This window comes from Balaenoptera ricei, chromosome 1, assembly GCF_028023285.1.
Source record: "Balaenoptera ricei isolate mBalRic1 chromosome 1, mBalRic1.hap2, whole genome shotgun sequence".
Classification (NCBI taxonomy): domain Eukaryota; kingdom Metazoa; phylum Chordata; class Mammalia; order Artiodactyla; family Balaenopteridae; genus Balaenoptera; species Balaenoptera ricei.
This window is the reverse complement of record NC_082639.1, coordinates 109,635,071-109,779,249: the sequence shown is the minus strand read 5'-3', so window position 1 is coordinate 109,779,249 and position 144,179 is coordinate 109,635,071. Positions and strand designations below refer to the sequence as shown.

At 43.7% G+C, this 144,179-nt stretch overlaps 3 protein-coding genes, 1 long non-coding RNA gene and 1 other non-coding gene across 11 annotated transcripts in view; 1 reads left to right on the top strand and 4 right to left on the bottom strand.

Moving 5' to 3' along the window:
* Positions 1–27,283, bottom strand: part of SNX27 (sorting nexin 27) — an 85,968-nt gene extending 58,685 nt beyond the window's left edge. Inside the window, exons 1-2 of one of the 2 annotated variants that reach the window (XM_059931305.1) lie at positions 26,792–27,283; positions 3,823–4,054 (exon numbers count right to left, since the gene is read on the bottom strand). In XM_059931305.1, coding sequence (XP_059787288.1) covers positions 3,823–4,054; positions 26,792–27,111 — 552 coding nt within the window. In that variant the 5' untranslated portion in view covers positions 27,112–27,283. The remainder of the gene's footprint in view (positions 1–3,822; positions 4,055–26,791) is intronic. The other variant, XM_059931312.1, reaches the window with a different exon arrangement.
* An 18,178-nt stretch (positions 27,284–45,461) lies between these two features.
* Positions 45,462–90,474, bottom strand: TUFT1 (tuftelin 1). 4 transcript variants are annotated; one of them, XM_059931261.1, is made up of 13 exons: positions 90,128–90,474; positions 67,608–67,682; positions 67,093–67,194; positions 63,708–63,794; positions 62,681–62,770; positions 60,723–60,788; positions 56,919–57,032; positions 53,041–53,169; positions 52,362–52,456; positions 49,571–49,676; positions 48,618–48,701; positions 47,622–47,722; positions 45,462–47,055 (listed from the first exon to the last, which is right to left on the bottom strand). In XM_059931261.1, exons 1-13 carry the CDS (start codon positions 90,185–90,187, stop codon positions 46,971–46,973), a joined length of 1,194 nt encoding a protein of 397 aa, XP_059787244.1. In that variant the 5' UTR covers positions 90,188–90,474; the 3' UTR covers positions 45,462–46,970. The 4 variants fall into 4 exon arrangements, with proteins under 4 accessions (XP_059787244.1, XP_059787265.1, XP_059787255.1 ...); XM_059931282.1 differs by lacking the exon at positions 67,608–67,682 and adding an exon at positions 64,562–64,601 and having other exon boundaries at positions 90,128–90,473; XM_059931272.1 differs by having other exon boundaries at positions 45,462–47,034; positions 90,128–90,376.
* On the bottom strand, positions 87,707–87,829 carry LOC132355027 (small nucleolar RNA SNORA11). The gene has a single exon (XR_009499510.1). It is a non-coding gene; the product is annotated as a small nucleolar RNA SNORA11 (small nucleolar RNA).
* Positions 90,475–91,511: 1,037 nt separating the features above from the next.
* Positions 91,512–114,033, bottom strand: CGN (cingulin). Of its 2 annotated transcripts, none has more exons than XM_059931249.1 (21): positions 114,016–114,033; positions 107,385–108,259; positions 106,536–106,636; positions 106,313–106,382; positions 106,120–106,209; positions 104,516–104,643; positions 103,737–103,869; positions 103,185–103,397; positions 102,598–102,746; positions 102,212–102,344; positions 99,565–99,765; positions 99,012–99,218; positions 98,381–98,638; positions 97,202–97,372; positions 96,530–96,691; positions 95,112–95,201; positions 94,561–94,644; positions 94,332–94,450; positions 93,903–94,011; positions 93,349–93,512; positions 91,512–93,032 (listed from the first exon to the last, which is right to left on the bottom strand). In XM_059931249.1, the coding sequence occupies exons 2-21, from the start codon at positions 108,243–108,245 to the stop codon at positions 92,891–92,893; spliced, it is 3,585 nt and encodes a 1,194-aa protein (XP_059787232.1). In that variant the 5' UTR covers positions 108,246–108,259; positions 114,016–114,033; the 3' UTR covers positions 91,512–92,890. The 2 variants fall into 2 exon arrangements, with proteins under 2 accessions (XP_059787232.1, XP_059787222.1); XM_059931239.1 differs by lacking the exon at positions 114,016–114,033 and adding an exon at positions 113,830–113,928.
* A 144-nt stretch (positions 114,034–114,177) lies between these two features.
* LOC132370700 (uncharacterized) lies at positions 114,178–140,488 on the top strand. 2 transcript variants are annotated; one of them, XR_009504668.1, is made up of 4 exons: positions 114,178–114,541; positions 116,633–116,737; positions 135,132–135,381; positions 139,007–140,488. It is a non-coding gene; the product is annotated as an uncharacterized LOC132370700 (long non-coding RNA). The 2 variants fall into 2 exon arrangements; XR_009504667.1 differs by lacking the exon at positions 135,132–135,381.
* Positions 140,489–144,179: the final 3,691 nt, after the last annotated feature.

Below are 144,179 nucleotides of genomic sequence, written 5' to 3'. Positions count from 1 at the left end.
TATGATAAAATCTCTTCAGAAAGTGGACACAGAGGAAACATACTTCAACATAATAAAGGCCATATAGGGACTTCCCTGGTGGCGCAGTGGTTAAGAATCCGCCTGCCAACGTAGGAGACGGGTTCGATCCCTAGTCCAGGAAGATCCCACATGCCGTGGAGCAACTAAGCCCATGCACCACAACTACTAAGCCCGCACTCTACAGCCCTCGAGCCACAACTACTGAGCCCGCGTGCCACAACTACTGAAGCCTGTGGACCCGTGCTCGGCAACAAGAGAAGCCACCACAATAAGAAGCACACACACCGCAACGAACAGTAGCCCCCACTCGCTGCAACTAGAGAAAAGCCCACACGCAGCAACGAAGCCCCAATGCAGCCAAAAATAAATAAATTAAATAAATAAATTTAAAAATAATAATAAAGGTCATATATGACAAACCCACAGCTAACATCATACTCAATGGTGAAAAGCTGAAAGCATTTCCTCTAAGATCAGGAACAAGACAAGGATGCCCACTCTCACCACTTTTATTCAACACAGTTTTGGAAGCCCTAGCCACAGCAATCAGAGACAAAAAGAAATAAAAGGAATCCAAATTGGAAAAGAAGAAGCAGAACTGTCACTGTCTGCAGATGACATGATGCTACACATAGAAAATCCTAAAGATGCTACCAGAAAACTACTAGAGCTCATCAGTGAATTCAGTAAAGTTGCTGGATACAAAATTAATATACAGAAATCTGTTGCATTTCTAAACACTAAAAATGAAATATCAGAAAGAGAAATTAAGGAAACAATCCCATTTACCATCGTATCAAAAAGAATAAAATACTTAGGAATAAACCTAGCTAAGGAGGCAAAAGATCTGTATTACAAAAACTATAAGACACTGATAACAGAAACTGAAGATGACCAAACAGATGGAAAAATATACCGTGTTCTTGGATTGGAATAATCAATATTGTTAAAATTACCATGACTACCCAAGGCAATATACAGATTCAACACAATCCCTATCAAATTACCAGTGGCATTTTTCACAAAACTAGAACAAAAAAATTTTTAATTTGTATGGAAACACAAAAGACCTTAAATAGCCAAAACAATCTTGAGAAAGAAGAACGCAGCTAGAGGAATCATGCTCCCTGGCTTCAGACTATACTACAAAGCTACAGTAATCAAAACAGTGTAGTATTGGCACAAAAACATACAGATCAATGGAACAGGATAGAAAGTGCAGAAAAAACCCACACACTTATGATCAATTAATCTATGACAAATGAGGCAAAAATATACAATGGAGAAAAGGCAGTCTCTTCAATAAGTGGTGCTGGGGAAACTGGACAGCTACGTGTAAAAGAATGAATTAGAACATTCTCTAACACCAGATACAAAAATAAACTCAAAATGGATTAAAGACCTAAATGTAAGACCAGATACTATAAAACTCCTAGAGGAAAACATAGGCAGAACACTCTTTGACAAAAAAAAAAAAAAATCACAGCAATATTTTTTTGGATGCATCTTCTAGAGTAATGGAAGTAAAAACAAAAATAAACAAATGGGACCTAATTAAACTTAAAAGCTTTTGCACAGCAAAGGAAATCATAAACAAAATGAAAAGACAACCTACAGACTGGTAGAAAATATTTGCAAATGATGCTACCAATGAGGGATTAACTTCCAAAATATACAAACAGTTCATACAGCTTAATATCAAAAAAAACCAAAAAACCTAATCAAAAAATGGGAAGAAGACTTAAATAGACATTTCTCCAAAGAAGACATACAGGCACATGAAAAGATGCTCAACATTGCTAATTATTAGAGAAATGCAAATCAAAACTATAATGAGGTATGACCTCACACCAGTCAAAACGGCCACCATTAAAAAAAAGTCTACAAATAATAAATGCCGGAGAGGGTGTGGAGAAAAAGGAACCTTCCTACACTGTTGGTGGGAATGTAAATTGGTGCCGCCGCTATGAAAAACAGTATGGAGGTTCCTTAAAAAATTAAAAATAGAGTTATCATATGATGCAGCAATCCACTCGTGGGCATATATCGGGAGAAAACTCTAATTTGAAAGGATACATGCACACCAATGTTCACAGAAGCACTATGTACAACAACCAAGACGTGGAAACAACCTAAGTGTCCACTGACAGATGAATGGATAAAGAAGACGTGGTACATATATAGAATGGAATATTACTCAGCCATAAAAAAAAGAATGAAATAATGCCATTTGCAGCAACATGGATGGACCTATAGATTATCATACTAAGTGAAGTAAGTCAGACAGAAAAAGCCAAATATTATATGATACCACTTATATGTAGAATCTAAAAAAAATGATACAAATGAATTTATTTACAAAACAGAAACAGACTCACAGACACAGAAAACAAACTTATGGTTAACAAAGGGGATAGTGGGGCGGGAGGTTGGGGTGGGGGAGATAAATCAGGAGTTTGGGATTAACATATATACACTACTATATATAAAATAGATAAATAACAAGGACCTACTATATAGCACAGGGAACTATCCTGTAATAACCTATAATGGAAAAGAATCTGAAAAAGAATAGATATATATGTGTATGTATAACTGAATCACTTTGCTGTACACCTGAAACTAACACAACATTGTAAATTAACTATACTTCAGTTTAAAAAATGGTTTAAAAAAAAAGTATAGCACCTCTGAAACACAAAACTCTAAATTTTGTGTGTACGGTTCGGAGAATACATAGACCAGACTGACATAAAACCTACATGCTATCATCTCCAGCTAAATTACAGATGCAGTCAAACATTATTTGATCCTTCTGGAACTTTTCAGGCTTCCTTGCTTGCTTTTCTCATCTCCCCATTAAAAAGAATTTACCATAAATATCTAGTAGCTCATTCTTATACAGGGTACAAATCTCAGTTTCAGAGACTGCAACATTAAACAGCAGATCAGCTTTAAACACATGTAGTCTGTTTGCCAATACCTACAGAATGCACTGCATTTTCCACAAAGATTAATGAATTTCTCATTATACCATCACTCCCAAAATAATCACAGGCAAATAAAGAATACTGCAACCAAGGGAAAAATTAAGCAGATTGGGCTATCAGTTGCAATTAGGTTTTAAAGAACAAACAAAGGCATTTGGGAAAGGGGCTGGCACACGTTATCCAGAATTCAAGATGGGCTTTCCTGCATATCTACAACAGCAAGAAACTGGAAATATATAAAATAGCCCATGTGAACTGCATGCAGAATATAATGAGGACCTTGGAGAAAACCAGAATTAATCATTCACACAGATATCTCCAAAGAAAATGAAAAAGAACAAGATGTGAAGGGGGGTATAAGGCACTTGTAGGTTCTGACATGGACAAACTCTGTATTACCCAAATGTTTTGGAAGACACACCACACTTTAAAATTAATCTTGCTCTATAGCTCTACAGAGTCAACAGTAAGTGAGAGACTACTATTAGCAAAGAGATATGACAACTAATAAAAGAACAAACAAAATAAACTCACACATGATTGCAAAAGGCCCAAATGCAAACTTAAAACTGTCTAGAATAAAATGGAATTATACTTAAGCAGAAATATGCCTCTTCTTCCATTACTGTAGTTCACCCCCTGCAATAAATCAGGGCCAGTGTCTTTTATTTATGTGTAAACCCATATTCCTGGTAGGCAAACTGACCTAGGTGGCAGTCATTTATCCTAGTGCTCTAATATATATCATAAATGATAAGATTGGGAGAAACAAAAGCTAGGTGTTTGAGGATGGAGTTGGGCTGACACTCACCACAAACTTCTCACCATTCTGCTCCACATGTTTGTATGTGGGGACCGATATGGGCACTGCTTGCTTTTCTGTGTAATCATAAAATGACTGTCCCAACGAGTCGTCACTGGGATCTAGGTTATCTGCCTCATGAGGAGGTACAGATAACACTGTCAAGATCAATTCCTTCTCGCCTGCTCGGATCAGGTCCACCACCTGCTTGTGTGTCGCCCCCTCAACATTCACGCCGTTCCTAAGGGGAAAAAGGGAAAAAGACAATCCCATAAACCAGAAGGGTCCAAACACCTTATAGCTCCACCCTCCTGCCCCCACTCCAGTGTCATGAAGTATGAACCACAAAATAAAAAGATCAGTTTGGTTCCAGAAAAGCTGTTCATGTTTTTACAAATCATAACGTGAAAAAATGTGTGTGAACTTATGGCAGGGGGAAAAAGTGGCAACAGGTCAAAGGACCTACCCTTCCTCTATGCTGGAACCTCGCACACAGCCTCAGGAAAACACAAGGGAAGGAGGGTGAAGCTGAGGAGGGAACAAAGCTTTTAAAGCCAATTTCCTCATCCTAACTAAGCACGTATACAATACAATAAAGTGGCTTTTAACAATCCTGCCACTTGAACTGTTCTTTGCCCTTTTTAAATTTCTTAAGAATTGGGAATTCTGTCAAAAGAAATTTTTCACAAAATATGCTCCCTTAATTTGTAAAGACTCAAAAAGTATGACTTAAGATAGTTCTTTTACATTTGTATCTGATTTCTCCCCATATCTTAAAATTGGTCAACTTAATTTTGCTTTATACCAAGTTTCATCACCTTGGGAATTAAATGATATATATCTTCATACACACTAGTTTCCTCTATCACTCAGTTTTAAAAAAGGCAAGGAGATAACCTCTCTAAAATTTTATTATCTGACCCAATTTCCTTTGTTCTCCCAATCTCTTCAATTAGTATCTACTTTTTTTTCTGTTCTGTGCTATCTCACTTAAAGCCCTGTTTAATCAGTTCAAACTAAAAAATGTACCGCTAAGGTTACATAGTCTATCAACCTACGCATTCTCCTTCCTGTTCCACTGTGTATAAAAAGGCTGAAACTAGGAAAAGTACAAGGTTTGGAAGAACAATAATTTTGTCAAGAAAGATGCTGCGTCTCAGAAAACTCACTCAGCAAACTGAACTACCTTCCCAGAATGCTGACCCAGCCCGTCATCTCAGCAAAAACCACTAGGCAGCTAGCTGACCTGGAGGTTCCCTCCATGGCTATCCCAAGAGGGTTAGGAAATACACACCTGGCCTTTAGTCAATGTGATAAAAGCTTATCTGCCCTTTAAACTCTTTTTCACTCTTGTTCCAAACCATTAGGGTTTTTCCTTCCTGCAAATGATGCTAGGTTTAGTAACAAGCCTTCCACAAACTTTTCAATCACTGGAATTGTCTGTCAGACAGAGTATGGTATCTGAAACATCCATTTATATAAACAGAACAGGCAGGAGATCATCCAGCTAAGCCTCCTTCCTTATTCTAGGTTTAACAATCTAGCCAGTAAATTCAGTGCTCTTGACATTTCACAACCGAAAGTCTAACTTAAATACACACACACACACACACACACACACAACAGCAATTTTACAACTGGCTAGCTATAGAAGAAAATAAAGAGCTCCCTCCACTGATGGAAATTTGAGCTTTTAAAAATCAGATCAGGTCAGACCAGTGGCCAGAAAAAGTGGTCAGTTCTTTGATCATAGAGCAGGATGGTAAAATAGAAGAAAATGGGCTTTGGAGCTAGATCTACATGGGTTCAAATCCTCGCCCTGCCAGAATTGGTCTTAAGTCATTTAACCTTTCTTAGCATTGCTTTCCATGTCTATAAAATAGAGACAATAATCAGTCCCTAACAGAGTCGTTGTGAAGATTAATGTAATAAAACATGTAACTTGCCAAGATCAATGCCTGAACACTCATATCAGAAAGTATATTAAGGAAAGAAGTACTATGTATCTATGCGTTATGAAGAGATTTTGATTAAAGAATAAATAGAAACCTAAAGTTGGGGATTGGTAAAGCATTTCATCTGAATCTTTGACCTAATTACTAGTTCTGGGAAAATATTTTGATGGTAGAAGAAATAAAATGGAAAAGGCAAAAGTTAAAAATCAACATAGAGAATTTGATCTATCCCTAGGAATCTTAGCTTAACTCATGAATATCCTTGTTAATTTTTTTTTTTTTTTAACAAAGTGAGGAAAACTAATATTGTAGAGACTGAAGAAAACATCTTGGATACTAAAACACGATTTTTATGTTAGTACAATCAATTTTATGAGATGAGCATTTGTGAAAAAAGTTTAAGAACTGATGAGCATTTGTGAAAAAAGTTTAAGAACTGATGCTCAAATCTTATTTTTCAGCTCCCTAATTTTTCCTAATTTTAAAGGATTTTTAATCTGGACTACTCTGTCAATAGGCTTGGGGGTGGGGGGCGGTCAGTGAACCCCTACAGAATTTGTATGTAAAATTATATTTGTCTACATATATGCATTTTTTTCTGGGAAGAGGGCCCACAGCTTTCATCAGCTTCAAAAAAGGAGTATGTAATCTCCAGAACGGTTAAGAACTATTGTTTTCAATGCATACCTCCACCCATTCAGTTTTCAAGTCAGAATACACTGTTCCTTGGGTCACTCACAGAAATGAGCCCTGAAAATCGGCAAACTTAAGTGAGGCTTACTCCGAAAGCAGTCAGGGAGCAAGGAAGGTTGCTTAGGTTTCACTTCTTTAATAGTAAGACCAAGCTTCAAATTGGCTATCATCTCAAAAACCCTCTTAAAAAAACCCAAAACAACAACAAAAACAAAAAACCAAAAAACAGGAAAGAACTACCAGTGTCATATTGTAAACAGACTTGCTAATACTTATCTGGTTCAACTATAGAAAGAATTCTATACATTCCACAATTTAATACAAGCTGGAAATTCCTTCATTCTTCAGAGAATGAAATGGGTCAGTAAAAACCCCAGGATGCCTGATTTCAAAAAGGGCCCTCCCTCCTCAAGAATTAAGAGACCTTCATAGTCATAAAAATGTTTATATGATATCCCCTTTTCCACAAGAATGCTACTATACCAGGCTCATAGTAGGTGTGGCCCAATTTGGCCGATTCTGAAGACATAAATGAATGTAAACTATAAATTCTGCAGAAAGGGAACTTTCAGCACTACAGACTTCTGGTTCAAAGCATGGGTTTTGGAGTCAGAGAGACTTCCGTTTGAATACCAGTTGTGCCATTTAAAAGATGAGACATTTGGCAAATGATTCAATCTCATTAAGCCTCAATTTCTTAACTCATAAAATGGGGCTAATAATATAACAGAGTTGCTGTAAGACCTCAAATGAGATAAAGCTCTAGAATACAGTAATCACTCAATAAAAGGTAGTTATTCATGTGACAGTATTTCTATCAGCTGGGCAAGCAGGTTGGTAGTATTTTGGCCTCCTGATGAAACAAACAAACCCTTTCTACGACCAATTTCCCTTGCTTTTCTTTTGTCTTTGTAACATAATCTAGATGGAATTCATTTGAAAATAAATGACTGAGCTCTCAACCAATGATAATAGGAAACACAAGATAGTCAACTTCAAAAGATAACTACCACATCAGAGAACCACTAAGTCCTATACCACACAAAAGTAACTACTGCCCAGTAGGTTCTACCCATCAATGCTTTTTCTACAAAGAAAGGCTTAAACACACCATCAAAAATTTTCAACAGATATGTGATTAAACAAATACAGTAAAATGTTAATTATAGAATCTAGGTGGTAAACGGGTATTCTCGTGCAACTCCTTCAACTTTTCTGTATGTTTGAAATTTTCCAAAATAGAACGTGGAGGGGGCTTCCCTAGTGGCGCAGTGGTTAAGAATCCACCTGCCAATGCAGGGGACAAGGGTTCAAGCCCTGGTCCGGGAAGTTCCCAGATGCCGCGGAGCAACGAAGCCCGTGCGCCACAACTACTGAGCCTGCGCTCTAGAGTCCGCGAGCCACAACTACGGAAGCCCGCGTGCCTAGAGCCCATGCTCCGCAACAAGAAAAGCCAACGCAATGAGAAGCCCACGCACCGCAACAAGAGTAGCCCCCGCTCGCCACAACTAGAGGAAGCACGCACGCAGCAAGCAAGACCCAAGCAGCCAAAAATAAATTAAATAAATTAATTAATTTAAAAAATAAATAAATAAAATGTGGAGGGAAAAAAGAAGGCAACCAAAAAAATCCAACCATCCACAACTAAGACCAAAATTTAGTTTCCTTAGGCAACTAGATGGTACCCAATTACTTTGTGTCTTCAGCATTGTAAAGATACACTTGATAATTTTAATAAAATGCCCCTCATTTTTTACATAAGACCAAAATTTGACCCCATTGGAGAGGCCTTTAGGTAACTAATGGGAGTGGCTTTAAGTAAGGCTTTTATTCAACTAAAGTTAGCCAGCTGAAGAAACTGCAAAGCTAATGTAAACACTCCCAAAAGGCAGGGGGAAAAAAGTTCTAAATAGTCAGGATTTGTATACTGTTTATGAAGGAGCCTGTATATAATGAAACTAGGTATGGATGGAAATATGACAGAGCCAATCACTCACTATATGTGCCACAGGAAGGAGCCATTCTATGTGGTAAGCAGAATATTATTTTGACCCCCTGTGACACGCAGGAAAGTAATTAAAGTGTAGTTAGTCCCCCAGAGGGAGCCTGTAAAAAACAGACAATAAAGTCCTATAACTGCAAGCAGTAGGAGACACTTCTCAATTCTGTAGGTTAAAACACAACGGCTACATGTTCACAGAAAGGTTAAAATAAAAAAGTTTTGCCAAGGATGTGGAAGAGATGGAATTCTCATGCATTGCTGATGGGAGCATAAAGCAAAAACAATCCGGCAGTTTCTTATAATGTGAAACATAAACACATTTACTATATGACCTAGCAATTCCACTCCTACGTATCTACCCAAGAGAAATGAAAACATGTCCATACAAACAATTATAGTAGAATGTTCATTGAAGCTTTATTCATCATAGTCCAAAACTGAAAACAGTCAAATGTCTATCAAGAGGTAAATAGATAAACTGTGGCACATTCATGCCACAGAGTATTACTCAGCAATAAAAAGGACCAAACTACTGATGTCCACAATATGGATGAATCTCAAAAATACACTGAGCAAAGAAGACAGAAAAGAGTCTGTTTGATTTGATTTCATTTATTTGAAGTTCAGAATAGACAAAACTATTCTATAGTGATAATTATCAGATCAGTGGTTGTCTGTCAGGGAGGGGGCGGGGGTAGGGGGAACAACAGACACAAGGAAGCTTTCTGAAGTAATATACGTGCTCTATATCTTTTTTTTTTTTTTTTTTTAATTTTATTTATTTATTTATTTATGGCTGTCTTGGGTCTTCGTTTCTGTGCTAGGGCTTTCTCTAGTTGTGGCAAGTGGGGGCCACTCTTCATCGCAGTGCGCGGGCCTCTCACTATCGCGGCCTCTCTTGCTGCGGAGCACAGGCTCCAGACGCGCAGGCTCAGTAATTGTGGCTCACGGGCCTAGGTGCTCCGCGGCATGTGGGATCTTCCCAGACCAGGGCTCGAACCGGTGTCCCCTGCATTGGCAGGCGGATTCTTAACCACTGCGCCACCAGGGAAGCCCCGTGCTCTATATCTTGATTGGGGTGGTAGTTAAATGGATCTATACTTTTCTCAGATTTAAAACTCTCAAAATGTGTGCATTTGACTGTATGTAAATTAAACCTCAATAAGGTTGATTTTAAAATAAAATTATATAATATCCTCATTTATAAATGTAAAATAGTAGTCCATCATCAGAGTGAAACAGCCCCTATTCTACTTTTAGATTACTCTGAATTTTTTTTTGTTGTTATTGACAATGTTGTTATGAAGATCCTAGTAGATGAATCTCTACACATATCTGCAGTACAAAATTGTTTAATGGATAAAAACACACCCTTTTTCCTTCACCTCCCATATCTTTGTGGAAAATAAGCTAAGCCTTCAATACTTTCACATCTTACAAGCCTATCTCAACAAAATAATGAAGAGAAAATTAAGCCAGAGCTAGTTTTACCCCTGCTACTGCTTTGGCCTTTTGTCTTAACCTCTATAAACAACAGGACACGTATTTCAAGCCTAGTGTAGTTAAGAACGTCAGTAACAGATGATTATAAAGTTAAGCCAGAGAGCAACAGCATCTCTGTCTAGTTTATTAAAGCCATAATGTGAGAAACATCAAACTCACTCAACACTTGATTAATACTATTATATTACATTATAAATATAATTGATCTTTTTTAGGAGTCCCAGAATCCCCTCGTTAGATTTTTAAGTGTTCAAGGCTGTAAAGCATTTTCTTCTCAGAGAGTATTTGAAAAAGAATTTGTCTAGCCAAACAGCTAACATTAGAAAAACTTTTAATGACATTGAAGTACATCAAGCAAATGAACTTACAGCTCAAAAAATATTTATGAAGACTATATGCAAACATGGAAAAGTCCTTATAGTATGTAAAATGCAAAAAAACAAAGACTATAAATATTGTTTGTTTGAGGTTTTTTGCATTTAAAATATAAAAATATTGTCCATTGTGATCTTATGAGCACATAAGATATTTCTGCCCCCAAACAGACACAGTATGTAAACTATGAAAATAGCTGAGTTAGGGTAACTATGGAACTATGGGTAATTTTAAAAATTTAACATAGCTTTTCTATCTTTTCAATTACAACAAAGCTTTTTAAAGAAACTCCCTATCTTCTCTGCAATATATCTTCTTGGAAATTGGGTGAAGATCTTCCAAGTTGGAGAAAAACAGTCCCCTGACTCATCAAAAGAACGACACTTCCTTTGACTTTTCACTGGTTCATTGCCCAGTTGTTGAGTACATCTCATCTATACTAGACACTAGACTATAAAAACAAGGAACTACTCTACTGAAATGTAAAGACATGTCCTTTTAAATTTTGCAGTTAAATCATCTGGCCGGCTTAGGTTGACTCCTTTTCATCCACCTCTGCCTCTTTGCTATCTAACTTAGGCAAACAATCAAGTCACATAATTGACTAATTGTCTTAGCAATCACGCTGTACATTGCCCTAACACTCTGGGGATAAGGGATTCAGACATGCATAAGCAATAAAAATAGCCAAAGGAAGTCAAGCTTGATGGTGTCTGTACCAAAGTACAATGCCAGACCACTAAATATCAGTAACTTTTTGGAATTTTGTTTCAGAAACAGTAACATTTTAGAACACCTAATTTACTGACAGGACAAGAGAAGTACAACTAGAGAAAGTAAATGGTCAAAGGTTTCTAAAATGCTTGCGTTTTTTCTAATAAACAATCTGGTTAACGATTTTAAAAGCACAAAACTTATCTCAATTACTCTTAATGTTAACTTATGTGGAAAATAAGATGATGACTACATAAACAGGTAAAATCCTTTTGGAAAGCAATTTCACTGGTAATATGCATCTAAAATCATAAAAATGTTCATGTTCTTTCAACCCAAAATGGCCTGAGAATTTATCCGAAGGAAATCATCAAAATATGAGCTCCATGAGGCCAAGAACTTTACAGTGGCATGTAGACCATTCTCAAGTATTTGTTGAAAGAAATGAAATAATCCTGAACACAGAAAAAGCAAGGTTCAAGTATGTTCATCATTATTTAGGTTGTTTCCAAATTTCTGTTCTTATAAAAAGTCAGCAATAGGGGGAAATGAATGGTAAAGAAAATTATAGCAAAACAATTTAACTATAAAGCAATCATTTAAAATTGTAAATATGAAGAACAAAATAATCTATAAATATGTTTGAGCCAATGTTAAGAAGTGGATTATAAAAATGCAACTTTTAAAAGATAACATAGGAGAAAATCTAGTGATGGGTATGACAATGAGATTTTAGACAACAAAAATGTGATCCATGAAAGAAAAAATTGCTAAGATGAATTTTATAAAAATTAAAAACTTCTGCTCTGTGAAAGACACTGTTAAGAAAAACAAGTCACAGACAGGGAAAAAATATTTGGAAAACACATATTTGATAAAGGACTTGTATTCAAAATATAAAAGAACCTTAAAACTTAAAACTCAACAATAAGAAAACAAGCCAGTTAAAAATGGGCAGGGACTTCCCTGCTGGTCCAATGGTTAAGACTCTGTGCTCCCAATGCAGGGCGCCCGGGTTCTATCCCTGGTCAGGGAACTAAGATCCCACATACCGCAACTAAGCCCGAGTTCTGCAACTACTGAGCCTGTGCGCTCTAAAGCCCATGAGCCTCAGCTAGAGAACCCCGTGCGCCACAAGGAAGACCCAGCGCAGCCAAAATAAATAAATAAATAGATAGACAAATAGATACATTTTTTTAAATTAAAAAAATGGGCAAAAATCTGAACAGACACCTCACTAAAGAAGAAATACAGACGGTAAATAAGCATATAAAAGTTACTCAACATCACTCATCATTAGAGAACTGCAAATACCATTAAATACCTATTTGATTGGTTAAAAAAAACCCACAATAATATCAAATGCTGGTGAAGATGTGGAGCAACAGCAATTCATTCAGTGGTAGAGCCACTCTGGAAGACAGTTTGACAGTTTCTTAAAAAGCTAAACATAGTCTTACCATAAGATCCAGCAATCACACTCCTAGGTATTTACCCAATTGAGTTGACAACTTATATTCACACAAAAACCTGCACACAGATGTTTATAGCACCTTTATTCATAATTGCCAAAAACTGGAAGCAACCAAGATGTCCTTTATAAGTGAATGGATAAACAAAAGTGGTACATCTAGACAATGGAATATTATTCAGCTATAAAAAGAAAAGAGCTCTCAAGCCACAAAAAGACATGCAGGAATCTTAAATGCATATTGCTAAAGGAAAGAAGCCAATCTGAAAAGGCTACACATTGTATGATTCCAATTAATTATATGACATTCCAGAAAAAGCAAAGATCAGTGCGCTGCCAGGGGCCTGGAGGGAGGGGAGGGATGAATAAGTGAAGCACAGGGGATTTTTAGGGCAGTGAAACTATTCCGTATGATACTGTAACACTGCATACATGACAGGATGCACTTGTCAAAACCTACAGAACTTTACCACACAAAAAGTAAACCTTAATATATGCAACTTTTTCTTAAATCAGTAGGTTCAGAGAATTCCAGGCTGTAACAAGAGAATCTAACTGTATTTCAAATCTATTTCAAAAAACCTCATGGAAGCGGGTAGGGGGGAAAAGGTACAGACCTAAGTAACTGGAAATGAATGAATTCTGTAAGATTAAAGGCCAAAGGGACTGCACATAAGTACTGTATTCTAGTCAATAAAGTTGTTTCCCGCAGGGGTACAGGTTAACAATTCTGGTATTACCACACATGTATACTGGAATTGAAAAATTAAGTAAATAAATGGTGGATGTAGGGAGCCAAGTTTCTCACTGTTGGAGTGGAAATGTACAAATCAGCAAGGGGAGGGGGACAAAACATCCATATGGTAATGAAGAAAAGCTAGAGACATCAGTAAGAACTCATGTTTAACTTAATATAGATACAGATGGTTACATATAGAAATATTTATAGATATGTGTATATACAGGGATTAATAAACACACATATATTTCTTTGCTCTGACAGCTGAGAAGGCCTGAAAGAAAGTACACCCTCTTAGCAAGAACCATACCTAATGCCTAGATCTTGGTTTCTAATAACATTCTCCAGTAAAAAGAACCAGTGTCTCTTGGAGAAATGGCTGATTCTAGAACTGGGGCAAGAAACACACAAGATGAGCCTGGAGCACTGTGTAGTACCAGAAAGGAAGGAAGTGCTCAAAAACAAAATAAAACAAAGAAACACACATTGATGAGAATATGTAGAAGGGCACAGAAGCCAACTGAAAGAGCTACCAATGGCCGATTCTGGAACAACTGGAGCAACAAAATAAAGTGGCAGTATCAGATTATACAACCCAAAGTATAAAATAAATATCCATGAGCCCATACTGATATAAATAAATGACAGAATAAATTAATACACAGGGGAGAAGAGACATTCTTCTCCTATGCAGAATTCCAAATAAATTATACAGTTACTACATACTAAAGGAGAAAAGCATAACTTCCCACTCCTTAAGTGTGGGCTGCATATAGTGACTCCTATCCAAAGGGTACAGTATGAAGTGGGGGAGAGGAGGAGGAGAATAACTTTAAAGTAGAGAAACCTGGCAAATACTACTTTAGCCAGATGATCAAGGTCAATATCAACAGTCATAAATCATGATGATAGTATGTATTGTTGATATGAACTGATGAAAATGATACTTTACCTCTGTGACTGTCCTCCCAAAATCACCAAAACTCCAATCTGATCATGAAAAAAAATCAAATTCTAATAGTCAGGCATACTATACCTGACCAGTACTCCTCAGAAGTGTCAAGGTCATCAAAAATAAGGAAAGACTGAGAAAATGTCACAGCCAATATGAGCCTAAGGAGACATGACAACTAAATGTAACGTGGTATCTTGGATGGGATCCCGGAATAGAAAGACATTAGGTAAAAACTAATGAAATCAGAATAAACTATGGGCTTCAGTTGGTAATAATGTATCAACATTGGTTCATTTATTTTAACAAATGTTAAACATTTAACAAATAACCATACTTATATAAGAGGAGAAACTGTATGGTGGGAGTGGGGGATGTATATATGGAAACTCTACACTATCTGTTCAATTTTTCCGTAAATCTAAAACTATTCTAGAAAATGGTCTATTAATTCTAAAAATTAGATCACAAATTATATGTAACAGTATAACTTCATAACAAATACATTAAAAAAGGACAGCCAAAATACAAAAAGTAGTTGTGTTAGGATGATAAGACGATGGGTGATTTTTTTTTCCCTTAGTCTCCAAATTTTCTAACATTACTAACACAATACTTTTATAATTTAAAAAATGAATTTTATACCACTAAACACCTACTAGAATGACCAAAATCCAAAACACTGACAACACCAAATGCTGACGAGAATATGGCTTAACAGGAACTCTCATTCATTGCTGGTGGAAATGCAAAAGGGTATACTTTGGAAGACAGTTTGGTGGCTTCTTATAAAAATCACATACTCTTACCACCTGGATCCAGCAATTATGCTCCTTGGAGTCAAAAACTTTTGTCCACACAAAAACCTGCACACAGATGTTTATAAGCAGCTTTATTCATAATTACCAAAACTTGGAAGCAACCAAGATGTCCTTCAGTTGAGGAATGGATAAACTGTGGTAGATCCAGAAGACAATGGAATATTATTCATCACTAGAAAGAAATGAGCTATCAAGCCATAAAAAGACATGAAGGACACTTAAATGCATATTACTAGGTGAAAGAAGACAAGGTTACATACTATATGATTCCAACTGTATGATAATCTGGAAGAGGCAAAACTATGGAGACAGTAAAAAGATCAGTAGTTGCCAGGGCTTAGGGGGAGAGAGGAATGAATTAGCAGAGCACAGAGGATTTTTAGGGCAGTGAAACTACTCTGTATACTACAGTGGCAGATACTGTTATTACAAATTTGTCCAAACCCATAGAATATACAACACCAAGAGTGAACCCTAAACTAAACTATGGACTCTAAGTGACAACGATGTGTCAGCGCAGGCTCATCAATTCTAACAAATGAACCTCTCTGGTGGGGGTGTTTGTACTGGTGGAGGCTATGCATTCTGTGGAGAGCCCTAATTCACAAACCCTTACCAAAGCCTTTTTTAAGTGTCAAAAGCAAAATTCAATATTTATACCAATATTTTAAAGCACCTACATCCAAAAATTTAATGCTGGGCAAAAGAGAGTACTAATAACAATAAAGTATGGCCCTGGCAGGGTTGAGAAACTGAGAGCTATGTCAATCAGCATCTAGTCTTCCCAAAGAGGGAAAAAAGAATAAATAACTTGTCAAATAAGCTGCTCACCAACACTGGGACTTTTTACCCTTGGCTGGGTGTTCTATTCACAAAGAATGCTGCCTGAGGCAGGAAAAGTACAAATAAGCATCATCTGTCTTTCGACCATAATACCTCCGGCCACAAGTAACAAGGGTTTACTACTTGGGAAGGAGTAATAGATTCCTCAAACCTTCTAGTTCCAAGGCAATCAGGATACAAATATAATCTACACAGGTAGACTTATTTCTAAAAAAATGAATCTTGTCATTCAATAAAAAAAAGTATAATAAGGCTTAAGGCTTTAAGGTATTTTAAAAATCAATATAAAATTATAATCAAGCTATTCAGAAGAAAAGTTCATTTGTTATCTGATAATTACCTGTAAGGCCAATGTAACAACTTGACACCAAGAATAAAAACAAACTTGTTCATTTCCCTCCTAATAAAATACAAAATTCTAGTCTTAGAATTTTAAAACAGCCTCCTATATTAAAATTACTAAGGCTTTGGATCTGTGCTCCACATGGCCAGGACACAACTAGTTTACACCTTTTATCCTAGCATAATTAATGGGCCCCTTTCATTTTCAAGTGTCTTGGTCTGGACAATAAACTATACAGTCCTCCTAGTTTTAGTACATTTTGTATCTGGAAGACTCCTGTGAATATGCACATAGTCTCTAGGCACTTGCATTACTAGTTTAGATAACTAAGGGCAGAAAAGTACTTATGGCGACTTGGAGGAATTGCTCTAAACTTGTTCATCCCATTGTGGTGAGGCAGGACGGGGGAGGCTAGGGAGGAGGAATGAAAATCAGGTCAACTGGGCTTAAGAAATAACCTGAGGCTGCCGCTTTCTCCACCAAACCTAAAATTCCTTAGTGCAAAGACTATATGTCATTCAGCTTCCTATCCCCAGTGTCTAATATTGTATGTGTCATGTAGTAAGCACTCATTAAAAGTTTTCCCTGAGTGAATGAAAAAAATTATTAAGATTAGCACACAAACTCAATACTGGTTTTCCTTCATGCACTTCCATAATTTCATTCTTTATTTTTAACTTTTATACTGGTTTCACTATTTAGAGGGAAGTACTAAAAATATTATGCAAGCTCTACATTTTTCAAGCCTTAGTATTAGTGATCACTTTGCTTTCTATTATGGGTAGCAATGGTTAAGAGTAAAATATGACATTCAATTATGTAAGCAATTCCAAAGTGAGGCTATGTTTTCTTTTACTGAAATATACTGAAAATAAAAGTAAATTGTTTTTATTAATTTTTTAAAAAATAAACACTGATTCCAAGGATAGCAAAATGAGGTAAGAAGAAGGAATAAGAAATAAACATGTTGACATTTAAAAAGCAGCCTTTATTTTATGTTAATTCTGGGAATAATCTATTATAATTATATTGTTTCATCTCATAAAAACTAAATGCACCACACTTAGCTAAAAAATTTAAGCACGGTGGGTCTCCTCACACGACAGAGGCTAAAGTATTACCAGTAAAGTCTTAAAGAAATTTCTGATACTAAAGCTATAAAAGTATACATTTATCTTGTTTGGATAAGATTTTTTTGTTTGCTTACTTTTCAACTTTTGTCTTTAAAAACTTGATCAGCATATAACAACTCTATGGTTCAATTTAAATGTAAAGCTGGATGTGAAAATAGGTTACTTCTTCACACTGCGGGATAATGAATGCTAGATAAAGGTAAGAAAGTTGCTAATAGCCATAATGGTTTCCCTAACCTGACTAACTCATTCTCCTATCTACCCTATTTCTCAGGCCCCCTCAATCAGTTATTCACCAGCAAAACAAACATAATCAGTCCTAAAGCATTTCTCAACACCAACTCAGGCTTTGAGATCTGCTATAATTTGAACCATTGCCTAAATGGCCAATTTAAACACAACTCCCCAATGTTTTTAGTTTGGTGTACAGTGACAGTTAATTAAAGAATAAAATCTACTTGCTTTATCAACAACCTTAGTTTGCAAGTCAGGTAAATTACCAAAGAAGGAATCTTAGTATTTTAAAGTTCTATTTCACTACTATTTCTGAATTACCACATAATGCAAGTAAAAACACGATTCCTCATGTGATCTGATAAGTCTGTTCTGCGGTGACAAACTGCACCCTGAATCCCAACACCCATTTCCTAAATATTCAATTAGTCTCCAGAGGTACTGTATTTGAGTGTGAGGAGAAGTGTAAATCTATCACCACTACTGAAAAAACAGTTCAAAATACCTTCATCTATGTAAGAAGCCCTTAGAAATGAATAACAAGACATACTTTTTAAGTGATATGGCCCTTCAGCAATCAAATACCATCCTTTAACCCAAATTAAATTTGCGCAATTTCTTTTGGAAGCTGAGGAACACAGACTACAGTACAGTTTTTGTAAGCTGTAGTCTATTTCAGCATATTGAATAAGAAGAAAGTTACAGTAAGACCTTTTCCAAATCAGCAACATAAAGGATAATTTGGTAGGCCAGGGAAATCTAAAATAATCTATTAGCACACAATTCAGAAAGGGAAACTTTAGTGTCACATTTCCTTGGATTCAAAACACCAGGTAGAGAGAACAAAACTCATTGTCGTTTCTAAGAAAAGAGATGCAAGTTACGTACCTTGAGAAAACAGATCCAAAAAATAGTTTTTAACCCTACCAGAATCAAAATGATCATAATTTTGGGTAAAAAGAATTAAGTAACCTGCATGGTACATTCAGTAGACAAACTACACACTTTATAAATTACAAACTTTATCATGATTAAACTGATCAGCAAAAGAAGTGGAAGAAGTTTCCAAAACTTTCACAGAGGTCATCACATCTCCAAATATTAAGTTAATCAATCTCCCAATTTTCAAAACATACTAAATAAATATAACTAAAACTAGATAGGCCCACAGATATAAAAGTACTGTCGGGGGCAGGGGGTTGGAGGGGAGAGAGACAGCTTCCTGGTTAATCGCACTGAATAGTTCTGTAAGAGTAATCAGCCTCTTCAGAGCAGCTGGGAGAAAATCCACACAAGCAGCTGACTCTGCAGACTGCTCTGTACTTTTCCAAAGAGAAGTAAACTAATTACTTGTGTTTCAAGTCCACAGAATACATAGACCTGTCATTCTAGTCTTGCTCTGAGGTCTGACACAAAAATCTGCAGTTTCAGAGAGCTTAAGCAAAAACCATTTTTTTAAAAGATGTTTTCATAACAACGGAAGTTCATTAAAGGAAGTACACATAAGAGTATTCAAATGCAGTACCTTACTCTGCAACTTTAATACCTTGCAGATAGGTATATTTCCTCAACTATATGAAAACCTTATTAGTTAGCAGGGCGCAATAAATAATAAACAAAAGAGACTACACACATACTACCTAGCATTTGACTGATACCATATCACAAAATCTAACTCTGAAGTACCCCTCACATTATTGACAGGAGAAATTCACTGTATGGTCACCACCAATTCTTAAACTTACCTGGGGCTTCCCTGGTGGCGCAGTGGTTAAGAATCTACCTGCCAATGCAGGGGACACGGGTTCGAGCCCTGGTCTGGAAAGATCCCACATGCCGCGGAGCAACTAAGCCCGTGCGCCACAACTACTGAGCCTGCACTCTAGAGCCCACGATCCACAACTACTGAGCCGGAATATTGCAACTACTGAAGCCCGCGCGCCTAGAGCCCGTGCTCTGAAACAAGAGAAGCCACCGCAATGAGAAGCCCGCACACAGCAAAGAAGACTAGTCCCCACTCGCCACAACTAGAGAAAGCCTGCGCGCAGCAACAAAGACCCAACACAGCCAAATAAATAAATAAATAAATAAATAAACTTATTTGAAAGATCTTTGTAAGAATTTTCATTTTGAAGGCAGAATGCAGGTATAAATCTTAGTACTATATATATTAAGTTCCCTGTCTGTCTTCAGTCCCCCTCAACTCCCAGCAACACGCTGTATGCCAAAATAAAAGATTTAAATTAAAGGAGGCATCTTCAAATCAGAGGAGTACAGCTAAAACAGAACATCTGTAGGGCAGAGCACAAGTGGACCTACAGCATATAGGATCAAACTTATCAACTGTAAACACAATAGTAAGTACAGTCATATAAAACATAAGAGAAAGAGAAATGGATATTTGAGAAGCTGAACTGTGCTGTGAGTAAAACACATATATACAAATTAAAGGCAACCAGCTCCTCACCAGCTGCTCCCAGCTCTAGGCATTAGAGCTTAGTTGTCTTTAGTTCCCTTCTTTATATAGTACAAGACAGCCCAAGAGAGTAGATGCTCTGAAATTCTTCTAACAGTGATTTTCCTCTTTGGCCTTGGAAATGTTATTCAACTTCTTCAGGTAAATAAATAAAAACTAAATTCTCAGGGAGTCCTGGGTATTAATGCACATACAACGATATTCTGACCTCAAAAACAGAATAAAATCCAAACTTTTTAGCACGGCAATCAAAACCCCATTTGATCTAACCTGAAGCACAGATGTCTATAAACAAACAGCAACTTTAGATTACTTGTTATCCTAAGATCCTCCCTTTGGTCACACAGTTACCTCAGCCTATAAAATCCTTCCCCCTCTTCTGCCTACTAAAATTATACCTGTCCTTCAATCACAGTTTAAAAGCCTTCTATGACCTATCCACCCACCAATCTTCCAATCTTCTCAAGCATATTCACTCTTCTTACCTCTAAACTCCCACTGTGTTTTTCATTTATCTCCATTATTTCATTTTGCTTTACATACAGTAAATTGTTTACATGCACCTTCCCCACTGCAGTGTAAGTTTCCCAAGGGCAGGGATACAGGGACTCTGTGACTCATACAAGCCTAACAGTACTTTACACATAGTTTGTGCTTAATTGTGGTACCAGGCTGAACATGAAGTGATATTAGCCAACATCATAAAATTGATACCCTAAGTCAGTTTTTCAAACAGTGGATTACAACCTAATGAGTCATGAAATTAATGCAGAGGGCCACCATCAGCATTCAAAAAACAAAACAAAAAATCCAAAATACTGACGGACTAAAAAATACCAGAGTGCATGATACTAGTAAACACAGTTTTGTGAAACTTGTTTCAGGTGGTTTTTTTTTAACTGGGTGTAATACAAAATCTATGAGTTCCAATTTTTTTTAAATGGTTTTAAACTGCCTAAATTTTTTTTTTCCAAATGTGGGCCTGGAATTGCACCACCCATACCACTGGCTCTTACTAGACTGCCTAAGTGAAGCACAGAAACCATCTCTATAGCTGACAGTCGAAGAACAGAATGACCCTAACTGGCGCTAACCTAAACCACTACAATATCCTTTGTGCCAGCAATGTCAGCATCTAACAAATGAACTTACCACAGATCATGCTCCCAAAGCACCGTGCAGTGATCATAAATCGTAAATGTTTGCTTGTCAACTGAGTCTCTTTGCTTATCTACCGGATCATAAGAATTATTCCCAACAGGACTTATCTAAAAAAACAATTATCCTTTAGAGCGTGGTAATAAACCCTCTCCTGAAACAAACTGGAAAAGTGGTGGCTGGAAAAAGAATTGTTCTTCACAGTAACTTATATGACCCAAACAAATCTTCACGTTAGTAACAAAAACTCTTTTCCTGGTCACAGCAATGTTGCAGAAGACATTTCTGTGGGGAAGATAATGCTATTTTCAAATTTAGTTTTATTATTTTGCCGCCCTCACTACCTATGGAATTAAAAGTATTTCTTGGGGTTGCAATTACGATCATCATGCTCTCTTCACTGATAACCAATAAAGATAGCAACAAATAAGGGCAAAGAATGCCTATTTTGGTTCCCTGTCTTCTACCCAATTTAACAATAAGAGAGACAGGGTAAATAAAGATATAACACAGTTACATTTCAAAATCATAGAACCAAAGTTCAACTGCTATCCAACTTCATAGGGATATGACTGAATTTTTAAGAATTTTAAGTGACTTCAGTCAAGAATAGTTGATTATTAACAGTCAAGAACAGCTGACTATTAACAGTCAAGAACAGCTGAGAAAACAAAGAAATGGAAAATACACTGGATTTAGCTTCCAAAGACCTGGGTTTAATTCTGGTTAACATTCATTAGTGCAACACCCAGTTTTCTCTCTTATGAAATAGGGATAACACTCATACATTCATTCAGCAAGCATTTATGGAAGAGTACTTTCTATGTGCCACTAGATATTTAGCTACGGAAACAGCATAGACATAGTCCCTGTCACCAAGGAGCTTATATTTTCCCTATCTCACAAGGCTCTTGTGAAGATCAAATGTAAAAACACTGTGCAAACTGTAACACTGTACAAATTGCAAAGTGATATAATAATAATTATTATTAACTTGCTCTACCTCTTAACCCTCACCTTTATTATAACAGCTTATCAAGATTCAATAAATAAAGTGTAAATGATTAGATACAACAGTTAGTCCACTATCTACTGAACTGATTTTCCTAAGGGCTGGGATTTCAAGAGCCTAACAAATCACTTTGTTCATATAGTCTTAGCTAATGACTCTCTACATAATCATGACAATAAAATGAACTGAGAATTAAAGGCTTGTAGTTTCACTCCAGGTATGGGGTGGGTATGTTGACTGCATTTCCCACACCTGGCCAGGGAGTAAAAAATAAAGATTTCTAGGCCCCATGCAAGACCTACTGAATCACAACCTTTAAAGGGTGAGCCTGAGAATCCATACTTTTGACAAGCACTCCCAGTGATTCTTACACTCACTAAAGCTTGAGAATCACTGCCATAAAAACTTCCTTTGATCAATAACCATGATTTCAAACACCATTTCCAAAAGCTACCTGGAAAATCGAAGCCAAATAGAATTCAGCTACAACTGAGAAAGCAGATCCTAAGAAGATACTTTTTAACTCATAAAAATACTTCGTGTGGGGCTTCCCTGGTGGCGCAGTGGTTGAGAATCTGCCTGCCAGTGCAAGGGGCACGGGTTCGAGCCCTGGTCTGGGAAGATCCCACATGCCGCGGAGCAACTGGGCCCGTGAGCCACAACTACTGAGCCTGCGCCTCTGGAGCCTGTGCTCCGCAACAAGAGAAGCCAGTGCAATGAGAAGCCCGCGCTCCACAATGTAGAGTAGCCCCCGCTAGCCGCAACTAGAGAAAGCCCGCGCAAGGCAACGAAGACCCGACACAGCCAAGAATAAAATTAATTAATTATTTTTTTTAAAAAAAAGAAGTAAGGCATATACTCTCTGCCTAGCATAAATATATCATGATATTGAAGGCTTACAAGCCAACCTTAGGGTCCATGCTTACTGAAGAGCATATTATCCAAATACCAAAGAGACAAAAACTAGCCAACAGACAAACATAATCTCTCAAAAATAGACAGTACAATATCCATATCCACTGCACACTTAAACCCTCCTAAGGGCATCTCTCAAGAAATCAATCAAGAGCCCTTGAAACTATCTTAACCTTAAGAAAATCACCTGAAGTCTAATATTACTTCACATGCTATATGATTAGTGCAAAGACGTATTTATTTTGGTTCTATTTGTTGAAAGCATCCTTCACTCACTAGTCTCCAAGTATATACACATCAAAGGGAAGACACTCAATATATGTTACACTGGAAAAATTACAAGGTGGAGACTAACATTGCCATTCAAGAAAACTTTCCATCTGCAGTAAAATTCAGAGCCCAGAAGGCTTGTTCATACTCCAGTACCAAGCCCTGCAACATGACTCTTTCCCTAACCAGTTAGAATCTAGTCAGTTTTGAAGGGAGAAAGGACAAACCAAACCATATTGAATTTAATTTAATGACTTTTCCAAGATTCAGTTAGGACAAGGCCTTGGTAAGCAGCCTTTAAAGAAATGCACAGAAATAATGCTCTTTTTTGTCCAAGCTTCTATTCTCGTAAATCTCATCTGTTCTTTCAAACCTCTATCAGTTGTCCAAACTACGGCAATATATGAAAATTGGAATAAAATAATTTGCATATTGGAGGAAAGAGTCTAAAATAGGGAAAAGTCTTAATCAACAATTATCTGTTTAAGGAGGTCCAGACATCCACCTATAACTCAATACAAACTACATCTACACAATAATAATCTACCTATGCCTACTCTGACCCTACTTGGCACTTCATCAACATGCAAAGCTTACCTAGGACAACAGAGAGGTTAATTTAAGGAACTTGGGTGAGAGACAGAAAAAAGTGTTGCCTAAAGAATGCTTTAGGAAAATTAGCATCAACCTAACCAAGATCAAAACAAGTAACAGATACAGATATCCCTCAAGAACAATGTCTGTTTGGTCTCTCTTTTCCTCCTCTCACTTGAAAACCTAAGAAGAAGATGTAGACTTTGGAAGAAGGGAAGGAAAGAGAAAGAAACTGTATAGTTGAGGACCCAAACAATTTACCATCTATCTTGGCTCTGTGTTACAACTATCACTATTTTCACTATAGTAGCAGAGAAACTTCAAAGAATTTGGAAATCAAAATACAGTTGGAAGGTGAGAATCTAATGCCAGGTAGATGTCCAATCATCACAACCTTCCAGAAAAAGGTTCTCTAAGCAAAGAGTGCTCTTTTTGCCCCGCCCACTAAAAGAGAGAAAGTTGTCTACTCATCACCACTAAAATGTAATGTCTTTTCTCTAGAAGAAGAAATGGGCCTAGACTGGAACCTGGGCCTGAGGCAAGTCCTTCTATCTGTCTAGGGAATCATCTGAGGTCTCCTTTACAGTACCTACTTTGCATCTGGACTCTGCTGCAAAAACCACAGTACTCTACTCCAGTAAAAAGTAAATGATTTAGAACTTTATGATAAATTTATAATTTTAAATAAATACTTCAGTTTTAAATTTAAAAATAAACAGCTGGATACAAAGTTAACTTCCAAAGGGAAAGGAAAATGACAATTCCAAGAGCTTCTATCAGAAGGAAACATCAGCCACAGATCTTGAGTTATCTAGAAAGAAAAGAATTAGGTGCCCAGGTACAAAGCAAAAGGTCACTACTGCATTCTGTATCTGAATGCCCTGACACCCAAAAAATTAAGAATATATTGCCAGAATACCAGAAAAGTCATAGGACATTAACAGAAAAACGAACGCACCTATTTACAGGAAGGACAGAGGAAAGGTATAATAGCTTCACTTACTTTGGTGAACTACTCTTTTTTGAGGTGGAAGGTAAGAGGAAACAGAATGAATGGATACCATAGAATAAAAATGTCAAGGATAAGGGTAAGAGGCATAAGCTGAATAAGAAGGGATAGACTACTCTATAGGTCCTTCAAAATACTTATCCCCTTGAAACCTTGATCAAACCTACTGTATAAACCTACTGTTCTACTAGAGGAAAGACTGAAGGTTATGGAAATTATGGTTAAAATAACATTTATAGTAATGAGAAAGAGGGAATTCCCTGGCGGTCCAGTGGTTAGGACTCTGCGCTTTCACTGCGGTGGGCCTGGGTTCGATCCCTGGTGGAGGAACTAAGATCCCTCAAGCTGCGCGGAGCGGCCAAAAAAGAGAGAAAGATTCATGAGGGCAAATCCTAGCACTGAAAGAGAGGGCAAAAGTGTGAAACAAGAATATACAAGATAGAGTCAGTAAGCAGGAGAGAGATACAGGATTGAAGACTGCTGAGGAGAATGGAGACAATGAGAGCATACACCACCTACCAGTCAATCAGCAATCACTATACAAATCTTAATACAAAGTATAAAAACATAAATGTAACACCTGGATTAAAGGAGTAGGAGGAGGTCTGCAAAGAAGCTGCAAGACAGGGCAGCATCCTGCCAGAGCTTTAAGGTATGCGGTGAGGAAGTAAGGATGAAGGAATATGAAGCGGGAGGGACTGCAGCAAGGAAAGAGGATGGGTTTCAACATGAAGGAGCCTAAAAAGAGAAAGAAGGGAAAACAACCTCAGAGAGAAAGAACAGGATAAAGTCAAGCATGATATCACAAGAGAACAGACTAGAGGAGAGAATGAAAACGGCATGCCCTGAAAAAAGTGGGGAGGTCAAAGACCCAAAAGGGGCTGTAGTTTGGGGGAAGTAGGAGCTAAGGAGAGCTCTACCATAAACCCGACTAAAAAGAAATACGAGTATGGTGCAGGAGTGAAGACAGGGGCCAGAACAGGGATGCTCTCAGAGGGATGTGGTGATGGAGACACTAGATTCAAAATACTGGTGTGACAAGGGGACTACTGTGAAGAGAAACTATCGTGTCAAAGACGACACCACCATCAAAAAAAAAAAGCAAGGGTCAGAAAAGAAGGTATTCTCAGAGTATGAATACAAAAAAGAGGGGAGGAAAGGGACACACGGAAGGACAGAAAAATATAGGGAGTGCCTAACCATAAGGAGAGGGTAACTAAGGGAAGAAAAAGGAGTGCAGCGTGGAGGGATGATGTTTCCGGAAGAAAAGTAGGAGCCGACCAAAGGTCCTGCCTATTTGGTTTAGAGGGCAGAAGGGACGGTCCACGGGGGCTAAAAGGAGTGGTGGAGAACAAGAAACTATGATGCTCAAGATGAGAACTTGGGGAGGACACACAGCGGCTGGGTCAGAAAAGGAGATGCTGTCAGTTAGAAGCAGAAAGAGGTTCAACAAGAGGAAAGCAAGGGGCACCGAGGAGCAGAAAGCAGCATGCCAAAGGGGAAGGCAAGGGGGCAGAAAAGAAGCCAAAGCAATGGGGGCAGGGGTAAAAGCAGTAGGGGCGCTGGGACACTGGAGATTACAGGGAGGGTGCGGGGGTCTCAGAAACCCAGGGTGTGCGGAGGTAAAAGGGCCAACCTCCATGGAGGGGCGGGGGGCCGGTTCGGGGGTTGAGGGGAGGTGCGGCCTGAGGGTGACAGGGGTAGAGGGGAAATGCAGGGACAGACAGAGGGGAAGGGGTGGGGCGGCGGGCAGCCCCGATACTCACACCTCCAGAATGCGGTCCCCCTTGCGCACCCCGGCCCGGTCGGCCGCCCCCCCGGGCAGCACGGCGCTCACATGCTGCAGCGGCGCGTACAGCTCCCCGTTGATGCTCCGCAGTTGCCCGCCCTCGCTCACTTGGCCCCGCACGTTGAAGCCGTAGCCGGACTCGGACTTGACGATGCGCACGACCCGCGGGCCGCCGCCTCCCCCGCCGCCGTTCCCGGCGCAGTGGAGCCCAGACCCCCCACCGCCGCCGCCGCCGCCGCCACCTCCGTTCCTGTGAGGGGCTGAGGGGTGAATCCCTTCCCCGTCCTCATCCGCCATCTTGCGAGCGAGCGAGCCGTACTCCCACCACCCTACGCCTCCACTCCCTCCGCGCGTGCTCGACCTTCTCAGTAGCCGCGCGACCCCCGGCGCGCGCGCCCGCTCCGCCGACAGCGGGACCCGAGTCGGCCACGGAGCTGCCGGCGCGGGTAAAGGGGAGACAGGGGGCGGGGGGAAAGAAGACAGTTTAGAGGCCGTGAAGCCTCCTGGGAGTTGTAGTTTCTGAATGGTGGGGGCGGGGAGAGGGCTGGGCCCGGGCCGGAGCTGAGGTTATATGACGCAATTTGGGCGCAAAGCCTGCTGGGGGTTGTAGTTCAACTTTCAAGCCCTTCTTAGGAGTGTCCTTTTGGATGGTGAGCAGGTAACCCAGCCTGGTGTGGAGGTGACAGATTCATCTGCTGACGTGGAGCATGTTTTATTTTTCTTTCATTTCATAACCTTTAAAAAACAATAATATTAGGACAACTTGATGTTTGTGATTCAACATAGTCTTAAATTATAACAATTCGTTTGCTCACTACCTTATGTGTCTACATACTTTTTTTTTTCAGGCCCCACGGGCTGGCAGGCGAAATCTTAGTTCCCTGACCAGTGATGGAATCGGCGCCTCAGCCCCACCCCACCCCCGTGGAAGCGGGAGTCTTAACCACTGGACCACCAGGGAAGTCCCTATATACATTATTTTATTGAATGACCCCAACAATCTTGTGAGACAACTGAGTCATGAATTCGCTTCTCTATTTCACATATTGGGAGACTGAACCAAAGTCATCCAGCTGTTAAGTAACAGGAACTGAGGCCCAGTTATTTTTGCGCAATTTTCTTTTTATATATTGCAACTACATAAAAACTTGCCCCATCTATGTAAAAAAGCATATGTAGGGCTTCCCTGGTGGCGCAGTGGTTAAGAATCCGCCTGCCAATGCAGGGGACATGGGTTCGATCACTGGTCCGGGAAGATCCCACATGCCACGGAGCAACTAAGCCCGTGCGCCACAACTACTGAGCCTGCGCTCTAGAGCCTGTGAGCCACAACTACTGAGCCCGCGTGCCACAACTACTGAAGCCCGCATGCCTAGAGCCTGTCCTCTGCAACAAGAGAAGCCACCGCAATGAGAAGCCCGCACGCAGCAACGAAGACCCAACGCAGCCAAAAATAAATAAATAAAATAAATTTTTTTAAAAAAAGCATATGTAGAGGAAACTATGGTCTCAGTGATTTAGACCTGGATATTAGAGTGGCCAAGTAATAATTTCAATTGAGCAATGATTTTGTTTTTTAAGTTTTAAAATATCCATTTTTTTTTCTTATTGAAGTATAGGTGATTTACAATATTATGTAAGTTTCAGGTATACAACGTAGTGATTCACAATTTTTAAAGATTGTACTCCATTTATAGTTATTATAAAATATTGACTATATTCCCTGTGCTGCACAATATATCCTTGTAGTTTATTTATTTTATACACAGTAGTTTGTACCTCTTAATCCCCTACCCCTAACATGCTCCTCCCCCCTTCCCTCTCCCCACTGGTAACAACTAGTTTGTTTTCTGTAACTGAGAGTCTGTTCCTTTTTTGTTATATTCATTACTTTGATTTATTTCTTAGACTCCATGTATAAATGATAACATACAGTATTGAGCAATGATTTTGAAGTTACCATTATTTCAAATTCATTTTGTTTCCCCCAACAACACAGTAGAGTTCTTTGCATATGGCAGCAATTGATGTTTTTTGGCTACCTACCCAAACACAAACTTGCAGATATTGTGCAGAATGCCTGGCAAAGGCAAGTAAGAAGAGCAAGAGCAACAATAATGAAAAATAGCTTACTTAAGCACTTACTGCTCAAGTCTGGTATTTGATTTTACTCTACTGGCAGGCTAATAAATTAGTCTGTTACCGGTTCACGGATGCTGATAAAAGACACAAGATTCCTGGGTCAGAGGCAAAGGACTTTTACTCGCGACATAGGGAGCAACTTGAGCTTCAGCCCCTTTGTGTCAATTCCTCTTGCCCCCCCAAGTGCCACAGGGATGACATGAAAGGCTCAGATGAATGCTGTGCACTTGGTGGGCTTACACACAGCTGGGGAACCTGCTGTTTTGTAGGAAGCAGTAAGCAAACCTGTTCTTTGTCCTGGAGGGAGAGCTTACTTCATTACTCACAGCTGCTCACTGTAAACATAACCCTGAGAAATGACCCTGGTAAAAAGCAGTCAGGGCTTTGCATTCTTGTCATACCCAGGAAGATGGGTAGAAGCATGAAAGACCCATGAAGGACTGTCTCTCTCAACATAAGTATGTGCCACTCTTCTAAGCACTTTTTTTTTTTTAATTTTTGGCTGCGTTGAGTCTTCATTGCTGGGCACGGGCTTTCTCTAGTTGTGGCGAGCGGGGGCTACTCTTCATTGCGGTGTGTGGCCTTCTTATTGCGGTGGCTTCTCTTGTTGCAGAGCAGAGGCTCTAGGCATGCGGGCTTCAGTAGTTGTGGCACGCAGGCCCAGTAGCTGTGGCTCGCGGGCTCTAGAGCGCAGGCTCAGTAGTTGTGGCGCACGGGCTTAGTTGCTCCGTGGCATGTGGGATCTTCCCGGACCAGGGATCAAACCCGTGTCCCCTGCATTGTCAGGCGGATTCTTAACCACTGCGCCACCAGGGAAGTCCCCTCTCTCTTTTTTAAATCCCTTTAACAAATACACCTTCCAGTGACCCCCATCTGCCCTTCAGTGAGTCACACGCTTGTGTAATACCCTCCCCTTGAGTGTGGGCAGGACCCGTGACTTGCTTCTAGGCAATAGAATATAGTGAAGATGATGATGTGTCACTCCCATGGTTACAGGTACATTATATAACATTCCTTCTTAGCTGACTGGGACGAGAGTCTCTTGCTGGCCCTAAAGAAAAACGCTGCCATGTTGTGAACTGCTGGTGGAGAAGGCCCATGACAGGGAACTGCAGGAGCCTCTAGGAACTGAGAGTTGCCCCAAGTGGACAGCGAGAAAATAGGGCCCTCAGTCCTAAGCCTGCAAGAAATTCTGCCAACAACCTCGTGAGCTTGGAGGAGGATTCTTGGCTCCACTAGGGAACATAGCCCAGCCAGTGCCTTGATTGCAGGCTTGTGAGACCCTGCAGAGGACCCAGCTAAGCTGAACCCTGACTCCTAGACCACAAAAGTTGTGAGATAATAAATGTGTATTGTTTTAAGCTACTAAATTTGTGGTAATCTGTTACCGGACAATAGATAACGAATATAACTCCTGTTGCATCTATGGTCAGTGCTACTCAGTTTATATCAATTTAATACTTAGTTTAGCTTTACCTTTCCAATCTGAACATAAGCTTCTTGAAAACAAGGAACTTGTCACATGTGACTTGTCATGCCTTCAGAGTGTATCAGAGTGAGAGGCACAAGAGAAGGAGCTCAACAAAGGTTGATAGAATGTTAGTCTAGGAAAAGACCATAAAGTGGCTAATAATACCTGCTGCATAGGGACATGTTGGGGACCAAATGAGAATATGTGGGAAACACCTAACATAATATTAATACTTAGCACAGAGTTACTATTAAGAGTACTAATAGGGAGGGAGGCTCAAGAGGGAGGGGATATATGTATACACATAGCTGATTCACTTTGTTGTACAGCAGAAACTAACACAACATTGTAAAACAATTATAACCCAATTAAAAAATACTAATTAATATCACATCTAGCCCTATTTCCTCATTTTGCTGGTAAAGGAATAGCTCCCTCCACTATCACCCTTTGAAAAAGGAAGTAGATCCAGCAAGGTACAATGATTGTCAAAAGTCACTCAGCAGATCAGTGGCCAGCACCCAACCCTAAGTAGAAAAATTAAATGGCGTGAATGAGGAAATAAGGCATGCCATTTCCCAGGGAGTCATGAGTTGAAGAAAACAAAAAGAGGGCCCTTTTTTAGGCCTTTGCACTAATTCTGACTCTTCGTTCATTTTCACTACCTTTCTGTACTTTTTTCTGTGAAGACCACATGAAAAATCACTTCTTTGGTAAACTGAATTAACTGATTTGCTAGAGTGGATAAGACCTAGAGACTAGAAGGTTTATGAGTCAAGATTCCTTTAGTTGCAAGTGACAAACTCAATTCAAATTAGCTTAAGCAAAAAAGAGAATTTATTGGTTCACATAGCTAAGGAGGACACTGGGTATTTCCTTAATTGTAGCTGTGTGACAAACCATCCCAAAGCTTAGTGGTCTAAAACCATCAATTTATTATTCTATTGGACTCTGTGGGTCAGGAATTCAGATAGGATACATAGGGATGACTTGTCTCTGCCCCTCCTTGATGTCTGGAGCCTCAGTTGGGAAGACAAAGGCTAGGGGTGACTCGATGGCTGGGTTCATCTGGAAATGTCTCATTTCTGGTGGTTGAGCCTGGCTGTCTGCTGGGACCTCATCTAGGGCTGTTGGCATGACCCTATACATGGTCTCTTCATGTGGCTGTTGGCTTCTTCAAGCACGGTGCCTGGTTTCCAAAATCAGATGTCCCAAGAGAATAAAGCAATAGTGTATGGCATTTTTATGACTCAGTGTCAGAAGTCACATAGCATCACTTCCACCATACTTTTTTGGTCCAAGTGGTCATAAAGGTCTGTCCAGGTGCAAGGGCAAGGGATATAGACATCACCACTCTATGGAAGGAGTATCGATGTTGCACTGTAATTAGAGTATATGGGATGGGATATATCATGGTGGCCATTTCTGGAAAACATAATCTGCCACACTGGGATAGCTCATAGATTTAAAGCAAATGCTATAGGAACCTAGATGTTAAGGTTTGACACAGAGAACTCGAGGTCATCTCCCTCTTTTTCTTCTGCCTTTCATTTTTGCTCATCTCTGTTTCTCTTTGTCTATTCGCAAAAAACACCTTGTTTTTCTCAGTGTCTGTATCTAATTCCCTAGGGAAGGGCTTTGGCCATTCCTTGAGTCATATGCCTGGACTGATTGAAGTTCCCTGGAGAATGAAGAACTGTGATTGTCCAAACCAGGATCACATGCCCAGCTCACATGTCTAAAAGAAAGTTTGCTGTGTAGACTCTGAAGAATAGCTAGTACGATCTGCCACAGGTTTAACGTAAGTGAGCGTTGATGTCAGCTTCGTGTGTAATTATAATTATGTTAGTTCCCTATCAGGATTCTGTAGTTGCAGTATTTCAAAGCCCTTTACCTGGTCATCTTCATATGATGCCCTTGTCTTCTACTTTGTCACACACCAGCCCTTTGAGATTTGCTGGGTTCCCCATTGGAGAGAAAAGCTCCCTGGCTCTTACAACCATACTGGCTGGCTTTTTTCTCCCATTCCGTCTCACCACACCTGACTGGCATGTTTCACAGGGCTATTCCCAAATATCATTTTTTACCATCCTTCCAGTTGCAACTCCCTAGGCAATTGTCGCTCTGTTATTTGTGTCTCTCTTCATTTTCTCCAGTGTCTCCCCTCCCCTTTCTTTTCTCAAAATGAAACTCAATTTTCCAGGGGTCCCTTTTCCTAGAAATTGCTTCCCAGAGCCAACAGTTCAGAGATAATACAATAGGTTGGGATAGTTCATAACAAAAAGACCAATGCTGAGTCAATAGCATCATCCAGTGGAAAAGCATGTGAGACTTGGTTCCTCTGCATTGGTTCCTGTTTAGCTTTAATCCTTAACAAGTCATTTATCAATAATATGCTTTTGGCTGCAAGTACAGAAAATGCAAAAGTGGTTTAAATAATAAGGAAATTTATGATCTCACATAAAATAGCAAGACTAAAAGTGGGGAGTCCCAGAGTTGGTTAATTCAGAAGCTCATTCACATGATAAAGGATCCAGATTCTTTCCATCTTCCCCTCTGCCATCTTCAGTGTATTATCTGGGTGATGTGGCTAATTCTTCTCATGGTGCCAAAATGGCTGCTGAGCTCCAGGCATCACTCACACATGTGGCCACCATACTGAGAAGCAGAAAATAGGAAGTGTGTATTTGTCAAAACAAAGAAACCCTTTTTAGAATCCTTGCATCCACTTTCTCTCATGTCTCATAAGCCAAAAGTGTATCACCTACTAATCCCCTACACCAATCATTGGCAAAGGAACTGAAATTACTGTGATTGACTCAAATGCATCAAGACTTACTCCTGGGGCTAAGAGTAGCCCCTTCCCTGTGTGCATAGCTTGCCTGTGAATACCAGAACAAAATTTGGGACTTGCCAAAAGAAAGAAGGGTGACAGGGAATGGGAACAGGGCAGAATAGATTTGGGGAAGCAGCCACTTGTATCTGATGCACTGAACTTCTCTTCAGCTTGGTTTCTCCAACTACAAACTAGGCATGATGATACCTACTTCATCTATATGTAGAGATACTTTTAGAAATAAGATTTTGCAGGACACTCTCATGAAAAGAGTTTAATTACAAAACAGTGAGGTTCCTAGAGTAGTCAAATTCATGCAGACAGAGAGAATGGTAGTTTCCAGGAGCTTAATGGGGGAGGAACTGGGGAGTTAGTTAGTGTTTAACGGGTATAGAGTTTCAGTCGGGGAAGGTGAAAAAGTTCTGGAGGCGGGTGGCGGTGACGGTCGCACAACAATGTGAATGTACTTAATGCCACGGAAAGGTGCACTTAACAAGGGTTAAAATGGTAAGTTCTATGCTGTGTATATTCTATCACACACAAAAAATTAATAAAATAGTGAGGTTATTTAAGATATAGAGCAAAGAAATTGTGCTAAACTTGAAAAATGTACAATATAAATTCATGGTTCTAATAACCATAATGTTGAACTTTTACCTATTTTGATTTGTCGATGGTAGTCATTTCCCAGCCTCAGCTATCACTTCTGTCCAGATCATGTGCCATTCTCTCCTCTTTCCTCATATTCGTTGTTATTTTGACCGAGGCGCGGATCAAGAAATTCTGTCTACGAAAAATGCCCTGCAAGGGAATCCCCTGCCTGGAATGGAATCAACGACGATACCCATTTACTTTCCTCTTGAAGGTTACCTTCCCCTTCCTTCCTTTGTCTTCTGGTCCTTTTTCAATACAGCTGTCTCTCCCCACATCTATGCCCAGAGGCTTTGGGACAAGAAGGCAGAGAGGAAGACTCGGAGCCAGAGAGAAGCAAAAGCACAAAGCATCGGGGGGTGTTGGCAGCTCTCGCAAACTCTATTTACTGACAACACATATGTACTAATATTTACTGATCCCTCAGATGTCTGCAAATGAGGCAAAGCTGCTGTGTAGAGAAATGGCAGCTATGTATCCAACCCAAACACCCATTCCTAGAGGACCAGGTCATTCCCGCTGCAGCTACCAAAGCCCCTGCCCCCAGGTCCAGAGCCCAGAGCTGAGCCATTCTATTACATAAACTCGAAAACAGAGGTCTTCTATTCATATTTATTTGGGGTTTTTTTTGTTGTTTTTTTGGTTTTTGGCTGTGCCATGCGGCATGCGGGATCTTAGTTCCCCGACCAGGGATCGAACCCATGCCCCCTGCAGTGGAAGCACAGGGTCCTAAGCACTGGACCGCCAGGGAATTCCCATCATCTACTCATATTTAACCTACTCACTCTGGACAGTCTTTTCCAAAACATATCATAGATTATAAAGACCTTCAACATGGAACACTCACCGCTCCCTTAAATTCGTGTCCCAGAGCTTAGTCACACTATCAGAAGGTGTCTCCTTACACGTAATCTGCTGTAAATAAAATGGATTCTAGACAAACGGCCTCCATCAAGTTTTGAGTGATGTGTGCCCTCCAATGCAATTGAATGTTAGCAATCGGTTATATGTATTTAGCTCCTGATACTAGGCAAGTGCCCCAGGGCTCCCTTCAGGAATGATTGTCTTTTGTTCAGTGATCCTGGTCAGTCACCTTGCAAAACACCCTGCTGGTTACAGGAAAGAGAATCCATTTCCGTTCAGCCAGCATTGACTGAGCATGCACAGTGTGCCAGGCAATATAGGACTGAGGATACGGGGATAAATCATCAGCCCCTGCCCTTTAGGAATTCTCAGGTCTCAGGGGAGAAGCAGACATGAAAACAAACAATTACTGTACAATGTGATAAGTTTTATACCAGCTGCTCTGGGAGCACAGATGAAGGATGATTAGCTGTCTTCTCGGGATTCTCTGGGGAGGCAGGGAAGATTTCACCAGTATCATTGAGTGGGGTTTGGAAGAATGAGTACAAGCTTGCTGGAAGATAAGGCAGGGAAAAGATTTCCAGGCAGAGGGAATCGCATATGCAAAGGCAGAGAGGTGAGGAAAGACAAGTCCTTCTGTTTTGGAAACAACTGGCAAGGTAGCAGAGGCTCAGAAATGAGGCTGGTTGAGTAAGGCAGTGGGCAGCTTAATCCCAACAATGACCCCTCCTTGGCCCTGGGAGAGGGGGACAAAAACAAAGCTCTAGCTCTATTGCTGGTGAATAAGCAATGTTATCTTCCAATATAAAGCTCATGGCCTTATATATCCTGTTCTGTGGGTGTTCTAGGTATTTTGCAAGATTATAATCTAATGGGAACTGTCTTCTCAAGGAACAGAGTTCTTTTATATATTTGAAAGGCCCTTGGGCAGGCCATGTGGAATCTTTGGGCTGTTGTGATGATCTGAAATGTGATTATTGCTGAGTGGAACTCTGAAGAGGATAAGCCAAGGCAGAACCCAGCCCTCCTTTCCACCCTCCCTGAGCTTCCTCTCCATCCTTTCAGACCCTTCAGGTGCCAAGGCCAGTGCCCTTCATTCAGTAAACACATGAAAATTTTGATTATTTTCATCCTCTCCTTAATTAATTAATTAATTAATTTAGTGTTGGTTTGGCTGAGCTTTCTGGAAACTTCCAGAAGGAATTCTTTCTTAAGAGCTTATTAAACATGAGCAAAATGAACTGAAATTTCTCAAGGAACTCTGAGAAATGCTAGTCTAACACACAAGCCTTCCAAATGAGCTTTAAACCTTTCAGTCTGCTAAAATGTTTACTGGTCTGTAAAATACTCCCAGCTCTTCTCAAAGCTCTGCCTCTGATGATGTGAGCCGTAGGCAACTTAAACTAGGACAGGGATACGTTTTCAATTTTTCATAAAGTATTTATTTTTCTAGAATCCAATTTCTTTTTAGGCCTGGTCTTTCATCTTTCTGGTGCTAGACTTAATTTGCAAAACTGCACCCTTGTCTCACTCCAATCTGGCTGGCTGCCCTTTGCTAAATAAGTGAGTTTGGGATTTACAATAGGAAAACCCCGGGGGCCTAGGCACGGTCAGAGGAGAGAGCCTGCTTGTCTTCCTGTGGGGCCCACGGTGGGCACCTGCCCAGGTGCTCAAGGCCCTGCTGCCCTCTTGTGGCAAGCACCTCTGCTTTGCAAACAAAGAAACTCCTCTTGTTTTCAGGTTCACTGGCTGACGAAATGTGCTCTGAAACATTGCTGTGCCCCCCGCCATCCCCCAGCGCCAGCATGTGGGATCTTAGTTCCCCAACCAAGGATCAAACCCGCACCCCCTGCATTGGAAGCACAGAGTCTTAACCACTGGACCGCCAGGGAAGTCCCAGGACCCATGTGATTTTAGAACTGGAAGGAACCTTGGCCGAACCCCCTTTTTTTGGTGGTGGTGGTTGTTTTTTGGTGGAGAAGGAGCCTGAGGATAAGAGAGATATGGTCATTTAGCTAAGGACACACCCTAGTTAGAGAAGTCAGCAGGAATGGAACACCCACCCTCATGACAAGACAGGAAAGCAAAAGGAAACTGCCAGTTGAAATTTAGGAAAACAGAGAATGCTAAAAAGTTGCAGACCAGGTGAGCCAGCTGAGCCGGGAGGATCTGGTGGGCTTCTCTCCCAGAAGTGATCCGTCAGTGACCACTTCTCCCATTTTCTGCTTCCCAAGGAAAGCCACTTTGTAATTGCACACAGGTCTTGGATAAGGACCATCTCTCTGTCTTTTTTGAACACTTTCTTAATGCCAAGGACACACCACTCCATTGTAGGAGATCAGGATTTTTGTCCAAGCTTCAACCTTTAGTTACTCATACCACACTCCCACTTTTGGGCCTCAGTTTTCTCCTCTGGAAAATGAGGGAGTTGGATTGGATGTTTTCTAAAGTTTGCTTTAGCACTGATAGTTTATGATTGTCTGTTTGCCTCTTGGCACACAAATATCTGGTGGTGTTATTAAGACTCGGAGTAACTTGAGGGCAGAGTCTTTTCCTCTTAATATCCCCAAAGCCCAACCCTATACCACTGACATATTAGATGATCAAAAAGATTTATTAACAATAATTAGCATATTCAGTGTCTGCTGACACTGCCAGACACATTACATGATATTTAGATATGGTTTTATATTGGCGATCGCCACACCTGTGAAGTTATAGGGCACACCATTAAGCACAGGTGAAACCATGCACCTCAGATTGGAACTTGAACCCACATGCTGGGACTCGAACACGGCCAAAACCCTGACTGGGACTCAAACCCATGCGGCCGGGACTCGAACGCGGCCAAAACCCACAGTCTTCCAACTGAGATCACAGGACTTAATGAAGCTCAGGTTCTTGATGTCTCATCGCAGAAAGAATTCAGTGAGAGACAAAGCGATAGGTAAGAAGTGGACTTATTTAGAGAGAAACACACACTCCACAGACAGAGTGTGGGCCACCTCAGAAGGTGAGAAAGGCACCAGGGTATGGGTTTGTCAGTTTTTATTAGGGTGGGTAATTTCATAGGCTAATGAATGGGAGGAGTATTCCAGCTATTTCAGGAAGGGGTGGGGATTTCCAGGAATTGGGCCACCGCCCACTTTTTGATCCTTATGGTCAGCCTTGGAACTGTCATGGTGCCTATGGGTGTGTAATTTAGCTTGCTGATGTGTTACAGTGAGCATATACTGAGGCTCAAGGTCTAGTGGAAGTCAACTTGTCTGCCATCTTGGGCCCATTTGGTTCAAATCAGTTTATGTCATGTCCTCGGGCTATGTCGTTCTTTCAAAGGCTGTGCCCTGCCCCCTTCCCTCCTGTTTCACAAGGACTCTGGGACAAGATTTTCTATGACCGACTCCTGGTTCCACACATCTGTGCATCCTTTCTCTGTGTCTCAATTTCCTCATCTGTAAAATGGGAATTAAATGGCAGTAAGCACTCAGTAAATGTTCTTATTAGGTAGACATTATTATCTTATTATTATCGAAGACCCAACACAGCCATAAATAAATAAATAAACAAATACTTTAAAAAAAGAAAAGAAAAAAAAAAGAAGGCTAGAAATAAATACACCTAACTGCTAACCATGTTAGTGTTAAGGCAGGATTTATTTTTCTGTTGGTTTTTGTTACCTTTATTCTTCATTTTCCAAATTTTCTATAGTGTTCACTCTTCCCTCTCCAGCAGGGTTGTGTTCCCACACTGCCTTCTGTTCATGCCGGGATCGTTCCTCTCTTTGTACGTTTGCTGGTGTTATTTCCTTCACCTGGAATGCCTTCCTCTTTTGCCCTATTAATCCATCAAATATTTATTGATAATTGATACAGGCGTATCATGCAGCTTGTGGAATGTAATGTACATGAAAACACTTTGTAAACTGCTTTACAGATGTTAGTTGTTATTGTTAGGAGAAAAAAAAAAAAGATGAGGAGGATAAGGAAGAGAAAAAAACTATTATTTGTACAATAATGTGCCAGGTGCTAGGGGAGGCCAGGATGGAAAAATATAGAAAAGGGTTGCAGTCCTCCAGAAGTTTAGAATCTTGTCAGGTGAGTAGAGGAAAAAAATACCGCCATGTGGAATAGAAATCGATAGAAATGAAATGAATAGAAATAGATAATGGAACATGTGAAATGCGAATGTGAGAGAGGCAGACAGTGATATAAGAGGAAACAGAGAAGGGTGGGGAGAATGTGGAGCTAGAACCAGGCCCTGAGGGATTGGGGCAGGTAGGTTCAAAGAGAAAGGACATAAAGAAAGCTTGCACTGGGAAAAAATGTGGCGTGGTGGGGGGCGGGGGGCGATGATGAGCCCAGCTGAAGATCCTGCTGGAAAGTGGTAGGAGGTTAGGGGGAGGGGGAGATAAGTAGGGTGGGCCTTGCCACAGGTCTCTGCTGGAGTTTTTATAAATTTTTTTAAAAATTATTTATTTATTTATTTATTTATGGCTGTGTTGGGTCTTCGTTTCTGTGCGAGGGCTTTCTCCAGTTGTGGCAAGCGGGGACCACTCTTCATCGCGGTGCGCGGGCCTCTCGCTATCGCGGCCTCTCCTGTTGCGGAGCACAGGCTCCAGACGCGCAGGCTCAGTAATTTTGGCTCACGGGCCCAGCTGCTCCGCGGCACGTGGGATCTTCCCAGACCAGGACTCGAACCCGTGTCCTCTGCATTGGCAGGCAGATTCTCAACCACTGCGCCACCAGGGAAGCCCTAGCCTTTTTTTTAGAAACATTTTTTTTTCTTTTGCTAAGCTGTAATAAGTGTCCATAAAATTTTGTGTCCTACTTTTTTTCACTTAACATTCTAAGCACAGTTCCCTGATGTGACATAGTCTTCATAAAGGCCATTTGTAGTGAATGCATAATATTCTAGAGTGGCTGCATCTGCATGTACTTATCTATTTCTCTTTTGTTGGACACATGTTTCCCATTTTACACTATTATAAGAAGCACAGATCTCTTGTGCAGAGAGAAGAAATGGAACAAAACTGGGTCTTTGGTGAGACCTCAAATTATTCTATGAAGGCTCACCTGAGCCTAAAGCGTCTCTGGACTTTTTAGTCACCTGAGCCAGTCAGACTGATCCCTTATTGCTTAAGCCAATCGGAGCTGCATTTTCTCTGATTTGCAACCCACATTATCCCACCTAATGTAAGGGCTCCAAGGACAGGACTGAGCCTGTCTTGCTCACTGTCGTAAACCCACCTGAATCCTCAGTCCAAGGCACAGAGTAGGAGCCTAATAAACATGTGCAGAAAAAAGAATATGAACTCTTGTATGAACTATCCATTCTTATCCTGACCAGTGATCTAGAAGGATCTTAGTACTTTTATCAATATGAGCTTATCAACAAAAATGTTGCCTCTTCATCATATTTGCCACTAATAATTCCTCATTTTTTGGCCTTCTTTAGTTTTTCAATTTAGAAAGTTTACATTTTTATGAACTAAAATATTTTCCTTCATGACCTTTATTTTTATTTTTTACTGGGATATAATTGACATATACCTTCATGACCTTTAATACGAAAATTCTAAATGGATCTCCTCTCAGAGTTGATATTCATTTGTATTTTCTTCTAGTTTTTCTACAGTTAAGTTGTAGTATTTAATTTCTTTCATTTACGTAGAATTTATTCAGGTGTACTGTTTAAGGTTAGAATTCTTTTTTCTTTTTTTTCTAAATTCTTAACCAACTCTTCAAACGCCTTTTCCCCCATTGAGTTGCAATGCTTCTTTTATCCTTTTTTTAATGCTTATATAAAATTGAGTCTATTTCTGCCTAGCTATGTAATATTTCACTATCCGCCAAGGCCAATAATCCTCCAATTAAGCTCTGTCTTCAAAATTTTCTTTGCCATCTCCCCTGTTTATTTTTCCAGATGAATTTTTAAAATAATTATATCCAATTCTAAAAGGACTCTTGGAATTTTCACTGTAAGTATACGAAGCCTAAAAATAAATTAAGGAAGAATTGACATCTTTACGATTTTAAACTTTGCCATCCAGGAAAGTTTTTCTTCATTAAGTTTCCCATATTTTTCAACAAAATGTGGTCATTTTCTTCACATAGATCACTGACATTTCAAATAAAGTTTATTTCTAGGTATTTTGTATTTGTTATTTTAGATTGTTTTCTAACTGGGATATTACTGGCATATGTAGGGAAACTTGCTAACTTGTCAAGACAGTCCAACTGACACTCTAATTGTCTGTTTGTTTCTTACCCATCTCCCTGCAGGTGCCAGCCACAAGTCTGAGTTCTGCCCTCTGGAGCTAGGTGGAGTGAAACTGCACCTCCTTCTACAGGACAGATTTTCATCTCTTGGAGACTGCTATCATGTTTCCGTCAGCCTTCTTTTGTCCTGGCTAAATAACCCCGCTGATGATAGGATGAAAATGTATCTGGGAGAAATTCAAATGACAGTGGTGAGGTGGGTGGATTTGGGGCAGGTTAGGCTAGAGGTGGGGTACCAGTGAAGACTGGCTTCTGTGGTAATCCAGGCTTAAAGAGATGGGCTAAGATGAGGCTGAGAACATGGGAAGGGGCAAGTCTGGGAGATATCTCAAAAGAGGAAACATTAGGACATATTGACAAACTAGATATAAGGAATAAAGAAATGCAAAGCGTCAAAGATGGCTCTAAATCACTGAAGAAAGTGATTCTCTCTACTAAGAGGAAGTATGAGAGTTGAAAAGGGAAGGTAGTTTCGAAGGAAGTCAATTTTGGTCCTCCTGACCCTGAGATTAAAATATATCCAAGGAGACAGATCTACAGACTAGTTGTGAGATAATAGAAAACCTATGTATTGGTCTGTGCCCTGGGTTCCTGGCACAGGGTTCCTGGCACAGGGTTCCTAACACCCTTGTCAATTCCTAAGTGATAAATGCACTAGGATCATCTTTTATTCTAATGAGGGGACTCCGGCCGGGCTCCTAGATGGGGGCTGGTCACCAGAAAGACCAAGCCATGATTAGAAGCTTGGAATTCTCAGCCCTGTCCCTCACTTATCCAGAGAGGGGAGAGGGGCTAGAAATGAAGTTCACGATTGATCATGCCTGCATGAGGAAGACTCCATAAAATCCCAACAGTATGGGGTTCGGAGAGCTTCCAGGTGGGTGAGCACATCCTTATACTGGGAGAGTGATGCACTCCAGCTTCACCGAGACTGAACCTCCTGCACTCGGGACCCTCCCAGGCCTCACCCTATGGATCTCTTCATCTGGCTGTTCATCTGCATCCTTTATTATATCCTTTAATAAACTGGTAAAGGTAAGTAGGTGTTTCCCTGAGTCCTGTGAGCCTCTCTAGCGAATTAATCGAACCCAAGGAGGGGGTCGTGGGAACCTCTGGTTTGCAGGCAAGTCAGACCAAAGTCCAGCTAGGGACCTGCTACTTGCGGTTGGCATCTGAGGTTGGGGAGGGACAGTCTCTTGCGACTGAGCCCTTAACCTTATCTCCAGGTAGATGGTGTCAGAATTGAGTTAAATTGTAGGACACCCAGCTGGTGTTGCAGAGAACTGCCTGTTACAGGGGGAAAAAACCCCACATACTTGGTGACCAGAAGTGAAGTGTTCTGTGTATGTAGTAAAGGAGACATACAGGTGAAAAACTGAGTTTTTCCTGAACATCAGTGTTTTTCCAATTTTCCCCCACAGTCATATGTTTTACATAGCAGGCCAGTTCAAACACAAACACATAGAAATAGATATAAAACAGATATAAGTGTCCTGAAACTCCTGCAGACTTATGCGAGTTTGGCCTAGAATGACCCCCCTGAATTGACAGATTAAGTCAAGAGGACAAACTACTTCCTTCCCCTCAGCTTGTGAGATCCTGTGGTCTAAGACTTGGCGACAAATACCTGGTCAGGAAATAAATTATCCTACCACCATCTACCCTCAATCCCATGTCCCAGAGGGCTCCAGAGGAAGAGAGATTCCAGAAGAAAGGCCACACACATTTTAGAGTTCAAAGTAGGTCTCACTGCCAACCCACAGAGCACACAGAGTTAGAAATTTCTCACCTTTTAAAAACACATCTCCTTTAGCCTCAGGCTAGATAAGGATTTTCCTTGGAGAAAGAGGGGCTAGAGAATATTTAGGTCTCCAACTTTGAGTTTAAAGGCCATGGGGCTTAGAACTGGGACAGGGAAGATAGGAAACACTTTCTCCTTGCGAAGTGAGAGTCCTAAATCGAAGCATGGAAAGGAGGCCAAGGGCCCTAGGCTAACATCTGCTGTTGGGTCAGAGCCTGAACAAACTCAGGCCCGAGCTCCGCAAGGCTTGGCCATGAGGAATGAGGGAGCCCACGGGATTAGCAGAGGCCCCACAAAAACCAGCAACACACATTGAAGAGCTGATTAAAGACAGAAATTTGCTTTTCTACCCCCAAGGGATATTACCCTCCTCAGTCAAATTAAGTTGCTTTAAGCCATATCATGTCAAAGCATCTTTACAGAGTACATCTTGGAACGTTTCATAATACAAAATTTTTTTAAATAGAGTTGAAAATAAGCCAATCAATTTTTGGCTTTAGATACTTAGTTTTAAAAAAGAGGAAGTGAGAGAGTAGCACTGGCATATATACGCTACCAAATGTAAAATAGATAGCTAGTGGGAAGCTGCTACATAGCACAGGGAGATCAGCTCCGTGCTTTGTGACCACCTGGTGGGGGGGGATAGGGAGGGTGGGAGGGAGGCTCAGAGGGAGGGGATAGGGAGATATATGTATACATATAGCTGATTCGCTTTGTTGTACAGCAGAAACTAACACAACATTGTAAAGCAATTATACTCCAATAAAGATTTTTTTTTTAAAGTAAAAAAAAAAATAAAAAACTGAAGAAAAAAAACCCAAAAGAGGTCCAATGTACCATTTGGTTGAAATACCATGTCCCTGTCAGGCTTTTTTCTACTCAGGGAGGGGACAAATGAAGAGGTGGAAGGACAGGGGCAAGGAGTGCTCCTGCAAGCTTTTCCTACGTTGGGGTGATGCTCCGGGTTTACAGCAGCCTGCTGATGACGGCTGCGTGTCCGGGCAGCTCTCAATACCCAGCTCAAATAAACAGGCTGTCATGGCAAAGGTCCCAGGGAGTCAGACTCAATCTTCCCTCTACAACATATTCAAGGAGCACAGAGGAGTTGGCTTACAAATGACATAACGCAGGCAATAAACAGGCCGCTGAAGTCAGGAGCAGCTTCTTACCACGCCCTTTCTCAGGCCCTGGGCTCTGCTTCTGTCCTCCTCCAGTCCCCGTTCTCCATCTCTAATGGAAAAGTTGCCAGGATATAAACTACCTTTCCCTCAGCTACTTTTTCTTCCCATAGACCCTTCTTAGCCCCTGTTCCTTTCAGCAGTGGTACAACTAAACTCGGGGAAATATACACCAGGGGCACTTTTTGGTCCCAGAAATCTCTTAGAGCTCTAGTTTTGTTTTTTGTTTTTTTTTGGCCGTGCCACGTGGCTTGTGGGCTCTTAGTTCCCTGACCAGGGATCGAACCCCGGCCCGAGGCAGTGAAAGCGCAGAGTCCTAACCACTGGACCGCCAGGGAACTGCCGTTAGAGCTCTTGTTCTAATCTCCAGAACGTTTCCAGACCACCTCATTATCTCCAAGCCGAAGCTCTGCTCATCCCACCACGTCCTTGAGACCCAGCCCAGAGCCCCCCTCTCCTGTGCGGCGGCTCACTCGCTCCTGTCTCCTTCCAGCCACGCAAGTCGCCTTGGCACCTCAGGCAACCGCACCCTGCTTCCACCCTCTTAATATTCGGAGAACAAGCACAGTCTAGATACACCCAGGCCAAGCAAGACTTCCAGAGAAGGAAGAGAACCCAGGCTGTCAGAAGACAAACCCAGGTCTGGAATGGAAGGAGGTTTCCAGTGCATCCTGAAGCCTGGATGTGAATTAGCTGAGAAGCATTACCTGAGATGTGAATTAGCTGAAGCCTGGATGTGAATTAGCTGGGAAGAAAAGTCACAAGAGAAAAATTTACATTCTTTTGATTGAAGGAGAAAGGGGACTAGAGAGGAAATGCGGCCAGGGATGACGGGGGTTCCATTTCTAGTTTCTTTGGTCCAGGGAAGATTCGTGTAAATTTAGCTATGTCCCCCGTTGGGCCCTGCAGTCAACTACATTTTTTGGCAGAAGGAAAAAGATGATCAGTGGATTAATTGAATGATGCCTAGAGATAGCCCAAAACTAAAGCCTCAAACAGCTGCAGTCAGCATTTCCAGAGTACTTTTCATTTCTGCGAAGCACATGGAGTTAGTCATCTCCCTCCAGTGCTGATTGGTAAATCTCTAAGTAATCACAGGACCTCTGTCTGTGAGCAGATCTTTTCCAACTGAGGAAGACACGCAGTGGCCAACCTTAGGGATCCCACAAGGCCACCACCCCAGACAGGGTCAGAGCTCAAGTTAGGGGCTACCTCCTGCCATGGGGACTCAGACCATGGAGGTGAGCTGTTTAACAGAGACATGCTAACTCCTCTGAATGCCACAAAGTCCCCATATCATCGTGTTGGGGATGTCTCCATACCTCCCAGATGTGGATAGCAGGGTGCCCATCTGCAAGAGGCACTAAAATTATGCTCTTTCTTCCTCCCCGAAAAGTGGAAAGAAACCAGGCCAGGAGCTCGAAAAGACACATGAACATAATTTATTAAATTCACCACACAAAGAACATGCCACAGGAAAGAATATCAGAACTGGAAGGGCCCATGGAGATTATCTGGTCCAACCCCCTCGTTTCACAAATGGGAATGGCGTGAAGAACACCAGAACACCAGAACACGATGGACAAAGCCAGCATGGGAGCTCAGCCCTGATGCACAGAAACCGCAGACTTAAGGCTTCTGGTTTTGAGCCAAGTAGAACCTAAAGACTTAATGTTTATTCTTCATTTTTCTGTGTCCTACGGTACCACATTCTGATGCTTATCTCCTCCTTAAGGCTGCAGGAAGAGCCCTAAAGAAACTCGATGAGTGGCAGGTTCACGCAGAGCCAGGATAACAAACTGACTGTGGAGCAGAGGGGTACAGAGGGGTTAAGGGAAGAATTCAATCCCTCCTGATTGCTCTCTTCCCCCAAACAACAGACACTCAGACCCCGATGCTTCAGGGAGAATATATCAATACTTGCCTTCCTGAGGTTTGGAGGAGGAAGGGAAAAGCAGCAGGAAAGAGAGAAAAAGACTATGACATCATTCTGAAATCGACAAGTCCACTGGGAACACTCTTTTCCCTCTGTCGAGCAAATCCAAACACTGCAAGAGAAGGCTGTAGAACTCTGAACTCTGGTATTTAATCAGTTGTGAGATGTAAGCAAAAACACCAATAACTTAGCAAAATAAATACCACGAGAGTTTCTTCACTGAGATGGATGTAACCCAGTGAAAACAGTTTTTAGGCGCTGAGTCGAGAAGAATGAGGTGTATCTTGCACTGCAACTTAGGGGGAAACCCTAAGAGATTCTGGGAGTCTTCACAGCAGACAGAAGTTGCCCGTAACTGTCCATGGCCTCACAGAACCTTTCTGCTATGAGCTACTCCCTGAAGGACATTCCCCCTCCCCAAAAGACAAGGCCTGTCCAGTCAAAGTTGAGGTTCACAGGCCCCGACAGGTAGCCCCATTGTCTGTCTGCAGGAGGCCTGGGTCAGCATGGGGTGAGGGTGGAGCAATTAGAAAAACAAACAGTTCGTTGCTAAGAACTGAGCTGTGTTTAAGGAAGGAACTTCATGCCCCAGGGACACTCTCCAATCACTGCTGACGTCTGTGCCTCCAGCCTCTAGGGCTGAGGCAGATCTTGTCACCTCTCCCGATCTGCGGAGGGCCTGGCTTCTGGGGCAGAATAACCGGCCCGGGCTACAAACTCCAGCCTACAACAGAAGGGAGGCTCTGCTACAGAGAAAAATAGTAACTATGGGAATAAGGCTACTGCCCTGGCTCCTGCGGGCAGGATATCGCCGGCCTCCAGAGGCTGCAGTGTCCAGAGGGGTAGCTCATCCCCCGTCCGCCCAGCGTAGAGGATGGGCGTTCGGAACCATGAAGGGAGCAGTCGGGAAGTCAAAGTCAGGGCCGGCAGCCTCCAGGGGTGGTGGGCTCCTCCTCAGGCCAGAGGCACCAGCAACAGCAGCATCTTGTCTCCTGCAGCTCATGTTTCCACCACTCGGATGAGAGGCATGGGCTTTAGGCTGGGGGGCTTGGAGATCCTAACGCTGAAAAGAGAGTCGGAAGCGCTGCGTGCCCTGTTGTTGCCCACCCTTCACAGAGCCGCCCCTCCAGTTTGCCTCTGGATTCTACCCTGCAGGGCCCGCTGATCTCTTGGTTCTAATGCCTTGAAATAGTAATTGTCAGTGCTAAGAGATTAGGGGACTGGTACTTTTGTCTGGTGGCAGGGGTGGGGAAAAGAGAAGGCGCAGCTGAACACCTTAGGAGTGGGTATGGCTTTGATTCTTGATTTTTTTTCAGTCTTGGACCTTTTTGTGAATCTCTTGGAAACAAAAGGCCCTCTCCCTGGAAATATGCCCTTACTACACATTCACAATTTTTGCATACAACTTCAGGGGGTTCAGATGCCTCTAGCATTGTTCATGGGCCTCTTTGGGGTTCTGGTATCAGGCTCTACTCTAACCTGGTTAGAAAGTGGTTCAGGTGGAGAATGGGTCAGATTCGAGACTGAGAGAATGAAGCTGGATTTAGAAGAGCCTCATCCTGGCCTTGGCACTAAAGGTCTCCTTCCCACGGCTCTGTCCCTCTTTCCTTCACTTCCTACCTGGGGCCCACTCCAGGCATGCCCACTCACCTGCCCAGGTTCTCAGTCTTGGTCCGGTTCTGGGTGCTGAAGTTGCCATGACTGACTTGTTTCTCTATCAGGTGTTCCATCCGGTCGTGCATCTCTAAATTCTGTAACACAAGTTATGAGATTAGAATTGGGCTTCCTCTGGTTTGCCACGTGCCACATTTAACCAGCTCATTCTGGTCTCCACCTCTATGCGCTGCTGTCACCCCCACCCCTACCGTGTGTGCCACCAGGATGCCCTCTCCCTCCAGTACTTGCCCCAGCCTCCTTCCCTGAAGGCGTGTTCTCTCAATAACTGTGCAGCACTGATCATCTCCTGTAAATCCTCTCTATACATTTCCTGCGTATAATTTCCTATAGTCCGCTGAGATATTTACTTATGTTTGTCCATATGCTTTTCTATAAAGTATTCTTAGGTATTTTTAAAATGTATTTTATCTATAAATCTAGACTGCAATCTCCCTGAAGATAAACAACCCTGTCTCCCATTTCTTTTTATCTCCCCCACTAGCTGGGACCCTCACACAATGGCTGCAAAGCAATCTCAGGTAGTCAGTCAATGGACAGGAAGGGCCCTGAGGTATGGTAGAAATCCGACCAAGAACTCATTAGCTAATCGAGCCCATCGCCTTAGCCAAAGAGAAGACTCCACCTGTAGAATGCATCCTCCTTCAAAGCTCAGCTCCACTGTCAGCTCCTCTGCCAAGCCCATATAGTCAGAATGAAGGGCCGGCCTCCATGCTGCTATGTGGCACAGGGCTTGCACCATGAGGATATATCCTTTTAGAGTGGGGACAGGTCTTACCATTGTTTGCAACTCCCTGAAGAGTCTTAGAAAATGTTCACTCAGCGGAACTGAAGATCATCCAACCACCCCAGCTACTCACTTCCAAGCAGCAGCTAGACAGGATCGAGACCCCCTCCAGAATCTCTCCCTCCCTATGTCCAGTTTTTTCTTCAAGAGTCTGCTCCCTTCCCAGGGCTGCCCAGAACACACACCTCGGCTTCCAGGTAGGCAATTTTCTCCTTGAGCTCCTGGATGGCAGTGTCCTTTGACTGTATCACAGCTTTTGAATTCTGGAGCTGCAAAGACGTGGCAGACACTGGAGCTTGTTCTGAAATGACTCATTACATACTCATCGCACTTCGCCCCGCTGCCGGGGGAGCCAGCAAAGACAAAGGGCAGAGTTTTGTACCTCTCTCGTGACTGGCTTAGCTTTTCTATAAAAGCCTTGTTTCAGTCACTGTTAAACTCTTGATTATCCCAGGTGTGAGGGCAGGGGTTTGAGGGGAACACCACCCTGATAATCCAAAATAATGGACGATTCAAAACCCATTCCATTTGACTTTGGGAAATACAAATTATGTATTGGTTCAAGAGATATTTATTGAGTGCTTACCATATGACAGGCCCTGTTCTAGAGAATGGGAAACAGCAGTGCACAAGACAGAAAAATCCTAGCCCTCATGGAGCTGACATGCAGCAACTATGCCCTCCCAATTAGGGTATCTTAAATTCTCAAAACGATTCTACAAAATAGCATATTCTGAGTGTGCTACCCTAGCTCAGGCAAGGGCAGGCAGAAAATGTGCATGAGGTGCAAAGGTTGAAAATCCACACACAGATAAGTGAGTTTATTGGGACTTAATTACTCATTTACCAGCACTCTTCAAAGTGTGGGAGAGAATAACCTTTTCCTTCTTTTCCCATGGGAATGCACAAGGCAAATAACCAAAAAAGTAGGGGGAAGATGGGAGAAAAGCAAATCCCAATCACCCTAACCTAGTAATCGGTTGCCATAAATGTTTTATGGGACACTTAATGAATATAAGCCAAGATACCCAAGAGAATAAATCAATAAAGGTGTAGACTTGATAGGAAAACAGGGCTAGACAATGTGGAAACTTCCAGAGGGGTAACCCAGAGCAGGGTAAGATCTAACCCTGCTTACCTGCTCTATCATTTGCCGGACTTTCCGCTGCTGGCTCTTAAGCATGTCATCCAAGTGGTGGATCTTCTCCCGCAACCCAGCCACTTCCTTTTCCAGGTTAGCAGCTCTGGGGATTAAGACCAGAAGGCTGAGGGAAGGGGAAAAGATGCTCTCTCCACCCAGTCACAGTAAGGGCCTTGGGCTCAGGGGGTTTCGATCAGGCATGATTCCCTCTGCCTGATTCCCCAGTGGTCTGCTGTAAGGAGGAGGTGGTGGGACACCTTAGAACAACACATCAGAAGCATCACTAGAGATCATCTAGTCCAAATAAGGGAACTGAGGCTCGGAAAGGTTAGAAAGGATAAGTCATTCTGGATAGTTCTACGGATATAACTAAGGCCAATAGGTAGACGTTTCAAGGAAGGAGTTCTTATATTAACACGGGAAAGACTTTTTCAGTATTAAAGTTGTCAGAAAGTGGACTGCCTCGTGTGTAATGAACTCCTCCTTCCTGGAAAGATTCAAGTACAAGCTGGGATTATGATACCCTAGACCATCAAGCTTTGGCAGGGATTTTATATCAAGAGGGAGATGAGATTCGAGGACCCTTAAAGCCTCTTCACACAAGTCTGTTTCTAAGTCTCCTGACTCCTGCAGACACTGCTGTTTCCTTTGCCTCTTCTAAGCAAACTGGGCCAAGATCTCCAAAGGTCAGGCGGCTGGGGAGAGTGTCCAGGAGTTCAGAGCGCTGAAGAATTGCTGGTACCCATTACTCTCTGGGTCTGCCTGAGGAAACAGACAAGCGCCCACTGCTAGAAGATGGGCAGTGCTCGGCGTGGGGGACAGTGCAATCTGAGCCTCCAAACTCACCCTTCCTAAGCTTCAAACATTCTAAGTTGTCACTCTCAGCTCTCCAGTGCCCTATTACTCAGTCGCCTTTTATTTAGAAAATCAGCATTTATGATGCATAGCTGTCACTTGCCATCCCCAAGTCTCGGTTTTGGATTATCTGGTCTTTTGTGTTTCTCCTGCTCCTTCCACTCAGTCTCCTGCCCATGAGCACCTCCACCATTGAGGAGGGAGTGCTGAGTAATTTAAAGCAATTCTGGGGCTTCCCTGGTGGCGCAGTGGTTAAGAATCCACCTGCCAATGCAGGGGACACGGGTTTGAGCCCTGGTCCAGGACGATCCCACATGCCATGGAGCAACTAAGCCTGTGCGCCACAACTACTGAGCCATGCGCCATAACTACTGAGCCTGCGCTCTAGAGCCCGTGAGCCATAACTACTGAGCCCGCATGCCTCAACAAATGAAGACCGTGCGCCTAGAGTCCGTGCTCCGCAACAAGAGAAGCCACCACAATGAGAAGCCCGTGTGCCGCAATGAAGAGTAGCCCCTGCTCGCCGCAACTAGAGAAAGCCCGTGCACAGCAACGAAGACCCAATGCAGCCAAAAATAAATAAATAAATGTATAAAAAAATAAAAAATTTTTCTAAAAAATAAAGCAATTCTGCTGTGAAGCCTGAAAGAAGGCTACAATAAGATGTCTGCATTTTTCATGCCAGGCAGGCCTAGATCAAGGATATCCCAAAGGAGAGAAAAGGACCCCCCAGCAGACTGAGGGGTCCAAGAAGGCAAGGATTGTGTCTGTTCATCTTGGAATTCCTTAGAAGGCCCTTCAGGTAATGTCTGTTGAACTTAGAAAGGTCCAACTTATACAATGAAGTCCAGACCAATATACTAATGTTAAATTTGATTTACCAGGACTTCCCTGGTGGTGCAGTGGTTAAGAATCCACCTGCCAATGCAGGGGACACTGGTTCGATCCCTGGTCCAGGAAGATCCTACATGCTGCAGAGCAACTAAGCCTGTGCGCCACAACTACTGAGCCCGCACTCTAGAGCCTGCGAGCCGCAACTACTGAGCCCGCCCGCCATAACTACTGAAGCCTGTGAGCCTGGAGACCCTGCTCCGCCACAAGAGAAGCCACCGCAATGAGAAGCGCACGCACTGCAATGACGAGTAGCCCCTGCTCGCCGCAACTAGAGAAAGCCCGCGTGCAGCAACGAAGACCCAACGCAGCCAAAAACAAATAAATGAAATAAATAAATTTATTTTTAAAAATTTGATTTACCATCTGAGATCTTCTATATTATTTGCCAACAGCATAAAAAATTTCTAAATTCGTGAAGGTCCAAGAATGGCTCAATCTTGGCTCTGTAGGTTTCACTCGTCTGGGGTCTCTGATCCCCTCTGATCAGAGGGAATTCCTCTGATCAAAATCCTCTAACCCTGGAGTAGAAAGGATCTCAGAGATCCCCTAGATGCCACTGCTGACAGGTGGGTCTCAGTTTCTGAGTTGGTTCAGATGAAAGAAGTTCAGTATCTCTCCACGAAGCTGCTCATTGTATTTTCATCAGCACGACTTGTGAGGAAAGTATTCAATTTTACCCTCAGATAGTTTACAGTTGGTTTTTGTTTAGGGGGGGAGTAAGCTGTGGTGTAATATTACCACTTCCACATCCAGTGTGACAACCACGGAATGATGTGCCACAACGGCAGACACTTTGTCAGCTCCTGCTTGACCCTTGCTCTAAAACTGTAGAAGCCCTTTCTTCAGGTTATTACTCCCTGGAAAATGAGCTCCTTGGAGATGGCAGCCTCCCCAACAGTATCTCCCTGGGCAGGGCCCCGCACTGAGTAGACACACAGTGAGTCAGAGCTGGAAGATCTGACATCAGCACCAGCTTCCTCCCCAGGTCTGTGCCCTCCCCTCCCTGCACCCCAACCTCACGGTGAACCAGAGTCCTTACTTTTCTTGTTCTGCTCGGCAGTCAACCTTCTTGCTCCGAAGTTCCTCCAGAGCTGTCTCCCCTTCCCTGACCTTTGCCAATAAGGCCTGATGCTCCTGGATGGGCCAAAGGGAAGAAAATCTAAGATGAGGAGATGGCGACAGTTTCTGCGTTTGGGGTGAGATGGGCACTAGGGCTGGCAGTCAGCCCCTGCTGGGCCTGGGACAGCTGCCAAAGAGCAGCAGCCCAAGCTGGTTTGATGGGGCACTCTCCCCTGTCCGGGATAACCCTTCCCACCCCGGCACATAGAAACTTCTCAGCCTCACCCAGCTGCCCAGAGGGAGGGTCTGGCCCTGCATTATCCAGGCCCCCCTGCCAACTATGGCTACCAATCCCCGAGAAACCAGGCTGAGTGGCTCCTGAAGAACCATCTTCAAAGGCCAAAGGGCAGCTATACAAGAACCCGCCTGAAATGGAAATGGGTTCAACTCTAGTTATCAAGGGCTAAGTTAGACAGAGAAAGACCTTCCCATTCCTTAAGGGCTAAGAGGTCCTCAAAGGTATTTGCCAAAGGAAGCTATGAAATGTGCTTTTCTGGAGCTGCTCAGAAAAGGACAGTCTCTGCAACCACCTCAGTCAATCCCCAGGCACCTTCCGGCCCAGGAGTCTGAGTGCGGAAGAGCAAGACTCCAACAGTTACCGTCTCCATTCCCACAAAGCATCTCTGCAGCTCCCCGACTTCTGCCTCCTTCTGCTCCACTCTGTCCTCTGCTCTCTGAAGGGCCACCCGATTCTGTTCTGCTTCTCTCTGGTACCGACTGAGTGTGACCTGTGACACAGGATGGGGAGGTGTTAAGCATGCAGAGGAACAAACATGGATTAAAAACCTTAGAAAAGAAAACCCAGAGGGGGACTGCCCTGGTGGTCCAGTGGCTAAGACTCTGCACCCCCAATGCAGGGGGCCTGGGTTCAATCCCTGGTCAGGGAACTAGACCCCACATGCTGCAACTAAGCGTTCATATGCCGCAACTAAAGATCCCGCACGCCACAGCTAAAAATCCCACATGCCGCACAGCCAAATAAATAAATAAATATTAAAAACAAAAAAACAGGAATCTGGGTGCAGTGATGGGAGGAGGGAGGCAACCCTGATGAGCACACCGCTGTCTCCCACTCACTGTTCCAGGACCACTCAGGAGACTAGCAGATTAACTCCACTGGCAGGGTTAACTGTCCCATAGTTGATCAAGCTCTACTTTAGAGTGACACCTGGAACCCACAAGCACCGCTTTCCAGATGGCTGACTTCGTCAACACCCCCACCAGCCCTCCAATGCCACCCAAGCTTAACCCAGTGTTTCAGCTTTCCTCCTCGTGCAAACACAAAAAATCCAGGGGAGGAGATCTCCATGTCCTTCCTTCTGTCTCCCACTCTTCCTCGTCCTCACTTCCAGCAATACTGGAAAGGCCAAAATGGCACCCGGAAGGGCTACTAGCACCAGGAAGAATTTGCTCTTTGTCAAAGATGATAAGCCAACTTGGAAAGGAGAGAAGCAGAATTTGTAGTGAAAAAGTAAGAACTTGCCTCCTTTCCTCCCACGTGCATTTTGCCAACTCCAGTCATCCTTCAGGTCTCAGCTTAGACACCCCTTCTTCTAGGGAGCTCTGAGCTCGGGTGAGGAGCCCTTCCTTGTGTGTCCACAGAAGACACACAGCCCTTCCCTCTTATAGCACTGAGCAGATTTTGCCCGGTCACTTGTGTGCACCCCCAAGGAGACCATCAACTTCATGACGGCGGAGACCTTGGGCACCGTTACCTTTCCAGAGCTCAGCACAACACCGAGCACACAGCCGCCGCTCCATCATATCATGAATGGAATTGATGGTCATCTAGTCCAACCCTCTCCTTTCACAACTAAAGATCAACTGACCTATTCAAGGTTACACAGCCAATGAATGACAGAACCCGGTTCCTTCATCATCCATTTCAATGCTTCCCAGTTACCCCACACTGACTCCCCAGTCAGTTACTAAAAAAAATTCCAGGTAGCCTCCGGAAAGCCTAACCAGACCTGGTAAAACAGAACACCAGCAAGCAGTTTGTGTGGCTCCTCCCAAGTCAGAATCAAGGAGGAGAAAGCAAAGCACGGGATGATGTGTGATGGGATGTTTCCATGCTGCACACAGCTCTGTCCAGAGCGAACTCACGGCAAATCCTTCCTAACGGCCAGGAGCCAGCAGGACGGGAAAGCATGAGGTTTTCCTCATGGTAATTGACAGCCTTGCCCTTCCTCCCCCGCACGTTCAGAAAAGGAGACCAGAAAGTCTAATTCACCAGGAGAGACAGAGAAAAGCCTTCAAATGTCTCATATTAGCCTGGAACAGGCCAGCCCCATGGGCGGGAATGTAAAAATAAGGCCTCTCATTTCTGTACACAAACATTGCACCCAGGTTGATGTGTGCTCGGAGTACAGCATTAACGGGCCACAGATGATCCTCACACCCAGCTGCAGGATCACAGAGGAAAAACACACACCCCTCTGCCACATGAGTCCCACAGCTCCAGCCAGCTCTGCCCTAAGGGAACCTCTTAATCATAAGAGGGTGTGGTGACCTACCCCAACAGCGGGAGAAACCCAAGGAGCATCTCCTATCGCAGGTGGGTGCTGCATGCCTTGGGGTTAAAGGGCAGCCCCCTGTAAGAAGCCATGGGCGTGTGGTTAACAGCTGTCAGGGGTCTTCTAGCCTTGGGCTTTTACTCAGGACACTTTTGCTCAAGCTTTGAAACCCAGGGCCAGCAGAGCCCCCCCGTATGCTGCCAAAACCAACCAGTACTTCACAATGTCTCTCAATGTAGAAATTTCTTTCTAAAATTCACAGTCTGGTCAGTGCTACAGCCTCGACCTCCCCTTCCTCCTGTTCTACTCCAAGAAGGTAAGGAACAGCTGGTCATTGAACCAATTCATTGTCAACCAAATTATCCAAATTGTGGAATCTGAAATAGATACAACAAACTCCTTTACTGCACAGCTACTCTGTTCTGAGACCAACTAATCTTAGTATTACCCTAAGCCCAAATTATTTAGGATAGGAAAACCCACATGTTAAACTGATCACTAAGAAAAATATAGGATATTTTTTGTTTCTAAAACCCTTTTGAGTAATAAATATACTTACATATATTACCTCACTCAATCCATACATCAAACCTGTGAGGTATATTTCATGACCCCTTTTTACAAAACTTGAAACTGATGGTTAGGGAGGTTAAACTACTCACTCAGGTAAGACTTCGACTACTCTTGAGGCAGTTGATCACTCGCACTGCCCTTCGTCCTCACCCTCAATACACCTCTCAAAATTCCCTCTCTTAGGGAATTCCCTGGTGGTCCAGTGGTTAGGACTCCACGCCTCCACTGCCGGGGGCCTGGGTTCGATCCCTGGTCAGGGAACTAAGGTCCCGCAAGCTGCGTGGCGTGGCCTAAAAAAAAAATTCTCTCTCTTAGTCCATAAAACAGAAGAGTTCAGGCTGGGATTCCTCTTTCCACCAGACCCTAGCAAGCCTGGGCAGGGCAGAATCCTACCATGACATATTTCTGACCTAAAAAGTACTTTACGTGTGGGTGAACAATAGCACATAACAGATGGCTACTCTCACATAGAGCAGCTAGGAAAACTGCTCTGTTTGCCCAGTGTACCTCATCTTATACCCAAAGAATTGTCTGGAAAGCATGGAAGACATCACATACTTTTAATAGTGGGGGGCTTTCTCTATATAGAGATTTTTGTATTTTTTTTAATCTGCTACAATAACCTAGTATTACTTTTATAACAATAATTGAGATACTCACTCAAGAACACAGAGCTCTGGGCAGCAGTAGGGATAAACTGGGAATTTGGGATTAACCGATACTACTACTATATATACTGCAGATAAACAACAAGGACCTACTCTATAGCCCAGGGAACTATATTCAATACCTTGAAATAACCTATAATGGAAAAGAATCTGAAAAAGAATATATATATGTGTATATAACTGAATCACTTTGCTGTACACCTAAAAACATTGTAAATCAACTATACTTCAATTTAAAAAAAAAGATCACAGAGCTCTGTGTTGTAAAGCCAAGTCTTGATCTAAAGTCCCCTGACTCCATGGGCACAGTTCTTCCTAAGACCACACCAATTCATCCACTCCTCCTGTCCACACTTAAGAGGCACCCACCTGATGCCAGGTATTGTCCCAGACACTGGGGATGCAGTGGTGAACTTGACAGCAATAATCCTTGCCTGCATGGTGCCTAGAGCCCAGCAGTCCTTATAGAAAGGACTTCTGAAGTACCTGCTCTCCCAGACCAGCATCACCACTCTGCTCCAGTAGAGCAGAGACTCAAGAGCTAGCCTTAGACAACAAAAACTATAAATATCCAGGAAAGGGCAAAGCAGACAGGAAGTACTCCAGGCCGCAGAGCCTAGCCTTTCCAGTTGATGGCACTCCAGCCAGGAAGACTTCATCTGCACCTGTATCCAGTGGCTCAACCATTAGGGCACCTTCTCCCCAGATCCCAGATCTCACCTCAAAATCCACACGGTCTGACTGGTGCTGCCGCTCAGCCTCCTGCAGCTTGACAAGCAAGTCCTGCACGGTCCTCCTCAAGCTCTCGACATCTTCATCTCTATAGGTGTCCACCTGCAGCCAGAGCAGGGAAGGGAAGGTGAAGTTACTATGTTTGTGACTTGGTAAGAGAAGGTCCCCCCGACAACGCACACTTGTTTGGACCATCTTGCTCAGACCACCCTCACAAAAGAATTCACATCGCACAAGGGGAGAGTTAGTCAGTCATAGGCACCAAGGAGTTCTGAGTTATTCATACGAAAACACTCTCATACCCTAAAGAACTCAATTAGCTTCCAATCACCTGATTATTTTAGGACACACTAGTCATTTTTATACATGTATCAACTGATTAATGAACAGGTATGTTTATGCCGTTCTCATGTGTCTGTCCTGCTTCTGTCAGACTAGAGCTCTCTGAGAGCAGGGACCATGTTTCGCTTTGGACTACAGTTCCCCAAGGGCAGGGACTGTGCCACACTCATCATGAGGGGCATGTCCCAAAGGCAAGCCTTTTGTGGTTCTCTGCACTTAGCACAAAGATCAGCAGATAAAGGGTTACTGACAGATGGGCAGCTTAAGGCAAAAGCACCCAATAAGTCCAGGAATCTGATTCGATGGAGGAAAAGGTGTCTCACTGAGGTTACTGTGAGCCTCTCCCCCAGGCACACCCGAACTGGGGGTGGTTAGGGCTGAGCTGGCATGTACACTCTCGCTGCACTTCAGTTACCAGCTCCCTTGAGTCTGACAGAAAAGTCCCTCCCGGTCTTGCACAGCGGGAAGTAGCAGCACCTTCAAACAAGAGCACAGAGCTCAGCTGGGAGGAGGGGACAGGGTCCCTGGGTGGCTGTGTTATCACTGAGTCCTGTGGGCCTTGTTTCTCTATCTGGGAAGCAGGGAGAAGACTCCTTACCACGCCCTGCCTTACAGCCTGCCTCAAAACTAAGATAATATCCGGTAGGGCTTGGAGCTTGTGAGAAGAAAGGCTGAACAGATAGTGCCAGGTGTTATTATAACTTGTTGCCAACAGCATATTTGCCAAATATGGTGATTCGGGGAAGGGAAACATCCAAACTGCACATCTAAAGTAAGTGGCTAGAATCACAACATTCCAAATCCAGCCGTCAGTAAGTTATCTGGTCAGTTCCCCTATGTCTGCGCCTATGCTGCTGGGCAGGTGAGAATGTTTGAAAAGGCTCCTCCTGGAGCGCAACTGTTACGTGTTTATTTCAAATGGCGTTCTCATAAGACTCTCTGATGACATGAAAAATTTAATGATACAGTATGAAGAGAAAAAAAGGGAGTTATAAAACTTTACATGCAGGAGCTAGAGACAACAAACCAGATTTTAACACAGCAACGTAGATAGAGCCTAAAAACATGGTGTTGGATAAAAAAGGAAAAAACAGAAATACAGCACAAGTCCATTATGAAAATTAAAAATGGGCTTCCCTGGTGGTGGAGTGGTTAAGAATCCGCCTGCCAATGCAGGGGACACGGGTTCAAGCCCTGGCCCGGGAAGATCCCACATGCCATGGAGCAACTAAGCCTGTGCACCACAACTACTGAGCCTGCGCTCTAGAGCCCGCGAGCCACAACTACTGAGCCCGCGTGCTGCAACTACTGAAGCCCACGCGCCTAGAGCCCATGCTCCACAACAAGAGAAGCCACCGCAATGAGAAGCCCGTGCACCGCAATGAAGAGTAGCCCCCACTCGCCACAACTAGAGAAAGCCTGCACGCAGCAACGAAGACCCAACCCAGCCAAAAATAAAAACAAATAAATTAATTAATTTTAAAAAACATATTTAATAGGCATATTTAAATCATATATTGAATATGTTAGAGTGAGTACCTTTTGGTTGGGGAGACAAAAAAAAAAAAAAGTGAAAGCAGTGAGAGGCCTTTATGGGACCAATGATGATAACGAGCCCTGAACTGATGGGAGGGTCTGATTCAGCTCTGCACTTGAGAGCCAAACAAACCTAATCCAAAAATATACCTGCCCAAGCAAAGAAACAAATGCAAAGAAATGCTATATACAGTCTAATCTCAGTATCATAAACATATATTTGCACTGAAGGAAAAACAAAGGAAATTTCACCAAACTGGTTTTTCTCTGGGTAGATTACAATTGATATCTTTTTCTTCTTTCAACTTTTCTGTGTTTCTGAATTTCCCTAATTTTCTACAATATGTGTGTCTTAAATTATTATGTAATCACAAAAAATATAATAACAAATGTCATTTTAAAAAAAAGTACAGCCATGTTTATTTGTCAATTATACTTCAATAAAGTTGGGGGGGAAAAGAAAAGTACAGCCATGGAAGGAAATATTTTGTCGTTATTCAAAAGAATGAGATAGGGGCTTCCCTGGTGGCGCGGTGGTTAAGAATCTGCCTGCCGGGGCTTCCCTGGTGGCGCAGTGGTTGAGAATCTGCCTGCCCATGCAGGGGACACGGGTTCAAGCCCTGGTCTGGGAAGATCCCACATGCCGCGGAGCAACTGGGCCCGTGAGCCACAACTACTGAGCCTGCGCGTCTGGAGCCTGTGCTCCGCAACAAGAGAGGCCGCGATAGTGAGAGGCCCGCGCACCGCGATGAAGAGTGGCCCCCGCTCACAGCAAGAAAGCCACGAGAAAGCCCTCGCACAGAAACGAAGACCCAACACAGCCAAAAATAAATAAATTAAAAATTAATTAATTAATTAATTTTAAAAAAAAAAGGTACCTTTAAAAAAAAAAAAAAAGAATCTGCCTGCCAATGCAGGGGACACAGGTTCGAGCCCTGGTCCGGGAAGATCCCACATGCTGCAGAGCAACGAAGAGTAGCCCCCGGCTTGCCGCAACTATAGAAAGCCTGCGCGCAGCAATGAAGACCCAAAGCAGCCAAAAATGAATGAATAAATAAATAAATAATTTCAAAAGAACAAGATAGATTTACACATACAAATATGGAAAGAAGGCTATATATACTTTTCAGCTTAAAAAAATAAAAAAGCAAGCAAGAAATAATGTATTTATCATGACTGGAATTGTGAAAAGTATGTGCATATTATATACATACATTTATCCATGTATGTATATATAGTGCATGTGTATATATTAGTGTATACACACACACACATACATATGGCTTTTAAATATGGTTGTCTGTATATAGAAAAACACTCTAGAACTTTAGACTAGAATATTAGAACTAATAGAACTAATAGGCTAAATATTAGAATCACATGAAGAGCTTTTAAAAGTCCTGACGCGTAGGCCACACTTCAGACCAGTTAAATTACAGTCTCTAGGGATGGCACACAGATATTGCATCCTTTAAAGCTCCCAAGGCCATCCTAATGGGCAATGAAGGCTGAGAAGCACTGCTCTAAAAGGACCCACCCACGGGAATTCCCTGGCGGTCCAGTTAGGACTCTGAGCTTTCACTGCCAAGGGTGTGGGTTCGATCCCTGGTCAGGGAACTAAGACCCCACAAGCCACGCAGCATGGCCAAAAAACTAAAAATTAAATAAATAAATAAATAAATAAATAAAAGGACCCACCCACTTCAATCTGTTAACCTTGAATACTTACAAGGAGTGGGATTGGAGCAGGAAAATTTCCGCTTTATATATTTCTCCTTTGTTTGAATTTTTACAGCAAGTAAATATCACTCTCATATTTAGTGAGAGAGAGAAAGCAATAAACAAAGGATCAGGAAGGATTATTTCCTGCCTCTTGGCCAAGCAGTAGTTACCACTATTTTCCCTGTTACCTACCTTGGGTGGGCTGCTATGTGGAGTCAGGGGACCTTGACTAAAGCCATTTGGCTTTTCTAGCACCACCTATTCAAAGAAAAATAAAGTTGGTAGTGAAAACAGTCCCAAGCAATCAACTTTGAAACATTCTTCTCCTTGTTTTTTTTTTTAATTGAAGTATAGTTGATTTACAATCTTGTGTTAGTTTCAGGTGTACAGCAAAGTGATTCAGTTATACATATATATATCTATTCTTTTTCAGATTCTTTTCCCTTATAGATTATTATAAAATATTGATTATAGTTCCCTGTGTTATACAGTAGGTCCTTGTTGGTTATCTATTTTATAAATAGTAGTGTGTATATTTTCATCCTAAACTCCTAATTTATCCCTCCTCCCTGCTTTCCCCTTTGGTAACCATAGTTTGTTTTCTATGTCTGTGGGTCTATTTCTGTTTTGTATATAAGTTCATTTGTACCATTTTTTTTAGATTCCACATATAAGCAGTATCATGTATTTTTGAAACATTATTCTTCTAAGAGTTCAAATCTTAGAAAGACAGAAAGAGGAGAGAGAGAGAAGGGGGGAGGAAGAGGAAGAAGAAAAAGAAGGAAGGAAGGAAGGAAGGGAGAAGAGAAAAGAAAAAAAGACATCTAGTGCTCTGTGGGAAAATGGAGAAAAGAGGGAGTGGAGAAACATGTGCAGCCTTGAGAGGGAATACTCTATCTAGCCTTGTTGGGAGGAGGAAAGAAACCCCAGGCTAAAACCTTTCAGCAGACTGGAAAATGTGCAGGCCCATTCCTCGCAGCCCAGGAAATACAAGCAGCTGTCTGCCATAAACAAAGGGTTTCCTTTGCCCCTCGGGGATCCTGACAAGGTCTGACAAAGCATAAATCAAAAGGGGAAGCGGCATTTGCTGCAGTTCTTTCCAACCCAAAGCCTGATTAGTCATCATACGACTGCCGTTTTGTGTAAACAAGGTGCCTGGACTTCTGGGCTCTGAACACATTAGGTTCTTCAGTCACCAGACAAAGCACCTCCCACCAGCCAGATGTGAGCTCAGGCAGTGAAAGTCTTACCTACAGCCAAAGCAAAATGAATTAGGGAGAATCCACCACACAAGCCTAGCACATGCCCAAGACGAAGGGTAATTTTGCTGGCACTAGCTGCTAGGTCACTGTTCCCCTTAGGAGAACGAGGGCAGGGTCTACTGGAGAAAGACCACCGCAATCAAACCAAAAGCAAATGAAGGAGACACAGCTCGGAATCTAAGGGAAGATGAGGGTGAAGTCATGGAAGAGATAGTTCTGCTCTCCTGGGGACATTTCTATCCTCAAATTTTTGAAGAACTGAAAAACAGGATCCCAGGATCATCCATCCCAAGAGGGATGCTCCAATCAGTTTGGTCTAACAAACATTTACTGATGACCTTGTGCATCCCAGACCCTGGGCTGGGGTGTGGGGACACAGAGACGAGGGTCGGGGGGTGAACCCTAACCTGGAGGAGCTTCCTGTCCCAGGGTAGAGATAGCTATAGACACAGACAGTAATAATAGACAAGGACCAAGACTTCCAATTTACACCACAAGCATCACCAAATTAAGCAAGATCAGCTTATGAGAAGTTTGGATTTATAAGTTAATTGTCTCTTTATAAGACTTTGTATTACAAGAAGATTGATCACAGAATCCTTATATATAAGATGGCCTGCCATTGACTTAATAATTTTATTGATATAAATTCAATTTTTGCACATGCTTTAGGAACAGGTGTGCTTGTATGTAGGCTGATTAGTGTGAATACAAGTGTCCATCTGCTGGAGAGTCCTAACAAGGCTGTGAGTGCTCAGAGAAGCCAGCATCACTTGTATTCTCGCCTTTCCTGGCAGCGGCATTAGATTCGGCACCCACTGGGTGACTGGTAAATGGCACAACCCCACCTCCTCAGTGGGGACCCAACCATGGACCATTTCCTATTACCTGTATCTCCTGTTGATGGAGAGAATCTCCTGGATTTCCGTCGAGCTTCCTACTTATATCCTCCCGGAGCTTCTGCAGGCAGTTCCTGGCCTGGGAGGAGAGGGCAAGAGGCTTTAGCTTTGGGAAAGAGAGCACACCAACTCACCCACCGTTGTGCCTATCCACAGCCCATACTCCTATGAGTCAGGTACTGTTCTAAGTACTGGCTGGGAAAGGAGAGAGTCTAGTCAAGTGGGGCTGCAACCCAGTCCCTCCTATACAAGCAACAAAATAACAAAAACCATGCCCCGGTGTATCTAACATTTTAGTTGTGGAGACACACAACCCAAAAGACAAATAAGTAAAACATGTAATATGTCATGGTGACAAATGCCAAGGAGAAACATGAGCCAGAGTGAGGGTTAAGAAAAGTGGGGAGGGGACTTCCCCGGTGGTCCAGTGGTAAAGAATCCGCCTTCCAATGCAGGGGACATGAGTTTGATCCCTTGTTGGGGAACTAGGAGCCCACATGCTGCAGGGCCCGTGCACCTCAACTGGAGAGCCTGTATGCCGCAAACTGCAGAGCCCACATGCTCTGGAGCCCACGTGCCACAACTAGAGAAGAGAAAACCTGCATGCCACAACTAGAAAGAAGCCCACACACCGCAATGAAAGATCCTGCGTGCCACAACGAGGGTCCCGTGTGTCGCAACTAAGACCGTACATAGCCAAAAAATAAATAAAAGATAAATAAATAACATAAATATGTTTAAAAAAAAAAGTAAGGAAGCAAGGCTGGCAACTTTAGGTAGGATGACTGGGGGGATGGTGCTAGGTGCATGGTGCTTAATAAGTATTTGTTGATTAATGGATTGGTTGATTAATGGAAGGGTCAGAAATGATATTTACACACGAGGGGGCATGGTGCTTTGGAGATACGAAGGGAGCAGAAGGGAGAAAATCAGAACTTACAAAAGAAGGGAGCCAAAAAAATGTGAGGTTCAGAGAAATGACCTAGGTCATTTCCACAAAGGGAAGGGGTTCCCACCTCCTGGATATACTGGACCTCACTCTTCAGCTGGTTAATATTCTTCTCATGGATCATCTTGTCTCCGGACTTCCCCTTCAAGTACACCTGAAATAAGGAAAACAACACTAATTAAGAGACCTCCAATGGAAGCAACCTAAACGTCCATTGACAGATGAATGGATAAAGAAGATGTGGTGTATATATATACACATACACACACACACAATAGAATATTACTCAGCCATAAGAAAGAATGAAATAATGTCATTTGCAGCAACATGGATGGACCTAGGATTATCTTACTAAGTGAAGTAAGCCAGACAAAGAAAGACAAAAATCATATGATACTGCTTATATGTAGAATTTAGAAAAATAAAATGATACAAATGAACTTATATACAAAACAGAAATAGACCCATAGGCAGAAAACAAAATTATGGTTAGCGAAGGGGAAGTGGGGAGAGGGATAAATTAGGAGGTTGGGATTAACATATATATACTACTATATAAAATAGAGGACTTCCCTGGTGGCTCAGTGGTTAGGAATTCTCCTGCCAATGCAGGGGACATGAGTTCGACCCCTGGTCGGGGAATATCCCACATGCCATGGAGCAACTAAGCCCGTGCGCCACAACTGCTGAGCCTGTGCTCTAGAGCCCGCGAGCCGCAACTGCTGAGCGCATGTGCAACAACTACTGAGGCCTGCGTGCCTAGAGCCCGTGCTCTGCAACAAGGGAAGCCACCGCAGTGAGAAGCCCGTGCACCGCAACGAGGAGTAGCCCCTGCTCACCGCAGCTACAGAAAAGCTTGCACACAGCAACAAAGACCCAACACAGACAAAATAAATAAATAAATAAATAACAAGGACCTACTGTATAGCACAGGGAACTATACTCAATACTTTGTAATAACCTATAAGGGAAAAGAATGTGAATCAGTTTGCTGTACACCTGAAACTAACACAACATTGTAAATCAACTATACTTCAATAAAAATAAATCTCCAGTTAAATTAACTCCACATAGGCAACCTCATACACTGCTGGTGGAAGGGTAAATTGTCACCATCTTTCTGGGTGGCAATTTGGTAATTCCGATCAGAAGACTTAAAACTATATTTACTCTTTGGGGGCTTCCCTGGTGACGCAGTGGTTGAGAATCCGCCTGCCAATACAGGGGACACGGGTTCGATCCCTGGTCCGGGAAGATCCCACGTGCCGCGGAGCAACTAAGCCCGTGCGCCACAACTACTGAGCCTGCGCTCTAGAGCCCGTGAGCCACACTACTGAGCCTCCGTGCCATAACTACTGAAGCCCACGCGCCTAGAGCCCATGCTCCGCAACAAGAGAAGACACCGCAATGAGAAGCTCGCGCACCGCAATGAAGAGTAGCCCCTGCTTACCGCAACTAGAGAAAGCCCATGCAGCAGCTGAGACCCAACTCAGCCAAAACTAAATAAATTTTTTAAAAAAACTATATTTACTCTTTAACCTATCAAATCTATTTCTGGAAATTCATCCTAATGAAATAAATTTAGCTGAACTAGCATAAATACTCACATACATATATGCAAATTCATGGAAAGGGGGTTGTAAAAGGGGATTTACACATTTTTCTCTGTATACCATGCTTGAATCTTTAACAACTGAGAAAGTATTTCTTTATCACTTGTATTATAAAGCACATTCACAAATTAGTAACATATACGCTCAACAAAGTATTGTTTATGGCGGCAAAAAATGGAAATAGACAAAATGTCCAACAATGGAGGATTAAAGAAATTATGGTATGTGTATACTAGAACACTATGCACCCATTTATGGATACAAAGATGTTATAAACTACCATTAAAGGTGGGGCAAGCAGGGGACTGCCCTGGTGGTGCAGTGGTTAAAACTCCGTGCTCCCAATGCAGGGAGCCTGGGCTCGATCCCTGGTCAGGGAACTAGATCCCACAGGCATGCCACAACTAAGAGTTTGCACGCCACAACTAAGGAGCTGGTGAGCCGCTACTAAGGAGCCCGCCTGCCACAGCTAAGACCTGGTGCCACCAAATAAATAAATAAATATTTAAAAAAAAAAGAAGAAGAAGAAAGAAAAAGTAAAAAAAGAAGAAAAACCCACAGAATGGGAAAAAATTAAAGATTTTTTTCGAAATCATATATCTGATAAGGGTCTATTATCCAGAATATATAAAAGAACCCTTAAATCTTAACAATTAAAACACAATTGAATTTTTAAATGAGAAAAGGATTTGCATAAATATTTCTCCAAAGAAGATATACAAATGGCATAAGTATTTCTCAATAAGCATAAGAAAAGATGTCATCAGGGAAATGCAATTAAAACCACAACAAGATATCAATTCACATCCACTAGGATGGCTATAATCAAAACGATGGACAATAACAAGTGTTAATGAGTATGTACAGAAACCAGAAGCCTCGTACATCACTGATGGGAATATAAAATGGAGCAGATAGATGCTTTGGAAAAAAGTCTCATAGTTTCTCAAAAGATTAAATATAAATATAGAATTACCATATGAGCTAGCAATTTCACTACTGCTAGGTATATACCAAGAGAACTGAAAACGTATGTTCACCCAAAAACCTGTACATGAATATTCAGAGCAGCATTATTCATAAAAGATAGTGGAAACAACCTAAATGTCCATCAATTGATGAATGGGTAACAAAATGTGGTATATTCATTCAAGGGAACATGATTCAGCCGTTAAAAGCAGTGAGTACTGATGTATGCTACAACGTGGCTGAACCCTGAAAATACTGTGCTAAGTGAAAGAAGCCAGATACAAAAGGCCACACGTTGTATGATTCCATTTATATGAGATGTCTAGAAGGGGCAAATCCATGGAGAGAGAAGGTAGATTGGTGATTGCCAGGAGCTAGAAGGAGTGACTGAAAATGTTCTGAAATTAGTAGTGGTGGTGGTTTCACAACTCTGTGAATATACTAAAAACCACTGAATTGTACACTTTAACCAAGTCAATTGTATGGTATGTGAATTACATCTCAAAAAGCTGTTTCTAAAAAAGAAATAACAAAAATTGTTGTAATTTTTAAAAATAAGTTCCATAAACACACTTCCCCCCGGTCTCCACAACTTCCAGCAGCTAAACATGGACAGTGGATAAGCACCTAGAAAGGTCATCCCATCCATCCCCATGCCCAGGGCCGCGTAGCACCAAAGTCACTACAGACTGACTGTGGTCTCCTGGTGTTAATTAAGATCTTTCCAGGAGATGGCCAGGAGCTAGCATCGCAGGTCTGGTTCTTCCTAGTCAAACCACAAGGTCCCTTTGACGAAGTCAGCTGTTCCCTCTCCTGTGTCTATAGGGAGAAAGAGAGGAGGGAGAAACAGTGGAGGTGAACTAAGCTTACCTTAATGATCTCTTCATGTCCATCGTTGGACTCCACCAGTTCTGAGGCCAGAGAATGACCAGCTGAGCGGCCGGACACCATGGCATAGGTCTTCCTGCCGGCCTACCGGAGAGAGAGAGAAAAGTGGCTCAGAAACCATACGACAAGCACAGAACTTCTGCCCCTCAACCAATGCAGAAGAACTGCTCCTCAAAAGACTTGAAGGGTTAGTCCGATCTTCCCCTCCAAAAATTCATTTCAGAACCTCTACCAGAAGCCACAGGACGAACACAGCAGCAGCAAGAACATAGGACGGGGAAAATTAGTTGAAATTGCAGGTTAGTTTTAATTTTAATGGGGGTCTCTCCATCCCCCAAAGCAGTGCACAATGCTGAGGTCAGCTGGGTGTGTCTGAAAGGAGATGTTCCCGGGCAGCAGAGGAGATGGCTCCAGCCAGCACTGGGACGAGGGGTCAGCAGCAAGGAAGGAGAACTGGCGGAGGGGAGGAGGCCTTGCCCCACCAGAAACCTCAATACCTTCTGGGCTATGCGTTCAAGTTCATCTCCTGTCAGTTCACCCTGGAGAGTCAGCCTGAGAATGTCCACGCTGCCCTAATAATGACAATGACAGCAACAATAACCTCTTACCTTTATAGTCTGCTACCAGTACACATGCACTTTTGCCAGCCCTGTGGAGTGGGCCTTATTATCACCATTTCACAGACAAGAAAAGCTGAGGTCCGGGGAGGTGACATCAGCTTGTCCAAGATCAGTTCGCTCTTAGGTGATAAGGATGTCTCCGGGGACTTTGACAGTGCTCTTTACAATGCACAGAGACTACACTGCACACTGCTCCATGTGGTTCCAGAGGGGCTACCCTGGTCCTTGGATTACAGGAAGCACATTGCATGCACTCTCCTTTCCCCAACCCTGAAGACGGCATCCCTGGACTGGTCATCCCCAATCCAGAATTTCTGCACCTGACAGCCAACCAGGTAGTTATTGATACACTTTATAAGACTAAGATATCCTTCCTGAACCAAACCATAGGAAGGTACATGAATCCAAACCCCTATTTCTATGAGCCACACAGAAATTATCCAAATGAAAGCAGGCACCTAACTTCAAAGGGAAAAGCAGATGTTCTTTCATAACTCAAAGAAGTTTTAAAAAACACATTGTGAGGAAGATAGAAAACCCGAGGGGGAAAGCATGCAATAAGAGGGAGAAGTGGGGGGCTGGAGATTTGGGGAGATAATAACATTGAGAGAGAATCAGCAAGGCAGAGTGGACCAAATCCTGCCAATAACCCATGTTATGTGTACAGGTGGACAAGAGGCTTAGCCACTCTGGGCCTCTGGATCTCACTGGAAAAATAAGCGTTGGACTAAGTATCTCTAAGGCTCCTTCCAGCCTTGATATTATGGCAGCATAAAAGAGGAGTATATGCCTCTCCCATCCAACGATGGGAAGATGGGTGCTGAACTAGCCAAGATGAAAGTGACCTTCAGGTCATCTGGTCATACCCTGCCATGAGGTCCAGAAGTATAAATGTCATCTTACTCTTAACACATTTTAAGGAACCCTCCTAACCTTCCAAATGTCTGTTGGAAAGAAAGAAAGAGGAAAGAATGGACTCTGCCCAGAGAGTTGGGAGAAGCTTTTCTGGGTAGGCAATAGTCCTACCTACACAAGAAAGAGTGAATTGGTGGAGAAGTAATCAGTCTCTGTAGTCAGATACTTAACTCTCAGTGTTCTCGCTATAAAATGGGAATACCATCCAACTGAGAGCTTTTTGGTTGAAGATTAACTGAAAATGTATGGAGGTTGTTCTCTGCCACATAAGAGGGAGGTACTCAAATATTAGCCTCCTCCCACTTCTTGTAATGAACCCAAATTTAAGAAAAATGGAAGACACTTCCACATGGCCCTTAAGCCTTCCCAATCCTGGCAATGTAGCTAGTTTTACAAAAACACTTAATTCCTACCAAATAAAAGCCAGACCCTTAGTGTGGCATTTAAGGCTCTCCACAGTCTGAGTCAACTCACATCTCCTGCTACTGCTCTTCACTGCCCCTGGTCCAATACGTCCCATGTCTTCCCACTTCTGTAACTTTGCTCTCATCATTTCCTTAGCCTTAAATGTTCTTTCCAATGACTATACTACCCAAAGCAATCTACAGATTCAATGCAATCCCTATCAAACTACCAATGGCATTTTTCACAGAACTAGAACAAAAAATTGCACAATTTGTATGGAAACACAAAAGACCCCGAAGAGCGAAAGCAATCTTGAGAAAGAAAAATGGAGCTGGAGGAATCAGGCTCCCTGACTTTGGACTATACTACAAAGCTACAGTAATCAAGATGGTATGGTACTGGCACAAAAACAGAAATATAGATCAATGGAACAGGATAGAAAGCCCAGAGATAAACACATGCACATAATGGTCACCTTATTTTTGATAAAGGAGGCAAGAATACACAATGGAGAAAAGACAGCCTCTTCAATAAGTGGTGCTGGGAAAACTGGACAGCTACATGTAAAAGAATGAAATTAGAACACTCTCTAACACCATACACAAAAATAAACTCAAGATGGATTAAAGACCTAAATGTAAGGCCAGACACTATAAAACTCTTAGAGGAAAACATAGGCAGAACACTCTATGACATAAATCACAGCAAGATCCTTTTTGACCCACCTCCTAGAGAAGTGGAAATAAAAACAAAAATAAACAAATGGGACCTAATGAAACTTAAAAGCTTTTGCACAGCAAAGGAAATCATAAACAAGACAAAAAGACAACCCTCAGAATGGGAGAAATATTTGCAAATGAAGCAACTGACAAAGGATTAATCTCCAAAATTTACAAGCAGCTCATGCAGCTCAATATCAAAAAAACAAACAACCCAATCCAAAAATGGGCAGAAGACCTAAATAGACATTTCTCCAAAGAAGATATACAGATTGCCAACAAACACATGAAAGAATGCTCAACATCACTAATCATTAGAGAAATGCAAATCAAAACCACAATGAGGTATCACCTCACACCAGTCAGAACGGCCATCATCAAAAAATCTACAAACAATAAATGCTGGAGAGGGTGTGGAGAAAAGGGAACCCTCTTGCACTGTGGGTGGGAATGTAAACTGATACGGCCACTATGGAGAACAGTATGGAGGTTCCTTAAAAGACTAAAAATAGAACTACCATATGACCCAGCAATCCCACTATTGGGCATATACCCTGAGAAAACCATAATTCAAAAAGAGTCACGTACCACAGTGTTCACTGCAGCTCTATTTACAATAGCCAGGACACGGAAGCAACCTAAGTGTCCATCAACAGATGAATGGATAAAGAAGATGTGGCACATATATACAATGGAATATTACTCAGCCATAAAGAGAAACGAAATTGGACTATTTGTTGTGAGGTGGATGGACCAAGAGTCTGTCAAACAGAGTGAAGTAAGTCAGAAAGAGAAAAACAAATAATGTATGCTAACACATATATATGGAATCTAAAAAAAAAAAAGGTTATGAAGAACCTAGGGGAAGGACAGGAATAAAGATGCAGACGTAGAGAATGGACTTGAGGACACGGGGAGGGGGAAGGGTAAGCTGGGATGAAGTGAGACAGTGGCATGGACTTATATATACACTACTAAATGTAAAATAGATAGCCAGTGGGAAGCAGCCACATAGCACAGGGAGATCAGCTCAGTGCTTTGTGACCACCTAGAGGGGTGGGATAGGGAGAGTGGGAGGGAAACACAAGAGGGATGAGATATGGGGATATATGTATATGTATAGCTGATTCACTTTATTATAAAGCAGAAACTAACACACCATTGTAAAGCAATTATACTCCAACATAGATGTTAAAAAAAAAAAAATGTTCTTTCCTCCCATTTTCACCAGGGGCATCTGCAAGTCCCTCAAGAGTTTGCATTCAATTGCCACATCTTCCATGACACTTCCCTACATCCTGTGGGAAACACCTACTCCTTTCCCTGAGCTCCCTCTGTATCACAGGGCCTCCGTGGCAGTGCCTCTCACTTATTTGTGATCCATGAGGAATTACCCCTTCTAACTGTTAACTCCTTGTGGGCAGTTGTCTGCCACAGCCCCTAACAAAGGTAAGTATTTTCTGAATGCATAGTGAGTGTTCCATGACATCTAGGTCAAGAGAACGTTAGAAAAGAAAGAAGAAAAAATAATTTCAAAATAGCCAGAGTGGCTGCCGACTCCTTTTCCCCAGGACACAGGCATGCATTCTGATTAAAACACAATCTCGGGAGTTCCCCGGTGGTCCAGTGGTTAGGATTTGGTGCTTTCACTGCTGTGGCCTGGGTTCAACCATGGTATTCTAATTGGAAGAGCACAGACAACTAGGCTGGATTTGGGCCCTGAGAGGTCATCTCCTCTGTTCATGTCATCAGAATCCCAGTTGGAGACAAGAAAGAGAGCAAGTTGAAGAAGTACTCAAGGAAATAATGGCTGAAGCGTCCCAAATTTGGCAAAAGACGAATCTGCAGATTCAAGGAGCTCAGCAAACATGATAAACCCAAAATTCATGCCAAGATATATTGTAATTAAACTTCTGATAACTAAAGACAAAGAAAAAATCATGAAAGCAGCCAGAGAAAAATGACACCTTACCTATAGGGGGAAAACACTTTGAATAACAACAGATTTCTCATCAGAAACCATGAAGGCCAGAAGAAAATGGGACACTATTTTCAAGTGCTGGGGAAAAAAAAACCTCTCAATCAATTTTTTCCCAGGAAAAATATTCATCAGGAATGAGGGGGAAATCAAGACATTCTCAGGTAAAGGAAAATTAAGAGAATTTCTTACCAGTAGACCTACACTAAAAGAATGGCTTTGAAAGTTCTCTAAACAGAAAAGAAACAATAAAAAAGGAATCTTGGAACATTAGGAAGACAGAAACAACATGGACAGCAAAAACGTGGGTTAATACAATAGGCTTTCCCTCTCTCCTTGAGTTTTCTAAATTATGTTTGATGATGGAAGCTAAAAATTATAACCCCGTCTGATGTAATTCTAAATGAATACCCAGGAAATATTTAAATTAATTATAAATGGGAGAGGGTAAAGGAATGTAAAGGAAGGCAAGGTTTCTATACCTCACTTAAACAGGTAATACTAGAGCAATCACTACAAAGTCTATACAAAGAAATAATACTCAGAAACACTATAAATGAATCAAAATTGAATCATAAAAAGTGCTCAAGTAACCCACAGAAAGGCAGGGAAAAGAAAACAGAGAAATGAAGAACAGAGAGAACAAACAACAAACAAAAATAAAATAGCAGACTTACCATACCAATAATTACACTAAATGTACACGGTCTAAATACACCAATTAAAAAACAGATTGGCTGGAATTCCCTGGCAGTCCAGTGGTTAGGACTCCACACTTCTGCTGCAGGGGGCCTGGATTCAATCCCTGGTTGGGGAACTAAGATCCCGCAAGCCACATGGCCATGGCCAAAATAAATAAATAAATAAAATAAAAATAAAAAACAGATTGGCAGAATGGATTAAAAAAAAACATGACTCATTATATGCTGTCTATAAGAAACATACTTTAAATATAAAAATATAGGCTGGTTGAAGTAAAAGAATGGGTAAAGATATATCATGCAAATATTAATCAAAGGAATGCAGGAGTGCTATATTAATATCAGATAATTTAAGCTCTCACTACAAGAATTTAGAAAAAGAACCAAACTCAAAGCAAGCAGGAGGAAGGAATTAATAAAGATAAGAGCATGAATAAATAAAATTTAACACAGAACAACAATAGGGAAAAACCAATGAAACAAAGAGCAGTTCTTTGAAAAGATCGATACAAATCATAACCTCTAGCAAGACTGACAAAGAATAAAAGAGAGAGACATAAATACCAATATCAGGAATGAAATAGGATATTTCTACAGACCCTGCAGGTATTAAAAGTATAAGGTAATACTATGAAAAACTCTATGAACGTAAATTTAACAATTTAGACAAAATGAATCAATTCTTCAAAAAATACAAACTACCACAGCTCATCTAATATGACACAGGTAATATGAATAGCCTTATAACTATTAAGGAAATTAAAGTCATAATTTAAAAATTCTCAGGAGTTCCCTGGTGACCTAGGGGTTAGGATTCCAGGCTTTCACTGCCGTGGCCTGGGTTCAATCCCTGGTGGGGGAACTGAGATCTCACAAGCGTGTGGCGAGGCCAAAATAAAATATTCTCAAGAAGAACTATCCAGGCCCAGATGGCTCCGCTGAGAATTCTACCAAATATTTAAAAAATTAACACCAATTCTATTTCTACATAATCTCATCCAGAAAGTAAGAGGAGGGAACACCTCCAAATTCATTTCATGAATCTATTCCTATTGTGTGGCACCAAGACCAGACAAAGACAATTTTAAAAAGAAAAAAACAAACAGACTACAAACTAACATCTCTCATGAATACAGAGATTTTATTCTCTAACATTTTGTTAGAACACGGGTAAAAGACATGAAAAGATATTTCACTGAAGAAGATATACAGATGGCAAATAAGCACATAAAAAACGTTCAGCAACATTAGTCACTAGGGAAATGCAAATTAAACCCACAGTGAGATACCACTACACACCTATCAGAATGATTAAAACAAAAAATACGCCACATGCTGGCAAGAATGCAGAGAAACTGGATCACTCACACATTGCTTGTGGAAATACAAAGTGACACAGCGACTCTGAAAAACAATTCGCAATTTCTTTAAAAACTAAACCTACAACTACCATATGACCCAGCAATTATACTCCTGGGCATTTATCCAAAAGAAATGAAGACTTATGTTCACACAAAAACTTGCACACTAATGTTTATAGAAGCTTTATTTGTAATACCCCAAAACTAGAAACAACCCAGATGCCCTTCAATAGGTGAATGGTTAAACAAACTGCGGTACAGCCATACCATGGAATGCTTACCATTCAGCAATAAAAAGGAACAAATTATTGATGCATGCAACAACAATTTCCAAAGAATTATGCTAAATGAAAGAATTCAATCACAAAAGGTTACATACTATATGATTCCATTTATGTATTGATAATAGTCTTGAAATGACAAAATTATACAAATGGAGAACAGATTAGGGGTTGTCAGGAGTTAAGGAGAAGATGGAGATGGGAAGGAAGTGGGTGTGACTCTAAAAGGGCAACCTGAAGTATCTTTGTGGTGATGGAAATATTCTGTCCCTTGACTGTATTTACGTCACTATCCTGATTGTGACAGTGCACTATGGTTTTGCAAGATGTTACCACTGAGGAATGCTAAGTAAAGGGTACAGAGAACTCTATTATTTCTTATAACTGCATGTGAACCTACAACTGTCTTTTTTTAAAAAAGTAATACTTCCAGAGATAAAAATTAAAGAATATAATGAAAATAATTATAATCCTGGACTTCCCTGGTGGCACAGTGGTTAAGAATCCACCTGCCAATACAGGGGACATGGGTTCGATCCCTGGTCCAGGAAGATCCCACAGGCTGTGGAGCAATTAAGCCCGTGCGCCACAACTACTGAGCCTGCACCCTAGACCCTGCGAGCCACAACTACTGAGCCTGTGATCTAGAGCCCGCGAGCCACAACTACTGAGCCCGTGAGCCACAGCTACTGAAACCCATGCGCCTAGAGCCCATGCACTGCAACAAAGAGCAGCCCCCGCTCGCCGCAACTAGAGAAAGCCTGTGCACGGCAACAAACTCAATGCAGCAAAAAATAAATTAATTAAATAAATAAATACATTTATTAAAAAAATAATAATTATAATCCTACTACTCCAAAATAGCCACTATTAAAATGTTAGTGTATTCCTTATAATTTTTCTATGTATATTTTTGAAAGGCATACTACTATATACAGTTATATATGTGCTTTTTTCCCCATTTAATATTTCATCATTAATTTCCATCACATTAAACATTCTTCAGGGACTTCCCTGGTGGTGCAGTGGTTAAGACTCCGCACTCCCAATGCGGGGGGCCTGGGTTCGATCCCTCGTCAGGGAACTAGATCCCACACGTATGCCGCAACTAAGTGTTTGCATGCTACAACTAAGAGCCCGTGTACCACAACTAAGGAGCCCTTGGGCCACAAATAAGGAGCCCGTCTGCCACAACTAAGACCCAGCACAACCAAATAATAAACATTTTAAAAATAAATAAATAAATATTCTTCAAAATTTGCTTTTAATGGCTACTAGTATTCCACGAATAGATCAGACTAATTTATCCAGCCTACCCCCCCACCCCAGTACAGGTTCTTATCAACTTTTTGCATTTTATTTTTTATATATTTTTTTTTTATTTTAGAAAATATATTTTATTTTGATAGAATGACATGATACACAGCAGTACCTAGATCACCACCAGATTTACTGCCTGGTCCATTACTCCTCAAGCCCAACTTGATTTTCTCTCTTCTTTGCAGAAAAAGAATAGCATTTGGAACAGTTAGACCTTGGCTCAGGCACTGGCTCCAGCTTTTATTTGTTGTGTGTATTAATTTTATTCTCCCTCAGCCTTAGTTTAGTAGTTGGCAAGATGGAGAGTACAACATTTAAGTGAGAACACAGTGACTAATACACATAGACATACAAAAACGCCAGTTCCTCAAATTTGACATAATGCTCCTCTTCCAAATATTTTCCATAAGCATATTCCATATGCTTATAGGTTAAAGTAATATGCCTTGTCATGGAAAAAGATGCATATTAACTCCTACTTCACACTATATGCAAACATTAATTCCAAGTGGATTGTAGATGTAAGTGTGAAAAGCAGAACAATAAAGGTTTTATAGGAGAACATCTTTACGGCCTTGGAAAGGCAAAATTTTTCTTAACCACAGCACAAAAAAATCCTCCCCATAAAAAACTGATACATTGGACTATATTAAAATTTTGAACTTTTGTTCATCAAAAGACTCCACTAAGAGAGTATGACAACCCACAGAGTAGAAGATATTCACTCTATGACTATCTGACAAAGGATATTCAGAATACATTAAGAATTCCTACAAAACAAAAAGACAAAAAAACGATGTGGTATCCTGGACTGAATCCTGGATCAGAAAAAGGACATTAGTGGAAAAGCTGGTGAAATCCAAATAAAGTCTATAATTTAGTTAATAGTATTGTATCAACATTAATGTCTCAGTTATGACAAATGCACCATGGTTATTAAGATGCTAACATTGGGGGAAATTGGGTGAAGAGCACATGAGTATTATCTTCGCAACTTTTCTGTAAATCTAAAATTATTTCAAAATAAAAAGTATATTTAAAGAAAGAAAGAAAGTGGGGAGGGAGGGAACATGAGAGGGAGAGAGAGTGGTACCCAACAGAAAAATGGGCAAAAGGCTTCAATAGATACATCACATAAGAGGATATCCAAATGTCCAATAAACATATGAAAAGGGTTTCACCTTATTAGTCATCGTTATCAAAGAACTAGAAACTAAAACCATAAGGCGATACCACAAACTATGCATCAGAATGACTAAAATGAAAAAAAAAAAATACCAAGTTTCGGGGGCTGTGGAACAATCAGAACGGATGGTGGGTTTGCTCATTATCACAATCACTTTGGAAGTATCTACCAAAGATGAACACATGCATACCTTATAACGCAGCAATTCCACACCTGGTTATCTACTCAACAGAAATGCATACATACTTTCCCCATAAAAACATATACTAGGGGCTTCCCCGGTGGCGCAGTGGTTGAGAATCTGCCTGCCAATGCAGGGGACACGGGTTCGAGCCCTGGTCTGGGAAGATCCCACATGCCGTGGAGCAACTGGGCCCGTGAGCCACAACTGCTGAGCCTGCGCGTCTGGAGCCTGTGCTCCGCAACGGGAGAGGCTGCGATAGTGAGAGGCCCGCGCACCGCGATGAAGAGTGGCCCCCACTTGCCACAACCAGAGAAAGCCCTCGCACAGAAACGAAGAGCCAACACAGCCATAAATTTAAAAAATTTTTAAAAATGAATAAAAGCGCAATGTACATACAAAAAATATATATATATATACACTAGAATGTTCATAGTAGCATTTTTCATAATAGCCAAAAACTAGAAATTACCCAAATGTTTTTGGAGTAGAATGGATAAACTGTGATACAGTCATACAACAGAACACTGTACAACAATGAAAAAGAATGAACTAATGTACATGCAACATGGATGAACTTTACAGAAACGTTAAGCAATAGAAGTCATACACAGAAGTATACTATATGATTCCACTTATATAAAAAGTATAAAAGCAAGCAAAACTAATATATGCTTCAGAAGTCAGGACAGTGGTTACCCTTGAGGGTGGAGGGTAGGTAATGACTAGAAAGGGACAAGAGGGGGCTTCTGTGGTACTGGTAATGATCTGTTTTTTGATCTGGGTGATGGTTAGAGAAGTGTATCCAGTTTGTGAAAATTACTTGACTGTACATATAATGATATATGCACGTTTATGTATGTATGTTATTGTTTAACATACATAAATGTATGCTTTTTTTAAAAAAGCAAACAAAGAAATTTAAAACGCCTTATTGCAGCATTAAAGTCCCCTTATGATCAGACCTATCACAGTATATATCACATAATGTCTTGACTCCCACCAGTACCCCACCTGTACCCTACATTAGCTATCCCAACGTTCCTGATCCAATTGCAGGAAGGCATCCAAATCCAAATTTCTATTTCTGTTGATGAGTTTTCCAATGCAATACACGCTCCCACCTCCCCACAAGTGTACATGTCGTTTTCTCCTCCAGGGATACGCTTCCCTCCCTTGCCTCCTTGGAGAATTCCCAGTCAACCTTGAAGACTCAGCTCTAAGGGTCCTACCCTAGCACTCCTTAGTCAGAGCCTGCTCCTGCACCCCCTGCACCCTACATATCCTACACTGTAACACTGGCCCCCTTCCTTCATAACTACTTATTCATTCATCTCCCCAATAAAATCATAAGCTCCCTGAAGACCTCGATGGCTTATTTAGTACAGTGCCTTGCTTAGAGCGGGCATATCAAAGAATATGTGTTGTATGAATTTCAGGTACTGTGGTCTGGGATTTTCCCACTTCTCTTTCTTTTGAGAACATAAGACTCCTCAGTTTAGAGAAGTGGTATGGAATACTGGAAAAAGGCAGACATGAAAAGGGGAAAACAAGAAAAAAAAAAAAAAAAAAGAGCAAAGACCAAGAAAGGCAACACTAAGAAGAAATATAAGTGGCTAATAAATATATGAAAGATGCTCAACCTTACCAGTAATCAAGGAAATGCAAATTAAAATAATAATGAGTTATCATTTGGGGGGAATTTCATTAAATTTTGATTTAAAGAGTGTAAGATAAGACACATAGAAGTATGCTCACAGCAGCACTGCTTGCAATGGCAAAACACTGGAAACAACCCAAATGATGCACTGACAAGTAAATGGATGAATAAAATCTGGCATATTAGTACAGTGAACTACAGCTACATGCATTGACATGAAGGAATCTCAAAATTAATGTTATGCAAAAAAGTAAGCAGTAGAATATAGATGATACTATGTATACAAAGTTCAAAACATGTCAAACTAAGCAATATATTACTTGAGCATGTAGTAAAAGTATAATAAAAAGCAAGAAAATAAACACAAAATTCACAAATTCTGTGGAGGAAGCAGAGGGGTTATGATCCAGAAAGGACCCCAGGGGGCTTCAAAAGTATTGGTAATGTTCTGTTTCTTAACCTGGTTGTTCAGTACACCAGGACCATTTTATTGCTATGCTTTAAAACTTCCCATATAGGGACTTCCCTGGTGGTCCAGTGGTTAAGACTCCGTACTTCCACTGCAGGGCGCATGGCACGGTTTGATCCCTGGTCATCAGGGAACTAAGACCCCACAGGCCACACGGTGTGGCCAAAAAAAAAACTTCCCATATACACAAGAATCCTTTCTTGCTTTTCAGTAAGCGAGTGAGTTACTTCATGTGAATCCTACAGAAATATCATTTTTATTTTTATTTTTTTAAATATTTATTTATTTGGCTGCGTCAGGTCGTAGTTGCAGCACGTGGGATCTTTTTTTTTTTTTTTAATTTAGCCTTATCAATTTTTTTTTTTAATTTTATTTATTTATTTATGGCTGTGTTGGGTCTTCGTTACTGTGCGAGGGCTTTCTCTAGTTGTGGCAAGCGGGGGCCACTCTTCATCGCAGTGCGCGGGCCTCTCACTATCGCAGCCTCTCCTGTTGCGGAGCACAGGCTCCAGACGCGCAGGCTCAGTAGTTGTGGCTCATGGGCCTAGTTGCTCCGCGGCATGTGGGATATTCCCAAACCAGGGCTCGAACCCATGTCCCCTGCATTGGCAGGCGGATTCTCAACCACTGCGCCACCAGGGAAGCCCTAGCACGTGGGATCTTCGTTGCAGCGTGTGGGCTCTTTGTTGCGGCGCTCGGGCTCTAGAGCACGTGGGCTCAATAGTTGCAGCGCTCAGGCTCTCTAATTGTGGTGTGCAGGCTCAGTAGTTGTGGCGCACCGGTTTAGTTGCCCCGCAGCATGTGGGATCTTAGTTCCCCAACCAGGGATCGAACCCCGGTTCCCTGCATTGGAAGGCAGATTCTTAACCACTGGACCACCAGGGAAGTCCCAGAAATATTTTTAGATCAAGTGACTGGCAAATTTTAAAGATACTGATAATACCTAGGGTTGGTGAGGATGCAGGGAAAAAGACTAATCTCCCATGTATATCGTTGGAGATTATAAAAGTATTTTTAGAAACTAATTTGGCGATATTAATAAAGAGTTTGCATATTTTATAAACCCTTTGAGTAATTCCACTTTTACGAATATGACCTATGAAAATCCATGCACATTTGCCCAAAGATATGTGTGTAAAGCTGTTGACTGCAATACTCTTTGCAATAGTTAAAGACGTGGAAACAGCATAAATATTCATGAGTAAGTGAGTGTGTGAATCAAGTATGGTAACATCCACACCATGAAATACTACACTGCTGATAAATAAACCTCTATAAATTGACAGGAAAAGACCTCCAAGACATATTAAGTGAAAAAAAAGCAAGTCACAAATTCATTCATAAAATATGACTTCTTATTTATTTAAGTACATACATATGGTCATAGTATTGGTAATTGCCGGTTCCTAAATAAAGCAATTACTACATGCTGAGCCCTATTGGGCGCTGTTCTAAGTGCTTTACATGTATTAACTCATTTAATCCTCACAACACAACTATATGGTAGGTATAAATTCCCAATTTATAGACAAGAAAACTGAGGCACAGAAGTTAAGTATCTTGCCCAAGGTCATATAACTAGTAAGGAGCAGAGCCAGGATTCAAACCCAGGACCTGTGGCTCCAGAGTCTGTGCTCCTACCCACCATGCCACGTTGGCATTTCTTGAAAGTAAGCACAACAGAAAAGCAATGAATTCATATACACTAAGCTAGAGAAAGTCAAGGGAGTCAAGGGACTTTCAGTCCATATACTTCTATAGTGTTTTAAACTTCTGCAACAAACATGTATTTGTCTGACATTCCTATAATAAAATATATAAAATAAAGAGAAGGAAAGAAAAAGTACTAAACTTAGAGGTGGGATCTGAGTCCGACCCCTACTAATCCTTGAGCAAATCATTTTATTTCTCTGGGCAATTTTCCGTCTACAAAATGGGGGTAATAATACCTACCTTGCTTACACTTTAGGCAGGGTAGGTAGATGTGTAGGAACAGTGTGAAAGTGCTTTGCAAACCATAAATCACTTCACAAAAGTAAGGCAGCATCAACTTTCCCAAGGAGCTCTGGAAAGACTGCAAGGGAGGAGAGTAGGTGAGACAAACTGTCTAAAAGAAGCCTATGAATAAATCTAGGGTTCTCTCTGGCACCTCATCGTCTAGAACCAGAGGATCCAGTCTGTAAGGCCACAGACTTCACCCCACAACCCCAAACCATAGCCAAGAAGGAAAACCCAGGCCCCTCTCTGCTTGGTGCCATTGGTTGTTTTCTGGGGCTGGAGTGACCCCAAGGCTGCGAGCAGGCTCCAGGAAGCTTTAGGAATACCCCAAGATGTCTAGCAGGGTGGTCCCCACTGGGTACTCTCTGAACAGCAAGATAGGAAAGGGAGCCATCTTCTCTAAGGAAAAAGGAACAGAGCTAATCACAAGGTAAGCAGTCTCTAACCTCATAAACATTCTTGGGGAGAAGCCCAGCCACCTTCAAATTACAGGCAGCCTCTCCACTCTGTTCAAACAAATCTCCAGCTGTGACTCACTCCTCAGAGCGGGGAGGGGGTAAACACATAGCTGAGGGCTTAGAGATCAAGACGCTAAGGAGGAGTGATATGGAGATATATCAGGGAGGCCCCAGAGGTTCTCACATCACTGGCTCATGTGAATAGGGGAAAGAGCTATGGGAAAATACGTTTCCCCAGCTCCCACTCCCCAGGCTGCTATGAGGGCCATGAGGACTGGATGGCAGGTGAGGATCAAGGGACTCCGAGAAGGAAGTAAGGGAAGTGGAAGATTGCCCCTGAGCTGGAAACCAGCATCCTTAATTTATCCTCTCCCTATAACCCCCTCCTCCACCATTTTGTCCCTCAATCCTGTTCCCTGGTCCCACCGGGAATGTACATGGTCTCTCAAGCTGCTACAGCAGCAGCCACCTCAACTTTCCCCTTCTGAGAAATGGGAATAGCCAGCACCTTGAAACAATGGTTCCCAAGAGGTCAGGATGAGGAAAGCCCCAATAAAGTCAAAGAGGCCAGATGCAGAGGTTGGGGGATGACCCTCTCTTGGCTAAGACTCCTAACCCACTCAGCTCACAGATCTCAGGTATCCTTGGTCCTGCCTTTCACAGGGTTCTCTAGGTCAGAGATGGCCCTTTGTTGGGGATGGCACAAAGAATCATTCCTGCTCCTCCCCACAGATTAACCAACAGAACAGATATTTGCTTTTTGTCTGGCTACCTGCCCAGAGGCATGGGCTGGACAAGCTCTATGCAGAGGGCTGACCAGGGTGACTGGGAGGTGACATGAGAAAAAGGGATTTAGGGTGGCACCCTAAATGGGGCAGCCCTTCTCATTCCCTGGATCCCTAACACAGGGAATCACCAGGGCCTGGAAGTGAGAGTGTGTACATAGAGGGAGGTGGGCTCCTGAACTCTCCACTCTGAGGAAGACACCCTTTTGCTCAGCCAATCTCCCTTCAAGAAACCCACCTAGTGCCCAGCCAGCCTGGAATTCCCAGTTCCCCAGCACCCTCTCCCCTCTCTAGTCTCTGATTACCTTGCTTTGCGATTTTTGCTTCTTTGCCTCCAGGCCCTAGAAGACCATTTCCTCTTCTTACCCCTGTATTTTCTTCTCCTCTTCCTGCCCCTGCTGGCTAGGCTTAAATCTGGGCCAACAGCCTCCCTGGCACATACCTGTTCCCTCAACTAAACCTCCCCACCCCTAGGAGACAAAGGTGTTTCACAAGACTCTGCATCGTGACGCAAAGAGGCACACACCATAATTACCAGCAGGCGAGGAAGCCTGCCCCACCTGCTCTGAGCACGCGTGTGTGGAACCAAAACCATCTGCGTGCACACACTGCCCCACTACTCCCACCCGGGAGAAATATGGGCAAACTCTGGCGCCCAATGCCTGGTGACTAGGTAAGCCTCCTCACCCAGATCCTCCCACAGAGCCCAGGATTCCCCAAATCCCTGGCAGGCTTGGAGACATCAGCTGTAGTGCTCCTGAAGGTGAGAACTTGGCAATGAATGGGGGAGATGGAATGGGGTGAGGAGGAATTTATGGGCTGAGCTTGAGGCAGGTCGCATGAGTGGAAGGAACAGGCAGTCACCAAACTTGAATGGTTCCTCCGCCCAGGAGTTTCTTCCCCACCCAGGTATGACAGAGCCAGGGCTTCCACCGTTTTAGAATTCATTCATTCCTTTGGAGTAAGCATCAATGACTCCAGATGAATCCCCTTTTAAAATGCAAACATTCTGACCCAGCAATTCCAATCCTAGGTATTTCTTTCCAAGAGAAAGTAAAATGTAAGTCCACATAAAAACTTGTAAACAAATGTTCATAGCAGCATAATTCACAACACACAAAAAGAAGAAACAACCCACTAATAAGGACCTACTGTCTAGCACAGGGAACTCTACTCAATACTCTGTAATGGGCTACATGGGAAAAGAATCTAAAACGAGTGGATATATGTATATGTATAACTGATTCACTTTGCTGTACACCTGAAACTAACACAACATTGTAAATCAATGAAACAACCCCAAAGTCCACTAACATTTATTCACGATGAACATGTCATAATATATCCATACAATGGAATATTATTCAGCCATAAGAAGGAATGAAATACTGATTCATGTTACAACATGGATCAACCTTAAAAACAGGCCAATTGAAGGAAGCCAGTCACAAAGGATCACATATTATATGATTACCTTTAGATAAAATATCTAGAATAAGCAAATCATAGAGAAAGAAAGTAGACTGGTGGGATTTGGGGGGTGTTGGAAGAAAATGGGGAGTGACTGCTAATGGGTCAGGATTTCTTTCTGGGGTGATGAAAATATTCTAAAATCAGTTGTGCTGATGACTATACAACTGTGAATATACTAAAAACCAATGAACCGTATACTTTAAATGGGTGATATGTACAGTATGTGAATTATATCTCAATAAAGCTGTTATAAAAAGAAATGAGGCCCATAGTAAGCCTTCAGTAAATTACAGCTTTAGTTTTAAAAAAAAAGAGTCGGGCTCAGGAAAGACTTGGCATGTAACTAATGCAGCTTCTGAGATCCTAAAGGAATGACACCTATCCCAGGGTAAAGACAAAGGTTCAGACTGCAACTGATATAAAATTTCAGATCCACTCAGGCATTGAGAGAACCTCTCTGGCCTAGACTGACCAATATAAAAAAAGGAGAGAGGACTGGTGGTGGGCGGGGGAGGGGAGAGCAAATATTCTAAGGAAGGGTAACACTGATAGGATACTTAAAGGGAATCACTTTATCAGAGTCCAGTGCATCATGGGATACCAGCTGCCTTGGCCATGATTTCAGAAAAAGGAGGAGGAGGAAAGGAGCCCAGAGTGGGATGCTAAAATATGAACCCTGACTATCACTCTAAGACAGTCCTGGCTGAGTTGGGACTAGCGAAGGTTACGCAGGTCTTCACTCTGGGTCTACCTATAGGTCCCTTCTAATCCTCAAGACCCTCCACTGGCAGAGGAAAGGGGAAAGGAACATGTAAGAGCAAACATCAACATAATGAGAAGGAGCAAACCTTGACCAGACCACAGAGTTCCCAGACTCTTTCTCCATCCCTTGACCAGGGGAAGATAAAACACTCTAGCCAGTAAGTAACAGAATATAACAACTAACATCTGAGCACCTACCATGTGCCAGGTATTGTGCTTAATATTTCATATGCATTCTTCACAACAACCTTATGAGAAGGGTGCAATTATTATCCCCATTTTACGGAGGAGGAAACTGAGACTGAAGAGATAAAGTAATTTACCAAAGTGATCTTGGGCAAAGCAAACACTGAAGCCCTGACTCTAGTCCACTGGGTCAGATTCCCAGAACCAGGCTCTTAACCACAATGTTATTAATAGAATCATAGTTTAGTCAAAAATTGTGATATACCAAAAATGGGCAGAAGACCTAAATAGACATTTCTCCAAAGTAGACATACAGATTACCAACAAACACATGAAAAGATGCTCAACATCACTAATCATTAGAGAAGTGCAAATCAAAACCACAATAAGGTACCACCTCACACCAGTTAGAATGGGCATCATCAAAAAATTTACAAACGATAAATGCTGGAGACGGTATGGAGAAAAGGGAACCCTCCTGCACTGTGGGTGGGAATGTAAATTGATACAGCCACTATGGAGAACAGTATGGAGGTTCCTTAAAAAACTAAAAACAGAGCTACCGTATGACCCAGCAATCACACTACTGGGCATATGCCCTGAGAAAACCGTAATTCAAAAAGATACATGTACCACAATGTTCACTGCAGCACTATTTACAATAGCCAGGACATGGAAGCAACCTAAATGTCCATTGACAGATGAAGGGATAAAGACGATGTGGCACATATATACAATGGAATATTACTCAGCCATAAAAAGGAACAAAACTGAGTTATTTGTAATGAGGTGGATGGACCTAGAGTCCATACAGAGTGAAGTAAGTCAGAAAGAGAAAAACAAATACTGTATGCTAACACACATATATGGAATCTAAAAAAACGGTACTGATGAATCTAGTGGCAGGGCAGTAATAAAGATGCAGACGTAGAGAACGGACTTGAGGACACAGGGGGAAAGGGGAAGCTGGGATGAAGTGAGAGAGTAGCATTGACATGTATACACCACCAAATGTAAAATGGATGGCTAGTGGGAAGCTGCTGCAGAGCACAGGGAGATCAGCTGGGTGCGCTGTGACGACCTAGAGCGGTGGGAGAGGGAGGGTGGGAGGGAGGCTCAAGAGGGAGGAGATATGGGGATATATGTATATGTATAGCTGATTCACTTTGTTATAAAGCAGAAACTAACACAGCGTTGTAAAGCAATTATACTCCAATAACGATATTTAAAAAAATTGTGATATAATTTCTTTGGGAAGATGAGAGAAGGAAAGGGGAGCATGTAAGGAGTGGGAGTATAAACCTTCCTATAATTCCTACAATAGGAAGTCAATGATGTCTAAAACTGATAAATCATAAGCATACTATTTAGAAACATGGCAGCAAACACTAGAAAGAGCTAAACGAGTTAAAAGTGGTAACTTCCATGGGGCAGGCCTTGCGTAGGCAACTGCTTACAATTTTCTTTTAAAGGCCTTTTGATATTAATAGATCTTTTAAAAATCATACACATATATCCCTTTGATAAAAAATGATTAAAAAGGAAAAAAAAAGAAAATCAGAGATCATGCAAATCAAAGTCTACTGTTGCTCTTGCCACAGTTTCCATCCTCCTCCACTGATAACAGCACTTGGGTTTGGCTTTGGAGAATCTCCCTCCTTCACTGGGCAATCTGGTGGGCCTGTCAATCAAGGAACCCCAACATGCCCCGGCCAAGTGGGGGAAGGGGCCAGTGACACCCTCTTGGAATCTTGAGCAGAATGGCAAAAAGACCTAAAACAGCTGGAACCACTTCACCCAGAAGTAGAAACCCTCCATTAGTACCTTCCACTTACCCAGGCCCCAGGACTCCCTTGGTTTGGACTTTTTAAGCTCTCCCTTAAATCCTCTGAGTTGCCCATTTCCATCTAATAAATTCCTCTTTTGCTTAAGTTAGCTGGAGCCACTCTCTGTTGCTTATAATAAGGGAACTTAATGGGAATGTCTAAAAAAAATGAGTTTGAGGTTAATCTGTGCTTTTATTTGCCACTACAGTGGCTTGCAAACTTTTTTGACCTAAAAAATACATTTTACATCACAATCAAATAAACACACACACACATATATATAATACGTATACACAGATATAACTGAAACAAAAGTTTTGCCAAAATGTCTACCCTAACACTCTAAGAGTGTTAATTCTATTTCTTTTTTTAAAGACTTTATTGTTTTTAGAGCAGTTTTAGGTTTACAACAAAATTAGCAGAAAGGTACAGAAATTTCTCATATACCTCCCCACACACACGCATAGCCATTATCAATATCATTCACCAGAATGGTACTTTTTAACCAAAGATGAACATACATTGATACATCGTAATCACCCAACATCCACAGATCACCTTAGGGTTCACTCTAATGAAGTGAATGGTGCTGCACGTTCTATGGGTTTGGACAAAGGTATAATGACATATATCCATCGTTATAATATCATAAAAGCATTTTCACTGCCCTAAAAAACTTCTGTACTCTGTGTATTCATCTCCCCTCTCCCCGCAGACTCCTGGCATCCATTCATCTTTTTACTGTCTCCATAGTTTTACCTTTTCCAGAATGGCATATACTTGGAATCGCTTTCTTTCTTTTTTTTTTTTTTTTTTTAATAGATTTATTTATTTATTTTTGGCTGCGTTGGGTCTTCGTTGCTGCCCGCGGGCTTTCTCTAGCTGCAGCGAGCGGGGGCTGCTCTTCGTTGCGGTGCGCAGGCTTCTCATTGCGGTGGCCTCTCGTTGCGGAGCACGGGCTCTAGGCGCGCGGGCTTCAATAGTTGTGGCTCGTGGGCTCTAGAGAACAGGCTAAGTAGTTGTGGCACACGGGCTTAGCTGCTCCGCAGCATGTGGGATCTTCCCGGACCAGGGCTCGAACCCGTGTCCCCTGCATTGGCAGGCGGATTCTTAACCACTGCACCACCAAGGAAGCCCTCTTTCTTTCTTTTTGAAAAGAGAGTTCAAAGCCTTTATGACTATAAGACCACTCATGGCCCACCCATGCATGGACTAGACAGGATCTAAAGGACAAACTCTTCTAATACTGCAACTCTTCATCTAATATTGAGCCCTGTCCCACTGGTCCTGCCCAGTGGAGGTACAGGGGGACATGTGTAGGGTATTTGTTCATAGGAAGGCCACAAGTTTTGTGCCCCTTGTTACAATGATTCCTGTTGGGTGTGTTGTAAACAGAGGAACCATTTCTTCAGGCCTCCTGCTCTGAGCACATCTATTTCTTTTTTAACACTGGTTCTGACCCACTAAGTTGATCTCAGTGATTATGTGATTATGATCAGCAGTTTGAAAAAAAAACACTGGCTCCCTATACCTGCCGCATCTGCCTCCAACAATAAAAGCAACCCAGAGAATGAATTAGCCATATTTCCATGTCCATGTGTAGTGCACTGAGGCATATGGCCTGGCTGGTGGAGAAATACCAACACAGTCCCAGGGTCCTGACATTCACTAGGACACACCAGACAGTTAAACTGTCTACGCTGCGGACACCAGAAGAAACATCTGTTCGTTTATTTATTCACTCACTCACTTTACACATGCACTGAGCACTCCTTCAATGGTGTGAATATACAAGAGGTTCCTGGGGACTGTCCAGAGCCATAAATTCTATCTGCAGGATGGCTCAGAGGAGAGGAATCCAGGAAAAAGCTTGTCTCCTGACTGATCGATTGTTCACGATCTCCTCCCCTTCCTTAAGAGCTCAGGAATGTCTCTAACACCAGATCTCAGCAATAGTTATGTCATTCCCACCTTTGAAGTCAAATAACTCTCAAGCCCAGCTTAGAAAGAAGGGATAAAAGGGAATTTCTGTCTCCCCCTCATTCTAGAGGTCTCTGATAAGCTTCAAACTAATCTATGGCTGGAGATTGTCTGAATTCCTTGCTATTTTTCAATCCACTATTTTCCCCCGCCAGACAAGCAGCAAAACATCAAGTGATAGAAGAGAGTGTCAATTCATTCTCAACACTGCCAATGCCTTAGACTTAAGACTTTTCTGGATCTCTTTTCTACAGCAAGCAAAAAGAAGCCCAAACACCCCTCTCCTTTATTTCCGTCATACCCCGTTCCCTGCCTCAACCATCCCAAGACAGTGAGCAAGCTCATGGAGTAGGACTTGGGGCTGACACAATAGAGGATGGATTTTTTCCATCTACTGAAGATGAGGGATGGAGGTACTGGGGTTGGGCAGTAGCAAGACCTGAATTGTAATGTGGTAGAAACTCTCACAGCCTGGGCAGAAACAGAGAGGGGACTGTGAACAGAATTAAGTGATCATCTATACCCTAAACTTGAAATGAGAAACTATTCAACAAATATTCTTTGAAGAGCCATAATTCAGGTGCACATGGGTTAGCTCTATCTCAAGGGCATGCTGAGAGAGGAAGAGGGGAAGGGAATCAGAATCGGAGTGGAGTGGGGGAAAGGGAGGCATACAAACGCCCCATCACCTTGTCTCCCATTTCATTCTCCCCCCACAATAGCTTGGAAATTGATGAAATAATACACACCCATTCTGGGTTAAGTTCCGCAGCAGACCTAGAAACACTCAGCCACAAGTTACCCTCCTCTGCCTCTGGAGAGGAAGAATCCTACGGTCTGCTGGGGTGGGGAGGAGACCAGGTACTGGGAGCCAAGGGAGTGAGGGGAGCTGGGCAGATCGGTTAGCCCTGGAGCAGACGGGTTAGCACTCCTCTCTCCCCCACTCATTCCGTCCAGAAGCTCTCGCGTAAGTCACTTCCCTCCCCTTCTCAGCCCAGGTTCTGGCATCCCCTCCATCCACTTGCCCCGGGCTTGAAGGCTGGAGATGGAAGCAAAACCAACAACACGTCTCAGGAAGCTATCAGTTAGCCGATGGGGGGAGGGGAGCAGGAGACCCTCCATGGGGGAAAGAGGAGAAATCCTCTTTCAGCAGAGAGATGGCCCCCAAGCAGACAGCCCTATACCCCCTAGCGAAAGATAAGAGTCCCTGGCCAATCTCGGCGTACCTGGAGTTCTACCGCCCCCACCCTCCAGTCCAAGCCCTAGGATTTCACTCTCTACCCTTTGTCTTGCTACTGCTCACCCAAAGCCCCATGAAGTTCTTTGAAGGGCCCCTGAGGTCACCAGGACCCACAGAAAAGCCTAATCCCCCTCGTTGGGAACCAAAGTCCAAAAGAGCACAGGGATCCCCTCCCTGGAGCTCATTCTCCTACGACGCAATCTAGCGGCGCACAGGACGCCTGAGCAGCGCGCACCCGGAGACCCGCGCTCAGTTCCGGGCAGGAGCCGCAGTGTCCTCCCAAAGGACAGGGACGCCCCTTGTCCTCGAGCCTCAAAACAGTCTTCATCCCGCAACTCCCCAGGATTCCACCGCCCGCCGCGAAGCGGCAGAAAAAGAGAAGCGCCGTGAGGAGCTGACCGCACCGAGCGCTGCACCAGGTGATGTCAGCAAACTCCTCGCTGGGCACTGGAAGGGCGGAATTAGAAACCGAGAATACCGCGCGAGGGAGGCGGTGCGGACGCTTTTTCTTACCGCGGTCTGCCCCTCCGGGTGCACATCCGCCACTGTACACCAGCTATGCGTCCCGTTCATCTTCTGCTGGGGTAGCAGCTAGGACCCCAACGCTGGGCCCTGCTGTCCGGCTTCTCCTAGACTGGCGCGCTCCGAACCTTCCCTTGTATAAGCGCGTCAGGGACTGAGGCACGATAGGACACACCCCTAGGACGCCGTTCGCCAACGAGCGAGCAGAGGGATGAAGTGGGCGTGGCCTAGACTTTTCAGGGCACGCCCGTCTGCGCTCGCTCAGATTTACCTAAAGGTGGGGCTTGGGAGCTGTTTATCTGCTTAACTGAAGTTTTGCCTAGCGTTATGTATGGTTGTACCTCAAACATTAGTCTTGCCCTCCCCTTTCAGCTCCAAGACCAGTATTGGTAAGACAGAATCACCCTGCCTGCGCCTAGAGGATGAGGAGTTCGAAAAAAGCTTCCATGCATTCTCCTCTCCCTATACATAGGCCAGCCTGTAGGCTTTGTGGAGCTGAGCAAACATTTCCTCCACTGTACAGGCTCCCAAGACCAGCTCACTCAGACTGGCCTAAGCCAGTCTGGCAGGTGCCCTTCCCTGGCAGGAAGCCCAGGACAAAGGCAAAGCCAGCTCGGCTCTGGGTGGGGCTTGTTTTGCAGAAGCTATTATACCAAAGCTGCCCTTATATGGATGGGAGAGGCGGGACACATTGCCTTAAAAGGAATTTGCATTCTTGAGAAGGAATGAACCTCAACTTCTCCAGTGGTATTTGCTCTCTAAGCCCAGGTTAGCATCTTAAGGGCCTAGAATAGAGGATGGCCAAGCAGGACCTTGGAGCCTCTTCCAGCCCAACTGCTCTCAGCAGGTGGCTTCTCCACTGGGCTATGGTCCACATGGACACCAGACAAGAAGAGGCCTGACCCACTCTTGAGTGGGCAAAACCCCTAAATCTGGCAATAGGCTCTGGTGAACAGCTAGCTCCCTCTTCAAGGCAACACAAGGGCAGGGATGACAGAAACTTCCCCACCTCCCATGTAGGGACTGGGTCCCATGCCTGGTAAGAATGGATGGGTATCTTTGCACCTGGGAGGTGCATGCTTGGGCTATCCCTATGCCCCAAAGGAATAAAACCCGTTTCTGGTCTGTCTCCTTTAACCCTCAAAGAAGGCATTTACTTGCCTTGCTATTCCCAGAAGTTTCCTCAGGAAAGAATGGAGCTGCTATAAACACTTCTCGGCTCCCTAAGTTCCATCTGATCTGTTGTAAAAGGCCTCTAAAAGTGAGGTGAAGAAAACCCCAGCTTCAGCCTCTAAGCGGTACAGTAAAATGGTTTCTTCATAAAATTTAGACCTCCAAATAAGTCAGGAAAAAGAATGAGAAGACAAGTCAAGGATTTCAGTATAGATATATAATTTTAATATTTAATTTAAAATAAATTCAATGCTGGATTGGATTGGGAGATAATATATGATTTGCAGAATAAAGGAAATTTTTTTTAATCATGAAATTACAAGTCATTGGTGAGAACAGGCTTCTCCCTCCTCTAGGCTTCTTACAGAGTCTGCTTAGAAAATAAGAGAGGTGAATCATCTCCCTTACCTCCTCCTACCAGAACGTGGCTCTCCCCAAATCCCAAAGGAGGAATAAGTCCACCATTGCCTCTTCCCATTTCTACCAAGAGTTGGCCTCTAGCCCCTCTGTATCAGATCCAAGCTCCTGAGATAATGAGGGTCCCTCGGTTCCCTACTGAGTTTGGGCACATCTGATCAGAGAAACCACAAGTTAAGGCCCCGGAAACCAAAACCTTTGCTTTTCAAACTTGCGTAGACAGTTGTCAGGGTTCCCAGGTGCAACCATCTTATAAGCACATCCATGGTCACAGAGGGAGAGGAGGAAGGATGGAAACCCTGAGCAGAAGCAGCCCCACCACCTTATCACGGCCCTCCCAAAGTCCCCTCACAGGGCTTCATAGGCAGGGAAGCCGGTAGGTCTCTCGACCAGTCATTGGAGCAGCAGGGAAGGCAGAGGGCCCCGGTTGGGGAAAGGGTGGGCCTTGGAGAGGTATGAATGTGCAGGTAATAAAAGGCAAGAAGAGCATCCTTATCTCCTCACCCCGCCTAAGGCACTGAGAAGAAAGAAGGAACATAGAAACGGTAAAGACGGGAAGAGGAGGAGAAAGGGTCCCTTGGATCCTGGCTTGGGGAAGACAAAAAATACAGGAATGGAGATAGGTGGGGACTACCACATGGGCCCCATGACTGTGCAAAGAAGAGCCTCTGAGAAGTGGGTAGAGCCACGCCAGCATGTCCATTACCCATAATGTTCCCCTTACCCTGCTCCAGAATGGGAAGGAAATGAGTTGCAGGAGTCAAGGGGGCAGAATCACATAGGGTATTTCCCTGAGCCTGGGGTTAAGGGCTAAAGAAATAAAGCTTTATATACATGGCAATTTCTATCCCTTCCTATCCTGCTCAATCCCCCTCAGCCTATATGCTGACCAACCTACTGCTGTGAGGGAGCAGAGGAGGGGGTCGGCACTTAAGGAGGGGGCTCAGTTGGCCTAAAATGCCCACTCCTCCAGAGGAAAGGGAAAGTCCGTCTACCGGCTTAGCGCTGATGCCTTTTTTATCACCATCACTCACACCCCTCCCTGTCTTAGGTCTGAATAACTGGGTCTCCCACAGGGATGAGGAATCTGAGGCTGGGCAGAGCAGAGCAGGACTGGCCAGGATAGGCCTCAAGTGTGGTTCATGGGCCCTTGTGGACCACGAGCTAACAGGAGCTAGTCTGCAGGTTGCTCTCCGTAAGCAGTGAGGCGATGGAGGAAGGATTGTAGACACTGTCAAATTCCTCATCTGAGCTCAGCCCTTCATGTTGGAGAGTTGACTCAGCAGCTGAGCGGGAAGTTTTGCGCCTAAGTCAAAGAGGAATACTGGTCAGGGAAGGAGACAGAAAGATTTAAACAGCCTCCCTTTTCATGCTAAGGAAACTCCCAGTTCTCCTAAGGCCTAAAGCTACTCACAAGATTCCCCCACTAATTAGAGATACGGGGAGATGGGGTACAGGATGGGGACTGAGATACTAAAAGACAATCATACTGGCTTTCATCCAGGAATGAGTGCCTGCGAAGTCCCTTCTTAGAGATCCTCCTCCCCATCCAGTTCAGGAGAGCCCATTCCCTTATTGTTCTGCTATCCCGATGGAACAGGGGGCAGAAGAGCAGCCCGTACCAGGAGTCCTTCTCCAGGACTTTGATCCGGGCCTGGAGCTGTTCATTGACTTCATGCTGTTCCTCCACCTCACGCTGGGCCTTCTTCCTCAGGCCATCCAGTCGCTCAATTTCCTCTTCGGCTTCATCCACCTGCCGCTTCAAAGCCTTCACCCTCAGGCTTAGCTAGGCAGGATACCAAGTCCCCACATTAGAAAAGGAGCTGCTGCTACGGTGGCCTGGGATCCTCCCCTGCAGCAATCTTGACAAGGTATATACAGTTGCCCCCAGCAAAATGTTGAGACCACGGGCGAGTACCCTAACCTCTTAGGTTTGTCTTGGGGATTAAATAAGTTAATAACATCGCTTAGAAAGAGAGCCTAGCACATCATAAATGCTCGATACCCATGCTTACTATGACTGCTCTAATCTAGTCCTTTCACTCTAGTCTCTCTGACCTTATAGAAGGAAAGTCTAAGTTTAGAAGACATATGAGATGGGCCCTCTCTTGGCCTTCAAGCAAATGCATAGTATATACTCGCCATATGGTTGCCTGGCCCTAGCTGCCATCCTTACCTGGTCTTTCTGGTCATTCACATGCTGTCGTTCATCATCAATCTGGATGGACAGCTCTTTAACTCTCCGCTCCAGTTTTCGGTTGGTGGACTGCAGAACTGTCTTCTCCCTAAAAGGGTGGGGTAGGGGGATGTCTATGGCTGTTGTCATTTCTAAAGAAACTCCTACTTGGCCCCATATTGCCTCCAAGAACTCCAAGGGCTCAGCCACGAGCCCAACCATTAGACTGGGGAGGACCCAGAGCAGATCCAAAGAACCAGGTAGATAGAGGTCATTCACATTTCGAATTTCTGCAACTCTCTCTTCTCCCTATCAAGAGAAGAGGCCTCCCAAAAGATCAAGCCTGGTTGGCCATGTCTGAAGCAGAAGACGGAGGGACACCAGAGGAGAAAAGCCCAGAGGGAGAGACAGAGGATGGGCTCATGTCACCTCTCTTCAGCCTGCAGCCGCTCCTGCAACTCCCGATTCTGGGACTCAAGCTGAGAGAGGCTGGCGCTGGGCTTCTGGAAGCCTTCTGAGCTGGCCAGCCGGCTCTTCAAGTCCTTGTTCTGAGAGGGACAGGAAGCCTCCTTGGTTAGCACTCAACCTGCGATTGCTTCCATGGTCATTTTACCCGCCTCCTGAGGCCTATCCCCAAGACTCCCCCCCTCCCCCTCACCTGTCTCTCCAAGGAGATTTTGTCACACTCCAGGTCCTGCCGAGCAGACCTCTCCTGCATGAGCTCTGTCCTCAGCTGGTCCACCTAGGGGGGATGGGCCAGAGCAACCAGACTTAGGGAGGACTAATGATGAACCAGCAAGTTGACCCAAGTGGGGCAGAGTAGCTGGAGGGTGCTCTCTGAATCCCCCAAATTCCCAGGCAACTGAGAAATCACAGCCTACTCAGATGGGAGGGGCCACAGAATTTAAACAGGGCCTCCTCAGTCTCACCAGGAACTAACGTCCCTTCTGAATGGAAGCGGCCCAGACTCAGATCCGCAGCCCAGGCCACCAGGATTCCTCCTCCATTCAAACTCCCGGCTTCTTTCCACCTGAGGAAACCCGCCAACCCCTCCCGAAAGCAGATGAGACCCTGCAGTAGAGCCGGCCACGCACCGATTCTGCAGCCAGAACTCCATATATGAAAGATGGGAAGGTAGGTTTGTTTTTGAAAGGGCCAAGAGGTTCTGTCGTCGGGGTAGACACGGATAAGGCATAAGGAAGGGGTTACCTGGTCCCGACCACGATTCATCCGTTCCGTCAGCAGCTCCACAGTGCTCCTCTCCTCATCTAACTCCACCTCCAGCCGTGAGACTTTTTCCTGTGGCAGAGGGCCAACAGGTTAATTCTGCCCCAAATGCTGGACACCAGAACGTCATACTCTGATCAGAAGCCTCTCAGACACCAGCCTCCACAGGTTCTTCTCTCTCCCACATCCCAGAACCCATTGGTCCCTGCCCCTGCCCAGAGCCACCACGGAGCTAGCGCCCTCTGCTGCCCAAGTGAGGCATCAAGGGGAAGGGGTGGGCCCGCTCTGACCTTGGCCCCTTGGCAGGATGACAAACCCCACAGTCTATTTCTCACTGGCGCAGCCCTATTTCCCAAATGGGAAAATAGAGAGAAACCCAAGTGCCCAGGCCAAGGCTGAGATAAAGAGAGTCAGAAACTGAAGCATCAGGGTACAGATTGGGGAAGCAAATTCGAGTCAGGCAGTACCATGTAGAGGCTAAGACAAGACTGCCTGGATTTAAAACTCAGATCGACCGCTTCCTAGCAAAGGGGCCACGGACAAGTTGCTTAGCCTCTCTGTGTCTCAGTTTTCCTCATCTATAAAATGGGGAATGGGGAGGGGGTGGGGTGAGATGTGACAGGGTGAGAGAGTGTCATGGACATATATACACTACCAAATGTAAAATAGATAGCTAGTGGGAAGCAGCCGCATAGCACAGGGAGATCAGCTCGGTGCTTTGTGACCACCTAGAGGGGTGGGAAGGGGAGGGTGGGAGGGAGGGAGATGCAAGAGGGAAGAGATATGGGAACATATTGTATATGTATAACTGATTAACTTTGTTATAAAGCAGAAGCTAACACACCATTGTAAGGCAATTATACTTCAATAAAGATGTTTAAAAAAAAAAAAAAAATGGGGAAAACAAGCCTACGCATGCCATATGGTTATTCTCAGGATTAAATAATTCTTAAGTACCTGGCACACAGCACAGTATGTAAGTGTTTGCTGCTGCCACTGCTGCTCTTATTACTGTTGTTGTTATTGCCAAATATAGCAAACTGAAGACCACTGTTGACTCTAAAGGGGAGAAGCCACTGCTCAGCTCCAGCCAACTGTTGCCATGCGGACAACTCAGGACTCAAAGCCCAGTGTTATTATATTTTCCAAATGTATAAAAAAAGCCAGAAATCCAAAATTTTATGTGACATCTATAAATTTCTAAACAGTGGCAATTAATTCAAAGTTGTTTACAACACTGCAGTCAAACAAACCCCATCAGCTGTCGGCTGCCAGTTTCCTATCCCAGAGGCTGGAGTGTCCTGGCTCTTTTCCCCACAGAAGTCCCACCTGTGCCAGGATCCACACCCCCTCACGTTCCCCATCCCACCCACCACCCGTCACCCCCTCACTGTCCTCACCTCAAGGCCCTTGAGCTGACGGCTCCTGTCATCCTGGGAGCGTTTTTTGTTCTCTGCCTCTTGCTCCAGCCCCTGCAGTCGCTGGACCAGCAGCTCTTTGTCCAGCCGGGCGGAGTCCCGCTCAGCCTGGGATGCCTGCAGGCCCTGCCGCAGCCTCTGAGTCTGGTCAGAAGAGAAAAATGCAGCAGCTCAGATAAGGTAAGATGGGGGTTGAAGGGTGGGAGCAGTCCACCCCGTGGGGGAAAATTCTTCAACTCTGACATTCTTTAGAATTGCCAGAGCACGGTGATGATAAAAAGACTTGACTTTTAGCCCATATTCTTTATCGTCTTAAAATTCTCTACACAAGTTTAAATCACCTGAGGAGTTTTTAGACGACTGATCCTGGATCCAAGCCCCAAGGGTTTATGATTTAAGTGTACAGGAGGCATCTCGGGTGTTGAGATCTTAAAATTCTCCCCAGGTGACCCTAATGTGCAGCAGAGTTTGAAAATCACTGCTGTGCAGACAGTGCGTCCTCTAATGTCTCTGCCTACAGTGGACAACTCCCCCCACCCTCCCCCACCGAAGTGATGAGACCTAAACCCAGGTCCCAGGATCCCCTGGTCACAGGTTAAGAGGTAATGACCTTCAAACCAAGGACGTTGGGACTCCTGCCATTTAGGCTCCTACCTCATCCTGAAGCCGGCTTAGCCCTCCAGCGGTCTTCTCAGCCTCACTGGCCCACTCCTTGGCCTGGCGCTGGGCATCTGCCACCTCCCGCCGGGCCTTTTCCTTGTAATCCTCCATCTGGGCCTGGAGCTGCTGCAGGGCTTGCTGAGAGTCATCCCCAATCTGCTCCAGCTGAGACACAGAGAAAAGAGATTTTTCAGCACTGCATCTCTTTAATGGATGCCTCTCTCCCTTCTCTGGGCCCAGACTCCCAAGACTCTCCCAGAGCCTCCTTCCTGCCAAAGTAGCCCTCTCTTGCTCTTTCCTGGACCTAGGTCCCTAGTATGGCTGGGAGTAATATATAGATTTCCTGGGTTCAAATCCTGGCTCTACCACTTATTAGCTGTGTGACCACAGGCAAGTTATTAACCCTCTCTGTGTCTCAGTTCCCCATCTGTAAAATGGGATAATAACAGTGCACCTACGTCACAAGGTTGTTGTGAGAATTATGTTAACTAATTACGTAAAGTACTTACAACAGTGCCTGATACAAGTAAACCTTAAATGACCATATTTCAGCAAACCCAAGATACCAATGATTATTACAAAGAAAAAGAAAAATTTGCCAATTGAACTATAACATACCATCAATTATAAGACACAAGTCAATTTCAGAGACGATAAAATGTACATTTTAGAATTGATGAAATATATTAGGTGTTTGCTCCTGTTTTATAATTAAGCGATTAGGAGGAGAACCTTACCTGAAAAAAGCAATTTATCTCTTCTTCCTTTCTCCTTCCCTCCCCCAAGTATAAAATTCTACCAATGAAAATTCCTGCTTTTAGGTCTTACAGACGTCTAAGGAGGGATTATAGGCCTTTTTCCTTCCCCTAAATATAAAACTCTACCAACGAAGATTCTTATGTTTGGGTCTTACAGACTTCTAAGAGGAACTCCAGGAGACATTCTCCAAGGATCAAGATCATAAGGGAATGGGGTGTAGGGGGAGGTCAAGAACACTGAGGGGAAGTAGGAAGGATGCCACTCTGCAGATGCAGACTTGGCCTCCCCAACAATGAACTTGAGGAAAGCAAACACCACACGTTGTGATCCCGCTCCCTCCCCTGTCTCCCCCCACCAGGCAAGCTTCTGTATGAGCTGAGCCTCTTCCTGAGCCCAGGCCACCCCGCGCCCCACCTCCTTGTTCAGCTGGTCCACAGTCCTGTCCAGCAAGCGCTTCTGCTCCTCCAGCTCAGCCTTGCTGCGCCGGAGCGCCTCCCGCTGCTTCCCCTCCTCCTCCAGGGCCCGGTTCAGAGCCTGCTGCTCCTGTCCCAGGCGGGCCAGCCCCCGCTGGGCCTCTTCCAGCCGTGCCTCCAGTGCCCGCTTGGCTGCTGCCAGGCTCCCCTCCTCTTCCTGAGCTGTGTTCAGGGCCTCCTCTAGCCGCTGTTTCTCTGCCTGGGAGTGGGGAAGGTGAGGGACGTCGGACTGAGAGGATGCAAAGCTTGGGCTCAAGCCATTTGGAGGTGAGTAAGTGGGAGGGAGGAGGAAGAGATATTTATGAAAAAGGTGGGTAATGAAAACAGGCTCAGAGGAACCAGCAAAGATCAGAGAACATGCAAAGAGTGGGAAATGGACAAAAATACCAGTGCAAAGGCTGAGACATTCACACTAAAGCACACTCCAGGAAATAAACCCAAGGTTAACAGAGGACTAGGGAGGCAAACAGAAGCACACTACAGGCAAAATCAAAGTGATGGCTGAGTATTTAGCCAGGGATGAGAGGAGAGAGGGCCAGGAGGAAGCCAACAATGTCAGCAAAAGCACTGACCTCTAACCGCTGCACCTTGTCCCGCAGCCGAGCCTCCGCCACTTCCCCACCCTCCGCCAAGCCTCGTGCCTCCTTCAGCTGCTGCTCCAGACCCAGGATGCGCCGTCGGAATTCATCATTTTCCTCCTGGGTCTCCCGAAGCGTCGTTTCCACTGCTGTCCGACGCTGCCCCAGCACTGCCACTTCTGCCTCTGCTGCCATCTGAGCCTGAGGCCGGTTCAGGGAGAGGTGGCTCAGACCCCAGGGCTCAAGGTCATTGACGACTCCCAGGAAAGCCACCCCAGAGAGCTCACACGAACCCAAGTGTGAAGAGGGGTAGTGCCACCAGCCAGAGGCTTCCCTGAGCATCCCACCCCTATAGAGATGCAATGGGTATCACCAGGTACAGCCCAACCTCACCCTGCCACATCCTGGCTACTTTTAACCACACACCTAGGACCAAGGTATTTGGTCTATACATACCCATGATAGGTAATTTTCCACGCCCTCTGGCTCCTCAGCCCTCCAGACCCCTCAGCCTCCACCTCCTAAGCCCTGTGCCCACTCCCCTTGCCTTGGAAGCCTCTTCACAGTCTTGTCTCAGTTGCTGGAGGGTCTTTTGTAGCTGGAGGTTCTGCTGTTCCAGCCCCCGGCCTCGTTCAGCCTCTACCCTCAGCTGCTTCTCCAACTCCCGCTCCCGGTGTCGCCCAGTCACCTCCTGGCTCTGCTGCTCTGCCTGCAGCTCCTTAAGTTCCTCCTGTGTCCGGCGCAGCTCCTAGAAGGGAAGGGAAATGGTGACAGGGCAGAGAGAGCCAGCCTGGGATAACAGAAAGTGGAGAAACTGAAACTCTCATACACTGCTGGTGAGAATGTGAAATGGTATGGCCACTTTGGAAAACAATTTGGCAATGTCTCAAAAAGTTAACCATAAAGTTACCATATGACCCAGCAATTCCACTCCTAGGTATATACCCAAGAGAACTGTATAAACATATGTTCACAAAAAACTTGTAAGTGAATGTTCATAGCAGCATTATTCATTACAGCTAAATACAGAAATGACCCAAATATCCATCAGTTGATGAACAGATAAAAAATGTGGTATATCCATGTAGTGGAATATTATTCAGCCATAAAAAGTAATGAAGTACTGATACTTGCTACAACATGGATAAACCTTGAAAAACATTATGCTAGGTGAAAGAAGCCAGACACGAAAGGCCACATATTATAGGAGTCTAATTATATGAAATGTCCAGAATAGGCAAATCCATAGAGAGAGAAAGTAGATTAGTGGCTGCCAGGAGTGGGGAGGGTGACTGCTAATGGATACGGGGTTCTTTTTTGGGGTGATGAAAATGTTCTATAATTAGATAGTGGTGATGGTGTTGGTTGTACAACTCTGTGAGTATACAAAACGCCACAAAGTAAATTGTATACTTTAAAAGGGTGAATTTTATGGTATGTGAACTAAATCTCCATTAAAAAAAATTACATGGAGTGAGAACAGATGAGGGTATGCATAAAACAGGATTGGCTATTTTTTTTAAATGTTGAAAACCAAAATATGTGACACAATAAATATTGGTGCTGCTCTGATTTCTTTTTAAAAAAATTAAAATATGATTTCTCATTCTAATTCTTTATCTATTAGCTACTTCTGAAATTCAGAAAGTATAATTAGGCTGAAAGGTTATATGTATATAGTGAGTCTTCAGTGTAAGACACTAACATACTAATTACAAAGAAAAAGAGGGGACTTCCCTGGCGGTCCAGCAGTTGGGACTCCACGCTTCCACCACAGGGGGTGAGGGTTTGATCCCTGGTCGGGGAACTAGGATCCCACATGAGGTGCGATGCGGCCAAAAATAAATAAATTTTTAAAAAAATTTTTAAATAAAGAAAAAAAAGAAAAAGAAAAATAGCACAGTGTATGGTCTACAGTGGACTGGGTTAGTCTATTTTCCTAATGTATATCTTATTGATTGATTAAATACTTAATAAAATTAGCTTAATATATGAGATAAATGAAACACTAGTTATTACTTTTTTGCTTTTTAGCTTTACCCAGCATAATAAGTCAACTGAGATTGTCCAGAGGAATGTCCAAGTTCACTATGTCAGCTAATATAGTTAACAGACTTCAGACTCTCCTTGATATTTGTTAACTTAAAAACAGTATAGTAAAAATTAGGAGTACTTTTGATTTCACAACCACCAAAGTATGTTTGGTTAACATTTATTATCTTTTTCTCCACCAAATATTTTGCGTAAGCTCAGGCTTTTACTTATCTGGAAAATCATCATTCAGAGCTATATTTCTTTACTCATTTAAAAATATGATTACCTTGATTACAATTAGGTAGTCTTATAGTAAAAGCATGATAAACAAGAATTGATTAATTAATACTTGTTAACTGAGCACCTACTACATATCCAGCATAGCAAATGAGAGAATATAAACCCAGAAGGATTCTCAGGGGGCCACAAATGCCAGTTCCCTATAATTAATGAAAATATTTTCTAATTTTCAAATCATCTGAAATAATTCACTGCTTTCTTTTCCTTCATAAACTGATACCAGGAATATGAAGAAATTATTTATGTGTTCACTTCAATTTTATGACCTTATTATTCATAAAATATCCATGCATGATAAAACATTTAGCTACCTGTGTCTAGATTCTATACTCTCTAAGCAGCCTTCAAATTACAATTTGGCTTCCCATGTAAGTCAGCTGGCCATGCCACTGCAAGTGTTCCAGTCCATGTGACAACACTACTCATCGTAAGTTAATAAACTGGCATTCTAACTATAAATGTTTGTTTCATAAGTGTAGTTAATGAGTCCCCTCTGAGAGACAGAGCAACTCTTGCTATGCTGACCAAATTAGGTTTCCAAGCTTGCAAAAATGACCCTGGAGTTTCACAAATCCACCTCAATGCTGCTACCCATGAGGTCTCTTGGGAGGCAGCCAGCAGCCTCTGGCTATAACCCAACCTGGTCACCGAGAGCCCTTTCCATTAGAAACTTCTATACTGAATGAGGAGACCAGTCCTGCTAGAGTGTGTGCTGGGAAGAGATAAGGCTGAGCAGGCAGGATGAAGCCTGAAAACCAAGCACATGGGAGACAGCCACACACGTGCGGAGGCCCTCGTGGATAGGTGAGGCAGATGCCCATCACCCCGACCTGCCCTATTGCCCCCCAACTCCCAAGTACCTTCTTGAGCTCCTCCACCTGGCGAGTATCTCCAGCACCAGCTCGGGCCTGCCCTAATTCCCTCTGCAAGACCTCTATCTTCTCCGCAAGTTCTTCTTCCATCTCCTCCTTCTCCATCCGCAGCTGCAGGAGTCTGAGCCCAGAAAGGTGAAATAAAAGGGAAAGGGAACAGGGTGAGGCCGCCTGCCTGGGAGAGGTTAGCAGGACAATGACAATGAAAACCACCTCCCTGGAGGCCGTACACTGGGCACCCACCCTCAGGAGGGCGGAAGGTGGGGATGCAGAAGGGCAGTTTGAGAAATGGGAAAGGAAGGAGCACAGCACTGGCAGAAAAGAGGAGGGATATAAGAATCATGGATAAGCATCCTGGGGGGCAGTGTCCTTACTCTTGCTTGGTGGCTCTAAGCTCCTCCTTGTTCTTCTGAAACATGTTCTGCCAATGCCCTGTCTCCTCTGAGGTCTCCTCCAGCTCCCTCTGCAGCTCTCGCACCAGGGCTGACATCTTCTGCCTCTCAGCCTCCAATGCTGCGTGATCCTAGGGAAGGGGAGAGTCAGGGGCCAGGAGGCTCGGAGGGAAGAGCTCACTCTAAACCAAAGTGTGAGTGTGTAGAAGGGGAGGCTCAGGTCCAGAGGCACCATGCCCACTGCACACCCTGACACCCGGGGTACCTGGTGCAATGCTAGCAGAAGGCTCTCTTCCCAAGACACAGTCTGCCCCTCTGTCATCTACAGGAAGCCTCCCCCAGTTATTTCCCCATGGGACTTCTGTCACACATCCTCATGGGACTTCTGGCCTGCACTCCTTCCCTCTGCCCTTGTAGGTTTCCTGAGCAAGGTTTTCATTACATCTCACATGTGTCTTTTAGGGGGAGTTCCGGTTATGACCATGAAAAAACCCCCAAATACCAAGACCTCAAGGCAGCCCCCTTCCCTGGGGGCGCTCTCTTTTCCCAGCCCTGCTCTTGTCACGTGCCTGGGTTGCATCCTGCATGCTCCGGCGAAGCTGCTCTGCGTCCCGCTGGTACTGCTGCCGCACGTGCTCTACCTCCTGGTCATGGGAGGCCACCTCCTCCTTCAGGGCGCCCTTCAGTGCTGTCAGCTCCCGCTCCCGCAGCCTCAGATGCTCCTCTACCCGCTGCTTCCCCTCTAAGACCTCTTCCAGAAGCTCCCGGGTCTCTACCAGGTCCTGGGGAAAGCGAAGGTGGAAGTACAGAGGTGACCATATTAGGATCCACCTGTCCATTCATTCATCCAGTCAATCAAAAATATTTATTGAGCACCTCCTATCTGTTAGGCATGGTACCAGGTGCTCTCTGCCCTCTAAGATGCCCTGTTAGGATAAAGGAAATCTACCATTCTGGGCTCTAGTGCCACCCCACCATTGAGTCGGCCTGAAAGCACCCTAAGGGATACCTGTAATCAGCTACCTACTCCCCATACTTTAGGGAAACTGCAGATGAGCAGACTTGAGGATGATCTAGCTGAAAGGAAGCAGAGGCTAAGGTACCCCAATCCTACTCCCTACCTTCATTAGCACCTCTTTAGCAGGCTCAGGACCCTGGGCCTGTTTCAGCTTGTCCTGCAGCTCCATCACCTGCGTCTCCAGCCCATGCCGTACCCTTTCACCCTGGTCCAGGAGGAGCTTCATGTTCTGGAGCCTAATAATTAATTATAGACAACATTATTGAGCACTATGTGTAAGGCCGTTTTCTAAACACTTTACTTACATTAGTTCCTATAAACCTCCTTCAAGTCTTTGTTCACATCTTAACAAGGCCTCCCCTGACTACTTTGTTTAATATTGCAACCTGCCCCTGTACAACCCAGCCCTCCTGATCTGCTTTAACCTATTCTACTTACCACCTTCTCATATGTAATACGTTTACTTATACAATATGTTAATTGTTTACTGTCTGTGCCCACTCACTAGAAGTTATGCTTCATCTTTATGGTTCACTGATGAACCCCAGGAATCTAGATCAGTGCCTACTACACAGTACTCATTGCAAAAACTTCTGCTACATGAATGATTAAATCCTCACAACAATCCTGTGAGGTAGGTACCATTATTAATCCCATTTTACAGATTAAGAACCTGATGCACAGAGGCAAATCCAGGGAGCCTAACTCATGCGCTATTAGCATTACTGATAGAGAAGGTAAAGAGAAAGGTCCTGTCTTTAACCTTCTCTGTCGGCCCCTTTCAGCTTCTGGAGATTTCCCTGTCTCCCCCAGCCCTGGGGGAGCCTCTAATGCTGGCTGAGGCCCTCGTGCAGCCCTGCAAGCACCGTCAGCTGCACTCACTCCTTGGTGCTCTGCTGGGCTTCCCCATTCCTCCTCTCCAGCAGCTCCTGCAGTCGGCTGCACTCTTCTGCCTTCTCCTCTAACTGCCGCTCCAGCCCAACCCGGGATGGCTCTAGCTTCTGCCGTTTCTGGAAAGGGAAAAGAGAGTAAAACAGAGTAGGTGGAGAGGAGGGAAAGCCTCTCAGAAGGACCAGGAATAATGGGAATACCTAACATCTCTTGACACTCACTATGTGACAGGCGCTGTACTAGGGACCTCATGTATATTATCTGCATTTAATCCTCATAACAAGCCTCGGTATTTGTAATGGTTTAAAATATGTCCACAAATTCTTTGACAGTTCTTTCAAAAGGTGAAGCTCTCTCCTTGAGTATAGGCTGGACTTAATATAGTCTCCCCTTGAGTATAGGCTGCCTCTTCTAACAAATAGAAAAAGGGGGAAGTGATGTGTAGCTTCTGAGAGTAGGTCATAAAAAGGCATTGCAGCTTCCTCCTTACCTTCTCTCTTGGATCACTCACTCTGGGGGAAGGTAGCTACCATATTGTGAGGACACTCAAGCAGCACTATGAAGAGGTCCACATAGCAAGGAACTGAGACCTCCAACTAACAACCATTGAGTAAGCCATTTTAGAAGTAAATCCTCCAACACCTGTCAAGTCTTCTAATGACTACAGCCCCAGCCAATACCTTGACTGGAAGCTCATCACAGACCCTGAGCCACAACTACCCAGTTAAGTGGCTCCCAGATCCTGGGCACTCAGATACTGGGTGATGTTTGTTTTGAGGTAATTTGTTACACAGCAAGAGATAACTAACACAGCACAATTATTATCCTCACATTACAGTTAAGGAAACAGAGGCTTAGAACATTTAAAGAATTTGCCCAAGGTCAGTTACATAGCCAACAAGTAAGAGTACCAGGATTTGAAGTCAGTTTGACTCCACAGCCCACCGCTCAACCAGTACATGACACTGCTTTTCAGGAAACAAGGGGAGTTACAATCTAACACTTACTGCGCACCACCTATATACAAGGCAATGCTGTGACAGGTGGAAGCAGTATAAAAAAAGAGGAGTACGTAGGCTTGAGCATAAGACTCACCTGAATTTTAACATTCCTCCTCTACAACGTACCACCTTGAGCAATTCACTTAATCTTTCTGATCTTCAACTTTCTCATCATACAAGGGTCCAGGATGCCTATTTTACAGGGTCACTGTAATTATTACATATTACTCGGGATAGTACCTACTACAAAAATTAAACTCAATAAATGACAGCTACTATTACTGCCATCATTACTATGACGACGCCAAGAACTGAGGTAAATAATTTGCTCAAGATTTATACAGCCACAGTGAGTGGCAGAGCTAGGACAGGAACTTCCAAAGGAAATGGAATGAAAGGTAGTTAGACCCCTGATGAATGTGCTCCTCCTCTCTAAGCTCCAGAGAACCCCAGAAGTCCTTCCTGCGAATAGCACATACTCTTGTCTCACAGGACACGCAAGTGCTCATTCCATTGCTCGGAAGGGCCGGCCCAGGCCAAGGTTCTTTCCCCCTGTGGCCCTTCATCCCTCCTGCACCTCTAATCTCTCCTCACCTTCACTTCTTCATCCAGCTTTTTCTGTAGCTCCTCCACTTTTTGGCTGAGTTCACCCTGCCCTGCCTTAGTGGGACCAGAAGAAGCCATCTGCCAGAGACACGGGGGGAAGGAAGTGAGTCCACATCCAGATCCCAAGGCCCACAAGGCCCTAACCCTGCCCCCTGCCCCACCGTGAGAAGGGGCCACTCACCACCAGAGGCTGCATCTGCTCCAGCACCAAACTGACCTTCCTCCTCACAGAGGTTTCACTTTCTGAGCTTCTGGAGGATAAAAGGACAGATGCAAACGTTAGGGGGGGAAAGGGGTAGCAGAGATGAGGGAAGGAAGGGTTAAGAGCAGGGAAGATGGGGAACAAAGCTAGAAGGAAAAGAAGGGAGGTGTGTAACTCTGCTGTTGGGAGGGTCCCCACTCACCCCTCTCTCAGGACGCCGTAGATGGTGGCCTTCACGTGGTCCACACTGCCTGGTGGGACCGCCTCCTGCTGGTCTCGGAGAAGGTCTGGAGTTGATTTGAACTACAAAAAAAGTAAACCCAGAGCAATAGGAAGACTACGAAGATTACGCCAGAAGCGTGTGTGGGGTTCAGATGGAAGAGAAGTGGCAGTTGGGAGACGAGGCCCTTCGAGCACGACGAACAAGCCTGAAGTGGGGTAAAGAGGCAACACCTCTGAGGCCGGAGCAACAGGCCAGGAAGGGGTCCAAGCAAGGTACGCCTCTCACTATTGCTGCAAACCAGATTTTGCTCGACAAACAGATCTCGACCAGTTGTGAGCTGTGTCACAGGTTATTTGTCACTAATGGCAGTTAATGTACTAGAATTTGTGAATGATTTACTTTTAGGATGGGCTTAACTTTGTCTCAGAGTAAAGTCACTCCCCCACTCACTCGCATTCCTGAGTGGGAGACAAAGGGGGGAGTTTTGGCAAGAGCACCAGAGAGCCACTCATATCCTCCAAGCCTGCCTCACATTTGCTGCAGACCTAGCAAATGCTGGTGACTGAGGCACAGTTAATGGTCAGGCAATGACAAGTAACTCTCCATGCTTGTGAATGGTGATTTCATAGTTACTTCCACTTCCTTTAGAATTTTGCCCATGGAAGTGTCTTGTACATGTGAATACCATCTATTAAGTAGACGGATAAAGTGGAGGACAAAAAGTAGACTTTCTGCCATAGGTCATTTGAATCAACATGGAGACCCAAGTAGGTCAGGGCTGATGAGAAGGGGCCAGGGCTTGGAAGCCACAGAGGGGTGAGGTCTGACCTGTAGCATGGGAGGGTCCTGTGCTCTCCCCCGTGGCTCCTCAAAACTCTGAAGGACCCAGTCCTGGGTCTGACGGGAACGGCTAAGGCCACCAAGACAGCTCTGGGCTGACTGTTTCAAGCTGCCCGTGTGCTGGTCATGCTTTGCGCTTGGGGTCCAGTGGTTGGGGGACCGGTGCTCCCGTTCCTCAACGGTGTCCCGTGGGAGCCGGTTGTCCAGGCTCTGGCTCCGCTTGCGCTGTTCAGGGGGCAGCACCCGCATGCGGCGGCCAGTCCGGCCCCGGGCCTGGCCCCCATGGTGACTGTCAAACTTGTTGATGAGGGAGTCCACCGAAGACAGGGGGGCAGTGTCAATGGTGCTGCCCGGGTAAGCTCCTTGGGGGGCTAGCTCCAGCAGGCTGGTGCTCCTGTTGCTTGGACCCATAGGGGCAGGGCCTGCCAGTGAGGCCTGGGACTGGGAGCGCGGTAGCCTTCCATTCCAGTGGGCCCCGGGCTCCTCATCAGATGTGCTTCCCTGCGAGGGGGCAGGAAACTCCTTGGCCTGAGAGTAGGGGCTCTCAGGAACTTCTGAGTCGGAGCTCAGAGCTCCTGGGGCCCCTCGGTTGTTGGCCCCCTTGATCTGGACTCCAAAGGAGTCGTCACCTTTCTCTCCACTGTTGAGCACCACAAAGGGCTGCCCAGCGATGCCCTGCACACGCACGGCAACCCCATAGGTATTGGCTCTTGCATCCTTAGCTGGGCGTCGTCCACCACGACGTAGGGTGCCCATCTCTGCATCACACACTGGCTCTGTGATGAAGCGAATCTGGACTCCATGGTCTACAGGACCCCGGGGCTCGGCCATGGTGGACACCTGCTCCATGGGTAGGAGGGGTCCTAGAAGATGAAGAGTTTAAGCTGAGAGACTAGAAGTAGAAACCCAGAAACCTCCACTTGCCCAGCTTTTTTTTTTTTTTTTTTTTTAATTAATTAATTTATTTATTTATTTATGGCTGTGTTGGGTCTTCATTTCTGTGCTAGGGCTTTCTCTAGTTGCGGCGAGCGGGGGCCACCCTTCATCGCGGTGTGTGGGCCTCTCACTATCGCGGCCTCTCTTGTTGCGGAGCACAGGCTCCAGACGCACAGGCTCAGTAATTGTGGCTCACGGGCCCAGTTGCTCCGCGGCATGTGGGATCTTCCCAGACCAGGGCTCGAACCCGTGTCCCCTGCATTGGCAGGCAGATTCTCAACCACTGCGCCACCAGGGAAGCCCTGCCCAGCTTTTGTGAGGCTGATTGCCCTGCCAATCCCTTCTACACAAAATAGTGGTTCTCATACTTCATCTGAGCAGCAGAATCACCAGAAGGACCAGTTAAAACAGACTGCTGGACCCTGCCCCCAGAGTGTCAGATTCAGTAGGTAGTCCCACACTGAGGATTTACAGTTCTAACAAGTTCCCAGGTGATGTCGACGCTGCTGGTCCAGATTCCACATTCTGAGACCCACTGACCCAGAAGAATCCATTTCCTCTAATACAGTCCTGGGGAGCTTGGTTTTGTCAAGAGTTTAAAGAGTTTTCTTGACCTTCACACGTACACATAGAGCACTACCATGTGCTTCTCCCACCCCCAGGGAAGGCAGAACCCAAGCCCCACCTGCAGACACCTCCAACCCAGTGGAGAATAGGGGCCTCCAATCCCAGAGCTCATTTCAAATACAGAAGACCTCAAGATAGGTCATCCCATTTCTGGGAGGATCCTCAAAGAAACCAATAGCAGTGATGCATCAGGGTTGGGGGAACGGAGGGCTGGGGACAGGGATGGGAGAATGACTGGCTTTCTATTATGTATCTTTTTGTCCCTTTTGAATCTGGAACCATGTACTACCTATTCAAGAAAAGATTTAAGTAACATTCAAGAGTACCAGTCCAGGAGTTAGTTCCCTGGCGGTCCAGTGGTTGGAACTTGGTGCTCTCACTGCCGAGGCCTGGGTTCCATCCCTGGTCAGGGAACTGAGATCTCACAAGCCGCATGGTGCAGCCAAAAAAAAAAAAGAGTATCAGGCCCCAGGACAGGCAGATTTGTCCCAGCTGAGGGCCAGAGCCAAGACCACCTACAGGCCAGCTCCCTGGGTCTACATTGCCTAAGCTCAGAGTCAGCAAATGGAATGTGTTCCAGGTATTGCTTATTGCTCTGGCTCCAGGAACCTGGGGGGAGGTTCTCCTCTAAGCAAATAAAAATCCAGCTTCCCCACCCCTTCTGCTAACCTCCACCAGGGCCTAGCACCAAACTGGAGGAGGAGCCTCTGATATGCCAGAGACACAAACATACCCAGCTCAACCTCCCAGTGGAGCTCTGGGCCAAGGAAACTTGGCAAGGCCCCTTTCAGGGATTGTAGAAGTGCCAGGAAGCTCAGGAACCCAGGAGGGGTGGGGAAGGGAGGGGCGGAGCTCCAGGTGAGAAAGGAATTGGAGTAAGAGCATTCCTAGTCGCATTCCCAGCCCCTCCCCTACAGAGGAAGATACAGGGGGGAGGAACCCCTTATCAGCAATGGTTCTTCACCTTTTTTGGTGCCTGAGAAAATGATGAAAGCAATGCACCCTTCCCCCAGGAGACAGCCCATCCAAACTTTTACCACAGAATCTCAAGAGGTCCTTAAGGCCCACCCATGAACCCGAGGACCCGATCCTTCCACTATGCAGACACTGGGGAGGACTTTAACCAACCACTGACTCAGATACCCCAGAAAGCAATATTTTTAGTTGGCAGGGCCCTATGTTGGAATTCAAGTAAGAAATGGGACCAGAAAAGAAGCTACAAGGCAAAGGGGTAAGTTCTCCAAGCCACTCATCCAATAGAAAAGGCACTGGACTACAGTCAGGATCTGGCTTGGAATCCCAGCTTCTGACCTTCACTTGATGTATATAACCTTGGGCAAATCACAACTTTCCCAGCCTGTTTCCTCATCTGTAAAATGGGTATAATAATACCTCATGAGGTAATTACCTGTGAGAATTAGATAATAATAATTATGTGGGTATACACAACTGTAAAAATGTATCATGTTATACACTTAAGATTTTTGCACTTTATTTACTTAGGTTCTACTTCAATAAAAAGAGGGAAAATGTCAAGATATTGAACATGAACGCACCTAGCAGCATAAGCCTGTCACAAAGCTGACAACAAATGTTATCCTGCACATATGCTGCTCCTTCCAACAGGACCTTCCTGACTTCACCTGGTTTACAGAAGGATGTCACTTCCTAGAGAAGCCTTCCTTGACCATTCCTTCCCACAAACTAGATCAGATTCACATTATACACTCTACAGTTGGCCTTCAGTGAGTGTGCCTCAGTTTATTTATATATTTATCAGAGTGATGATTTGTTTCCTATCTGTCTCCTCCACTAGATTATAAGCTCCTGGAGGGAAAAAAAACATTGCTCTCAGCTGACTCCTGTGTCCCCAGGGCCTGGCAGATGGTAGATGTCAATATATATCTATTAAAAGTTGTATCCCGAACCAAGGCAGACTCAACACAGCAGTGGGGAGATTTCCCAAGGATCCCGCACAGCCATTTCTTGTTTGTCCTAGTAACAGGACCTCTTCCTGGCCTGGACTCCCTGTCCTATTCAGTCATAATTTTGGAACCAGATGTGCCTAGAAGTCACATGATTTATTCATGATGCAGCTCTACCCTGACAGTACATCTACTGATCTTCCAGATCCAGGTCAAGGAGTTCCCAGCCTAGTCCCAGAGGGTGCATAGCCCTTGCCCGCCCAAGAGCACCAAGCTGCTCAGAGGCGGCACCAAGTGTACCCCTAGGTCCCAGTGACTCCCTAACCTCAACCCCCTTCAGTCCCAGGACATGTAGGTCAAGGGCCAGGAGGGCTAAAGGGATCTTTGGGGTGGGTCAGAAAGCAGGGCTCTAAATGATTCAACATGGAAAACCCGAAACCTATCCGCCTTCAGTTACAGAGGACAGCGGGGCGGGGCCAGGGGAGCAGGGCAGCTCCAAGGCCTTTCGTAAGCCCCAGAGGCAGGTAAATAGTGATCTAGTGCCAGGCAACAGGGAGCCCAGAGCCTTTCCTCTCACCAGATGCCTGACCCTGCTTTTCCCACCAACTGTACTCTGGGAAGAGACTAGGCCACAAGTTAATTCAGCTTCATCTTTCTGTCTCTGTCATTCCTGCCTGTAAGGAGAGGGAGAACACGGCACCCGTATCAGGCAGCTACTTCTCCCTGAGTTACTCATTAGCCTGCCCTGCCCCAATTCCATCACCTCTGGCCCAGCCATAAGCGTCTGGCTTCCAACTAGGAGTGACAGGGTCTCTGGACTCCTGGCAGGAAGTGGGGGTGGGGTGGCTTCAGGTGTGCCCAGGAAGAACTGGTATACGTAGGGCCTGGCAATATGCTAGATGCTATATAATTGGCAGATGCAGAAAATGGGTGAACTAGAGGTACAGAGATTAGACTCCCCTCGGAGGTAACAAGGAAAGCAAATGGTGAAAACAGAAAAGGACAGTTCAGTGACCTTGCTCTTTCGGCTCCTATTTTCTCATAAAGAGTTAGCAAGATAAGGTTGCCCGAGGATCCAAAAAGAACCCCCCGTGTGTACTCCTGGCTCAGTCCACTGGAAAAGTCAAACCTGAGCACCAGACTAGAGCTGCTTGGCCAGTGGGGAAAAAAACACAATGAGGAACTGGGCCCCTGCAAACTGGCTGGACTGGTTTGAGAGGCAAGGGGAAGGGGAGGGCCGGGGAGACTCCACTGGCAGCTTGTGAAGCAGACCAGAGAAATTCCACACCACAGAGGAGGCAAAGGGGCAAAACCATGGGCAGGGACTCTGTCCAGCTTAGATGCCAAGGCTCTGAAGGAAGAGGCAGAAGGTGGGGAGGGAACACGCAGGAACAGATACACAGTGTGCCTGGTGACGGACAGACAGGCCAGTGTGTAACAGAAGACTTTGTCTCCCTCTACCCCTCCCTCTAAAGTTCCCAAGGTTGCATTCCAGATCCCACACTTAACCTGGGCCACCTCCCTGGCCCTCAGTTCTCCCCTTCCCTGGCGTGAAGAGAAGCAGCAGCCCTACCCCCTCCTCACCTCCCACAGGGGTGATGGCATGCAGGTCAGCCTGGGGAAAGCAGGAAGGGTTCTAGGAAGCCAGAATCCTCTTAGGGTCAGGCAAATCTCTGGATTAGCAGTCCCCTGGAGCCAGCCCCCCATTCCCGAATATCCAGGATGAAAAAAGAGGTAGAGAGGCATGTGCAGGCAGCCTGTCGACAACATAGCGGTTGCTAATTATTTCCCAATTACAACAACTCTCCTCAGGCAGGGCATCAAAAGGGCCAAGCTAAGGCTGGCTCTGGTTCCCTCACCTGCCTAAGGCAAGGAAATCTGCCTCAGAAATTTTGTCTCGGCTCTGATGTGCACCTCTCATCCAGCTTGGAAACTTAGAGGTGCTGAATCTCCTAGTCCGGTGGTCTCCTGAGGAGTCCTGCTTATTTCCTGCACCAGTGCCTATGGCCAGTCTGACAGCCATCATGGTCCAGCTGTCAGGGATGCCTGGGTTTCAGGGAATAATGGGGAATTTCTGAGAGGCATCAAGGAAATTGGTTAGGCTCCCGAACCTCACCCAGTGGCCCCATCTAGAACCACAGAAGTATGTATGCTTGCGGGGAGGGCTTGACATTAGCCCCCAGAAAGAGGCCTCATTAGAAAGAAGTATTTCTACATATTTTGTAGGCCTAGGGATCCAGGCTTACTCAAATCCCCCTCTTGTAGAGCACTCTCTCAAGAGGAAGAAGGAAACTTTCTCCCTGGCAAGAAATCAAAGGAGGACAAAAACTGAAAGACTTAGTTTCACACCTGGCAAAGAGATGGGGGTGCCCTCTCCTTCTACCTCTCAGTGTCTATTAATTGCACCTGTCTTGCCCTATAGATGAATGGTTACAGAAAGAGTCCACACCTCAGAGCCACCTCAAAGCCAGAAGGGAGGTATCAGCACCGGCTCAGACTGGCAGTCGGGTAAAGAACCTCAGGGAAACAGCACCTTTCCACGCCCTCTCCCTTACGTGTCTGAACCTCAGGCAGCAGTTCCCTTTGCCCAACTGAGACTGACTCCTTCCCCCCACCATTCCGGTCTCCAAGAGAAACTCTGCCCCGGGGACTGGCGTCTGACCTCCAGAGATATATTGGCCCTGAAACGCTTCCATGCCCTGGGAATAGCCTTAGCCTCAGGTGCCCCTCACCTGGCACCTTCCCAGGCACCTGCGTGTGGCATCTTAGAGAAGGAGCCAGCTCTTAATCAGTACTCCCACCCTAACTTGACCTCCCCTCCTCCTCTCGCCAACTCAGCACCTGTGCCCTGGGTATCTCTGATCGCCTGGACTCCCGCCCCTCAGGGGTACACCTGAGGGCTCGCCTGCCTCTCAGGTGCCCTTGCGCCCGCCCGGTTCACTCACCCCAGCCGGGCTCGGCGCTCCCGGGCTCGGGCTCGGGCTCGGGCTCGGGTAGAGCTGCACGCTCGGCTCCTGGGCCCTCCCCCTATGTCCCTCGGCGCTCCCTCCTTCTTTCTCCCCCTCCCACCAACCTGTTACTCCCCTCCTGAGCTCCACCTCCATTGGCCGTCACCACCCGCCCCGCCTTACCCTTCCTCGGTTGGTCCGTTTCCCGCGAGGGGCGGGGCCACCGCCGCAGGGACCCGGACCCGGGGTCGCCTGCCCGGGTGGGCGGGAGGGGCCGGCCGGGTCACGTGGGCCGGCGGGCGGTGGAGTGCGGTGCGGGGCGGGGGTGGGGCTGCGAGGGGCATCGGGAGGCCATTTTGGGGACGTAGTGGTTGGCCGCCCTTGACCGGCCCCCGCCCGGCCCCTGGACCAGGAGCCTCCAGCCAGAGCATCTTCTCTCCTCAGCTGCTGAAGAGTCCCCCGCCTGCCGGGTTCTCGACGGGAATCTCTGTCCAGACTCCTTTCTGCCCTTCACCTACCTCCGCATAAGCCAGAATACTCTTCCGTCGCATTCTGCGGAAAATATCTTCCCGGTCCCCCGACGTCAGCACCTCCTCCACTTCAGCTCCGTCTCCCTTTTCCCCAACCTGAGCTGGATCCCAATCTTGGATTCTCCTCCCCTGTCTCCTGGCCTCCACAAATCATTCAGCCTGGCACCTTTTTCTCGGTAGTATGTATCACTTTCCAAATCCTATAATTTAATCTAAAATTCATAGTCGTCGTTTGTCTCTCGCCCTACGCTAAGTTCTACCAGGGCAGAGATCTCTTGTTTTTTTCTCTGGTTTATCCCAAACGCCTGCAAAGGGATCGGCATATGTTAGGCGCTTAATAAATATTTGTTGAGTGAATGAATAGGAAGGGGCGGGGTGAGTTTACAGGGAACGGGAATGACTCTTATTCTAAACAGAAGGAGGTCTCAACCCCAGATTGTAAATCTATTTTAGGGTTTAGCCTTTCAAGAAGTGGGGAAATTGATCCCAGTGCCCTGAAGAGTAAAGTCAGGGGTGCTCAGCAAACTGCAGGCACTCCGCTAATCTACTAGGTGTAAACAGCGGTAAAGCTGACTTCCTAGATTTTAATCGTTAAGGTATGTAAAAAAGAGATTGACTTAGTTTACGTTGTTGGGTTCTGATATTCTCATTTATTCAACAAATATTTATTGTGTACCTATTTGGGGTTGAAGAGGACTCTTACATGCTGCTGACAGTCTAGTGCTTTCTCGGGAGCTCATTTCCTTCCCCTCCCCCCAAACTTCGAAGGCTAGATGTAGGTCCTGGAGATTAAAGTCCACCTCCCAGTTCATAGGCTGGGACGCAAAGTCTCTGCATTCCAAAGGAAGCTTTATGTAGGGATCTGAGCCATCAAACCGGCCCATGCCCCAGGGAGGAACAGCGGGCGGTAGAGTGCAGTTCCTTGGGGTGGGGGGGGGGTGGTGGAGGGGGGGTGTGGAGGATCGGAAATGTCTCTCCAGGACTATGTTATCTCCAGACCACTGGGGTGGTTTTTTAAGAGATTTTTTTTTTTTCTGAAATGTGAGATTGTTTAATTGACCCAAATATTGGAAAAGTGGAAACTCCTAACTCTCCTAAGTTAACACCTCAATAATTAGGACATTTCGTGTATTTGTAGTAAATACAAAGTTAGAGTGGCAAAGGAGACACCCCACCCCAGCACTATGAACACAGATTACAAGAAAAAACCAGGAGGCTTCTGAGTCACAGTCATCATCATCTGTTCCTCAGGGAAGTACTCAGTCTGAGAGAGACACTATCATCAGGCACAGATGGCAAAGATGACACTAATGCCTTTTCCAGAGTTTGTGGTCCGTCTCCTTAAGAAATGTTACAATTTGGCAAAATTGACCAGTTTATAAATAGAGCAAAGGTAGAAAATTAGAGCGAACTATAGTATCCAGAAAGAAGAAATGAATTACATTGATACGTACTCAAGAGAGTAATTTTACTTTTGTGAAATGGTATAGGAGAGAATGTTCTAAGTATATTGGAGACGGCTTCATGAAAGAAGTGAATTTGGAGCCAAATTCTTATCCTGCAATTCTTTCCTCAGTTCTTTCCTGAGTTCTCCAAGACTATCACCACTACCACTAAAAACTCTACTGAAATCATCTCAGAGATCACCTATTATTCTGTGGCCAATTCCTAAATGGAGCAGCAGGAAGCTACACAGGAAGAGTAATTAAAGATAAACAAATAACTGAAAGGGGGTGATGCCACTGGCTGAGATTGAAAGGACAGGAGACAGAAGAGATTTGGGGATAACCTGGAAGAGGAAGAATAAAATAAATTAACTTTGGAACTTGCCATCTTGGAGAAGTAGGTGGGACACACACATACACACACAAGTCTAGCAAACAACTGGAACTGAAGCATAGAAGAGAAGCTAGGGCTAGAGACAGATCTAAGAATCATCCCCACAGAAGTGAAAGTTTCTAAAGAGGACCAAAGAACAAACCTTGAGAAATATGGGACAGAGGGAGAAAAACAAAAACCAGTGATGGAGTAGTCAGAGAGGTAGATGAAAAAGTCCATAGAAGGGACGTGTTCAAGTAGGAGAAGAGACTGGAATTTGGCATTTAGAAGTTACGGTTGATCTTCCAGATGTCAGTTTCAGCAGAGTGGCAGACCCTTAGGTCAAACCGCAGTAACAGAAGTATATCAAGAAAAGAGGAGAAAAGGTACCTTGACTTAAAGAAAAACGGGGTGAAAGGGGAAGTTTTATGTTGGTTTTGTTTTGTTTTCAGGGAAGAGAGACTTGGTTGTATTTTGAGAATAAGCAAGAAGAGTGAGCAAGATTCAAGAAATAGAGAGAGAGAGAGAGCACTCAAAGCCTGGACATAGAAGAAAAGGTAAATTTTGTGTTCTAGAACTTAAATTGGAAGACCAGGTATGAAGGAGTGGGGAGTTGAGGAAGTTGAGTCAGGTAACTTTAGTTTACCAGATAGATGGACCTGCCAAAAAGAAGAGTGATTCTGAGGGCCGGAGACTGTGTTAAAAAGTTTTGAAGCTGTTGGAATTACCTATGAGCCTAAAAAAGGATATGAAAAGTGCCAAATGAATGGCACAAATGAAATAGTACTGAAAAGTCTTCCTTCCAACTAGAATGAGGTGGTATCTAATGTGGACCTTGAAAAAACAGGTAGGTGAAGGGGAGAGGTGGGGGGAAGGCCCTTGGGGCAGGAAAGCACAATGTTTATTTTGGAACTGGAAGGAGATCCCACAGGCTGAGCACAGGGACAGGCGAGTATTGAGAAATAGACTGGAAAGGTAGATTCTGGGATGAATTTTACAAGGCCTTGAATATCAGGATAAGGAATGTGGGCTTTATTGGTAGGTCATAGAGAGCTACTGAAGGTTTTTGAACAAGAAAGTAGCAGTACTTCAGAAGGTTCATCTAGGTTGGGATGATAAATGCCATGGCAAGGCTTGACTGAGGTGGCAAGCCCTGCACTAGAGTGGTGACCAAGGAGGGGAAAAGAAAGGGACCTGTCACCCTGACGTCCTTTGAGTACATTACTCACCATTTCTTTACAAGTTCCATTACAAATACTCTGCTCTTCAACAGCAGTCACAACCTGTAATTATGCTAATGCTTGGGGCTTTTCCCGGTTGAGTAAAATCTCTATTATGGGTGTTGTTAGGGAAGATAATAAGAAATGGTCACATTATATACTCGCTTGATATACTCCTCCAATCTTTGGATTCAGGATCTCCAAGTCCCCAAATGCTCTTTCATTTTTTCTGACCCACGTCCTCCACTCTTTCCACAAGAGACTTTAGGAGTGAACATCACTGAGGCAGAGTACTGAGTCAGGAGTCAAGAGACCTATATTCTAATTTTACTTCTGAGAAAGCTGTAATCCTAGCCAAGTTTCCTAAAATCTCTGGAACTCAGTTTCTTCTGAGAAGTTAAGGAGATGATGGGAATTCCCTGGCAGTCTAGTGGTTAGGACTCTGCACTTTCACTGCCCAGGGCCTGTGTTCGATCCCTGGTCAGGGAACTAAGATCCCACAAGCCGCACGATGTGGCCAAAACTAAAAATTAAAAAAAAAAAAAAAAGATGATTGCAGATTCCGTAATTATATTGTTTCCTTTGGCTTCTTTGGGGGCGGAAGTCATGTTCTGTCTTCCAGCTTCTCTTTTTATTATCAGTTAGAAACATGAGTAAGTGTAACCATATCTGACACAAGATAACTGTTTGGGACAAAGAATTCCAAGCAACATTTTCAGCCTAATCAGAGTCACTCCCTGACAAGGGAAAGACTCCTCTCCCAGCTCCTCAGGTGACCCCATACCCTTCGATAGGTCCCAGCTGCCCCACCTCTAATGCTCTGAGCAACTAAATTCCATCATGTTCAGTCTCCAGCATACATTCAAAATATGAGTATTAATTAAAGGAAAAAAGAGCAAGAAGGCTACATACTTCCAATTCCAATGGTAATTAAAAGGAACAGATTCCTTCTGCATAATTTTTTTTTCCGAGTTGGTAAATTGCCATTCTGAGGAGACAGCCAGCTTTCCTCCACACAGCCAAACGAGAGCTGATTGTACCTCACACCCCACTTTCCTTTCCTCATTGGTGAAGGAGGCAGAAGCTAGGCAGCTTAAACCTATTCACACATTCTCTCACAGTCCATTGTGGCAAAGAATTCCAGCAGAGTCCCACTCTGATTTACTTAGGTTCTTTATCTGACTGTTTCTCAAAGTTCATGTCTCAAATACAGAGGCAAGATGATATATGGACACAGCACTGGACTCGAAGACAAAATACCTGATATGGCAGCCACAGAGATATGTAGCTCAGCTCTCCCTTTAAGAAAGACTCTGGGGCTTCCCTGGTGGCGCAGTGGTTGAGAATCTGCCTGCCAATGCAGGGGACACAGGTTCAAGCCCTGGTCTGGGAAGATCCCACATGCTGCGGAGCAACTAGGCCCGTGAGCCACAACTACTGAGCCTGTGCGTCTGGAGCCTGTGCTCCTCAACAAGAGAGGCCGCGATAGTGAGAGGCCCGCGCACCACGATGAAGAGTGGCTCCCACTTGCCACAACTAGAGAAAGCCCTCGCACAGAAACGAAGACCCAACACAGCCAAAAATAAATAAATTAATTTAAAAAAAAAAAGACACTGCCATTCAACTGCCAGAGTGCTGTTAGCTGTTAGCCTCCAGCTACATCACCTTTGGGATTTGTTACAGTGTTAGAGCTGAGGCCCCACTCTCACTGAGCAGCTATCAGCCTATGACTAGGCACCATGTGGACATTAGGGCTTGGCCATTTCTGCCCACTCTTGGACTCCTCTAGAGGACCCTTTTTGCTCTGGAACTTTTCACTGGGTCAACTGCAACTTGGGAGGATCTGTCTGCATCATGACTTGAGATTCTCCTTGCCCAATTTTGTATCACTATCCAAACGCTTTACTTACCCATTCCTGCTTCCTTTCCCTTGATCTTTCATAGGCATTACTACCCAATAAATCTCTTACACTCCTAATTTTGTCTCAGCATCTGCTTGCCAGACCACCTGAACTGACTCAGTTGGTTCCAGGAGTGGTCTGAGAAGGCTGGCAGTAAGATGGGGTTTGGGAACTGCCTGGCAATAAGAACCGCCTGCCTGGCAATAAGAACCCCTCCTGGATAGTATGTGGGTACAGATAGTCACTGGGACAAGATGGTGGCGCATTTGCTAAAACTTTCACTGATGGTGAAGTGGGAAAATATTCCTATGGTGCAACAATTCGGACATATGTGGTAGGTGGAGGGATAGCAGCAAATACAAGGACAATGGAATTGGCTGACTGTTATTAAGTTGCATTGAGTCCTGCCAAGAGATAATGAAAAGCTGAGAGCAGTTACCAAACACTGAAAATTGACTGTGAAGGCCAGAGAGCCTCTTTGATGGGTTACAAAGAGGCCCTTATCTATAACAATGGGAGAGGGGGGAAAAAAAAGCTGAAGACCAAACTCAAGACTTGAGAGTTCCAGGAGGCAGATCTGTAATCAAGGTCAGGATCCTGGTTAGGAAAACCCAGGACCCTGACACATGGAATGGAGGTATCTAGGTGGTGCCCCCAAAGATTTTGGCTCCCTACACTCTTCTGAGCACCTCAGAGCCTTAAAAGGGGGCCCACCCTTTCCTGTTAGGAGCTAGCACTCCCTCCATGTGGGAAGACACTGCAGAGGGCTCTCCCCCTCAGAATTTGCCTCCATCTCCTCTCCTGACTGCCAGGATCTTAATTAGGGTTAAGTCACAGCATAGTCCAGTAAGAACATGCTGGTCTTGATAAGGGAAGAAAAGGACATACCCCAAAGTAGCTGCAAGAACTGACCAATATGAACTGGTAAGAGTTGGGGAGTATCTATGGGATTGGGTTTTTCTGTTTTTTTTGGTTTTTTTGGCCTCTTTGGGTCTTCCTTGCTGCTCTCGGGCTTTCTCTATTTGCGGCGAGCGGGGGCTACTCTTTATTGCAGTGCGCGGGCTTCTCATTGCAGTGGCTTCTCTTGTTGCGGAGCACGGGCTCTAGGCGCGGGCTTCAGTAGTTGTGACATGTTGGCTCAGTAGTTGTGGCTCGTGGGCTCTAGAGCGCAGGCTCAGTAATTATGGCGCACGGGCTTAGTTGCTCCGCAGCATGTGGGATCTTCCCGGGCCAGGGCTCGAACCCGTGTCCCCTGCATTTGTGGGCGGATTCTTAACCACTGCACCACCAGGGAAGCCCCTGGGATTGGATTTTTGGTGATGCTTAATCAAGGGGCTGAAATACAAGACTGGATAAGGAAGAGTTTATTGACTGGGACCCCCTCCCCTGGAATAGAATTTAACTTCCTTGTAAGGACCTGCCTGTGTGGCTCCTAGAAACCTGGAGGATGTGATAACTTTTGCTGAGTGAAGTTCAATTGCCTGAATTGCCACAGCAATTGTGAGGAAGAAAGGATTAAATGGCTCAGTGAAGTGGCCATGCTAGAGTCAATTATAAGAGGCCAGAAACCCTACCAAAGGATGTTCCCTGGGAGGTCTAGAACAACCCCATTTACCAGTGCCATCAGGAATGTGCTGGTAAGAGGAGTACCAGCATTACTAAGAAGTTCAGTGTTGGCTTTCTTCTGCAAGCCAGAGCTAACAAGAGGAGATGCTGTCACAGTTTGGCTCTTCTATAGCAACAGCGATAGAGGCCAAGTGGCAGCATTTAACTGCCAGAGGCCTGGGGGTTATTAATGATCCTAATGACTGGCAAGGTCAGAGTGACAGCCCAGGAGCTTGACACAAAGAGTTGTGAAGATGAGTAATAGAACATGGCATCCCTAGGGGCAAAATAGATGGGCAGGCAAAACAAGAGTATTGCTGAATATATCAAAGGAAAGCAAAAATAGATGAGCAGAAACCTCAGGATGGAGGTCCCAGTAAAAAATCATGGTCCCTTGTCTAGTTCCCCAGCCTCAGTCAGTTTCCAGACCGAGAATTCATTGATAAAAGAGGTGGCCATGTCTCCAAGACCGGCAACACCACAGTAAGTGTATACTGTAGTGATTCCCCAGTCTTTCCAAAAAGGGACTTAGGACTATTTCCTCAAGTAACTGTAGATATAGGAGAGAACACCCAGGCATTCTGAGGACTGTTGGACACAGAATCTAAGTTGACATTGACACCTGGAGACCCAAAGTGTCATTCTCACCCCTCTGTTGGAGTGGGAGCCTGTGAGAGTCGGGTGATAAGTAGAGTCCTAGCCAAAGTCCAGCTTCCAGTGGATCCACCCTACCTAGTCAGAAGCAATCTGCACTGTGTGGACATCCTGCACAACATCCCTCTGGTCTGTTACATTGATGACATCATGCTGATCAGTCAGGATGAGCAAGAGGAGCTAGCACCCTAAAAGCCTAGGTAAGACACACACACTCCAGAGTGTGGAAGATAATCCCTACAGAAATTCTTACATCAGTTGGTCTTACATCAGTAAAGTCTTTCTTACATCAGTAAAGTTCTTAAGAGTCCAGTGTTTAAGAGACATGCCAGGACATCCCTTCCAAAGTAAAAGACAAACTACTTCATCTTCCATCCCTTACCACAAAGAAAGGATCACAGACCTGGGAGCCCTCTTCAGCTTGTGAAGGCAATACTTTCCACGCTAGGAATACTGCTCTGGCCCACATACTAGGTGACAAAAAAAAAGTGCCAGCTCTGAGTGGGTCCTGGAGCAGGAAAGGAGTAGCCCCACAGTCTTAGCTCGTGCTGTTACAACAAAATGCCACATATCAGGTAGCTAATAAACAACAAACATTTATTTCTCATGGTTCTGGAGGCTGGGAAGTACAGCATCTTGGTATTTGGTAAGGACTTCCTGGTTCTTAGATGTCTGTCTTTTCACTGTGTCCTCACATGGCAGAAGCAGGGAGGGGTCTCTCTTGGACCTCTTTAATAAGGACACTAATACCATTCATGAGGGCTCTCTCTGAGGACCTAATCACCTCCCAAAGGCTCCACCTCCTAACACCATCATATTGGGCATTAGGATTTCAACATACGAATTTTGGAGGGACACAAGCATTCAGACAATAGCACCCACTTACCATCATTCTCAGTGACCCACTGGGGACTTTGTGCTTCCTGTTCCTGCAACTCTGGGCTCTGCAGGGTTTGAAGTTCTAATCCCCAAAGGGATATATTCTTTCCACAAGGGTAACATTGAGTTTCATGCAGTGGCTGCCACCTGGGCACTTTGCACTCCTTGTATACAGAGAGCAGCAGGCAAGAAAAGAAATTACCATGTTGTCAGGGGTCATTGGCTCTGATCAGGGAAGAGGTAGACTTCCTTCACTTACCCAGTTGGGGCAGGGAGGAATGTGTGCGGTGACCCACCTGGGCACCTCTTGGTACTCCCTTGCCTAGTTGTGACCATGAATGGACAAGTGTAGCAACCCTGACCTGAGAAGGTACCTCAGACCCCTCAGGAATTAGTGTTTGGGCTGCACCACTGGGTAAGCCACTGAGACCAGTAGAGGTGAAGGCTGAGGGCAAAGGGGATTTAGAATGGAGGAAGGAAACAATGAGCACCAGTTGCAGCCCTGAGACCAACTGCAGCAATGGAGCTGTACATTATTCCACTAACCTCCCTCAACTGAGTTTCTCCTGAGAAGAGGTCCAGGGAACACTTACCCAATATGTATGGAGAAGTGAATCCACGTGACACAAGGTGTGGACTGTAGCAGCTGTGGAGGTGCCCCACTTGGATCCCCTTCAGGAAAGTATTTCTGTTCACCTACCAGAATGCAGTGATCTCACAGCTTCCAGTTGCAACACCTTCAGGATTCACTATTATATTCCAGTTGAGACCATACTCTTCCCAGACAGCCCCCAGCCAATGACTGAGCCTGATGTGGGTACCAGGACTGGCCATTTCTGCTCCATGAGACTCCTCTAACTGGCGATCTTTATCCCAGATCTCCGTGTTGGGCTGGCTGAGACTGTCAGAGCTGCATCATGACTTGGGGCTCTCCACACCCAATCCTGCTTCCTCTCTCTTTATCTTTTATAGGTGTTACCCCCAATAAACTTCTTATATTGTTAACTTTGTCTCAGCAGCTGTTTCCCAAAAGACCCAAACCAACACACCCAGGCAGTAAAATAATATTAACCAGAAAAATGAAAACTACGTATATATGTAACACATACTATAATTACAAAGATTTTTTACATTTACATAGATGAGACCTGGAAGAAGACATAGAAAAATAAAACTAGTTGATCTATTAGAGTAAAAGGATTGTGAATGAAACTTTTTTTTACCTGTCCTTTACTGTTAACATTGTTTATACATTACACAAAAATAAGGAGAAAATAAGGATATTGGTTCTGAATCTACTTTCTGCCTCTATGGGAAACTGACAACTGAGTTTTAATTTCCTTGTCTGTAATATAAGGATAATAATTGTGAAAATAAAATGAGATTAGGATTATGATCTCATTTTGCTATTGTACAACACTATGAAGTTGCAAAGTATTGTTTTTATTGTAGGCTGGGGTCTCAGATATAAGGAGGTTGGTCAATCAATAAATGTTTGTTGAGCATCTACTATGCATCAGGTACCATTTGTCTTCGTTTTCTATGGCTGCTGTAACAAATTAGCACAAATTTAGTGGCTTAAAACAACACAAATTTATCCCCTTACAGTTCTGGAGATCAGAAATCCTAAAATCAAGTTGTCACAGGGCTGCGCTCCTTCTAGAGGCTAGGAGAGACTCTATTCCCCTGTCTTTTCCAGCTTCTAGAAGCTGTCTACATTCCTTGGCTCATGGCCCCTTCCTCCATCTTCAAAGCCAGCAGCACAGCATTTTCCAATCTCTCTCCCACTTTCTCACTGCTGTTGCTGTTGTCATATCTCCTTCTCTGACACTGATCCTCCTTCCCTCTTATAAAGACCCTCGTGATTACATTGGGCCCACCTGGATAATCCAGGCTACTCTCCCCACTTTGAAGTCCCCATCCTTAACTTAATCAAATCTGTAAAGTCCCTTTTATGACATGAGGTAATATATTCAGGAGTTCCTAGAATTAGGAAGTGGCCATTTTGGGGAAGCCATTATTCTACATTATTGTGGTAACACAGAGATGAACACAGGATGTGAGATCCCTGCTCCCATGGAGATTCTCTTCCAGTGTAGGAGAGACAGAAAATAAACAGGTAAATTAATTGATAAAATGCTAATAAGTGCTATGAAGTCAATTTTATTTATTTATTTTGTTTATTTATTTTTGGCTGTGTTGGGTCTTCGTTGCTGTGTGCGGGCTTTCTCTAGTTGCCGTGAGCAGGGGCTTCTCTTGTTGTAGAGCACAGGCTCTAGGTGCACGGGCTTCAGTAGTTGCAGCACACGGGCCCTAGAGTACGTGGGCTTCAGTAGTTATGGTGTGCAGGCTGAGTAGTTGTGGCGCAGGCTCTAGAGCACCCCGTGTCCCCTGCATTGGCAGGCAGATTCTTAACCACTGCACCACCAGGGAAGTCCCCTGAAGTCAATTTTAAAAGGGCATCATGACGGTGACAAGGTTTGGAGAGTGGTCTGACCAAGAGAACTCCCTCTGAGGAACTGGCTTTGGAGCTAAAGCCTGAAGGATTAGAAGGCAATTACTAACACACTTGGCTCTGTTCCCCTTGGAGTCCTTTGGATATTTTTGGTGAATTTGGGGCCTGTTAGTTCAGGAAGTGTGTTGACTTTTACCATCCTCACTTATGAATGAGCTTTATTAAGCAGACCAGTTCCAACTCACAAAGTAAATATGGATTTGTGACTCCCCACCCCGGGGATTTTATTCTCTAGGCTTTCTGAATTTCAAGTCAAGATCAAGAACCAACCCTGTCTCTTTAGGATTAAGAACAGCACCCAGCACTGTTTCATGCATATTGTCCGGCATAAAAGCCCTAAGGCTGCAATGTGATGGCAGAGCCCAAAGTGGGAGTAATTTCAGTCCTTACCCAATTAAATTTAATTCCTTTGGAAATGATTTTCAAAACCTCTTTAGAAAAGTTTAAAGTAAACTGGCCTCAGCTAGGATTTGGTTCACCACTGAGTCCTGGGGGCAGGGAAACCAGGTCCCAGATCCACCTATTTGGTAAGTTGTACTGGTGTCTCTCAAGTTCTGTAGTGTATCAGGAGGACGAAGAAATGGGACCCTTGGCACCAGCAGAATGGCAGAGCAACTGGCTTCCCTAGGAAAAAGCCATCTTTCTCTCCAGGCTGTGAAAGGGAGGGTTTTCTATAGATTGAAGTTTACAAGGAGAGCATGGCCTCAAGGAGAGCTAAATAAAGAATTATAAAAAGTTTATAAAAGGAACACAACATTCTCACCCCAGCTAACCAAAGACTTTTTCCTCTTCAGTTTTCACCCGAGGAGAGGGAGTAGCTAGTTTATCCTGGGATGTGGCTGGAAATCTTACAATGACCCTCTTTGTATCTTGTCTCCCTGGGTTGACCTTTGTTTTCCCCCCAAATAATTACTTTATTTCAAAATGACTTTTTCTTTGATTGTAAAGATAAATTAGATAAATTTATACATGCAATTAAAAAAATATAAATATATATGAAAATATAAAAAATATGTGTGTATATATGTGTGTGTATGTATATATATATATTCCAAACTCTGTGATCAAAAAATATTTACATTTAAGATTGTTTTCCTTTTTCTAAACAGCTTGATGGAGGTATAATCGACATACAGTGAACTGCACACACGTAAATATATAATTTGATAGTTTTGACACATATATATATATATATATATATATATATATATATATATATATATATATATATATATATATACATCTGTGAAATCCTCACCAAAATCAAGAGGGTGAGCATACCCATCCACCAGAAACTGGGGGGAATGGGATGGGGTGGGGGTAGCTATGTTCTCTCTGGGTTTTAACCTCTTGTTATCAGCTCACAAATTTGTGCTCTGAGTAATAAGACATGAATCATTCATAAAAAAATGTTTTCTATAAAAGTGGGCAGACAGAAAAACAACTTCCCACCCACTTGGCAGATGATCCGTAGTTCATTAACCTAAATCATGTCACTGCACTGTCAGCTCCATTTCTTCATTGTGTATGGGACTCGGCTGGAATGCAAGGGCTGGGAAAAGTGCCCAGCTGGTGTCCCAGGCCAGCTCTTGGCTGCCCTGCATGGGAGCAGGAGGGGATTTTTGCCCTCAGTTCCCTGCCAGACCTGCCTTCCTGCAGTCCACCTTCACTAGGTACCTTATTATTCAGCCTAGGGCTTCAGGCCTGAGTTCCTTCCTCCCCCTCTGGCTCCTCAGTTTTCCCTACGATCTCAGAGGAAGAGATATTTATTTATCCTTCATTCTAAAACCAGCCTCTCCTCTTAGTGTCTAGACTTAATAATTCCTGTTCCTCTCCACTATTCAGCAGTATTTATTGAATACCTACCAGGTACCAGACACTGTTCTAGGCTCCTGGAATATAACAGAAGTCAAAACAGACAGAAATCCCTGCCTTCATGAGCTTCATCCTAAGTGAAGCAGGGAAACTAAAAGCTAGAATCTTACTTCCACCAATCTCCCTTTCCTCTTTATCATCTTCAATAATTCCCTCCCTGAGTTACTTTCCTTATGCCCTGAAAATGTATAAGAGAAACTTATCCTCATCCTTTTGCAACTTGAAGCTGCTCTCCTATTTCTTTCCTTTCTATTTACTAAGTCTGAGTCAAGCAGTTTATTATACGAGGGTTCCAAGTCCTCTGGTCCCTCCCCTGCACGTGAGCTGAGAAACTGAAGACCTTTTTTCAGTCCTCCCTTTACTGAGTGGCTCTTCTTCCTCTGCTTCCTGGTTTTCCACACTCTCTTCTCCTTGGGTTCCTTCACCACTGCTCTGTCCATGGTCTTCCATAGTTCCAGCCCCTCCCCTGCCTCCTTCATGGGAACTTCTTCCCCTGTCTCCTAACTGTGGACAAGGTTCTTTCCTCTGCCCCCTGCTCTTCTCCCTCACTCTCATGCTTTCTGCTGCCACCTCCAAAAGCAGACATCTCTCCAAGCTCCATTTTAAACACTGACCTCTCATTAGTGTACGAAATCTGTATGTCTAAATTTTTCCGGGCCTTCTGCACTTGCGCAACTCACCTGTACTTAGGACACATACAAACCAGGTGCACTAAGTTCCCCAGTACCCCAGCTCTCCTTCCCAACTTCCTTGCCTCTACTAATCGTAGCCCTTATTCTCTCCAATATCAGGGGCACCTCCTTTCTTAGAATTGTACCAGAGACTAGCTACTAAGAAAACCAGCCAGCTACTCTGATTGAGGGGATAAACAAACAAATAATTCTATAACTAAGCAAATAAGGCAAATTTATGGGACTATGTGGGGGTTAATCCCTACCTTTGGCAAAGAAGGTAGAAAACAGCCTTTGATTTCAAAGGAAGACTTAACCATTGCTAGGTTAAGTCAGAGGTTAAGTCAGAGGGCAAAGAAGGAACGCGCAGGGCACTGGAGTGAATGTAGGGGAAGTGGAGGGTGCCTGAGAGACTCAGAAAAGGGGAATTGGAAGCAGGAGGAGAGTGGGGATAGGGATCTAGAGTCCGCTATTTGCTGATTCTGTATCCTGGGCATGGCTAGTTCAGATAGGCTTTTGCTCCCATTAGTGAATTGATGTGGAATGACAATGACAAAAAGCAGGAAACTCAATTGTCACAGTCAAGAGGAGGCTAAGAAGACATTACTAATAAATATTATATGGTATGCTGGAATAGAAAAAGGTTATGAGACTAAAAACTAAGGAAATCTGAAGAAAGTATGGACTTTAGTTAATAATAATGTGTCAATATTGGCTCGTTAATTGTGATAAATATACCATGTTAATGTAATATTTTAATATATAGTAGGGAAAACAAGGTGTAGGGTAGCTGAGAACACTCTCTGCTTACTATCTTTGCAACTATTCTGTGAATCTAAAATTATTCCTAAATCATTTATTAAAAAATAAAAGCAGTAAACTCTAATGAATTGTTGATTTTGAAACTTTGGCTCCCTAAGCTCACAGGGAAGACCTATCGCTGGGAGGATTCCTGCTGGAGGAGCCTGTACGGACACTATTATTATTCCCCAAACCTAGAAACACTGGTGTTATCTTTGATGTCTTCCTCTCCCAGGCCCTTTATATCTAAGCTATCATGAAGTGATATTGATTTAATTTTTTTTTTTTTTTTGCCACACTGCGCAGCTTGCAGGATCTTAGTTCCCATTCCAGGGATTGAACCCAGGCCCCTGCAGTGAAAGCGCCAAGTCCTAACCACTGCACCGCCAGGGAATTCCCTGATTGAAATTTAAAATATCTCTCTTCTAGAAGTTTCAGTGTATAACATGAAAAGCTTTGTTCCTGTACTGGAAATAAACAATGCTGCAAATAAAATCAAAAGACTCATAAGTCAGGGATAATATTTATAATTCATATAATAAGCAAAGGGTTAATTTCTTTCATTTATATAAAGAAGTACTAAAGACAACCTAATAGGAAAATGAACAAAGGATAGCAACAGGAAATTCAAAAACAGAGAAAAAATGATTAATAAATAAACATACAGAAAAAATGTTCAACTTCACACATGATTAAATACATGCAAATTAAAACAACTACAAAATACCTTTTTTGCTGATCAGACTGGCAAATTTTTTTTAAGTTTGGAAACTTATGGAGTCGGCAAGCTGTATTTGAGAATAGGCATTCTCAAACTTTCTTGGTATGAGTGAAAATCAGTACAAACTTTTTAGAGAGCAACAAGGCAATAATGATCACTATTATACTAGCAGCAATATTATTATACTAGCAGCAATATATACAAGGCAATAATGATCATATTATACTAGCAGCAATTCTACTGCTAGTATAGTGTATGAATATAATTTGAAGATATGCCAAAGCGTTTGTGTATGTATAACAAAGATGGTCTTTTCAGTATAATTTCTAAAAATTCATAAACAAAGTAATGTCCAGCAATAGGAGACTTGAAAAATAAATCATGATACACCTATACTATGGATGTTAAAAGGAGGAAAGTAGACTTCTATATGTCAATATGAAAATATCTCCAAAGATATAATACTGAGTTTTTAAAAAAGGAAAATATAAGAAAGAAAAAAGGAAGAGTATTTATAATATGATCTCATTTATGAAATTAAATATGCATACACAAACATATATACAGGACCAGATACATAACTTGTAGCCTAGTGCAAAATGAAAATGACGTGCGGTCCCTTGTTCAAAAGTTAAGAATTTTGAGCGGTGGGGGGGAAGGTATGGCATTAACAGATACATACTACTATATATAAAATAGATAAGCAACAAGCAACAAGGGTTTACTGTATAGCACAGGGAACTATATTTGATATCTTGTAATAATCTATAATGGAAAATAATCTGAAAAAAATATATATATATAACCAAATCACTTCACTGTACATCTGAAACTAACACAATATTGTAAATCAACTATACTTCAATTTTAAAAAAAGTTAGGAATTTCAGGACAGTAACAACAGCAGAGCATTAAACCAAGCCTGGGGCCCTTCTGAATGTAGTCTCTGTGTGACTGGACAGGTCACATGACCAAGAAGCTGGTCCTCTCTCTATGTATGGTTCATCCTCATGATTTACAGTTTCTATACTTGTCAATTTTGCCTACTTGCTAAAATTTATCTGTAACCCCCCAATCAATAATCATAAGGCTTTCATGGTCATTCACAGATGTGTTCAGAGCAGCAAAAAATTTGAGTCATGGGATAGTGACGTTACCAACTCAGGTCCAACAGGGCAACGCTCTACCTCCTTGTTTCAGCTCTCATCCTGTAAATAAGTGTCCTATTCATGGTCTGTTTAGTGACATGTTTTTTGCTTTTGTGTGTATGCTTTTTGTTGGTGATTTTGCTGTTTACAATGGCCCCCAACTGCAGTGCTGAAGTGCTTCCCAGGTGCAAGAAGACTGGGATGGGATGTGCCCTACAGAGAAAAATGGTGTTAGATAAGCTTCCTTCAGGCATGATTTAGAGTGCTGTTTGTCATGAGTTCAATGTTAATGAATCAACAATAGATATTTAAAAAGGTGTCTTTAAACAGAAACACACACAAGGTTATGAATTTATCAGTTGAAAATGCTCTGATCAGAGGCTTGCAAGCACCTACCCTGTCTACTGTCTGGCATGCCTTCTCACTCCCCACCTCATCTGTAGCCCTGACCATGCCAGTTTCTGCCTCCATATTTTTGCCTGGATCCGGGCCACACCTCTGCGTCTTCCCAAATCCTGTCCATTATTTGGTTTCACTATTTTAGTGAAACCCTTCTTAATTTCTTTTCTCCTATGACTTTTCCCATTTCTGAATTTTTGTGGAGTTAAACCACAAAAGGAGTGTTTCATTTATAGGTTATCTATAAGTCTCTTAAGCATTTACTATATGCCAGACACTATTCTAATTACTTTACAAATATTACTTCATTTAGTCTTCATGATGATCTTATAAAGTAGGTGGTATTATCACCCTTGTTTTAAGTGTGGAAACCAGAGCTCAGAGAAGTAAGTTGCTCAAGGTCACACAGTAAGTAGCAGAGGCAGAATTCACACCCAGACAGTCAGATTCTAGAGTCTTGCTCTTAACCATATACAATTCTGTCTGCTGATTGCACAAATGGATAAATTATATGATGAGTTCATTGAGGGAGGGGACTATATCTTCCATTTCCTCTCTTGAGAGCCCCATATCATGCTTAAGAAAGTCTTATCAACTGCCTAGAGTTTTCTGGGCCTCATTTTTATGGGAGGCTGACACTCCTAGCTCTGGGGATGGACTTGGTACTGGGAAGTCAGGCTAAGCATGGTTCCCTTGAACTTGGTAGCCGCCTTCCTCCTCCTTGAATACCCCATCTTTCTCCCATGGGTGTGCTGAGCTAAGCCCTTTGCTGACTTGAGCCCTCCCGGTGGGACTTCCTATTCACTGCTTGCCAAGAGCAGTGGGTCATGTGGCCACAAGAGGGCGAGATGGATGTCGGCTCCATGGGTAAGACTCAGGGTTACAGGAGAGTAAAAGGCAGGATTTCATTTATCCATCTGGTATCCCGCCCCTTCACCCTGTAGTCTGCCCACATTGGGTCCTTCCAAAATGCATGGGGAAATGCACAGTTTGGGTTTTTGTTTTGTTTTTGTTTGTTTTTGTTTTTCTGGCCTCACCGTGCAACTTGCGGGATCTTAATTCTCCGACCAGGGATCGAACCCCGGTAGTGAAAGCGTGGAGTCCTAACCACTGAACTACCAGGGAATTCCCAGAAATGCACAGTTTTAAGATTCATGCGGGCCCCGGTCTGAATCTTGGCTCTACCACTTACTGTGTCACCTTAAACAAGTTACCGAAGCTTTCCGAACTACAGTCAGGCCTCTGAATGCGATTATGTTATTGCTAATATGGTAATGGCTAAGAGTGGGCACTGGGACTTCCCTGGTGGCGCCTCCCAATGCAGGGGACACGGGTTCGAGCCCTGGTCCGGGAAGATCCCACATGCCGCGGAGCAACTAAGCCCGTGTGCCACAACTACTGAGCCTGCACTCTACAGCCCGCGAGCCACAACTACAGAAGACCGCGTGCCTACAGCCCGTGCTCTGCAACAAGAGAAGCCACCGCAATGAGAAGCCCGTGCACCACAACGAAGAGTAGCCCCCCGCTCGCCACAACTGGAGAAAGCCCGCGCGCAGCAACAAAGACCCAACGCAGCCAAAAATACATAAATAAATAAATTTATACAAAATAGGCAAGACAGGCCAGGTAGGGTGGCTCCATCCTATTAGGGACTCAGGCTGCTTCTACATTTCTATTCTGCTCTCCTTAGCTCACGGCTTCCATCCTCAAGGTTGCCTCCTGGTAGCAAGATTTGCAGCTGTAGATACTACATCCATATTCTAAGCAGCAGAAATGAGGCTGAGGCAAAGGTAGAAAGGGAGACCTCTCAGCGAAGTCAGCCACCTTTAAAGGTCTTTTCCAAGAAATTCCATCACATCTCATGGCTCCTCCTAGCGACAACGGTCTAAGAGATGTCGTTTCTCAGCTAGGCCCATTGCCACTTTCAATAACATAAGGGCTCTGTTAGTAAGGAAGGATGAAATATTGGGTACTGAGTAGGCAACTAGCAGTCTCCTCTCTCTAGGCATTGAGATGTCACATCCAGTCCAAGACACCAACATTTCAGAGTCCTCTCATTTGACAGTCTTTCTGAGATCTAACTTTCGTTTCTTCTGTTTTTGTGTCAACTTCTTGTCCTATCTTCCTCAAACCCTTTATTCTTAGACAGGGGGCAGACAAGAAAGAGCTTAAATGGTCCAAAGGTTCATCCTTGAATTGTCCAAAGGTCGAAAACCATTCATTCATTCACCTGACAAATCTTCACTGAGTACCAACTCTTTATCAGAAACCACAGGAGGCACTTGAGATACATAAATGAGAACACATGTTCTTGGGCCTCATTTAGCTTATAGTCTAAGGTGGGGAGAAATACATTTTTTAGAGCGATAACTATTCTTTACCAAACAATTATGAGTTTCCTGAAGGAAGGGGTGCATCACCAAGCTGAAGGGAATCAAGGAAGGTTTCACAGATGAAGTAACATTAAACTGAGAGCTGAAGGACAGGTGGGAGTGGGCCCAGGGAGGCTGCACGTCCAAAGCAAGGAGGCATGTTAGTGCATGGAGTGTGCCAGGAATAGAGGAAGTCTGTAAGGCTGGGCACAGAATGCCCAGAGCACAGTGCCAGGAGATGAGGCCTAAGAGGTAGGAAGGGACTGGAATGTGAATGCCCTCATGGGATTTTTATGACAAAAGTTAACTCAGGCTTGTGAGTGACAGGGAAACTACTAAAGCATAACACAGTGAGACTCACATGTTAGATGGGGCTGAGGTGGGTAAAGACAGATGTAGGGGCCTCTGATAGGAGGCTATTTTGATAGTTTAAGAAATAACGAACTAAGTAAGGCATGGCAGGGAGAATGGAAAGAAAAGTTCGAGTGTGAGAGAAATGAGCATAGCAAATAAAGACAACATTTTTCCTTCTGACCTTAGCAGCCAAATCCTTCTGAATTGTAACTAATGCCAATAGCCGTCAGTGGTCTCCAGCCTGGACGAAAGTAGGATGGATACATTCCCCATAGCTCACCCTCATCCTGGGGGCTCAGTCCTCTGTCTCCGTTTCAAACTTCAAGTTGTGTTTCCAGGTGTGTGAGCTACGTGTGCCAGAGTCTTCTAGTGCTCACCAACATCTGCCTTCTCCCCATTTCCCTTTGCATACAGCTAGACCACGTTCCCAACCTCCACTACGGTTAGACATGACCATGAGACTAAGTTCTGGCAGAAGGTACATGGAGGGAAGGAATGTACACTAGTGCTTCTCATAACACATGTGGCAAAAAAGACAAGATTTTTTTTTTTCTTTCTAATCCATTGTGGACCAGAACTTTTGATAAAATATACTAGCAATAAGTTAATGGAAAAATGAAATTAAAAAATGAAGATATAAATTAAGCCCCAATTTTTTATTAAATTCAGCAGACATAAAATTACTCTATCAAAATTGCTATAAAATTTTCTAAAGGCTTACTCTCCATTTCCGTACTTATCTTGTCAGGCATCAGTAACAAACTGTTTGCAAACTGACACCCATCAGTGGAGCCCATTTAGGGGGATGAACCCTCCTTCAAGGCCCATAAAACCTCCCATGTGTCTCCTCCGTGCTTTCTGCAGGCCGTCATTAACCTGGGTTCCTAAACGGCTGCATGGAGGAGGGCGGCTCTGCCACCCTAGAAGCAAGAAATAAACGACTGTATGTGAGCCATTTTCCTTATTTGGATCTGTTATAGCACTTATCCTAACAAATACAACATGCTTCTACTATTTCTTTCACGAGAGTAATTCTGTTCAGAAAGAAATTCTCAGTAAATCTTTGTAGTGGGAGGTTAAGAACAAGCTGTTAGGATAGAATGTGGTACAGCCTCTGGAAGCGCATGGAACAGTGGTCAAAGTTAGGAAAAATGTTTCAGGTTGTGGAGGTCCCTTAATACTAAAGTATTTATTTATTTATTTATTTATTTATTTATTTATTTATTTATTTATTTATGGCTGTGTTGGGTCTTCGTTTCTGTGCGAGGGCTTTCTCCAGTTGCGGCAAGCAGGGGCCACTCTTCATCGCGGTGCGCGGCCCTCTCACTATCGCGGCCTCTCCTGTTGCGGGGCACAGGCTCCAGACGCGCAGGCTCAGCAGTTGTCCAGGGCTCGAACCCGTGTTCCCTGCATTGGCAGGCAGATTCTCAACCACTGCGCCACCAGGGAAGCCCAATACTAAAGTATTTCTGTAGTTGGTCCTCATGCTGCAGGATCTCATTTCAGGATAAAATTCCATTTGGGAAAAAGCTGAAGGGTTTCTCTTAGATTAACATATTAAAATGGTGTAGTAGAAAGATGTACATGGAGCTGCCTTGTATTTTGTAGTATCTATCTATTCAACAAATGCTTGCTGATTCTGACTCTGAATACCCAAGCATTCCCGGGGGGCAGGGCCTCCCTCAGGCCAGGCCTGGGATGAGGGGGGGTCTTTTCTATAACAGAAACATCTTTTCTAGGCTAAGATACTCCCTCACTTGTTTTGTGTTGGTGTTGATTATGCCTTGACAGCAGGAAGTCCTTCTTGAATTATAACTTCCTTTCTTCCTTCTGCAGTTGCAGGATCTCTCCTTGTTCTCAGTGGAGGTAGAAAGAGTGTTGGCAACTGGCAGAGTTGTCTATGTCAGAGACATAAACAGAAAGATGAGTACACAGACGGTCGTAAATCCACTTTCTCAGAAGTACAAGGGAAGAGCCCATATGCCTGGGTTGGCTGTTCCTTCAAACAAGAGAACTGATCCTCCAAAGAAAGTGTGCAGTTAAGGAAACTGCCAGCTTTCAGCACCCTGAAGGTTTATTTAATTAGGTAATTCATTTATTTATTTACTTCCACTGACACTGAATAATTAACTTGCCTCACTGCCCTACTGCCAAGAGGCAGCAGCGATCCACCCAGGAGAGGCACAGCTACGGGCAGGTACCTGGGTCCTTCTGACTTGTTTCACATCACTAGAGGAGGCTGCTGTGTAAACAGCCGCACCATTTTCTCCTCTACCAAACATGAAAGGGGATTGTTTTCCTCCCAAAAGAAGATAATACGTATTTTTCTATAGAAGCTCTCTATAAGAAGAGTTAACTGAAGACCATGCTGAAGTAAAAAGCATTTTAATTTAATCCTGATACAAGGCCAAGCTTTTCTGACTTTTAAAATGAAGAGCTTGAGCCACAGAAGTACATAAGTACGGCACAGATTTTGTTTGTTTGTTTGTTTTTGTCAGCTGCTCTGTGCAGCTTATGGAATGGGATCTCAGTTCCGACACCAGGGATTGAACCCCGGGCCATGACAGTGAAAGCCCAGAATCCTAACCACTAGACCACCAGGGAACTCCCTACAGCACAAAATTTCAAACCTATTTAAATTCTATACTGTAATAAACTAAAGCATGAAGGAGAGACAAGAAAGAAGAAAGGGGAAAGCAAGAAAGAAAAAAAAAAATTCAGATGATAAGAGACTGATAAGTGATAAGAGGAAGGAGAGGGTGAGAGGCAGATGGTTTTTCCAGAGCCAGAGAGGGAAGAGGCAGGCAGAAACAAGAGAGTGAAGGGAGACGTGGGGAGAAGTAAACTTAGTGAGCAGAAGTCTTGTGCCAGGTGCTTTATGTCCATCATTTCACATTTGCTCAATTCATCATCTAGTTAAGGTTTGAATCAGGGGAGTGATATGATCAGATGGGCGTTTTTAAAAGATCACTCTAGCTGCAGAGAGGGCCATGGGTGGATGCAGGTAGACAGTTTTGGATACTGTTGTGGAAGTCAAGGACAGAGATGATGCTGGCTTGGATTAGAGTGGTGGCAGGAAGAATGCAGAGGAGCAGAGAGAAGTATGGGATTTTTAGGCGGAAGAACTGAAGGAACTAAGCCCTTTTTATATGTTCTTGTTGTACCTTATACTTCTCTCGTCATTGCCTTTATTACATCTTATTGAAATTACCTTTTTACTCATCTGTATTTCCCTCTAGACCTGCGCTGCCCAATATGGTAATCACTAGTGGCATTTGAGCAGCTGAAATGTGTCTAGTGCAATGTGAGATGTGCTCTCAGCGTAAAATATACACTGAACTAGAACAACAATTCAAAATAAAGAATGTAAAATACTGTATTAATAATTCCTATATTAATTACATATTAAAATTATAGTTTAGCTATATTTGGTGGAAATCAAATATCTTATTAAAATTAATTTCATTGGTTTCTCTTAAATGTTTTAATATGGCTACTAGAAAATTTTAAATTACATACGTGGCTCACATTATATTCCTACTGAACAACACTATTAGACAATATAAGAACTGAGGTGTCTCCAAGGCCTAGCACTTAATAAATATGCGTTGAATGAATAAATGTATTTGGCCAAGGCACATTCAAATTTTGACTGCAGGTATGTATTAATGCTGACGGCTCTCAGCTTCAGTGTTGGTTGATATTGTTGACACTGTTGGCTAAAAAAGAATGTAATTTTCTAAACCAGTTAGACCCAACATTGCCTAGAATTTGGCTAAAAATTTTAGAATACTTCTGCAATTCATCTACTTGTCTTGGATATCTGTCTCCTTAAAAACGTAGTTCACTTTCAGCTCAGTCAGTCGCTCGGGAAACCAAGAGGCGCAGACATGGCTCCATAATTGAGGACCATCTTCAAGCGTGCATTCTAAAAGCAATGACTAAAGCATGAAACATAATACCTACATATCACAATCTGTGAAGCTCTTCTGAAGCTGTGACTTCATTTTCACCCAATAGTTCAGCACCTTGCCAAATCTGTGCTTCTGTTGAGCTCAGGTGCTTGAGCCAAAGGAAATAAGCACAGTGTCCAGCTGACCCCGTGGTCACAGCTAGTTCAAGTGGAACTCTTACATGTCTTTGAACACATCAGCACTACTCTTGTTTTATTCTCCTGCAGCTTTACATGCACTGTGCTCAGCTGTCACGTCACATCAATCAGAAAGAACAATTTTATGAGCCAGTAGGGGTCTGGCATGTTGTATCTCTCAGAACCCTTTTAATTAATTCACTGAAGTCTTTAATCTAAGGAAACAGCTTGGTAAATCTCTTCAACAAGTTTCCACCGCTTAGCAGTCTGACAGCATTAAAATAAACTAGATCTCCATGTTCTGCTTTAACCTTTTCCAAACATGCTTACCACTGGATATGGCTAAGGGCAGAAACACAAAAGAAAATTCAGTCTTAATTCCTCCATCGAATCATGTGACTTGCAGAGCTCCCAGCCCACACTCTCCTAATGAATGATGTAATGGAAGCTGGGGCCCACTAATCACTTTTGACATGAATAACTTGAATAACATGTAGAAACCTTTTTTTCCCCCTGATTTGTGTCAAGTAAGCTTAGCTTTTCCATATTTAAGCAAACTTCTCAAGCTCCATACTGACAAGAGGTTAGGGCCTACTAGTTAAGTAAGTACACTTTTTTTCCCCTGAAAATTTTAAGTGATCCACATTCCAAGGTCAAGAGAGCCTGCATCTGGTAAAAGGGCTGTAGGATAGACACCTCCACACTAAGCTTCATTGGTGAAATGAAGTCATTGTGCTAGAGGGTCCCCATCCTGGTATTTTCCCTATGCGCATAGTAAGGAACATGCCATGTTCATTCATTCAACCAATATTTATTGAGTGTTTGCCACGAGCAAAGCACTTTGGAGGATATCAAGGTAAGTAATACTAATGGCTATCATTTAATAGTCCCTATTAAATCCTAGATCCTTTAAAATACACAACACTGCAAGGAGATCAACTCCATTTCACTGCAGAATAAAATAGGGTCTCTACATATGAGGAGTTTACATTTCACAAAGATTTCTAGTATATAGCATGGTACAGACTATATGTATAGATAAATGCTGTTTCAGATGATATTGACAGGTATGTCAGATTGTTTAATCTGTAATACCCAACAGTATTCTGAGCTAAGCACTCCTCGAATGTTTGTTGACAGTACCAACCGGGAAAGAGAGAGACATTCTACCCACACTAAGAAGAGCATGGCAAAAGACACTTAAAATGCATGTAGCAATAAAGCAAAATTTCCTAAATCTGAATAAGGAGAAACTAGGTAAATTACCTACCCATCAAGAGTTTTCAAAAATAATCCGAATTAAACCTGGGCTGGGTTAGGTATAATCTTACCCACTTTTAGACGGGACATCTATTAGAATGAAGTAAAACAAAACCTCAAAGTCATAACCCATGGAAATTGTTCATTACTTACCAGGGTGATGGTTTGGAGAGTCGGCCTCCATTGGCAAAATTACTATCACATCAAAATCTTATTCTGTGTATCTGGTGAGGGCAGAGGACAGAGACTTGGAGACCGATCTTGGGACCTTTCAAAATGTACTTTACATCTAAATTAATTTGAGAGAGAAGGGAAGTAAGAAAAACTCTTTTTTTATATCGCATTTTAATTTTTCCTCCAGGTCACCTCTTCTTCTGCACTCTTAATATGGCTCCCTTCACGCAGTCTGAGGCCAAGAGAGCATCATGACAAAAAGAAATGATCAATAAAAAAGACGGTTCTTGACAACCCAAGCCGACTCTAGGGTTCGGGAGACTAAGGCCCCATCCTCAACTCCCCGGCAGCCAGCGCCCCCTCCCGGGAGGCGGGTGCGCAGCAAAGGAGCGCAGGCCGCCTCTGTCCTTCGCTGGACTTCAGCGCTTTCTTCCCACCCCCGCGCCAGGGTTCCTCCTGCCCCGTCCCGCCCCCGCCGCTGGCGCCTCCGCGTCCGCGTGCCGCCCAGCCCCGGGCGTTCGCCGCTCCAGCTGCACCGGCCGGCGCTGCCCACCCACCCACACGTCAAACGCCCTCTTTTCCCCTGAAAAGTTTCTAGACTATAGGGACTATTTTCTTCTAATGTAACCTTCCACCAAACTGGAGGGAAAAGTTGGAGGCAGGAGAAGGGCTGGGGAGCTGGGGGAGGTCCTGGATTTTAAAAAAGAGGTCACTCTTCCTTGAAAATGAATAATTGCGCCTTCAAGCCAGAGCTTGGTTTGTTGGGTTAATTGTAAAAGGTGCACGATGATGCTAAATATTTAAGATGGAGTTGTTGTTTTTTAGTTAATATATAGTAAAATAGATTGCACTAGACAAATGGTTCTTGTCTTCGGACCTTGCAGTTCTTTCTATTGATTCTCATCTGTCCCCTTCCTCCCCGCCCGCTCCCAAATCCTTATGTTCAGCTATAGACAAAACAAGGTCCCCTGGGAATGACTTCTTAAATCCAAGAGACAAAAGTCAAACCTAGAAACTGCTCTTCTGGGAAGTTGGCTGAATTCTGTCCATATTCTGGATGGGTAAATTCACCTGCAGAAATATTTAATGATTAGGAAAACCCAATAGGCCTGTATTTTTCAGATTATGAGTGGCAAAATCAGTTTGGCAAGGAGTATTAGGGAGGGAGGAAGGGAGGAAGAAAGAAAGGGAAGAAGGGACAAGGGAAGAAAGGAAGGAAAAGAAAGGAAGGAGCCAGCATAAAAGAATAGAAAAATATTACATAACTAAGGATCAATATTCTTTCATGAGAGCTTCCCTGGTGGCACAGTGGTTAAGACTCTGCCTGCCAATGCAGGGGACACGGGTTTGAGCCCTGGTCCAGGAAGATCCCACATGCGGTGGAGCCCACGTGCCTAGAGCCCGTGAGCCACAACTACTGAGCCTGTGCTCTAGAGCCCACAAACCACAACTACTGAGCCTGCGTGCTACAACTACTGAAGCCCGCGCACCTAGAGCCCATGCTTCACAACAAGAGAAGCCACCACAGTGAGAAGCCCGCGCACTTCAAGGAAGAGTAGGCCCCGCTCGCCACAACTAGAGAAAGCCCGCCTGCAGCAATGAAGACCCAACGCAGCCAAAAGTAAAATAAATAAATTTATAAAAAATATATATATATTCTTTCGTGAAACCAGTATTATGAGAGAATACTGTCTGTTTGCATGTACCGAGTCTAGATGTAGAATATATTTCTTACTCTGTGTTATGGTCAAAAAATGTTTGAAAACCACTGCACTAAACATTGGGATTATTTTAGGAGGCTCTGATTAGAAAGGTTTGAAAAGTCATGTAATTTATTCCTCTATACTTAGACGGTATTTTATTTAAAGAATAGGCCAGAATTAATTACCCTTCTTGCTTATCATCTTCCCATCTCAACATATGCTATTAATGGTTTGTGAATAATTTGTTTCTTGAAAGCTATTATTTCAGTAAAGAAAGCTATAGCTTAAAATATGAAGGCAATTCTGCCAAGCTCCTCTTTTCTCTATGGCTCCTCTATTACCCTGTGACCCCAGGGCCATGGACACATTCCGCATGTGTCTGAAAGCGCTGTCTGCAGTGCAGTCCTGGAAGCTTGGGTTGCTGGGATATCACGTACTCAGATACTCCTGTGGATCTATTTTATTTTTATTTATGTTTACTTTAAAGTAAACATTTTTCTCTTTTCCCTAATTGTTTATTAAAAAATTTTTATCATCCTGTTTAGGTCATATGAAAGCCTCAAGTGATTGAATTTGACTTTGTCCCTTCTCAGTAGGGGAAGCTCTCTTTTGTGCTAATCAGGGCTGTGGTCTGTGACTGAATTTTCTATCTTTGCCCCCATGACACACACTCACTTCATTCCTGCCATTTTCATTTGTTCGACATTTGGATCAGAAGGCCCACGTGAATATGCGGGTGAAGGTGCCGATGGTAGGGAAACACTTTTCATTGTCAATAGTGGGCCACTGGCCCAGTGATAACAACAATAAAATAATAATAAAAATAATTATTATTAACACTTATATTTATCAACATTTATTTATCAACACTTTGCTGTGCTAAGCAAATTACATGCATTAGGTCAGTGAATTCTCCTAATAACCCTATCTCACAGTTGAAGAAACTGAGCTTAAACAAGGGTAAGTAATGTGCTAGTTAGTGCCTGGCAGGACTCTTTACCCGCTGCCCATCTCTCCTTTCATTTCATTTCACTGACTCCCTGAATATTGGATCTGAGTGTTTTCCTCCAAAGACCTCTTGCCTAAAAGGCGATTGTGATATCAGTGAGACAGTTTATGTTCCTTGAAGTCATGCCTTGTTAACTGGCATCTGAAGTGCACCAGACACACTCCACAGATCTTGTTTACCAGGCAAGGGGGGTCATTGCAAACGTGGATGGAGGAAGGGCAGCCCCTGGGTAAATTGTTTACAAAGCTGTGCACAGATATGCTTTGGGAGAGAAGAAGAGCAAACACTGCGAACTTACTTAACTGGTTGTTATTTCCTCTACATGTTCATCATGGGCCAGGGTTGCTATTCAGCTAGTTGTTCAACATTCTGAGTATCAACCCTGGCAGTAAATCTTGGCGTTTGACCTGTCGGGGTCATGGGGCAGTTGTTGGAGCTCTATGAAGGAGAGGAACAGGGGATGGGGAGAATTTTAGTGCAATTAGAAAAGTAATCTTTTGAAAAATAGCATGCTTTCCTTTTTCCCTTTCTGAGAAAATGACTTTATCCTTAGTTGGCCCTTGGCATCCATCCGCCTGGGGGAGATAAAGATTTGTTACAGAAGGAATGGGGAAAAAAATACTGAGATATTTGGCTTCTGACATTCAACATAGGATTTTATAGCAAGACAAGAACTTTGTAAGCCAGGTTAGTGGCTTGAAGGAGGATTTCCTAAATTCCCTTTAAAAAAAAAATTCCTGTACCTCCCTGAAGAGCCCAGCTTGGGGAACTTAACTCAGGGAGTTCTCCCAAAGGGTATGACTGCCAGGTCATGATGCCTGTGCTCAGTGGTAGAAGGACGTGAAGAAGAGGAAGGCAGGCAAGCCTGTGTTTTTGACCCTGGGGGATACTGGGAAGAAGAAGGGGAATCGAGAAATAAGGGGAAGGGGAAAACTGTCAGATGTGTGTCCCAATTTCTCCTCTCCAGGCTTCTGTGTAGAGATGACAGAGGTGCATCATATAATTGGAGGGAATAACAGGGACTGGTCCTATTTGGGCCCCTGTGAGGAGGCCCAGAACGCTCTCTTCTCCTCTGTCACACCAGGTAAAGGTGTAGTCAGGCAGGAGGCCTTGAGGTGTAGCTTTCCTGGGAAACCCACAGTGAGAGCCATAGTGGCTGAATGTCTGACTAAGGAGCTGGCTGGAGGGGTGACCTTAAGGGGCAAGGTGACACTGCAGTGAAGACTGCAAAGGGAACACTCCCCTCTGCCACCCTGCGGCCACGGCCAGATGGGCCTCATAGACAAACGGGAGAAGGACCCGTAGAGTCAGAGAGCTGAGGTGGGGTAGAGGGAGAGCCACGAGGCCTGAGCACCCTAAAGGAGGCCAGGTCCCTTATATCCACACGGTCTCGAACCACAAATTTCAGCTGCAAGCACCAGCAGGGCAAGCAGTGGCCAGGTGGAGAGGGACATTGCCCCAAAGGCCAGAGGAGTCAAAGAACACTGCACTTGGGGGATCTCTGGATTCTCTCCTTTGTCATGTGGTTGCATAAGCTATGCTGTCCCCTGATATACTTGGAGAAAAGCTGGGGAAGAGGGTGAAAGTCTGAGAATGCTGAGAAAACTGAGTGTTATCTTCATCAAGAGAATGAGTGTTACCTAAAGGAGTCGTTTACATTATTTGATGAGACTTAACTTTCTTTTTTGCTTTTCGTTAAATTATTTTAATAATTGTGAAATACTTAAGAACCACAAGAAGTAAGAAGTCATATAAGGAACCTATGTACCTACCACTCAGGACAAAAAATAAAACATTACAAATACAGTTAAAATTTCCAGTGTATCACTCCACAAATGCCACTTTTATTAGGTTGAACAATATGAAATTGCCAATATTTGATTGTTTTTTTACCTACAAAAAACCCCCCAGTAATGTTATACGATTCAACCTGATTATTTATCCTTTATGGGTTTGATCAGTACCTTGATCATTCTGTTGCCCACTTAGAATGTTTTTCTTCCTTTCTCTTACTTATCCACATCCTACCTGTGCTTCAAGACAAGATCTGAGCCCTACTCCTTTCAAGAAGTTTTCACTGAAGACTTGAGCCTACATAGAGCTTTCCTTTTTCTTTCCAGAAAGTACTGTCTCACACAGCATTATTTTATATGTCATATTCTTTCATTGTCTGGATCACATGGACTAGCACCTGGCGATATTATTTTACCTGTTAACACTGTTTTGTTAATTAACGTGTCGAAGAAATAATAGGGTTTGACTCAATGTTGGTGGATTAAAGACAATATACAGCTTACTTCTTGGAAGTTATTAGTTCCAGTAATTTTATAAAAGATGCTTGAGCCCAACACCCAAACTATTTAGGAGAGATACCTTAAGGGGAGAATCTGGGAAAGAATCAGAATAGGGAGTCTATCATCCATGAGTGTAGTCCAGTTTTATCATGTCCCATAAAATACTTATAGTATGCTATAGGACATCTTAAGAACTAATAATAGGGACGTCCCTGGTGGTCCAGTGGCTAAGACTCCACGTTCCCCATGCAGGGGGCCTGGGTTCAATCCCTGGTCAGGGAACTAGATCCCACATGCTGCAACTAAGAGTTTGCATGCCACAGGTGAGACCCGGCGCAGCCAAATAAATAAATA

Bases quoted from the DNA above. Each gene is read 5' to 3' on its own strand.
- TUFT1 (XM_059931261.1), bottom strand. From the start codon at position 90,187: ATGAACGGGACGCATAGCTGGTGTACAGTGGCGGATGTGCACCCGGAG. The intron at 67,683-90,127 runs GTAAGAAAAAGC...TGTCATTATTAG, and splicing joins ACCCGGAGGGGCAGACCGCG to GGCAGCGTGGACATTCTCAG. The intron at 52,457-53,040 runs GTAACTGTTGGA...TGGCCCATCCAG, and splicing joins GCTTTGTGGGAATGGAGACG to GAGCATCAGGCCTTATTGGC.
- CGN (XM_059931249.1), bottom strand. From the start codon at position 108,245: ATGGAGCAGGTGTCCACCATGGCCGAGCCCCGGGGTCCTGTAGACCAT. The intron at 94,451-94,560 runs GTGAGGGGGAGG...TGTCCCTCTCAG, and splicing joins AAATCTCCTTGGAGAGACAG to AACAAGGACTTGAAGAGCCG. The intron at 94,012-94,331 runs GTGACATGAGCC...CCACCCTTTTAG, and splicing joins CGGCTGCAGGCTGAAGAGAG to GGAGAAGACAGTTCTGCAGT.